The sequence below is a fragment of the Pagrus pagrus genome, assembly GCF_965226575.1.
Source record: "Pagrus pagrus genome assembly, chromosome: 17".
NCBI classification, from domain to species: Eukaryota; Metazoa; Chordata; class Actinopteri; order Spariformes; family Sparidae; genus Pagrus; species Pagrus pagrus.
The window spans coordinates 5096119-5225923 of NC_140201.1; the positions used below are offsets into that span (position 1 = coordinate 5096119).

The 129805-nt window shown below is 40.3% G+C and overlaps 7 protein-coding genes across 9 annotated transcripts in view; 4 read left to right on the forward strand and 3 right to left on the reverse strand.

Moving 5' to 3' along the window:
- Positions 1-9177: 9177 nt before the first annotated feature.
- cica (capicua transcriptional repressor a) lies at positions 9178-52473 on the forward strand. 2 transcript variants are annotated; one of them, XM_084378721.1, is made up of 22 exons: positions 9178-9356; positions 14460-18177; positions 19545-19821; positions 26712-26843; positions 29686-29839; positions 35671-35770; positions 35903-36088; positions 36989-37115; positions 37444-37616; positions 38381-38513; positions 39459-39541; positions 40073-40952; positions 41437-41579; positions 43235-43395; positions 44240-44477; positions 45580-45856; positions 46286-46461; positions 47322-47464; positions 48143-48306; positions 48499-48633; positions 48713-48838; positions 49242-52473. In XM_084378721.1, the coding sequence occupies exons 2-22, from the start codon at positions 14665-14667 to the stop codon at positions 49502-49504; spliced, it is 7584 nt and encodes a 2527-aa protein (XP_084234847.1). In that variant the 5' UTR covers positions 9178-9356; positions 14460-14664; the 3' UTR covers positions 49505-52473. The 2 variants fall into 2 exon arrangements, with proteins under 2 accessions (XP_084234847.1, XP_084234848.1); XM_084378722.1 differs by having other exon boundaries at positions 35906-36088.
- A 1288-nt stretch (positions 52474-53761) lies between these two features.
- LOC311272938 (glycogen synthase kinase-3 beta-like) lies at positions 53762-72390 on the forward strand. The gene is made up of 11 exons (XM_084379716.1): positions 53762-54102; positions 61077-61162; positions 62422-62523; positions 62688-62771; positions 63230-63340; positions 63532-63662; positions 64009-64213; positions 64419-64514; positions 65822-66008; positions 66277-66354; positions 67444-72390. Exons 1-11 carry the CDS (start codon positions 53928-53930, stop codon positions 67503-67505), a joined length of 1317 nt encoding a protein of 438 aa, XP_084235842.1. The 5' UTR covers positions 53762-53927; the 3' UTR covers positions 67506-72390.
- Positions 72391-73056: 666 nt separating this feature from the next.
- On the reverse strand, positions 73057-78392 carry LOC311273301 (ladderlectin-like; the record flags this gene model as incomplete). Its single annotated transcript, XM_084380281.1, has 6 exons — positions 73057-73124; positions 73245-73356; positions 73555-73689; positions 73802-73956; positions 74141-74185; positions 78335-78392. The coding sequence occupies 6 exons, from the start codon at positions 78390-78392 to the stop codon at positions 73057-73059; spliced, it is 573 nt and encodes a 190-aa protein (XP_084236407.1).
- Positions 78393-80194: 1802 nt separating this feature from the next.
- Positions 80195-81704, forward strand: LOC311273303 (ladderlectin-like; the record flags this gene model as incomplete). The annotated part of the gene is made up of 6 exons (XM_084380285.1): positions 80195-80246; positions 80414-80458; positions 80577-80722; positions 80834-80968; positions 81426-81537; positions 81634-81704. The coding sequence occupies 6 exons, from the start codon at positions 80195-80197 to the stop codon at positions 81702-81704; spliced, it is 561 nt and encodes a 186-aa protein (XP_084236411.1).
- A 9269-nt stretch (positions 81705-90973) lies between these two features.
- Positions 90974-93290, reverse strand: LOC311273304 (ladderlectin-like; the record flags this gene model as incomplete). Its single annotated transcript, XM_084380286.1, has 6 exons — positions 90974-91041; positions 91162-91273; positions 91473-91590; positions 91764-91854; positions 92036-92080; positions 93239-93290. The coding sequence occupies 6 exons, from the start codon at positions 93288-93290 to the stop codon at positions 90974-90976; spliced, it is 486 nt and encodes a 161-aa protein (XP_084236412.1).
- A 29337-nt stretch (positions 93291-122627) lies between these two features.
- Positions 122628-127778, forward strand: LOC311272283 (zinc finger protein 706). 2 transcript variants are annotated; one of them, XM_084378619.1, is made up of 4 exons: positions 122628-122711; positions 124136-124286; positions 125630-125754; positions 126026-127778. In XM_084378619.1, exons 2-3 carry the CDS (start codon positions 124152-124154, stop codon positions 125723-125725), a joined length of 231 nt encoding a protein of 76 aa, XP_084234745.1. In that variant the 5' UTR covers positions 122628-122711; positions 124136-124151; the 3' UTR covers positions 125726-125754; positions 126026-127778. The 2 variants fall into 2 exon arrangements, with proteins under 2 accessions (XP_084234745.1, XP_084234746.1); XM_084378620.1 differs by lacking the exon at positions 122628-122711 and adding an exon at positions 122713-122783.
- A 947-nt stretch (positions 127779-128725) lies between these two features.
- The window catches only part of bmp8a (bone morphogenetic protein 8a), a 10251-nt gene continuing 9171 nt past the window's right edge, over positions 128726-129805 (reverse strand). The window contains exons 6-7 of the mRNA XM_084379142.1: positions 129722-129805; positions 128726-129570 (exon numbers count right to left, since the gene is read on the reverse strand). The exon at positions 129722-129805 is cut by the window's right edge and continues 27 nt beyond it. Coding sequence (XP_084235268.1) covers positions 129421-129570; positions 129722-129805 — 234 coding nt within the window. The 3' untranslated portion in view covers positions 128726-129420. The remainder of the gene's footprint in view (positions 129571-129721) is intronic.

A 129805-nucleotide genomic window follows, 5' to 3' on the forward strand; every position in this document is an offset into this window, starting at 1 on the left:
CTGCACAGAAAAGTGTGAAGAAGTTGTTTTTTTATACTCTCAACTGTGTTGTCCGTATGCTAAATATGAAGCTATAGCCAGAAGGTGGTTAGCTTGACCTAGCTTCAAAACAGGGGGAGACAGCTAGCTTAGCTTTATCTACAGATGAAGAAAATTAGCCTACAGTTAACTAATTAATATTATTAATAATTAATTGATTCATCTTTTTTGTTAATCTCATAGATTTTAATAGAACTATAACACTGTCACTTAATCCACGTGTAAAAACGATATTTCAGCGGTTGCCTGGCAACCAGTGCAACTCCAGGAAGTAACTGCTTCAAGCTAAGAAATAACCGAAATTAAACCAAAATGTATGACGATTTTTACTCATTGTTCTTTATACTTATTAACTTATTAATAACCAAGACGTAGTTCGTAATTTAGTGAGCTTTACAAGTGTTGATATGTGTATATTTTCACAAATGGACAGGGCCAGGGTCATTTATGTGAACGTTATGCTAACCATGATGCTAACCAGCACCCAGCTGTAGCCTTAGCTGTTTAGGCTACTCTTAGGCAACTCCATATGTCCAAAACTGTTGAACTATTATTATTATTATTTCAAACCTATTACTGTGATATTCTCTGGTTTTATACAACAGTTTTAAATCATTGTTACTTTGTTTGACCTTCCATCATGAGGAAGTCTAATTTTCTATAGAGAACATGTCAAACAGACTTCTCTGTGTATCTTATTCCTTTTTATTTTGTATTATTTTAGGTGTCTGATTTTATTCCTTAAACGTTTTAATCCTGTTTCAACTACATAAAGCACCTTGTAGCTTTGTTTTGAAAAGTGATATATAAAGATTGTCTGTATTGTTCAAAGATGTGGACTTAAGTCACAGTTTTTTTGACTTGCAACTTGACTTGACAGAAAATAAATGACTTGATACTTAATCTTAAAGAAAGAAAAAAGGGTGCCCTGATAGCTCACCTGGCAGAGTAGGCCACACATCATTGGAGGCTGAGTCCTCTGCAGCTGCCTGGGTTTGAATTCGGCCTGCTCTCTCTCCCCTGTTTCCTGTCACTCTTTAAGCTGTCAAATAAAGGCTAAAAAGCCTAAAAAATAATCTTTACAAAAAAAAGACTCATGACTTGACTTAAGACATGAGACTTATCTGTGTCCTTTTATGTTTTAGGTTTATCACAGTATGTCACTGTTGTTTAAAGGTGATAGGGAGAATATATGTTTCTGATTGAGAAGAAAAAGGGAAATAAATAAGCTTTCGTAAAGTTTTTTGTTTTTTATTTTATGACATTTATTTCACTGAATATCAATAATTATAACAAAAAATACAAAACATTTAACAGGTTAGATAAAGTGACTAATGATATCATTATTAGACAGGTAGTAATGCCTTATATTCTGTCTTTATAAAGACCAGGTAAGACTGCTGTTTGGAGTAAAAGTGACTTGACTTGAGACTTGACTTGCCTTAACTAAGACTGGACTTGACCAAGAAAAATTGACTCAGGGTCTGCTTGAGACTTCTCTGTGGTAGACTGTGGTGGTGGTAAATAATATTATGTATGTAGCGGCTCTTTGACTCATGACTGATTGCAACACCACCTCTTTCTGTACCTACACATCTAATTTGCTTTACCTCCCTCACATTTACAGTGTCTTTCTGTTCTCATTTTTAAAATCCTGTTAATCATTTCAGTTTATGTTTCATCTCTCTAACCACCACCAGCACTCATCCTCCCCTCCACCTCTCTACTCTCCCCTCTCTCTCCCCTGCAATCTGTTTTGAAGCATTCATCGGCTGCTGATCTTAACAGGGGACGGAGCCGTATTAAAAGGAGGTTGATTGACGGGCTGTTTGGCCTCCAGCGGAGAGGGATTGTTGTCTGGCTGTGGGACGAGGTTAGAGGTCACAGTCCAGAGAGCCCGAGACAGAAACCAGATCACAACAGAAGGCCAATTATCATGCATTGTTGCTGGGCTCCTGCTGGGACTCCGCCTTCACTCTCACCAGCAGGTCACAGTGAAAGATCTGGACCTCCAGCATATAAAACCTGGTGAGACGCACCATTAATAAAACATTTCTTATTATTACATGAGCTATATTCTGACCTTCTGATTGAAAAACTGACTCTCTGTGTTTGTGTGTGAAAGAGTGGCACAAAAAATAAGAGATTTAAAATATAAATATATAGATAATTCTACATTAATTTGCTTTAAAACAAAGACAAATTACTTTAAAAAATATGTAATCATTTTGCAAATAGTGAAATACTTTAAACACATTTTTAAATCACATTTTAATCACAAATTGTGGCAGAAATTGGCAGAAATAGTTTTTGATGAAAAGATATTGAAGAAATTATATGAATCTGTTATTTTAAAATGTACAGATGAATGTAGATAATTGAGATTCAATTGAAATGCTAACTTAGAGCTAATAGATCATATATTATATTTATTTTCCCCTCATAAGTATCCATATTAAAGTATAGAAAAAGACATATTAACTAATAGATAATTAGTGTAATAAGTTATATATCTCTACTTTATTTCCGGATACATTAATGTAAGTAAATGGGATACATTTCTTTAAGGATTTGTGGTTTTCCTGTCTTTTATTCCTTTTATCAACTTGACTTTCTCTTCATACTTTTGTGACCACAGCTGTTGAAACGTGTTGAACTGAAGGTTATGAACCCAGAAGACTCACTGTAAATTTATTTAAATTATGAAAATACAGTAAAGAAAGAAAAAAAATGTTATACGCAGACACACAGAAGAAAGGTTTGGTTAAAACGGACCTCACTGCAGACTGGCTGACTGAGCGCCTGAGCAGGTAGCTGCTCTGTCAGTATGTGTGGAGGATTACATGCTGACAGTTGAGTACCTGAGCAGCAGCAGGCGTGTGAGTGTATTTCTGGAGGCAGATTGTCCTCGCAGCTCACTGAGCCGGCAGTGCAGCCTCCTCAGTAATAAGGATTCATTATCTGTGGGAGTCACAAGAAGAGATCGTCCGCTAGCTGCTGCTCAGGTCTGCTGCCTCGCCAGTTTGCTCTAATGCGAATGTTCTCAACATGAGGGACTAGAACCTCCTGGAGAACACCTGGAGGAATCAAGTCAAGTATTTAAATCACAAGCAGTGCAACTGGTTAGCAATCAATCTCAAAACCATAACCAAGCTCATAGCCGTCCAAAAAACCCCTCAGACTCTCATAAAAAGCTGATGATTATTTCAGGGATTCTGATGATGCTCTAATTTGAAAATATATCTGTACTTTGGTTATAGAAGCCAATTATTAGTCTGTGAAGGTGACAAATATGCGTGATTCAAATATATCAGTTGTACTTTAAAGATTTCGAACAGCACAATGAAAGTATCACTCAACCCAAAAAATGAGGAAAATCTAAGATGACCTGATCATAGGTTAGTGCCTTTTAATCACAGGGGAAACAGCGCCATCTACTGAGCAATAGATGTGACTCAGATATTGCAGGAGTGAATAAAACTCAGCATCCCACCATCTTTCAGCTTTTTCCCTTTCCTGTCTGTGTGTAACTGATTCACATCTTCACCAAGAAGTAGTAAAGTTCACCTCTCATTACCAATGTTGACAACTGGGGATGTTACAGGATTACAGGTTTTAAATCAGCTTTTAAAATGTATTTATTAAACCTTTATTTAACCAGGAAAAGGTCTCGCTGAGATTAGAAATGTCTTTTTCAGGAGCGTCTTGGCCGAGGCAGTCAGCGGCACAGTTTCATGTTTTAGACATAAAACAAACACAAAACAATTAAAATGAAGACAGATAACAAACTGCTGAGACAGAGACTGTCAAAGCTTTCATCAGCATTCAAAACATCTACAGCCAGATGTCCTTTCTTCAAAGTCGTTTAGAATCACTTTAAATGCATCCAGTGAGACCAGCGCCGGAAGATTCAGACGATACTGGACCTGATGTTAAGCAGAGGGAGCAGCGAACTTAAACACCCTTTTGCCACGTTCAGTACAGACTTTTATGGACAGTCGACAGAAATACGTCCTTGGAGCAAAGGCCATAACTTCCAGTACTTTTTTGGAAGACATTGTCCTGTAGGTGGGATGGAAGCGTTCAAGAATAGCCTTGAAAATGAAAGAAACGCCTACGAATTGAGTTTACGAGTGGACAAGGCAGACCAGCCAACCCGAGCATTCAAGCGTAAGAGCAACGGTGAGCAGGGGCTTTAAAATGTGTGATGATCGGTGTATGGCACCTCTCTTACAGGTTCATGTTAGTCCAAGGCCTTTTCACATGTGACTGACAAGCTGTTAAAAACAGAACAAATATAAATAGTAAACCGGTTTCAGACTAATGCACTCATCTATTTTTCAGTCAAGTCATGTTTGAAGAGGATTACTGTTGAATTGTGCAAACAATGGCAGCAGTCGCTCATGTTAGAAAAATACAGAGAAAATTGAAAAATTAAGTCAACGCTAAAATGCCAGCATCCATACTAAAACTGCACAATTTCTCAGTTTGCTGTTGGGCTTACTTTGTTTAACCTTCATGACAACATTTAACCCAAAGTGAGGAGCAAAAAAAATCCCCTTTTGTCTCTATTACTTAGAAATCTATTACCGAGCAAATATCATTGCATTTGGCCGCAGCAGGCAGCAAACACACACGCCGTACACTACCTGTTCAGCACAACACAGCCCACAGACACAGCTAGCGACTAACTGGAGGACAAAGTTGAGCATTTAGCAGCTGAAGAGCCAGATATTTCCCTCAGGAGTCGTTAGAGACCAAAAACAGACTTTCAGTCACTTAGTGGACACAGACACTCCTCCAGATGTGTGTAAGTGTTGTCTTTTACTGGTTTTAAAGGCTGCATCTAATTTTCTGAACTTACCAGACTGTTCTACTTTTACCTTTACCCACTTAGTCATGATTATTAATCAAAAATCTCATGGTTTTAATATTTTGTGAAAGGACCAATAGTCATCCCTACAATATAGACGCAATATCGATATCGAGGTATTTAGTAAAAAATATTGTAATATTTAATTTGTTGCCCAGTCCAGGCATTTACAAACTGCTTTCGAGATATATCTGTATCACAATATATCCTTAAAATATCACACTGTTATTTTAAGTCTGTATTGTTCAGCCCTACTCTTACATGAGTTAAGACTCTGAGTACGTCTTCCACCACTGCTCAACGGTTCTGGAGCTCTTGACCATATCGCTCCATCCTCATCAGTAGGTAGAACAGAGGTGTTACTTACACTGAGGATGCTGGAGACATCTGAAAAATAATTGTGCAGCAACAAACGTTAACTAACAAATAAAGATTGAATGCTTTGCTCTCATCCATACCTGCAATTGACCTGACCACATATGATCTCCCCATTACATTGCCTTCATTTTCATATATTGAAGGCTGTTTAAAATGTTTTTGTAGCTTTTATATCCCCGTCACTTTTAACACAAAGTGACACTCTTGAGGTTGAGTTTGCTCAGTTGCAATAAAACTGTAGATGTTCCAATTTACGATGATTCATGAGCAGCTTTATGGCCTTGATTTGAAAGTTCAGCTTGACAGTTCGCTGATGACCTTGGAAACGGCAGTTGACAACCGGTGACACGGTCCAATTACTCACGTCAACTACAACCCCAATCCCCAAAACCCTGGGACACTGAGTGAATCCCCTTTGACATTATGCTCAATTGACAACAGCGCAAAGACAATTTTTTTTTTCACCTCATCATATTAATGTGGTCTAAATCTCTTCTTATTCTGAATTTGATGGCAGCAACAAAGAAAAGAAAAGTGTGTGTAATATTCCAAAAACACCTGTTTGGATCATTCCACAGGTGAACAGGTTCATTGGTAACAGGTGATAGTATCATGATTGGGTATGAAATGGGTTAGCGGTCGACTGATATGGCTTTATTCAGGCCGATACCGATTATTAGAAATCAAGGAGACTGGAAACCGATATTTGGGACCGATATTCATTTGCAGTAAAAAAAGAAAATCTTCGAACAGCGATGGATTAAAGTACAATTTACTCAAGTACTGTTCTGAAGTACAATTTTCAGGGGCTTTACTATTTTCTACTACTTCATACTTCCTCCCCACTACATTTATTTGATGCATTTAGTTTCTAGTTACTTTGCAGATTGAGATTATTCAGTGTTTATAGGCTATTAACTGTGATATGTTACCAATCAGATATTGTTGTAGGCGGGACATTGTGTGAGAGGATGTTGCCTCAAAGTCAAAGTAGCACATTTTAAATTAGTTTATTTTATCGGCAATCTGACAGAAAAATCACAGACGCCAATAAACCTAAAAGGGGCGTCCTCGAAAGGCTCAGTCGCTCACAGGCAAGGACGGGGAGAGGTCTACCACTTTGTAAAACACATGATTGGCCAAAGGATATAACCACATGGGCTCAGGAACACTGCGAAACCGTTGATGTAAACAACAAGTTAATTAACGATGTATGCAGCATCCCAACTTCTTTTGGAAGCTGGGTTTGTATTTGAATTAAAACACCAGGAAGATATTTTAAATTGTTTTATTATTATTAATTACGCAGGCGGATGAGTGACTGCACACTCATCTCAGGTTTCATCACTCACAGCAGGTGCAGGCTGTTAAATCTACTGTGCATCTACTCAACCTCAAAGTGTTGGAAGAGTAGAGTTGGACTCATCTGGTCCATCGCTCCCTCTCCAATTGTTCTTTTTTTAACACACACACACACACTTGAATGAGAGAGTGTTGGAGTGTTGGGTCAGGTACAGTGCAGGGTCCCTGGAGCTGTTTAGCAGTTAAGTGGCCGTAATGCATTTAGTGTAAAGTGACTGGGATTGGGGGGCTTAGCCGCAGCTCTCCGCCTCATTCTTAGAAAGTGCTCAGAGGTGCTAATACCAGCCGGATTTATAGCACTCATTCACAAACGGCTCGACTTCTGCAGCAAAGAGTCAATCCGTGTCTACCTCTCTGTTTCCCTCCCTCCTCATGTCTGTCTCTTTGTCTGTCTCTCAGAGCAACAACCTGTCTGTCATCATCTTCTTCACTGTCTGTGTCACTTCTGCCTTTCACCACTAAAGTCTCCTTTGCAGTTTCATTTCCAGTCTCACTCTAAAGCTTCTCTGAGACTTAAAATCCCTCTCTCTCTCTAACGTCGCTCGACGGCGCCTTACGAAACCAGCCACCCCTCAAAGTTGTGTGCTCACAGCACTCGCCCTACATTTCTGAACACACACTCCTCTATGGTGAATGAGCGAGTCAGTTAGAGAGAGACAGAGACTGCAGTGCTTCACTATCAGGGGTGTGGGAGATGTCTGGAGATCCCACTCGCTCTGCTCTTACATGTGTGTGTGTGCGCGTCATTTTCACACATTTATGATTCACAAGTTGTGCATGTTACAGCCATGAAATGTGTACAGTAAATGCATAAATGCTGAGCGTGTGTGTGTGTGTGTGTGTGTTTGCGTATGTGTCGCCTGTGCAAACCAAATATTGATAATAAGTCTTAACTGTACTTTGTGTGTGCAACAGTGCATGACTGTATGTTTGCATGCTCAGAGAGGCTGCACATTATACACAAAAGTGTGTGTTTGCTTGCACAGGGCTAGGCGCAGTGTGTGTGTGTGTGTGTGTGTGTGTGTGTGTGTGCTCCAGTACACGTACAGCTTATGTAACACCCAGGCATGTTCTAACTCCGCGGTGCTATGTGTGTGTAGGTGCTTGCTTGTATGCGTACGCCCAGTTGTGTGTGACTGTGGTAAGTGTACCCGCTCGCCTGTGCGCATATGCGCGCGTGTGTGTGTGTGTGTGTGTGTGTGTGTGTGCCAGCAGACTGCAATGCCGCAACCAGCCATCTCTGTATCATCATTGACCAAACTCGCCATCTGTGCCTGTAAGCTATAGAAACAGCACGTTGCACTGCTACAGCAATTCACACACCATTAGTGTCTTATGAAATCGCAGCGGGACACCACAGTGTTGCTTGTGCGTGACTGTGTGTGTGTGTGTGTGTGTGTGTGTGTGTGTGTGTGTGTGTGTGTGTGCGCGTGTTGCACAGTCAGGTATATGTGTGTACGTGTGTTTGTGTGCGTGCACTCATGCATGTTTAACTGTATTTTTTTCAGCCTGTTTGCATGTTGTATTCTTCAGTGTATTACAGCCTGTACCTGCTCGTAAACATGCACGTACACACACAGTGTTTGTGTGTGTGTGTGTGTGTGCGTGCGTGCACAGAGGCCCACAGTGTATATGGGTCACTCTCTTAGGAACCATAATCCCACGTTTGGACCAACTTACTCACTGGGGTTTCACTCTTCCTGTTTGGCCAAGCTGATGGCAACAAGCATAATGACCTCACCACATCACTCGGTCATTGGCCTGCAGACCCCGGGCCTCTCAGCCAATCGCACGTTGCTCTGGTGACGTACAGCCTCCTGCGGGTGTCCTGATTGGCTGTGGGGGCGGGACTAAGGAATGCTGTGCTGATGGAGCTCCTCTGATTAGCTGGGAGGGGAGAGAGAGAGAGAGTTTGTGAGAGGGATGGAGGGAGAGAAAGCCTAAGAATTTGGGAGTTGGTGTTCTCTGTGCTCCCTGTGAAACTACACTTAACCTGTGGCTCACATGGATCAGAGTGGAGACACCGCACATGGGAATACATCCCACAGAGATGGTTATAACCGGGCTTATGAAGGCTGCTGTGTATGCAGCGAGTTAAAGTTATAACACTAGACATATTGATCTGCATTAAATCTGATGCCATGTCAGTGTTTGCTGGAAAAGGTCAGACACGCACACCTTCCTCTGCGTCTCCGCCTTGTCACCGTCATGCCTGTAGACAAATGAAGAAGGGATGAGCAGAAGACAAGAGACAGACAGGAAGATTTCTCTGCTGTCCTGCGTGCCTGTATAAGTCACAGACAGGCCCACAGAGGAGCCCCATTGGCCGCCGCAGCCTCGCTCTCCCAACAGCTGTTCTGTGTTTTCCCACACTGCGATTGGCCGCTGCGCCGCGTCCGTCAAATTTACTTCGACGCGTGGCTCCGCCCCCGCTCCCATTCCGCGCCATCCCATTGGCTACTGTACCCGTTCGTGCTCGGCGATTGGCCGCACGGGATGGTTGTCAAGGCTTTGGGGCTTCATTCACCATTTTGCGACTGTAGTGTAGAATGTACAGGGCAGTAGTTTTTCCTCCTTTTAAGTTGCTTTGCCGGAGAAACATGAACGGCCGCTAACTGGCAGCTGCGGACGCCCGGCCACCCTGCCCTGTTTCACCCGGCGGACTCCACAGAGAAGCACACCGGGGTAACTCTCCACAGCCCTGGTGAGTATAAGCTGCCCACAAATCTTTCTCCTGCAGCACTGCAGTGGGGCTTGTTGTGCTTTTGCCGAGCTGCTAACGTTGTTCATGTTCACTGTGGCCACCGAACAGTGTTAGCAGTTGAAGCTGATCAGCGTATTTTTTTATTTTTTTTTCTTCCCCCCCTCCGATATCACGGGTGGCCGACGGGAGAGGAGCAGAGGGCGGATTGGGTGTCTTGTGTAGAAAAAAAGGGAGCGGTGCGGTTAGACATAGTGAGCTCGAAACTTTTCCACTAGAAATAAATTCAACGCCATAACTGCCGTTGGACTTCCGAGAACAACTGTTATTTTCTTCTTCTTCTTCGTGCGTTGTGTGAAAACTCCTCGCCTGTCATTCCTCCTCCTCCTCTCTCCTACATTGACATATTTTTCTTCCTCTTTTTCATGAATCAACGTGGCTGTTTTAATTAAATGTGTGGGTTTTTTTTTTTTTAGTCGGGGCCCTCTCTTCTTGGGACTAGTTTTGTGACACTTTCTCTGATGCAGATGACGCCGAGGGTCAGTACAAAGTTACCCCGGCGGCTTTAGCTTCGTTCCCACACGACTGTCACTCTCGGATGGGGCCAAACAACCCGACTTTGTCCGCTGTTTGTCGCTGTAGTTGTGTCTCTGTGTGTGTGTGCGGTGACTGGATTGGCAAAAGTTAACGCGTTTCGTCTGCTCGGGACATTTCACACTGTCATGCAGCCCTCTGAATACAACGTATGACATGGTATTACGGGTCAATACGCCCGTTAAAGCGGTTATTTCCCGGTGACAGTGAGCAGAGGATTTCCAAGCGGCCTTGTGTGTAGTTGAGGCCTGGTCGCTGCACGCCACGGCCTGCTGTGTGTTGTGGAGTAAAACTGGTAGTAATCGCGTTACTACGAGGGCTTGACACATACACGGTACTATCCAGCTAAACCAGAGGTGACGACATCAGCTCCTGTAGTTTGCATTTTGTGCTTTGGGCCTCGTCTAGATAAAGTTAACAGCTGCTATCTACTCTGGAATATGATTATGTCAGTATATTTATACACCCTGGCCTGTGTCGTTTGTAGGGCACTGTAGTAATCCTTTTAAAGAGGTGCTCTGCTAATGACAAAACTTTCAGACACCAATGCACTCCGGTGTGGGTCAAAAATATACCTTTAAAGACTGATTTAGCAACAACTGAGAAGGTCCAAGTTCACCACTAGGCTCTGTATGCACGAGTGATGGTGGATTATAGTGAATGTATGGAAATGTAGGCAACATATGTGGAGATCATCAGGAGGTTTATAGGTTTATAGTATCAACGCCAAATTAAAGATGCTGTATGTAAAAATAATTGGGAGTAATTACATGTATTAACCGCTTTTTTATTGGTCAAATGTGAGCAGATTGTGACGTGACATGAAAAGTGATATCTTCCCCGTCTCTCTCGATTGCCCAAACGAGCCTGTGAACAATTTCCTTAAGTTGTCTATTGTTGCTGGACTGTGGATTTCTTTGTGGAGGACTCGGGTGGGATTTTCCACGACAGTCCAAAGGATGTGACTCTATGCACGTTCTTGAGTTCCTCATCTCAGTTTGTTTCAACATTAGTTTAGATATTGAGTCCGCTAACATAAGCTAACGACTGGCTTCCAGCAAAACACAGACGTGCGAGTTTAGTTTTAATGCATTTGAGGAGAATTATTTATTATTTTGATTTTGCGTCATTGCACGCCGCCTTCCCAACATCACAAGACTGTTATCAGTCCATCAGTGCATAGCACAGAGAGAAGGTGTGTCAGTGTCTTGTATGCAGAGACTCTGCAGCCATCTGCCTGGATATTTTTATATTCTCACTTTGTTGCTGCTCGGGATGCTTTAGCAACCCAAAATGTGGCTATTTGACGTCCTGGGAATGAGACTCAATAATCAACTATCTTTGTGGTGCGTTTAGGAACAGCTGGGACAAACTTTAATAGTCCTTGATTCATTAATTTCATCGTTAATATGACGTGGGCCTCAGTTAGCTTTGCACAGAAATGCTCAGTAGAAATGTCCCTCAGAGGGAGACTTTTTACTTTGATACTTTGAGTACATTTCAGAGCCTGTACTATATTACTTTGACTTGAGAAAGGAAGTTGAATCAGAGTCTTTTTTTTTTTTTTTTTTACACATCTTACAAGTTTCTGTACTTCGTCGGATTTTACTTAAAGATGCAATATGTAAGAATTTTAGGTGAAAACTTAAAAATAAATTAAAAAGGAAAATTAATACAATTAAGTTAAATCATCAACAATGAGAAAAACGCTTCTGATATTATGCCGTCTATGTTCTGCATTGTAAAGTTGTTAGCATGCTAACGCATTCTGTTCTAAAGCCACTGTACTAGTAGTGTAAACACCAACAATACCCCATGTGTAAATCTCCCACTTTGGACTGCTAGCTGCACAGCTAGCTGAGCCAACTAGCTAATACCAGCTACAGTTAGCAATTTCTCCAGTGACACGCTGCCCTTTATTTGTTATGAATATGAATTCAACAGGTGGTCAATTCTTACATATTGCACCTTCAAAGCTGCTGTAAACGTTGTTGACATTTTAACTTCCTGGTCATTTTGCAGTTAGCAGCCCCCTCCCTCCTCTCTACGTCACCACACTTGCATGACTCCTTTCTTTTTTGAGGCAGCCCTCTTTACCTCTTTCTGTTCTTCAAGTGTTTTTCATCTCTTGGTCTGTTTAGTAGTATAAGCCGTCACCGGGCGTGCTGGAATTCATAGCTTTCCCTGTTCTGTAATTGCCGGTGTATATACCAGAACAGGACACAGGATACTCTACAACAATCAAACAGGGATTACTGTTGGAATATAGAGCTATTTATCACTTATTTTAATAAGAAAGCCAGGACCTAAACCCAAACAATAGATAGCTAAAATAAATTATGCGCCCTGAAAAGCAGGAGTTGATGTATTTGTCACCTCACATGACTTGTTTCACCTCGATATTGCCTGAAGTCATGTTAAGATTAGATTCAACTTTCTTGGTATTGCACAGAGTACAAGCACTGTGAGCACAGAGGCAACAAATGCTCTGTATTCATGTCAACCCATAAAACAGGCTTAGAGCTGTTCTGCAAATAAAATATGATTGATCTTGTAGCCCTGGACTTCATGTATACCTGAGACACTTGGCCTCCTATAGCTCCCATATGGTCTTCCTTGCTCCATATTTCACAGAGGGTAGTGCGAGTTGCGTCAGTTTGTCTTTAAGCTGTTATCATTAGGCCCATGACTCTGACACCAGCTGTTGTACACAGTGCACTACTGAGTAAACACACGTAGCATACCTCTATCGTGACCAAGTAAGGCTGGCTGCCAAATTATTTTATGGTGGCTGCTCTACGGCTGTCTGTCCTAAATAGGGATTTACATAGAGCACAGTGATGGCAGGGAGCTCTCCGGCTCTCTGTGCGCACTATCAACTATCATCACATAGATGTTTGCTGTGTGTGTGTGGCCTTGAGACAGGCGGCACTCATCTCTGAAAATGGATTTCTCTCTAGCCGATATGATGTGGCAGATATTAAAAGGACCTGAATGAATGCAAGCCTTCACAGACAAACAGGAAGGCTGCAAAAGGGAAAAGAAGATACAGGCAGACAGAGAGAAAGAGACTGGTGGGAGGATGGATGTAGAAATAGGGACAGACAGACAGGCAGACATGTAAGTTAACAGACAGTCAAACATTCGCTGACAAGTAGACATGCCTACTGAAGGATGATAGACATCAATCTAGAACATTTTGACAGTAAATATCACAGTTGGAGTGAGAAATTTCCAAACGACGACACAGCATATAGGGGGTGTTTGGCTCTTCCTCTTATACACTTGTTGTTAACATCTCTCTGGCACTCGTAGCTGCGTGGAGACTCTTGTATTGGAAGAAATGAGGCAGAGCGCACAGCAGCGAGGACCTGAGGCAAGTCCCGCGCGTAACAGCCACACAGCAAACAAACCAGTTAAATGACAACAGTTCCTGGCTCAACAAGTCAGCAAAATCAATCTGTTTTACTTTCTAACCGGAGCCAGAACTGTGAATGAATCCGGTGTGGAATAGGAGATATTCTGAATGACTCTGCCATGGCTAAGAGCGATACTGAATGACTCTGGTGTGGAATAACAATTATTCGGAACAAGTCTGCTTTTCTGGATGCCTGCAGCACAAAATGAGGATCGAGACTAAGTGGAAGGAGAGGAAAGAAAGAGAGAGATGAGAGGTAGAAATCAATATCAGAGAGAGAAGAGAGAATGGAGGCAGGGGATAAGAATGAAAGTGTAATAGTAGCAAAGAGAGAGAGGGAGGAATAAAGTAACGGGAAGTTAGGTAATGGTCTTCCACAGGAAATGGAGTTTGTAGGGGCGGATTGACTCGGCTTTGAAATACATAGATAAAGGTCGACAGAGAGAGAGAGAGGGAGTGAGAGAGAGAGAGAGAGAGAGAGAGAGAAAGGGAGGGTTTCAGTATGCGAGCGAAGAAGGAATTCCCCCGCCTCTACTGCCCGGCCAAGAAGTAGTGTGCGTGTGAGAGGAGTGTGTGTGAGAGTGCATGCAGAAAGGCTTGTCCGGGCAAATTGCAAAGTGCTTCTCACTATTTCCATACTGTGTTGTAAGTCGAAATTGTGTTTACCCGACAATACGGCCTCCTGTTTTCAATATGTACCTGGTATGGATGCAGGCCTTGTGTAATGTGAGTAGAACCTGTTACGTAATGAATTAATGTGTAATGAATTGTAGATGAGTCATATTCATTACTACTCTCATACGATTGTGCATCTTTTAGCAGCGAATACATTTCTTAAAATTAATGTTTAACTGTTTATGACTCTTATTTTGTATTATTCCTGTGATCAGGAATCCCTCTTTGCTGTGCTTTTATTTTGAATTACTTTGATGTCTCTTCAGTGTTTTCATAGATGTTTGATTTTGATTCAGTCAGTCACTTTTCCTCTCAAAGCCATGCAGTTAGTCGCTATCTTGCGTAGTGAATAGGCTTTGTGCATGTCTGAATGTGTTTGCCACATGAGTAACCCACACTCCCTGTTCCCTTTCTTTCAGATTCTCTGGAATAAGGTGGGCAAGTGCTGAAGTCGCGCAACGAAGACAAGACAGGATGAGAGAGAGAGGCCCCGGCAGAGGAGGAAAATAGAGAGGGAAGAAGAAGAAAAAAAAAGAGGCAGAGCAAGAGAGGAACGCCAAAGAGAATCTCTGGGATAAATAAATAAAAAGATTTGTTTGGAGAAAAGGCAAGCTAGATGAAAAGATGAAGCCGATAAAAAAGCAGGGCCGGCGCTCTCCTCCCTCCACCCGGGCCAAAGGGGGGAAGCGCCGTGGAGCGGGGGATGCCCCAGAAGGAGGGGAGAAGAGAGATTCAGATGAGAACAGAGACAGAAGCAGATCCCCACAAAACCGAACACCCTCCTCATCTTATTCATCTAATTCACACTCAGAGTCCTCCCAGGCGGACCCAATCAGAGCACGGGACACCTCAGAGGGGGAGGGGCTTCACAGAGAAGGGCTGTCAGAGGCAACAGTGTCGCTTGTGATGGATTCTGGGAAAGTGTTGACATCCCCGGATGATAGATCAGGGAGGTCAGCTGTGAGCAGCCACAGTGACAGCGGTGGTAGCAGTTGTAGTAATAGCAGTACACCAAGCGCCAACAACAGCCCGAACCCCGCCTCAAGCCGAAAAACAGCCACCTTCAAGGCCCGGGTTCCCAAGAAGAAATACACCTCCGAACACTGCTCGTCATCTATCACTGGTAACCATAGCAACCCTTCCACCAGCACGCCTCCTCCTCTTCCTCTCAGTGGTGGGGTCATCAACCACGGGTCAACGGGTTCAGGAAGTGACATCTGTGTCTCGCACCCTGATGGCAACAGTCAGAGTCGGAGCCTGATGGACGACTTCCAAAGCAGGACGACTGGCAGGGAGGGGCCTCAGGATGGCTCCCCAGGACCCCCTATCCTGACTCTGGGAGGGGACAGGGAAAGGCCTGGAAGAGTTGAAGGGTTGAGAGATGCAGAGCGAGTGTCGCCCAGCCCCCTGCCCCGCTGCTCCTCAACAGACACCGCCAGCGAGCACTCAGCTGACCTGGAGGTAGTCGGCGACACACATCCCCTCACACAGATGTCTACACATGCACCACCCAGTCTCTCTGATGCGCTGTCTGACGCCCTGGCCAAAGGGCTGAAGAATCAGCGAGTTCTTGCCCGCCAGCTCAGGAGAAGAATTGATGAGGAGGGAGGCGGCGAAAGGAGGGATGAAGGGATGAGTTCAGACTTGGTGTTTCGGGCTGGAGTGGTCCGTAAAGTCAGCGGTGAATTTGGAAGCCTGGAGGTGCAACTAAACGGGGAGAAGACACTGTGGCGTTATCCGTATCGACATGACAGCCCCCCAGGGGTGGTGGACATTATCCTGGATGCCCCGCCACCTGGTGTCCATCAAATACCTATTGGCACCCGAGTCTGTGTACCATTTGGTAATGAGGAGGGCAGCGAGGGCCAGTGGCAGTGGTACAGAGAAGGTGTGGTGAACCAGGTGGACACACACCCTGCTGTGGCCAACCGCTACCGAGTCCTGCTGTCTGAGGAAAGATCTCACTCTATGGGCGAGGAAGAGAATGGCAGAGGGGCAGCTGGTCCCACTCAGGCAGTGTGGGTCTCCCGACAAACACTCCGGCTTCTGGTGCCACCTTGGGACCTGGATCTGCCGTCCGGAGGAGGACGAGATGGAGATGAGGGGCTCAGAGATAAGGAAAGGGAACGGGAGGACAGGGAGGAGATTGACGTGGAGCAGGAGGTTTGTCGTTTGAGCCGGGGGATGACACCTGGCGTGGGGTCAGTGTTGGGGAGAGGAATCCCCTATCCAGGCATGGTCCCTGTTTCCTCCACATCAGGCCACATTACTTCCCCAGTAACCCCAGCATCAGTCCTCAGCATCGCTCCAGGCCGAGAATGGGAAATTGAGAAAGACTTGGAGAGGGAGAGGGACCTCCAGAGAAAACAGGATAGAGAGAGGGAAAGAGAGCGAGAAAGGGAGAACAGTGTAAAGCAGCATCAACAGCATCAACAGCAGCAGCACCACCCATACATGCCACTCACCCCCGAAGAAGACATGGAGGTGTCCCACTTTAATATGGTCCCAGTGGGGGCAATCATACCTGGGGCTAAACCAATGGCAATTCCCCAACACCGCCACATTGTCTCTAAGCCCCCACCTGGCTACCTCAATCCCCACCTGTCTGTGGTGCGGGGCATCGGGATCCCCCCTTCACACCTGGCCTTGAACCCCCACCCCCCTCCTTCACCTGTCCTGTTAGGCCTTGACCCAGCAACTGCAGCAGCTGCAGCAGCTGGTGCTGTCATCACCACCTCCCAGCTCCCTCCACTCCCTCCCATCTCCTCTTCCACCGCATCCTCCTCCAGATTAGAGAAGGCCTCAGGAGGAGGTTCTTCCAGTGGAGCAGGTGGTGGTGGATCCGGGTCAGGTTCGACTTCCTCCTCCTCCTCACGTTCCCGCACCCCACTGACAGCTGCCCAGCAAAAGTACAAGAAGGGAGATGTGGTCTGCACGCCAACAGGCATACGTAAGAAGTTCAACGGGAAGCAGTGGAGGAGGCTGTGCTCCAGAGAGGGCTGCTCTAAAGAGTCCCAGCGCCGAGGATACTGCTCCAGACACCTCTCAATGAGGACCAAGGAGATGGAAGCCAGTGGAGGTGGACGGGAACGGGGTGGAGCCAGCAGCACAGGGACCCTGACGCCATCGGATCTGCGACTGGGCGGTGGGAGAGCCAGTTCAGACTTTGACTGGGATGAGACGTCACGGGAAAGCAGCGAGGCCAGCAGCCGTGGAGGAGACTCCCGTCCCCGCTTGGTCCTTCCCTCTCTGCTCCCCCAGGACCTCTCTCGTTTCGACTTTGACGAGTGTGAGGCAGCAACCATGCTGGTCTCCCTGGGGGGCTCCCGCTCAGGCACGCCCTCATTCTCCCCTATCTCCAATCAGTCGCCATTCTCCCCTACCCCATCACCCTCACCCTCCCCACTCTTTGGCTTTCGCCCTGCCAATTTCAGCCCCATCACTGCTCCCGCCTCACTTACTCCACGCCGCCATCGCCAGCTTAGTGGAACTAAGATGGGCACGCCAGGTGTTGAGAGAGAGCGCCACCTGTCGGGTATTGTGCCCACTTTTCAGACCAACCTCACCTTCACAGTCCCCATGAGCCCCAGCAAGAGGAAGCTCGACAGCCACCCGCCTCCTCCGCTGCCTGCAGTCCAAGACTGCCAGACCAAACCTGAGCAACAGCAGCTGGTGGGCTTGGGGGGAGGGATGGTGGGAGACACACTCCTGGGCCACAACCCAGCTGCGTTCAGAGTCCTCTCCCCTCAGAGTCAGCCCACAACACCCTCCTCACTTTCCTTCCCACGGCCACGTAGCGCCACCAGCAGACCACCATCCTCTGCTGCCTCCACGCCTCCACCCATGCTGGTCTCTCCCACTCCTCCCTCCCCGCTGCCCCAGGAACCCTCCCCGCGCAGAATCGTGCCCCTCCGCGATTCTCCAGTCATTGTCCGTAACCCAGATGTCCCCCTGGCCAAGTTCTCTGATGGTCCATTAGGAAGGAGAGAGAGGAGCCGGTCCAGAGAGCACAGCCAGCCCCAACACGCAGCTCCTCCAGGCCTGCAGGTCCCTGTACCCATCAACGGGGCCACCACCAACGGTGCAGTTCTCCTGCGCAACCCCACATCCACACTTGTTCTGGTTACCTCCAGCTCGGTAAGAACGTGTTGTTTCTTTGCTATATGATCATGTACAGTTTGGATGTAATTTTATATTGTGATCGCAATATTGTATCATAGTTTACTCAATATCACAATGGTACAACAAAAAAATATCTTTATTAGCTGATGGTATATATCAGCATTTCATCCAATCAAATTAAATGTAGTTCATTGTCCTATGCAGTCATACATAGTACAATATATAGTGGAATTCAATGTCTGCATTGCATCTCAAGCACTGGGGGCAGTGGGCAGCAGTTACACTATAAAACCCGGGGACCAACACCAGTTTTAAGTCAAGGGCACTGACAGGAGAATTAGTGGGTGGCTTTTCTTAGCCTTTGGCCCTGAGAAATATCTATTCAATCCATTGAATAGTATATCAGATTTTTAGTGAAAAGAATACTTGCTAAAAATTCCTAAAAAGGCTTTTTGTTGGTGCAGGCTGACCTTGCAGAAGTGTCCATCAACACTGATTCAAAATGCTGTTTTTAATGTTATAATGTGTGCAAAGAGGGGTGGACTGGTATGGCTTTTCAGGGCTGATGCTGATACCAATTGTTAGAAATCAAGGGGACCGATAACCGATATTTGGATATAAGTCTAATTCTAAGTTACTTTGCTTGAGTATTTCCTTTTTCTGTTACTGTATACTTACTCTCCACTACATATATTTGATCAATTCTAGTTACTAGTTACTTTACAGATTAATATTATTTAGTGTTTATATTCGACTGTGTATTATTTTCTATTCATAGTGAAGTGTTACCAATCAGATATTGTTGTGGGTGTGACATTGTGTGAGAGGATGTTGTATCAGAGCCAAAGTAGCACATTTTTAAAAAAGTTTATTTTATCTGCTATCTGACAGAAAAAAAAAAACCTGATACTGATAATCGGAAAAATGCTGAATATCGGCCCTGATAATGGGCCAGGCCAAAATGCTTTTTTCTACCAAGTCCTAACCGTGAATGACCCTAAAGTTGGCCCTCAAAAGTTTGTTGCTTGCTCCAAGGATTTACAGCACTTATAATGTAGTCGAATGGAGACCCAGAGTCATGGCAGAAAATGTATCAGCATGATCTTAGAAACCTTTGAAACCACTGCTGCACTTAAGGTAGAAGCGTGACCTCGAAGTGGTGTGATTAGCTATCTTGTGAAGAAGAGCGTTGGGAACTTCGAACAGTGCAGAAGTGGATTATGCTGCAGGTGTAGATTGAGTAGCTGCTATCTTTTAAGTATTTAAATCTGCAAAGACAGATTATAGGTATTATATTAAACAAGGATGTACATCTATTGTATTATTGCTACGAGTCAGTTTGCTGCAAATACTAAAAATATCTTTTTGGTGTCTCCTCCCAGTCCCTGGCTCCAGCCACAGCGGGCCACACTGCCCTGTCCAGCCCCTCCGGCCCCGGATCGATGCCCACTTCATCGGGCTCGATCCTCTCCTCCTCTGGCTCTGGAGGCAGGGAGAGGGAGAGGAAACCCGAGGGACACCAGGACGCCTCCGGAGGGGCGCTGCCACAGCCAGTAGCCTGTCACCCGACGCCAACTGCCCTGCTGCCGCTCATACTGCCAGCTGAGTCGCCTCACCCTGCTCCACGCAAGCAAATCATCATGGGACGACCAGGGACTGGTAAGGAAGGACTGGGAGAGGGACTGTGGCTTTGTTGGCGTCAGATACAAAGTCATACTGCTGTACTGTAAAATAGGAAGGGCAGGCTGAAGCTTATGTACTCTCGCCTCGTACTTCTCGCTTTCATTATCTCTCTAGGGTTACAGGAGTGTCATCAGAGTGCTATGGCTGTGACTCATGTACACTTTACTATTGTTTGCTTGCAGAGTAAGAAAGTAGCATCGCATAAGTTGCATATTTAGGGAACTTTGGCCTTTTTTAGGAGTGTTTTTATTTATTTATTAATATTCTGTAGGCGGGTATGTGGCAAATGAAAGAAATGAAAAGAAAAGGTTCTGATGCTTTGAGCTGCAAGCTGCATACTTTGTTGTTGTACAAGGGAAGCTGTTTTTCGCCAGCAGCACGCCACAAACAATTGCTTTATCAATAGCATTTTAAAACATTTATTTTTGACCTTAGCTTCGGTCCATTTGAGGTCTGGTGTGTAGATTTCAATGTTCGAGAGAGTGTGATACATATAGTATGTTTATTTTCCTCTTGGTTATCATTACCTTCTTAAATCGTACCACCAACTAACTCTCTGAGATACAGGATATGTTGTTAATGTCAGAAGGAGCACAGTGTTGTTTTAGGGAGAATAAAAAGGGGTGATGTAATGCTCATAAGCACCCTCTCTCCTTCTTTCTTGTACCCTCTTCCGTATGTGTTTGGACAAAATTCAGTTGTTAAAATATTTTCTCAGCTTTGTGTGCACGCTGTTGGATATAAGAAAATTGCCCACTGAGAAATAGATGTGTTTGGGTTAATCATATACTGTATGCTTGTTTCCATGCCAACGTTGCAATATTACAGCCAAAACTCAGAAATGTTACTTTGAATATATGAATAAGGCAGACCGTTTCCATTTGAAATGCACAATTTCTCATTTTGTGTCATTTCAACACGACACCCTCTAAATCTGAAAACTGAAAGTGTAATAAATGTACAGGAATTTGTGTTAGTGCAGAGAGATATTGGCAATTTATAGGTTGTTCAGTTTCACAGCTCATACTGACAAAATGTAGTATATTAGTCATACACATTCAGGAAACCTGGCATGGTTGCAGCTACAGAAGGTTTCTTTTAAACCATCAATATTGTCAGAAGTTGCAGATTTATATTGTGAGGATTTTTGAGTTCTACATTTGAATATTTCATAACCTCTTTCTGATTGAATTATAATTTATTCTTGGTTCAAGCAGTAAAGATGAGTGAAAGAGTGAAACCTTTTTCCTCTGAGGCGTTAAGATCAGAAAGATTTGATATATCAGTTGCTCAGGCAGCACCCCAGACCTGCTGCTCATTGTGTGTAGTTTGTGACTCAGTGTGTGTAGTGTGTCAGAGTTATTGAGTATGCATGCAAAGGGGGTGTCGCACATGTGTATGTGTGTGTGAGAGAGAGATAAGGGGTGTTTCACAGAAACTTTAAAAGGATATTGACATGTCTAGACATGCAAGACTTCAGAGCGGGAGTATAGAGAGCAACAAGGACGTTCACACCTCCTCCACCCCCCACACACACTCTCACACACTCCTCTCAGTGTTCCAGACAATCAACAATCTCAGACAGGGCATCAAGGGCAGGTCCAGCGTGATGTGAATGTGTTTCATCACTCTCAGCAGAAAAAGGAGTAATTGTATTGCCGGCGTGTTGTCATGGATACACTGTTTCCACTGGTAGAATTAGCGCAGTAAAGCGTTGAGGCCTGAGCTGATTACCGGAGCGCGCTTTTATTTCTCTCTCCCTCTCACATCCCTCGCACTGCTGCTAACAGCCACCTGCCTCTGTAGCGTAACGTTTCCTCTGCCATACATTTTTAAAAACACCTAGAGCCACAGCGGGCACAGAAACAAACACAGGCAGAAGGCAGCGGAGGCCCCACGGCTGAGATCTCTCCTATATATAGCCCAGCTCAAGTGCAGCTGCATTAGCATCACAAGTTTCATTACTGCTCTCTTTGAGTACATCTGCAGCCTTCAGTGAAGAAGAAGAGATTAGGTCCCTTCTTGTTACACAAGCTCAGGAGCTGTATTATTGATTTTGCACCCACAGTGGTAGTAATGTGTAGACGTAGGACAGGTGGAAATCTACAGTCGAGTAGCCTCATTTTCTCACATTAAAGAAGCTGTTCGCCCCATCAGGTGTGTTTCTGTATCACTGCTGCCTCTCACCAGTCTTCACTGTCAGCACTTAAACCAATAGAGACAGATGGATATCCGAGCAGTGTTCCTGTCTGCTATTTTTCACAACTCACCACTACGCTTCCCTAGAATATTCATGCCTCGAGACTTCAGGGTGTCAGCAGGTCCATTAAAAGTTTGAAGAATCTCAAGTCTCAAGATTTCTTTAGCACCTTAAGGATAAGGCTGACGTTATTCTATACTTTTCTCTCCGTCAACTGATCTCATGAAAAGTACTAAACCAGCAATGTGTTAGTCCATCTTTGGCACTCAGCTTCTCACCTATTTGTTCCGTCTGAAGTACAGTTTTAAGAAAGCTTAATAATTTCCTCAAAGTTTTCAGAAGCGTTACTCAAACAGGAGTAAATAGTGTGTTTGTTGGGGGCTATTTTCAACTATGGATTAATACACATTGGGTGTTCTTGTGGGTAATTAAAGGAGTTGGATCATGTTTGTTGGATTTACTTAAACTAAATTACAGTGCTCTTGTTTATTGCAAGTAAGGACAATGCCACCCAGTCCAACAGTGTGGCCTGTCGATGTGTTTGTTATAGTTTTTGGAGTGTGTAGCTCTATGGCACGGAATGATAGGGTAAATCAGGCTTTGTCTTAACAGGTCTGTGATCAGTTCATTGTACGCTTTTTTGTCTTTATGTGGGAGTTGATAACGAGAAAAATATAGAACAATACCGGCTTTATCCTCTTTAAAAGTTAAGAAATTGCATCTACTTCGAAAGGTGTGAATCTTCACTGGTCGCACAATTCGCTTCACTATGATTATGATTATGATTCACCTGTTAATGATTTGAATGCAGAGATTCTTGATGCATCTTGTATCACATCCTCAATTTTCTATATAACTGCTAGAGCCTGACGGACACCTGATTTTTGGGTCTGATACTGATTTCAGGAGTAAAAAGTTTGACTGATATACACACATTTACACTGATTACACACAACGATCCCTCAAATGTGGTTACAAAGGCAGAATATTAATGTCTGAAATGACATCAGTAAATGGAGTAAACATCAAAGGAAATTTCAATTACCCCCAAGCATCTTTTTCTGCATTATAATTTCCTATAAACAGTTTTCATATCGGCACATATAGAACAACATAATATGCTAATACCGATATATCTGTGATAGTCCAGCGCCAGCTGATAATTTATGCTCACTGACATAACAATCAGGCTCCAATTAGTATAAAAGGCTGCTTTTTCATCAATAAATGCAGTCCCAAAAATCTGGAAACTATTTCATTTAAGTCCTTTCAAAAATCAGACTACAACTGTCTACAAGTAAAAAGCTGAATATATAATATGATAGTCACTATCAGTGTTTGTGTTCCTCGTCTCAGTACATAAACATTCAAAAAGAAGACTTAGAGCCTTCTGCAGTGCATTACAACTGTGCTGTGATCTTCAAACATATCATTTTCACACAAGAGCTCGAAGACAGGAAACATCCTGAATGTGGCAAACATCACAAACACCTTTCTCAGAGTTTTGTTTGCAGACATAATCTCAGGGTGAAAGAAGCTGATGTGGTTCCTCAGATTTGTTATTTTTTAAAACATTTAAGTATGTAGTTGTTGTCAGGCAGATTTTACACACAGACAGCGTGCTTCTTGTCCAAAATGTCGCCAGATGTTCGTTTTCAAAATACTAGGAGACTAAAGAGACAAAATACTGTCTTTTTTTTAAGACAGCGACACTGTGACTTCATAACTTAATTGTCAAGCTGAGGCTGGAAAATCATAATCAGCATTAGTTGGCTGTTATTATGTGTAGGCCGAAAAACTCCCGATTACCGCCTCTACCTTCTGCAGGTTTATCTTTACTGATTTAGTTTGAAAACATTGAACTGTCACACAGTGGTATTACAGAGAGTTGGAAAGTAAGGCAGATCAACTGGTAATGATGTGTACTTACACCACAACTGTGGGAGGAAACAGTGACGAATGTTGATTTTGCACCTCCACTGGGTGACATTATGACTCTCACGGCTACAATAATATGTGAGAGGGTTATTACAGTGTTGACCATACAAACGTTTCCTGTTGTACTTGAAGTGTATCAGAACTATCATACAATCAGTTGGAAAGACTCTGTTAAGCGTAGCTTCTTTATTTTCATTATTTATGTGGTCCGTGGTCAGTTCAAGAGGGAATTGAAATGTGTGAAACAAGTATTAAATTTGCTTTAAACCTTCAGCCTAATAACCTGCAATTAACTACTAAGTGGCCTCACAGAATATTCAAAACTTTGAAGTCGGTTTTTGTTTCTAATAGTCTGGTATACCCTCCTCAGAGCAGTTAGGTTTAATGAGAACGGAGACACTCTTTTAAACAAGGCACCTGGGTCCAGTGACTGAAGTCGACTGGTATCCACACAGCTGATCAGAGCCAGACTGAGAAAGCGTCCAATATTAGTTTCTTGTATTGGTATGTATGTGTCTGTGTAGGTAAAGATAAACATTTACTATCATTTTCAAGTTTTTTACAGCATGTCATGAGAGTTATTTGTGCTCTTCCTCGCCTTAAGAAAGCAGCTTCTGGCGTGTAAAACATTTGAATAAGCCTCACTTCCTCAGCTGAACTTCTTTATGCAAACAGCAGCACAAACTGCCAGTAAGTAGTAAGGTCAGAGCACAGCGATAATAGTCATGTGACACCGCAATCAGTATTCAAAAGAGAACTTCTCGATCCAACAGCACATCCAGGACATATTTACAGTTTCTCTGTCATCTAGCTCAGCAGTATCTGGATCTCCATTTTAGATGAGCCATGGCCGGGGAATGGTTGGCTATAAATAGGCCATGTTAATACTTTATTCTAAAATTATTAATGGAAACGGAAACTGGACATTGGAGTGCTGCAGTGGAGTTCATTGCCAGTTTATTTCCACCAGGCTAGACTTTCTATGTGGGATACCGCAGTCAGAGGTTGAAACTGTTTAAACCTCAATCTGTTAAAATCTTTATTATATAAATGTACCGACACTTAGAATAAATGCTGTTTAATGAGACCATGAACTATTCCACCGAGCCCAAAGCGGAAATATCTAAAAATGCTGTAGTGATGGAATAAGTAGTAATAGTTGTAGTTGTTGCAGCACTTGTGGTGTTTATTGAAGTTCTAGTAGTCGCAGTGATAGTAGTTACAGTATTAGAATTAGCAGCAGTAGTCATGGTCGTAGTCATAGTGGTTGTATTTTTAGCAGTAGTAGAGCTTCCTGTGATGATATGAACATACTGTGTTATCTGCTTTTGAAATGAATCATCTGTAAATGCATTGTTTTACACATTGTTGCTGTCCTTTTTTCAGGTAACCCAACAGGTTTTTAAATTATTTATGCTGCTTAAGAAGTAGGAGTATATTCCAAACATTTATTCCTTCAGTTTAAGAGTATACAAATCATTACATAAAGATGCACAACGCGTCACCACTTCCTCCTACTGTACAAAAATGAAGCCAAAATATCTCAGATAGGAACGCTGCCATCTGTGCAATAGATATCGAGCAGTGGAGCTGCAGTATGGAGGTCCCGCCCATACACCTGTCCACACAGCTGTCAATCATCATGACAAACACCCTTATACAGCATTAAATAACTAATGCAACAAAACTTTCGTACTGACTCGTCTGGCCAAGGCTGAAAAATAAACAATTAACATTAGTTGGCTTTTATTTTGTGTAAGTTAGCATGTCAACTTTTGATAATTGGTATCAAACAAAAAGTGCAGCTGAGGATGATGGGAATATTCTGCAGGTAATTAGACATGAACCTAATTATAGGTCAAACTGAAATTTGGCCTGATGATGAACCTATATAAAAAGTTGGGGGATCATTAAAGTCATTCTCTACTAAATGTAATTGCTATCAAACACATAGTTGTTGAGATAAATCAATCTAGACCTCAGCGGTGAACTGACCGACAAAGTTTCCGATCCAAGGAGCAAAATCATTAAATTTGGAGATGCATGGCTTTTATTTCAGAGCAACTAGGCAAAGAGTTTTGTCTGATCTAATGTAAAAGTGTTTCTCAGTTTATTATCAGTTTAATTTACATGAAGGAAATACTTAAAATAGTACATTAATATTGTAATATTTCTTGTAACCTTCTGGCCCATCTCTTAACAGTAGTAACAGAGTAGATTACATATTAAACATGTAGTCTGTGTTCTTCTTTTGGCCTGGAACGGTTCCTGCTGCAGAGACAGTTGAGTTCAGAGTCTGAAGCTGGGCAGCACTGTGGCAGCAGTCTAGACAGAGTAGTCTGGAGTCTGGAATCTCTGTGGATAAAATAACAGGTTCCCTCATCACATCACACACCACATGACCCCTCAACTCTCATTATCCTGAGGGATGGTCTGTGTGTGTGTGTGTGTGTGTGTGTGTGTGTGTGTTGGAGACAGGGGCAGAGTAGGTGACTGAATACACAACTCCATTCATGGTCTTCAGTCTGTGGCAGTTTCTGTGAAAGTGTAGTTTTTAGTAGCGCTTTAGCTCATCGCTGGCTGACGATCACGTCGGACTTCACATGCTGCCAAAGGGCAGAGCGCTACCTTCTGTCTACAGACCACGATACTGAGAGGAATAAACATGATGACATTTCACTTTTTCTCTCTCCCTCTCTCTCTTCTCTCTCCCTTCGTGTTCCCACAGTTTGGACCAACGTGGAGCCGCGGTCGGTGCCAGTGTTCCCTTGGCATTCGCTCGTCCCTTTCCTGGAGCCCAGCCAATCAGGAGCGGCTGCCCAGCCTGCTGATGGCCAACAGCTTGTCAATCAGAGCAAAGGTAGAACATGACCCCACTACTTTTCTCTGGACATGACATCATGACTCTTCACCCCAGAGACCGACACGGATGACTAATTTCACCGCTTGTACCTAAAAATATATAACTATATTTTATAGTCGAGTATTTCCCACAGTGTAATAATCATAACAGGAAATACTGTGTATGGCTGTGTTTCTCGAGTACAGACTGCCAAAACACTCCAGTACACAGCCAGTACAAATGTTGGTTGGACATACCAGCAGCCAAGTCAGTGTTTCCCAAAACAGTTGCGACTGAACTGCAAATCAGCACAGTTGGTGTTCACACCGATATAGTTCCAATAACATTGTTGATAACACTATTTATTGACTGGAGAGCTAAAATTTATTCAGAGACTAATTTTGACTGGTGGGGACAGTCAGTAATCCAAATGCATTTCCTTTCCCACAGAGCTTGAAGCAGCTTTATTTTAGGCTCTAAGTTATCTTCCTTTATCTTTCTTTTTCATCTGTTTGAAGGCCGCAGCTATTGATTAACCGTCAAATGTCAGCAAATAGCGGATAAAATCTCTCAGAACCCGCAAAATGCTTGTTTTGTCTGATCAGCGATATAAAAAACAAAGATATTCAATTTGCTGCAAAATGTGACAAAGAAAACCATCACATCACCAGAGACCAGAAACACTGAATTGTTGACATCTTTGCTTGTTAAATGACTGAAAATATTTGCCATCTAATCTTCTGTCAGTTGACTAATATCTTAACTGACTAATTAGGGATTGCACCATGTGGATTTTTTTCATCTGATAACTACCGGCTTCAGTTACCGATTAGATATCTGATAATTTCACACATTTGTATTTTAAAAAAACAGTCCAAAACCTGTAGTTTATGCACACCCAAGGGCCAGAAAGTCTAAAATGGATGACTTAATATTCCCTAGCTGTAATAACATTAGATGTATTAAAACTAATAAACTTTTTCCCTCCTCTCAGAACCCTTGCGGATGAATTGTGTGCTGCCGTTCTTCTTCTTCTCCTTCTTCTTTGTGCTAACTGGTGGATCACAAAGTAAAGGTGCATTCTGACACCTACTTTATTGGAGTGTGTAGATGGCGTACTTGTTAAAGGATAAGTACCGTTTTTTACAACCTGGACCTTATTTCTGGCAAAACATATGGTCATTTACTCACCCAGATAACTTTGGTGTCATTCGGCGTCGTTCGGACGAAATTAGATCCAGTGTAGCGGCGATATATCCATATAATGGGAGAGACGGGGCAGCGACACACAGCCTCTATATAACGCATTATCTGCCACGAAACTAGTTAATTTCATCAATATTTTGTTATGAAATGCTAGCGCTATTCCCCTCTGAGTCCGGGCTCGTCCGTTATCAACATCCAGGGTCAAACTAGCAGTAGCAGCTACAGGTAAACAAGCCGCGCTGTCGCGGGTGCGCGCGCAGCTCAGAGACGACATCTTCCAGGTCAGCGGTAGTAGATCAGCCTACAGACCCCGGATGTTGACAATAGACGAGCCCGGACTCAGAGGCTAATAGCGCTAGCATTTCATAACAAAATATTGATGAAATGAACTAGTTTCGTGGCAGATAATGCGTTATATAGAGGCTGTGTGTCGCTGCCCCGTCTCTCCCATTATATGGATATATCGCCGCTACACTGGATCTAATTTCGTCCGAACGACGCCGAATGACACCAAAGTTATCTGGGTGAGTAAATGACCATATGTTTTGCCAGAAATAAGGTCCAGGTTGTAAAAAACGGTACTTATCCTTTAAGTCCATGAAACCACTATAATATCACTGATACCGATAAATAGCTGATAAACTAGATTTCCTGATAAATTATCGGCCAGAGATACATCATGCATCCCTATGACTAATCATTTAAGCTGTAGATTGACAGTTTGCTGTTTTAGGATGTATGATCATAAAATATAAAACTAACTTTATATCAGAGGATTTGTTTTAAGAGATCACCACACTGTATATAGTCTTCTAAGCATTTTTCATTCAAGATAAAAGCTACAAAACAAACTATTGTTATAAAAAGTGCTGTAAAAAATACTCAAAAATCATATTTGAGTCAAAGCAAAGATATGTTAAATTTACCCATACGAATAATACTTAAGTATAAAAGTAATTTTCTGGCAGTAAAAGTATGATACTGTACACTGTGGGTCGACAAATTATTTGCCTGGCTGAACATTGGATCTGATATTCAGCATTTTACTGATTACTGATATCAGTGTTTTTATTATCTAATTGCTGATTAAATAAATTAATTCAAAAATGAGTTTCTTCTTTGGCTCTGATGCAGCATGTAATCTGCAAAGTAACTGGCAACTAAAATGATCAATTAACTGCAGTGGAAACATTTGCTTCAAATGTTTTGAAGTGGAAGTAGAAAGTAGCTGAAGATGAAGATACTATAAGTATCTCAAAATTGTATTTAAGTGCAGTATTTGAGTAAATGTACTTACTTACATTCCATCACTGGTTATAATGGCTCTAAAATAATAAAAGTTAGTCTCTAAGAACTCAGTAAAAGTGATTTCACCGGAATACCACATTAATATACAGATGAAGTCACTAAACCCTTGAGGTAATATCTCGTTTTGTATCTGAATAGTCTTCAACTCTATATGAAGTGTTCCTCTTACTACTGCAGCAGATTATAACATAGATGTAGTCGGAGCTCTTCACACCTCCCACACTCAGTTGGCCAGAATAGAGGAGCTATCCATCAACAGGCTGCAGCAGGGGAGGCCTGCGTTTACACATATGGCACTGTTAAATACTTCCATAAAGCTTTTCTCTAACTGGCTTTTATTTTTCAGAGCCTCGTTGTGGTGTGGCCCTAGTGAGCGACGGGCGAACCGGCCCTCCAGACCTCGAGAGGGGCTCGCCGTCACGCCCTCCCCCGACCAATGACAATCCTCCTACAGACAGGGGCGGGGCTGACAGCGAGACAGAGAGCGACACAGATGACCCGTAAGTATTAAGTGTATTTGAGGCTTATTTTTAAAACTTCTTCCTGGTGTTATCAAGAGCAGAGAGCTTGAAGAAGTATTTCACCACTGCAAAGATGGGCCTCGGAGCACAGAGACACAAATATTTATGAAGTGAGTGCAACATGACCAGAGAAAACAGAGAATAAGGGCTGTGGTGTTCCCACTTTCGCAAAAGGTACCAGGACCAATAAACCAAGAAACACTCCTGCTGATGGGTGACGTACTGCGGGTTGGGCGGTGCTTTATTTTGAAACAGGAAACAGTATGGTGTCTGGCTCGTAACGAACAGCATCGTATTACAGCTGAACGGTTCACTAAAATACGTTTCTGAAAACATTTTAGGCGACAAATAAACGCTGGACACGATTGTGTTTCATATTTGGTCAGCACTGCCTTGTTTTACAGTTTGATCAGAGGTTTTTCAGCCTCTGTTTTCACAGTACAGGTGGCCACTTCCAGTTCACAAACTTTATTTACTGCAGTCCACTAAAATACAGCATGACACCCTGAGGATGGCCATTTGTACTGCAAAGCGTGGGTTGCAACTCAGCTCATTTCTAACATTCATTGTTAGTGTTTTGGAAATGGAATGAAAAAGCCATCTGAAAAGACTTTCAAACCTTTTTATCACAAGTTTTCCTGGGATTTTCTCTTTTTCTTCTACTAAAATATATTTCCAAAAACATTTTAGACAGAAATAGGCAGTGCAGTAACAGAATACAACAGCCTGGAAATCATCATCTGGTGGATTTTTGAGGGCTTTTGGTGCGAGAGAAATTTACCATTGTTCATTTGCATTTACTATCAACATTGTAGTGATTCAAAGCTGGTTGAAAATCAGCCAAGTTTCCATTTAATGTTTTGAATTGTAAGATGTTTTCTGTCTATCCAAAATGTTATATCGGGATATTTTATTATCGTCGTTGGAGTTGAACACTTTTAAAGAACAAAATATAAAATAATAATATTAAATAGCAACTTTTAAATTAGATATATAGTAATTGTAATAGTATAAGTATTTTAAGTGCAGCTTGTCTGTCACTGGTTCCCTTCTCTCTAAATTCTAGATGGCCAGTCAGGTGAGAAATAACAGTGTAATAAATTAAAATTGAAAATTAAATACAGTCAGAGCAGTTTGCTTTTGACAGCAAATATTGCAATATTCAATAATCCAATAGTCTTAATCTGCCCAAGCCTGCTACACATTTTAATTAACATAGAATACAACAGAGTGATCCTCAGCAGTGCATTTTGTGTCGGTTGTCAATTCAACATTATGAGAAGAAGAGGAAGAAGCACAAGAGACAAACATAATATTTGATTTCATTTCAGTTGTGGAACCGCACTGTGGCACATTGACCACATTGTGAAATGATGCCAGTCCACCAGTCAGACGCAGGAAACAGACACAAACCTTAATCTAATTTAGGTCAAGTTTACATCCAAGTGCAGTCATTTATATCTGTCTGTTATCCCCATATAAACTCACCGAAATACTGAGGTGGGATGTCACAAGGTCAGTGCTGGATGAATAACTTAGTTGATAGTATTTGTTGTTATGTAAATTTTAATTAGCAAGCAACATATTCCTGATTTGATCTGAACTCTTTTCCTTGAATTATTTGCATCCATTTTTAAAAAATGTCTGTAGCTGTATTTAATTATTCTATATACTTTAAATACGGAAAAACAAAACGCCAAAAACATTTTGTCAACAAAGTTCTTCAGCTAACCTTTAAAAAACATCCTGACTTGTTTAAGTGCCGTATTTAAATGGCGCAAACTCATTTTCAACCAACTCTGACATTGTGTTTGTTTCCTCTCTGCGACTCTGGCTATGACTCAGTAGAGAGCAGATAGTAACTGTAGATTATATTAGATGTAGTTTCGAGCTGTAGTTTGAATCGCCGGCTTTTAAAACTCTCAAGGACGCTACGCACAGAACAGGTGCACTGAAATCCACCTCTGACAGTGAAATTCAAAAGAAACAAACAACAACAAACAACTTTTTCTACCAGCTGCATCAGTGTGTGTGTGTGTGTGTGTGTGTGTGTGTGTGTGTGTGTGTGTGTGTGTGTGTGTGTGTGTGTGTGTGTGTGTGTGTGTGTGTGTGTGTGTGCGCGTGTGCGTCTGGCAAGAGTTGTACAGTCTGTGCTTGCTCATTCCACTCAGTCTCAGGCTGCGTCTCTGCGTCTGCCTGGGTTATTGCTCTTTCAGAGTGACTCAGACGGCTGTCTGGCTGGTAGTGTGGTTTTGACTGTTTCAGGGTCACCGTGCTCACAGTGATGGCGGCTCTGTTTGGAGCCGCCATCACTGTGAGCACAAAGAGAAAATGCTTCAGCAATTGCTCAACGTTGCACTGACTACACCTGCTATCTGGCTGCGTCTCAATGGAGAGACTAAAGGCATTAATGAAAAACAAAGTCGACACATTTAACGAGATGTGAGCGACAGTTATTAGCTGTTTCACTCTGCCTGTACAAATACACGCCTACTGTACGGATGCTGACAGATGCATGTAAATATAAGTACACTATACATTTCTTTATTTGTCTTTCTACTTTCTTTTTTGTAGTTCTTAAAGGGACAGTTCAACACAAAATCAAAAACAAATATCTTTCCTCTTACATGTAGTGCTATTTATCCATCTAGATTGTTTCGGTGTGAGTTGCAGAGTGGAGATATCAGTCATAGAGATGTCTGCGTCACTCAGCTTGTGGTTTGAAAAAGTCAACTGTAATGTCTGTTTCCAGAAACCATGTTATGGTTGCTCAAGATAATCCACGGGCCTTGTTGTGAACAGTGTCATGTAGGAACTTTTATCTTTTTACTGAACTACACCATGCAGCTGTATCATCACGTAGAAGGAAACATGGATCTATTCTTGGACTTGTGACTCATGACCGCGCAGGGTGATGAATCAGGGTTCGCACAGGTGCTGGAAATCAGGAAAAACACTTGAATTTTAATGTTGTGTTTTCGAAGTTTGAAAAGTGCTTGGATTTTGGATAAAGTGCTTGAAACCCCTTGAAATTGTTACTGCTTGACTTTCATAATAAATGGCTTTATATTGGACCAGCCAGGTTATATATGACAGTTATAGCTGACACATAAAGTGAAATTATAATTTGGGCTGGAAAAGCTTGAATATGCACCTTGAAAAAGCTTGAGAGGTGCTTGAGTTTGACTATGGAAAAGGTGTGGGACCCGTGATGAATGGCGTTCTCCCCAGCTGAGGTGTAGCGTTAGCTAGCTTAATGGTGCTAGGTGAGCTAGCGGTATTGGTTAGCTATAAACTAATCTAGTTTCATTAGTTTGCCTCCTTCCTTATTCTGCACGGTGATACAGATGGCGGGTGTAGGTCGATAGAAAGAAAATAGTTCCTACATGAAACTGCTCACAACAAGGTCTGTAGATTATCTTTTATTTTACCTTTTTTTAACCAGGCAAGTCATTAAGAACAAATTCTTATTTACAATGGCTCCCTGCTAAAAGGCAAAGCCTCTTGAGGAAAGGGGTTAGGAGCTAAAAAGAAATTATCATAGGTTAAGAAGCAACAGCGCACATCCAAAAGTTCCACCACACCCATTACTTACATACAAGCACGTGACACAAGCATTACATAATGACATACAGTTTAGCACACAAGCAACAGGCACACAGCCAGCAGACAAATACTTGTCAAACAAACCAAGAACAAGAGTATCATACACAAGCAGTTTGACAAACAAGCAAAGCCAAACGTTAAGTTAAGAAATATTCAACAGACAGGCAATACATATTAGTAAGCTGGGACACAGCTGCGTGCACCAGTAATAATGTTCATAATAGAGTTCTTGATCTTGAGTAACTGGGACATGATTTCTGGAAACACTGCTGTTGAGTTTTTCAGATATCTTTTTTGTGCCAGCGCAGTGGCGCAGTGGTTAGCGGTCCTGGGAGTCCGGGTACTCTGGCTTCCTCCCACAATTCAAAGACAAGCAAGTGAGGTTAATTAGTCACTCTAAATTGCCCGTAGTTGTGAATGTGAGCGTGAATGGTTGTTTGTCCCTCTGTGTCAGTGGTGTGGTGAACTGGCGACTTGTCCAGGATGTACCCCACCACTTGCCTGATGTCAGCTGGGATTGGGGGAAGCTGGGATAATGGATGGATGGAAGCCAAGTGCCATCTAGCTCCATTTTGTTTGACATCTCTCTACGGCCGATATCTCCAAAACTTGGCCAAAACAATCTAGATGGATAAACAGCACTACAGATAAAAGGAGGAAAAAGGAAAAACATGTATTATTGATTTTGGTTGAACTGTTCCTTTAACTATTTTTCACTTTCTCTTGTAGTAACTGTAGTGCCACACACTAATACAGGTGGATGACATCACCTAGCTGAAGTATGTTGTAGCCAGCAATAGTTCGCTGACTGAAGATGTTCATTCAGCCTCCTGTCACCATAATATGTCTCCCATGATGGTTCCTGATGGTTCCAGCTACAAAGAAAGCTAAACACCACCCACACACACACACGCTCATACAAATAGCACATCTGACCCCAACTGAACTCGCACGTAACCTCAATCTCCCTCCCTTGCTCTGATAATTGTGACCCTGTCCTTTTTTGCTCGTCTCTTATGGCTCAGCGTCTGCCTTCATGGCCTTCATCTTCTTCTTCTTCTGCCTTCTTTTTATGTAATCTTTCCTGCATTATGCGTTATTTCTATACAATGAAAATGCTTTTGAAAAACTAGACGAGAAGGCCGAAAACCCGGCTATACACTTCTAGTCACGGCTTGACACTGAGTTCACTCCCTAACAGAGAGTCAGACGTTCTGTCTGCCAGCTCAATTTCAAAAGACTTTTCTGCTGGTTAAATCTAAACAGCCTTGCCTTTTTTGCCCTTTTTGCCATTAAACCATTTATCACGGTTTATTCACGATTGATTATCTATAGTTGTTTGCTCTATTGCTAATAGTTAGGAAGTATGTGGTGTATACTTTATACAAAAGATAACCAGAATTTTAAACCGCTGATTGGCTGATTGCTTGTGCCTGGGAGCTTCTGGCTCATTTTGTTGACCCTCTTCCTTCTACAGTATCCGTCTTGATTCACGCTTCATTATTCATGTTTTCTTTTTGGCTCTCTGCAAGTGTCACCACAAATGTAAACTGCGGTATTATTGAAATAATAATCAGAATTTTCACACAAAGTAATGTCTGTTTTACTATTTGCTTTCTCCAGCGGCTGTAATACAATAATAATTCAAGCTCAACCCAGTTTGTGAGAGCATTTTTATTTGCTTTTTGCTTTTATTTACTCTGTGTCTGGTTTCTTTTTCCTGGAAGCTTGGCTTGCAAGAAGAGTGCAATGTATTGGTGGTAGGAACAGCAGTTTCTGCGGAATTAACACAATAAATATTCACCAGTTATCATGCACAGTGATAACAACCACAGTTGAGGAGATAAAGAGAAGTGTGCTGATTATATTCACAGTAAATGAAAGGGAAAGAAAGTCAGAACGACAAAGGGGAGAGACTGTTCTGGTTGGCTGACATGTGATCTCTGTGTGTTACAGAATCAATAAAAATAACAGGTGTGGTTTATACAGCACAACATGTCACACTGGTTGAATGCTTCATGGACCGTCACACCACAAAGGTGTGAAATAAATACAACAGTGTTAAAATAAATGCGGACTCCTCGCTAAATCTTTCACAACCCTTCAGCCTTGTTGCCTTCCTGAAAGTCCCTCACAGGAATCTCCCTTGATTTCCCGTCTCTTGTGGACTCACAGTTTCACTTTTTCTGTGTGTGTGAATGCAGTTTCTCTCCGGGTGTGGCCAGCGATCCAGCGCCCTCCTCTGGCCCCATGAAGAGACGCACACAGTCCCTCAGCGCCCTGCCTAAGGACGGAGACAGGAAGGTCAGACCACCGACAGTCAATCAGTAGAAAGGGCAACAAGATAGAGAAAACAGAAAGATTAATGCTCATTAAATGTCACTCCTGCAGCTCACCAGAAATGTCTAAACTTTCTGTCCTCTTCCAAACCCCAAGCAGAGGGAGAAGGACCACATCCGCCGTCCCATGAATGCATTCATGATCTTCAGTAAACGCCACCGCGCCCTGGTGCACCAGCGACACCCCAACCAGGACAACCGGACAGTCAGCAAGATCCTGGGGGAGTGGTGGTACGCTCTGGGGCCCAACGAGAAGCAGCAGTACCACGATCTGGCCTTCCAGGTAAAGAAATATAATTTGTTTGTTTTGCTTTGTCGAAGTTAAAGGGTAGTCTTAGAGATATAATACGTAACATTACAGTCTTTACACACTGAAAGCTGAAAGCAAACTGTTGCTTTTGTCATGAGTACTTTCACACAGAAAGCAAATGTTACATGACGAAACAACGACATATTGTTTTTTTGGCATTGAGGTTGATTTTTCTGAGCTTTCCACTGCGATTGAAGGTATCGACAAATCATGTTGTGCGAAACGAACGTCACATCACAACTTATGAGAATGGCGGCTCTGTTGATTGTTTGTTTGTCATTACCCTGTATTGTATGATGAAGGACACACAATTATAAAGACAGTCTGACAAAGGCCTTTGATTGATTCCTGCACAGACAGACTGCTATATCCAACTGTGTTCTCTTCAAACCCACCACACTCCTAAGAATTGCCAGACTGTAACTTTACCTTGCAGAATGTGGGAGTTGTTGGTCTACCGCTGCCTCGATCAGTTAGTTTGTTTGAAACTTTGTTGTTTTAACTTATTAATACATCTTAACGGACCGGACTGGAGCCCTGCGACAGACAGCTGAGATGAACCCAAAGACAACAGCTCCCATGATCCCACACTACTTGGTCTACTACTACGTTTTTGTTTTCATCGAGAGACCGCAGTGGCAGAAATTACATGCTGAGCATTTAACATTCTGGTAGTGAATTGATCAGAATGTTTTCAGCTAAATATCAATACATTCACATTCACCCAGAGCAGTAGCAGCTTGTCCAGACTTAAATGATGGAAATTTGGTTGGACTGCAGACACTTAAATTACAGCAACAGAAAATTAAAGACCCTCTCCCCCTCCTCCTCCTCCTCCTCCTCCTCCTCCCCCTCCTCCCCCTCCTCCTCCAGGTAAAAGAGGCCCACTTCAGAGCCCACCCAGACTGGAAGTGGTGCAACAAGGACCGCAGGAAGTCGCTATCTGAGGGCCGTGGGACGCCAAAGGAGTCACGGGAAAGGAGCATGTCGGAGAGCATAGGTGTGTGTGTGTGTGTGTGTGTGTGTTGATTAGCTCTGATTAGCATCTTGAAGCCAATGTTCAAAATGCCTCTTACAAGTAAAACTTTGGTTTCAACCTCATCAGCTGGTTTATATCTTTTTTTCTGTTTTAGATCCTGCACTGACTTAAAATATTCAATCAGATTGAACAATTTTAAGAAAAAATTACAAAAATAATTTTGCTGATACTTTAGACGGAGTGCTGGTGTGGATTTTATGAAACTAATTCAAAGTTTTATTGATCTGTTCCTCGATGATACTCTGCGGTGTTTGATCTTCGCTCAGAGTCTTTCTCCTCTCTTCTCCAGATCCCCATCCAGAGTCCCAGGTGCTCGAGGGGAAGGTAGGAGGCTCGGGCTGGCCAGGGGGATCGGAGCGTCAAGGGGGGCTGTTTGCAGGGCAGCACCCCCGTCCCCGAGCCTTTTCCCAGAGTGCCGTGCACACCCTGGAGCAGAGGGAGAGGGAGAGAGACCTGGAGAAGGTAGGAGGTTGTTAATCTGTAGCTCAAAGGCAGCAAACAGACTCTGGAGATCTAAAGATGTGAAGCAAACTGTTATAGATCTCCAGCTAGTTTATTCTGAAAGCTAGAGAAAGTTATAATCATGTGCTGTCAGTTAAGTCAAGAGTATTATTCATGCACTTTCATAACATTTGTTGCATCTAAGAGAACAAAGAGAAGCGCAAAACTAATAAAAGTGCAGAAAGAAAGGCTGTGTGAGCACGTTCGCACCAACATGCATGTGTATTCACTCACAGCAGACGTGCGTCCCCTCGCACTGCGGAGCATTTTGGTTGAACTCTAGCAGTGAAAGCACGCTGTTCAGAAACAGTTCAAATGGACTCTCTTTGTTCTTTGCGTGAGGGCTTGAGTTGCTGCTGTTGAAAACCCACTGAAAGCTCTGGGGGAGCTCAGCCTCCAACTTCAAAGGTTTCACTTTCTACTTTTTTAGTGCCTTTGAAGGTATGAGACTGTGGTGTTTGCTGCTTCGCTCCTAATCACACGGGAATAGGCCTGCATGTTAGCTCTTTTGTTTTCAAGGCATTTATTTAATGCTGCTGGCAAAGCCTCATACTCTATGTATGCATGCTTTGATAATAGCAATATTACTTCTGAAGTGTTGTTGTTCGGTACTTAGGGTTATTCTGTTTGAGTTTATAAAATAAATGTGTCTGCAGCAACATTATTCCACAACAGGTCTTTAAACAGTTTTGAATTTTAAAATGTTTTTTTCTCCACTTTCTCAGGAGGACGGGGCGGGTTTGTTTCGCCACCGGCAGCTGCCTCAGTCCTTGTACCAGGGCGGGGTCAGCGAGGATGTGACGAGCGACGAAGAGCGCATGGTCATCTGTGAGGAAGAGGGGGACGACGATGTCATGGGTGAGTAAATGATCAGCACAGTGGCCTAGTGGTTAGAGAGACTGTTGCATAACCCCAGAGTCATACTTTCAGTTCCCACAATGATCAGTGTCTTAACAAAGACATTGTCAGCAAAACACCTAAAAGCTTTAAAAAAAAGTAGCTGAGTCATTTAACCTCGGCCCCAGACCAATAAGTGCTTGTGTTGAAATATAACAATAACGAAAGCTCATAATTGGCTATTTGATGGCGACCCTTCTGCCTTTGCAATTTGATTGTCCAGGCATTATCAGTGCTGCACTTCCTCAACTCTAATTACAAATTAAATCACTTCCAGGCAACAGTTGAACAAATATGATGTTTGTCAATTTAAAAGATATTTCTAACTCAGTCAAGAAAGTCGCAGTTTGTCGTAAAGATAATAAAATACCACTGACTTTTGTGTGAAACTGCATAGTGAACTACATTTCTCGCTTAACATACGTCTCCAGCACCAACATGGCCGTCACCTCAGCACAGAAGAAGCGTTAAAAAAAAGGTAAAAAACACAATAAATCTGGACATACAGTATTTATAGCTGTCGTTACGATAAAGGAGAGTTAGTCAGTTTTGTGAGAGAGCTTATACACGGGAGCGACTGTACGAGGTTTTAGTCACGTCACTTACGCAACTGTTGGGTGTGTAGTCTTTCTAATAACGTACTTTCACAGCCTTGATTAGTTTTATGACAAACTTTCTACTTTCTCGTGTTGAAAACTATCTTTTAAATTGACAAACATCATTATGTGTATTTCATGGCACAATTCAAACGGAATCAAAAAATAATTTGTTTCCTGCCATTCACTACCACACATATTTTATGGTGGTCCACTGGAACAGTTGTGACTTTACCTCTCTGTAGGGTGTTTAGTCCATTATGCTGACGCTTGCCAAAACCCTGACTTCTAATATGTGTCCCACCCTCAGAGGATTCCTGTCCTGAAGGCTCCATTGACCTCAAGTGTAAAGAGAGAGTGACGGACAGCGACGAAGACGAACCCGATGGACAGGTAGCTGCAGTGATCATCAAATAACTTGAATTAGTATCGACAATGGACTTTACTTCGAACTAGACTAGACGACCATGTCCCTCCAGTTTTATTCTGTATGCGTACTTTTGTTAACAATGTATTTATTTTTAATCAGTACTCGTTTCTAATTAGTCTCTGTGTCAAGGAATTGAGTTTAAGGCACCAGAATTAGTAAAAAGCTGCACTGCAAAACATTTTCTATTAATTAAAATCTGAATCTGGGTCTTCATCAGCAGTATAACTTAGATGTTGATGTAGCTCGATTTACAAAGTCTCTAAGAGTTGCATTCTTATATCAACAGTGTAATTCTGCGTTTAAATCATTGTATCGTTGGTGGTTTGATTCAAGCTTTTAGTGTCTGAAGTCCTTTCTTCCCATCAAGCATTAAAACCCACAGATTTTTCTGAGTTAGTTGAGAAACTTGTGTGTTCATGAAGAAGAGAAGAACTTTTCATAGCAACTTTCCCAGCTTTGATCTCTCCCTCTCTCCGTCTCTCTCTCCCCTCCAGCATGGCTTCCAGCCAGTGGCTCGCTCTTCTCTCCCCTCTTCCTCTCCCTCCATCCCTCACTCTGACTCCACCTCAGCTAAAGGGAACGGAGGAGGAGGTGGAGGAGGTGGTGAAGAGGGCTCTGAGAGGAAGAGAAAAAGAGCTCCAGATGGAGGAGAGGAGGGGAGCGAGGGAGGATCCAAAGGAGAAGAAACAGCAGCAGGTGGAGGAGAAGGAGGTGGGCAGGGTGTCTCCTCTCTGTCCGTCGCAGGTTCGACATCCAGCGCCCAGACTCCCCTCGCTTTGGCCCAGCAGGGTTCGACCCAGGTCCTCGGCGCTGTCCGCATGGCTCCCACCATGGTGACCAATGTGGTACGACCCATCGCCAGCATCCCCATCCCCATCGCCAGCAAGCCAGTGGATGGAGCCGTCACCCTCAGCTCCCTGCCTCAGGACAAGAAAGCCGCTCTCCTGATTGGAGGAGGCGGACCTCAGCAGCTGCCAATCACTGCAGGGGGTGGGTACCTGTCCTCATCCTCCTCTCCCGGTCCAGTCAGTGTCAGCCCTTTGGGGGGCAGCGGCCTGGTCACTAACCTGGTGCTGGGAGGGTCCTTCCCCGCTGCCCAACCAGTGCAGCTCCTCACCCCGCAGCCGCACGCACAAACCCCCCTACCTGTCCTCCAGCCCCAGCTCCACCCCACTGCCGCCACCTCCTCTCTCACACCTCCCGCCGGCGCCAAGCCGCTAGCTCAGGTCCAGTACATCCTGCCTACCGAGAGCCCCTCCTCCCCTCAACTCACCCACCAGCAAATTCTCTCCCTGCCCACCAATGCCGCCGTGGCCAATGGCGTGCACTCGGGGGCGGGAATCAGAGTTGCGTCAGTCAGCCCCGGGACCAGAGGTGAGACAGAGAGCAACGATTGGCTGAAAAAAAGAATAAGTTAGTGTGCACCGGTCCACTGAAAACTAAAATGTCTTTCTTTGATTTTGCTTTTTGCTGTGGCTCCCTTATTTCTTACTAATCACCTCCACAGGAAGCACTGAAAATAGATGTGATTGGCTTACGTAAAGAGGAGATAAATGATTGACAGGAGAAACACTGTTGACATGAGTATGAGCGCCCGCCGCCCACCCATGCCTTAATCACTCTCTATTCATAAGAGTCAGAAGCAACAGAACATTGTTCCACCTTGTTATGAGCAAAGAATTTCACTATTATCAAAGGCTGAAATGTCCTCTCTGTCTCAGTGTGTCTCCACCCACCCGTCGCTCCTGTTCTGTCTTCACCTCCCCTCCTTTGCTCGATTCATCTGTTTCTCACGCTGAGTGTTTTAATTCTCTCTCCCTCTCTCTGTTTCTCTCTCTCTCTCCCTCTCACTCATTAGTCCAAACCCAGTCGCCTGTCTTGCAGAGCAAGATGTTGGTTCCCATGGCAACAGTGAGAACAGGGTCTACTCCTCCTCATCCTTCCATTTCCCTGGTCGCTCCGCCTCTTCCTGTGCAGAACGGCTCCGCAACAGCAAACAAGGTAAGAATGTCAACACGAGTGTCATCAGCGCCGAGGATAAATCGGCGCCACCCTGTTTGCTGACAGGTGACAAGGTAGTTACATCCACAGCAGCAGCAGGAGCATAAAGACCAGACAGGGAGGACACATGTTCCTGATAGGAACACAGTGGATAATAGACGGTCGGTGTGGTGAAGAGAAGTTTTTTAAGAAATCTGCTTAATGTTCAGTCAGTCTTCATCTGGACTCAGACTTCACACGCTGCTGAAATAGTTAATCCATGATTCAGTGGACAGAAAATGAATTGGTAACAGAGTTTGTCTTTTTTATCATTGTAAATTAAATATTTACACTGGCTCAGGGGCACAAATGAAGTAATGTGGAAGTTTTATTTATGATAATAATGAAAACCAGTATTCAGTATTCAGTTTCACTCGAGACCAGTTCGACGTTGTGTGTTTATCATTCATATCATGTATCATTTATTTGTAAGTTATAATCCTGTTAGTAACCCCCACTTTTTACTTAATGTATCTGTAATCTAATTTTATCTTTTTTTTTTTTTTTTTTTTCTATAACTTTTTTTTATCCCAATTACATAAACCTGTTACAAGTAATCCATCATTCTCCACAGCTGTCTATGTCTAAGTCTGTGGTTTAGGTTAGCAGTCTTACAAAGAATCTGAGGCACTCTGATAATAAGAGTAATCTTTATTTACTTATGGATAAGCTGAAGCGTTTCAACTCTGAAGTCTTTTACAGGGCATTAAAGATGTTATGAAAACAGGTGCTTTGGATAAAGTTCGTCAAGTTCACATGTTGATTCTGTCAATAAAGGAAACCACAGAGAGCAGCAGAAAATGTGCAAAAAATACACTTCTTACCTGTCATCTTGATGTACCCATTTCATTCCCAATTTCATCATTATGTCGCATAGAGCAGCAAAAAATGTACAAAGAAATGTGCTTTTTACTTTTCACACGACATTTTCAGATCTACCACTTTAAATAATAATCATGATATAATAAAACAATTTAATTAGGGTCTCCTGAGCTTTTGGAACTTGTCATGAGCTTTTTTTCACTATTTCTCACTGTTATTTATTGACTAATGAGTAATCAATTAAAGGTCCAGTGTGTAGGATTTAGAGCCGTCTAGCCGTGAGGTTGCAGATTGCAGATGCCTCCTCCTACGGTGGCTGCTTAAAAATGCAAAAAACATGAAAGGCCCTCTGTAGAGCCAGTGTTTGGTTTGAACGTTCTGGGCTGCTGTAAAAACATGGTGGTGCAACAGGGCAGACTCTGTAGAAGAGCACCTCCTACCTCTTTAGATATGAAAAGGCTCATTCTAAAGTAATGCAAATAAAAATCTTAGTTTCAGGTGATTATACACGAAATAAAATATATTTATGAATTTTATCTTCCGTTTCTGTCCCTAAATCCCCGAAATCTTACAGACTGAACGATTAAACCAGTTAAATCAAATGAGAAGCAGGCACTAGTTGCTTTAACAGAGTGCTTGAATTGTTCTGAGGATTGTAAAACAACATTCAATATTTATAAGTTTGTCTCTCTAGATACATGAAAAATAAATGTTTGAATCAGACGTGTCCTCTCTAAAAATATCTGTTTTTAAATTGTTTGCCTTTTGTTTATTTGTCTTCCTGCGCCTCACAGATCATCCAGATCGCTCCCATGCCTGTCGTTCAGACCAACGTTCACCCTAACGGCGCAGCAGCAGTGCATCCTGGGAGCCCCTTTCCTGTTTCCATGGCAACGGTGATGACTCCCGGTGCCGCGCCCCCACAGACCGTTCTTCTGACCTCTCCACCCACCAGGTCACTAACGCAGGCCCGACACCTGAAAGACAGCAACAAATACGAGAGTTTATTTTCTCGGCCGGTCAGAGAGCCTCCCGAGACAGAGAGATGCTGTCGGATTTCGATTTTAGCCAGGTCATAATGTTAATTCTGCTTAATGTGCAGTAGATGTAGATAAAGGAATTCAACACTTTGAACACATTTTGACACTCCATCATCCCTTGGAGCGATGTGAGATCTGATGCTTCCTGTCGAGACTTTAAATGTCTTTTTCTCAAAGTTTACAAGTTTAGATAAGACTATTTTGGTCTGTCTGTCAAACAAAACAAGACATTTGAAGTCAAGTAGGTCTTTGTGATGGGTGTTTTTCATTATTTTCTGACACTTTTTAGATCAAAGAATCCATTGATCATGGTCCCACGCATCCTGGAAAATCTGGAAAATCTGGAAAACAGTTGATCAGTTTTCCAGTCGTGGAAAATTAGAGCAAAAGCAAAATGTCCAGGAAAATCTTGTGATGTCCTGTAACATAATTTTAACTCCCCAAAATTACAAAATACAGTACAGTATTAGTAGTATACTGTACAGTATTATAAAAACGTAGATTTTTCTTGAAAGGAAACCAGTTAGTTGTTTGTTTTAAGAGACTTGTCTTATTTTTTCTTTTGGATATTTACTATTGTTCTTGATAAAGGCAAAACTTCCAGCAAATCTCGGTGACTGTGTGTCTGTTGAATCTTAAAGTCGTCTTTATTTTTTTGTGTGTGTTATTACAGTTGCTCCCCTACTCTCCTGTTATTATTAGCTGCTCAGGTGATTTGTAATATTCAGCTCTGACACTCATGACTCATCTCTCCTCTAGGATCACTTATGTCCAGTCTGGCCCAGGAGTCACCACAGTCCAACAGGCCACAGCCGCTCCAGGCCCGGCCTATCTCCCATCATCTCTGGCAACGCTGGGCTTCACCGCCATCGCCCCGGCCGGACAAACCCTGGTTCAGCCGATCGTCGGTCAGCCGCCACTGTTAGCTCCAGCGCCGCCCCTAAGCTGTCAATCGCAGACCCCTCCGGGCCAGGCCTCGGGAGCCGCTGGTCGTCAGGTAAAGACGAGCAGAGAACTGCACAGTGTTCGTATCAAAGAGTCTTAGACTGCAGTGTGTGTGGTGTGTGGGTGATGTCAAAATAAGCGTTTAAGGAGTGAAAAATTGAATGTCGTCTACCTTTTTATCAGTTATTATTTTGCTTCCATTGATCATTTCTAGACATGTGAAGGTCAGTGAAAGTTGGCGCTGAGCATTAGCAGTTGATTAATAAAAGGGTCTTATTTGAGGTTAATTTTTCAGTTCTATGAGTTTTTCTTTTCAATACAAAAAGTGCAGATGAATGAATGAATTAAACCTCGTCAAAGGTTTCGAAATAAAGTGAGCACATTTTCTTGAGGCAGCAGGATTAAAAGTGAAGCTGGTATCAAATCATCACTATGCTCCTTCTGAGACATTACGTAAATGACTATAGAGAATATATTGAAGGTCACATGTGGCCTCCACACTATAATTTTTATTGTGAGGCACCAGTTTTGATCAATAATATATTTTTAGTAAAAAAAGTAAATACATTTTATTCCACTTCTACGTTTTTTTTACAGCATAGTCTCTGCTTTAGCTTTCCCTCTCATGACATGTTCACAGTTGTCAGTGGCTGTTGTCACCTCTTATCCTTCTAGTTCAAACACAGCTGAAAGCAGGGACGCCAGGGACATAATACCATTTTTACACCATGTTTAACGTGTATATGCAGGTTTTTTAAATGTGGGTTTAAACCTGCCAAAAACAGGCTAATGATTACTTTCTTTCTTTTGGCACGTTCAACTTCACAAATGCACCAGACAACCGGGATCGGTAGAACGCAGAATGGAGACCAGTAACTTTTAAGTCAGACTCTCTTTAAAACTCAACACCAACTAAATGATCATCGAGAGCTGCTTGAACGTTTTTGACTTCGGCGTGTGTTGGAAAAGAGGCAAAAATTTGCCAGGTGTAATGTGGTGCAATGTTTGAATGACGATTTTACACTTTCCCACTGACGACAAAAGCCAGTTGTTAGTGGGTGTAAGTGTTTTTGTTTTTCATCCTGTGTGAAAGAGGTAAAACACAGAAAATCTCTTGTTTACTGACGCACTCTCTCTGCTATCTTTTTCATCAGGTACTAACTGCCATCTACCCCGCACCAACCGTTGCACTGGCTACTGGCGTGGTCTCTATGACAACCATGCCGCCCGCAGTGGCCGCCCCAGCCCAGGACGTTATGAACCCTTCCTCTCCGTTGGCGACAGGGGCGCAGGGTTCAGCGGTGGCACCCTCTCAGCCTAACGTGGCAGTCGAGCTGGAGCCGAAGGTGGAGGTGAAGAGGGAGAGCCAGCTGGATGGTCAGGCTGAGGACGGAGGATACGGGTGGTCAAGCTGTGCTGTCACCACAGCAGGTAAACCTCTGCTTGGTTTGTCTGCCTTGGTTTTAAATGTCACGTTGGTTTCCTGCTGTTGTGTGGGACACTCAAAAATGTTTAGTTTAGTCGAGTGTGGAGCCTTAAAATTGTTCTTGAATCTCATCCCCCTCAGCTCTAACATCTAAACAAAATATGAGATAATATAAATATAAATATAATATCTTCGCTATCATTAGTTTTTACTTTGAATTTTAAAGATCAAAAAACATGGTGTTGCAGCATCATCAGATATTTTCCACCGTGGGTTTCGGTTTAAGGCATAAAAGGGCCATGTTGTTGCAGAATCAGTCAGTTTTTCAGTTTAAAATCTTGTAGTGAAACTGGGCTTGCACGATAAATGCTGCAAGACTTGTGGAAAGTGAGGTTAATGAGGATGGATGTGGTATGTTTTTTTATCTGTTCCAGTAAAAAAAGAGGAGGACATCGGCCTGTACATCAAAGAGGAAAATCTGAGAGATGGACATGAGACACGAAGCGAGATGGACAGAGAGCGAGAGAGAGGGATGAAGGAGAACAGTGAGAAGAAGGGAAGCAGAGAGACAGACAGAGATGACCACAGCATGGGCGACAGCAGCAAAGAGGTGAGAATATCTGCCCCGTTCATTCATCAAAGCACACATCCTTAACCAAAGCTTAAGGATCTTTAGAAATCGAAGCGAACTGTTTTAGGTCAGATTTTTTTTTCTCTTCTTCTCGAAGAACTTCTCTCAGGAAACATCTTTGATTTTACAGATCCGCAGGAATATTTATTAGAATGTATTTTTCTTCTTGTTTCACATTTTTCTGACTTACATCGGATGGTTTTCAACAGTTTTTCCTCACGGCAAACCAAACTGCTCAATCCTTTTGAATTTTTTTGAGATTGAAACAAAAATACAGCAACAGAAGACATGCCAACAAACATATAAGTAGGCTTTTTTAAATGCAGGTAAACCCCCTAAATATAGGCAATTAACTCCTTTCACATTGCCAGTAGATGAGTTTGCCTCTTTGTTTTGTTTTTTTCTGATATGTCACAATCAACGTCACACACGCACCAGAAAACAGGGGACAGTAGAAACCAGCATGGAGGCCAGTGAAAATGTTATGGTGGTGTCTCTTTCAAACTCAGCAACGTTTGAGCGCTGCTTGAACAGAGACGGATGGAAGTGTTAATGTGACAACTTCAACAACACGTCATATTATGCTGGAAAAGAGGTGAAAATTAAAGCGTCTACCTGGGTGTTTCCATCACTACTGATCAGAGCTGGAGCTGATGAATAGGTTGTTTGATCCAAGCATGAATGCAGATTGTACCCTTTCTCACTAAAGACAAAAGTCAGGTATTAGTGGGTTTAATGTCCCATGTGAAGGGGTTTTTGACTACAGAAAGTAAAGGAGTGCATGCCAGGGCTGCAATGGGACCCCTGTTTTACCAGTCTTTCTCTCGCTCTCTTCCCAGGCTGGACCTCGTTCCCTTCCTCCACCACCCTCAGGTTTGGACCCCCCTCCACCTCCCCCTGCAGAAAGAGACCCCCCCACTTCCTCAAAGAAGACCAAGTTCCGACCCCCACCGCTCAAAAAGACACCTGACTCTTTCGACAAGTAAGCGCCGGCACTAGAGGGGCATGAATCATTAGCTGAAGGCACTCCACATTCATCCACACATTATTTTTTTTTTATTTAATCAAACATATGTGAGTGGGTTCGGTCTAAAGGATCCTCAGAGTTTCAGAATCTGCTAAATGACATGAAATAAGTGTTATGATTTTATTTCTCAGCTTTTATTTCTCAGTGATCAGACTTAAGTTATGGCTCTTGTCGAATCAGTGCCAGAGCAAAATAAAACAAGTCTGCCTAATCCTTCTGTCTTTCTGATCGTTGTAAGGAAATGTTCCCTCCATTTTAACACTTTACATTTTTCCAAGCTGAGAGAGCTCATGTGATCTTCTGTAATTAGGGTGAGAAGCAGCTTGACGATGAGCTACAGCACCCTGGAGAGGACACCGTTTGTTGACTTTATTTAACACTGATTTTTACACATAGTTGCATCTAGCTCCACGTTTAGCTACCTCCAAAAAAAAAACATGGTGGAAACTCTTTGTTTACTGACTGTGAGTGGGCGGAGTGCTCACCCTCTATGTTCTTTATTTAGACAGCAGGAGAGTGGTGGTGAAGCCCTGGCAGAACTCAGCCCGGAGGCATGAGAAATGTGCTTACATTCAGTGGCAGTCCCTCGATATTTTAACCACCGGATTACACCACTGTGTTCTGTGTGTGCAGGAAACACAGCGGTGTGAGTACGGAGATGTATTTCGAGGAGCGTTTCGCTGAGCTTCCAGAGTTTAACCCAGAGGACGTCCTGCCTTCGCCCACTCTGCAGAGTCTGGCCACATCGCCAAGAGCCATCCTGGGAAGCTACCGCAGGAAGAGACGCAACTCCACCGGTGAGATACATAGAGAGAGAAATGTGAACTAACTTTGATCCAGAGAAATACCACCAAAGGGATATGAAGCCAATAGAGTAAAACAAATTTAACACTCACAACTCCTACCTTTACCTCTCTTCCTATGCGTACTCTGTTATCCCCCTTTTATTCCTTATTCCCTCCTTCATCCTTCTCGTGTTGTGTTTTCAGAGCTGGAGCTGACAGCAGAAGACCCCAGCTCCCCAAGGAGAAAGACCCGTCGTCTCTCCAGCTGCAGCTCGGAGCCCAACACCCCCAAGAGCGCCGCGAAGTGCGAGGGAGACATCTTCACCTTCGACAGAGCAGGTACGACAGGTGACGTCAGCTGCAGAGCTGCTCATGAAGGTGTGATGAAAGTGATACAATGTTCTGCTTGTACATTTAGGTACAGAAGGAGAGGATCTTCTGGGAGATTTGGACCGGGTCCCCTACTCGTCTTTGCGTCGAACCCTGGATCAGCGCCGGGCCCTGGTCATGCAGCTGTTTCAGGAACACGGCTTCTTCCCCTCAGGTAAACCACCAGCAGAGATAGGACCTGATCTTGGTCACATGGTCTCAATAAGAACTGAAGATTGTAGATTGAATCACTGACTTAAGCTAAAATAATATGTGCATATCACACATGTCCTAATCGGAAAATTCAACATGGAAATGGAATATGCTGTTTACATGGCCCATATCAAAGTCAGAATGTTGTATTCTGAAAAACAGAAGAAATCCAGTGTGCAGACTTAGTGATTGTTATTATGCACAGTAAATACAAAAAACTGTACTTGCAGCTGGTAGCAAATGCAGTCTCAGTATCCCCTGACCCTTAAAGAATAACACACAGGAGATATGGTAATACTTAATACCATACAGCTTTATCTCCTTGCTTCCTGTTTTCACTTTCCTTGTTCTCTGACCCTCTCCAGCTCAGGCGACTGCTGCCTTCCAGGCACGCTACTCAGACACCTTCCCCACCAAGGTGTGTCTGCAGCTGAAGATCCGCGAGGTCCGTCAGAAGATCATGCAGACGGCCGTGCCCGGAACCATCGAGCCTGGAGGGTCAGCTGAAGCCAACCCCGCCCCGTCCCACAGCTCCTCTTTCAATCAATCATCCCAGGAGGACGGAGGGGCGGAGCAGCACGGAGACAAAGGAAGGAGCCCGGAGGAGCCGAAAAGCGAAGGATCCTAAGCTGGAGAGGATGACAAAGTGTGAATATCAAGGAAGAAGGAAGAAGAGAGAGAGGAGTGTGTCATCCCCGCTGAATGTTCTTGTATGTGTTGAAGCAGCGGGATCCGTTCTTCTGGCACTAATCTCCGCCAGACCTGGGCAGGAATACATTTGAATATGGTCACAAATATTCAAACTACTCAAGGCGCGCTTGATTCGTCTAATCAGACGTTAAAGAAAAAAAAAGCCTCAAAAGTGGACAAATCACATGCAAGTCCTGATGAGTCAAGTGCTTCTTGTAGTATCGTTTTCCCTTTTTGTTCCCCGATTATCCAGAATATTTTCAGTTACCACGTCGCCCAGGTCTGCTCTCAGCACATTTGTACAGTAGTTTGTAGTCTGACACACAAACTCTGTGGTACACTCTCTATCTCTCCGGCACACACACACATACACACACACAAACCATGGTGCATACGTAATCTCCAGCATGCACATGATCCCACACACACACACACATGCACACGCACCCTTACCAAATCAGACTGTTACTCTTGGTTGGCAGTCCCCAGGAGCCGCCACCAAGGACCATGACACACAAAGGCACTTTGTCACTTATTGTGCAGATGCAGTTTGCTGTTGCCAGCCAGCCAGCCAGCCAGCCCTCAGATGCCATTGACTTGACCTCCTTCTCGCCCTTCCACTCCTCAGCACAGTGGTCGGGACACAAACACAACCCCAACGACCTCCACTAATATTCCACAGCCCCTCGATGCTGCAAGACAGACAGCACACACACACACATATATACAGTACACACACACACACACACACACACACACACGCAGTGCATGGACACATCTGTGCAGTGTGAGCACTCGTACACAAACACAGTCAACCCTGGTGTGACCAAGCCATCGGCCTGCACAGTTTTTAGTGATTGTAGTGAGAAGAGAAACTGAAAGCATGAAATCTATTCGCTCCTGACAAACAAAAAGAAGGCAGGAGTTGGGATGTAGTGTGACCAATCTTTGCACCTTCAGTTATTGCCATTATGAAAGACTGAGTCCTCATTGGCGGGAGCTGATTATAAATGTCTGTATGTCTGTTGGGGTGCCCTCCCCAAAACCTGTGTGAACAGGCACCGTAAAGAGATTATGTAAAGAGACTTTTGGTTGTGAGGCTTTGAAGATTCAACGTTAAGTTCGACACTGACCGCAGAGAAATGGCAGAAGAAGAAACTTGGATGATGCTCATCGGACGGAAGAATCATATTCCAACCATAGGAAGACAAATAATAATAGTGAATAAGGACACCAACAACAGAGAGAAAAAGTAGAATTTTAACCAAACTTCTCTGAATCTCCCAGTGGATATAATGTTGCTTTCTCTCGTTATCGTTGCCGTGGAAATAACCAGTTTTACCGTGGCCTGTTTTTCTCTCGTGGCTCTATTGTGTTTCTTCTCCAGCATAAAAAAAATCACAACAAAAAAAAAAAAAACTTTGGACAAGAAGGGGACAAAATCAGTCTGTGGCCCCCCGACTTTTAATTGTACCTGGGGCGGTTCTCGCCTCCCCCTTCCCTACTCTACGATTTCTCACCAGACACAGAAGTGGGGGAGCAGGGGTGTTTGTCGTTTTGTAAAACGCAGAAATCAGGTGTTTGCACAATTTGTGCGGCCCTTCTCGTGTGGGACCGCCGCAAGTAAAATCAGGAAAGTATTGTTTTTAGAGATTGTTTTAGTAGAAAAAATAATAACCTTGTTCTGTATGTTAACAACCACATTTCTCCTCCCCTTGTCCTCTCTCCTTTTAACCCGTTTCTCCTCAACCCTCCGCTCCCATCTTTACCTCACCCGTCTCCCTCAAACCCCCTCAAGTGTTGTTAGAAAGTGCCCTTAAGCACTGGTCCCGGGTCAAGCGCTATGTAGCTCAGGATGGCTCTGGTTAGGGTTAGTTCAGGGAAAGCAGATCCTAGACCAGCCCTGGAGGGCAGTCTCTGGAGCCCTCCCCTCTTCCCTCTCTTCTCGACACTTTATCCTTTCCCGTCAAATGGTGCAATAGGACTTTTTTTTTTTTTTTTTTTTGGAAATGGGTGGGTTATTTTGTTTCCGGGGGAAGGCTCTGTGCCATAGATATTAAATCAGTGCAGTCAGTCAGTGAGAGGAATGAGCTGTTGTGATACTATCTTTAACTATGGTATAAAACAAAACAAAAAAGAATCACACAATTATTGTTATTGTTGAAGAGATAGAGGGTATAACTTACTAAAAGTCAAAGACAACTTTTGAATAGCACTTTTTGGCTCTTTGCTTCCTCAGTGAAGAGTGGGGGTAGTTATTATTATGGGTATCTCTTTTGTTTCTCTGTATACAGTTGGATGTGTGAAAAAATATATATACCGGTATTTCCATATATGTGCATTTAGGTCTGTGTTTGGGTGTGTGTGTATGTTTTGGCACATGCAGGTAGTGTCTTAACACAACCAACCTCTTGTTCTTTATCCACACAGCAACATTATCAATAGTATATTTTTCATTGTATTCTACATTCTACTCTAGAGACAGTATTTTTATAGTCACCATGACTATTTTGTCTGCCATCTTGACTGTTATCAAACCCAGTTGATTCAGGATATATATGAAATATATATTCAGGATATATTATATATAAATATATATATATAAACACACAGGTAACAGAAGACTATCAATTCACATCTCTTTGGGGTTAGGGCTGTCCATCTGCATGCATGTGCAATCACATGCACGCGTGAACACACCCACACAGACATATGTGCATACACACACATGTATGCGTGTACACTGTATGATTGTGCTTAAAAATAAACTGTCCTTACTTTGGAGAAGGAATTTTAGGATGAGCGAGGCGAGTGTTATCTCATAAGCAGGCATGTTGACCATGTGCAATATTTCTAAACAACAACAAAAAGACTAAATATTGAAAATATTAAAGATCTAACACAATGTTGTATGTGCTTGAGTTTATTTCACATCCCTGTTTTACAGTTCTGGAATGTATGTTTGTCTTTGTGGCACGAGAACAATATCCTATCCTGCAAGAAGTTGCATTTTTTTGATGAAGGTAAAATGTGTTACAAAACAGCATTATAATGAGGTACTGTAGTGCTGCAGAGATGTCCTGGCCTACAAATCTTGTTCTCGTAATGTAAGAAAACATGTTTGTTCCGTACAGACCCAAGCAAACGTCTCATTATCATAATTTTAATAGTTTTTTCAGTGGAAATGAAAACTGTGAGGCCAAAATGATTGTTCCCACTAGTAGTGAATCATATCGCAACCTCAAAATCTGTCAAAAATAATTGCCATCTGATTTTTTTTTTTAACATACCATGCAGCCCGAGTCTTATTTATCAATCCACATACAGATGGTGTCAAATGATACCAATCTTTGATTTATTGCCATCTCTACTTCGGCTGTGCTCCTTCCAAAATGGCAATGGAAGAGACAAGAGAGAATAGTAAATGCAAATTCATCCTCACTTGAACAAATTTGGCTGTAGACTAATGAACAATATCTACAGATGCAGCCAGGGAAGTCCCCCGAATCCCTGGAACATACAGTGTGTACTTGTCCAGCTGGCATTTATCAGGAATCTCAGTGTTTGGAGCGCTCATTGGATTAGAGAAGCCTTTCAGGCTCAGGTCATATTGGGTGAGAGGTGGGTTAAGGTAAGGGGACACGGTCTGAGTGTCTTTAATATCAGCTAAAACACCCCGGGAGCCTGGAGATGACAACATCAAACCCACACCAAATCAGAAATTCACTCAGATGCCTTTCACCAAGTAAGACAAATCATAAAACTGATTATGTTGACTAAGATTACAGGAAAGTCCTTTATTTAAGTCCACAATAAAAACAATTCTAAACTTTCTGGTATTTTTAAGAAAGTAATTCAGTCTTCTTTCCATTTACATGTTACTTTTATTGTAATTTTTCTAGAGTCTCAGTACAAATCAGCAGATTTCAAAATATGTTTTCATGTCAAAGTAACCTCTTTACTATTAAAAGTAAGGTGGTAAATTAACGGGGTACATTAAATGATTTATCTGAACACAAACATGTTAATGCTTTCATTTTTATGGTGATTTAAACTGTGACTGTTGCTCTTTCTTTGGCCTACATCCACTCTTAAGTCATTTTACATTTGTAGTTGTTTTCTTTCGTGAAATCCTGGGCAGCAAACCTGAGCAACAGCCACTTGGAACTTCATCTCCCAGGTGGCATTGCGAGCGGTCTGTTTCGAGGTGTCTAGCAACAGCTATCAGCCAGACAGCCGGCGGCAACGGGAGCGCTATTTCTCGGTGTGTCTTTCCACGATTATTCGCTGCCGGATATTCATAATTAATAGTCGCTTGGCTGAAAATAGTGAAAAAACAACCCTGACCCCTGCACAGAGATATGAGCGGCAGCGGGCGGCCCAGGACCAGCTCGTTTGCTGAGCCGCCAGGTGTGCCAGGAACCGCCGCTGCGTCCACCGGATCAGCCGCTGCCGTGGGGAGCAGCACAGGAAAGTCCGGGGTCCCGCAGGCCTCCGGCAGCAGCTCGTCGGGATGCCCGAACCCTAAGCTTACCAGTAAGTTCAATTTAGCGGTTTATCTGATATATTTAATTATCTGCTTTTACCTCAAAATCACATAGCAGTGTTATGTGTCACAACCCAGAGGAAAGACGTTATTCCTCCCTTGTAGTGGGACCTACATGCTAGCGTGCTTACTAGCTCGCCTGCTAGCTAACGTTAGCCACTTGTTTTGTAGCTTTATGTTACTAGTTCCCAGTCCGGCCGATGGATGTATTTTGCCCTACTGGTGTCTAACTAAGCAGCTGACCGGCCATCACTTTAATACAGCGTAACATCAGCTTAATTAACGGATAACCAGATTAATGGAAAATGTGAGGATCTGTTTGATTTCACTGGTCAATATGAGTGAGCAGTAAACGGGCTCTGTTGTTCTTTGTGGCCAAGCTGGACTCGAACACCTCAGCGTCAGTGCTGCATTCACGGCTCTTTTTTTTTGGGTGTCGCTCAGAGTGCGGCATCAGCTATCAGTCTGGGCTCGCCTGGCGGAGGGTCAGGACGGAAAGTTGCCTTTTCACCAAGGTCACCTGTGGGGCAAAGCCTTTAGCAGCAGGTGGCCGACGCCTGGAGGATGCGAGTGATGCACGTCCAGCACAAGAGCCGGGCTGTGTGCTGCTGGGATGCCAAGGAGTGGGTTTCCTCTGTCTGAGATGGAGTTATCGTATGCCCCTCTGTCACCGTAGTGACAGGTGTAAGCAGAGATCTGTGTGTATGTGTGGATCCAAACCTTATCATCCATTAGCAGGCACTGGTGTGTGACTTTGATATTAGAGCCCGAATAAGAGGTCATCTCCAGTTCAAACAGTATGAACCTTTTCTTGCTCTCCCCCAGCAGCAGAGCAACACTGCCCCAGGCCCCCAGAGCCCAAATGTTGCCTTTAGATACTCTCTTGATTGATGGGTATGTTGTCAGGGTTGGGAGTCCTGGGGCTATTTCAAGAGGCAGGATTAACCCAGTTAGCCAAATATTTGTGACAGAGACTGATGTGATTCGACATTTTGAATTACTGGTAAAATTAAACTTGAACATGGAGCATTAAGGATGTTGTGTTGCCATACCAACCAGCGATGTGTCATTGCGAACAACAGTGGAAGGTATTTGATGATGAAATGTTGAAGGGTTACATTAAATACTCATCATACTGTTAGGCCAGTCTTTTGCTCCTTGCTGAAGTCTGAAAGTGAACTTTGGGGATCAAACTTTTGCTTTTTTACTCTAGTTATCTTTATTTTTTAGTTGCACTGTGAACTAGGGATGCAATATTCACAATAACTGTGATATAAAACATTCAAATATTAAGATAATAGAGTAGTGTAGCAGTAACATCTTTTTGTAGGCTAACCTGGAAGTTAGCACCGCCCTGGTTCCCTCAACAAAAAAGCCTACGGGATATTTTAAATGGATTTTGGGATATCGCAGAAAATAATCTGTGGCAAGCGCAAGTTTATGATACTTACATGTTTTGTTGAGCAAGATAATCTTCACAGATCTTCACGACTTTTGTGCTTTTTCGAAGTGTAAATTAAAGCCTTTTCACTATTGAGTAGTTGTTAGTAACTGTTCTTTTCATACCCTTTTATTTTGTGGGCCAGAGAGTGGCTGATAGATTTAGTAATACCTCTGTTACTCACATTGAACAAGGTGGTGCGTACTGCATCAAGAATCACTGGGTGTGATCTCCCGCCCCTAGCAAAAATCTATAAGGCTAGACTACAAAAAGGCCTTAAGGTTTTAAAGGACTCCTCCCACCCAGGTAACAGCCTTTTTCATTTTCTCCCCTCTCACAAAAGACTGCCCCGAAGCTGTCCCCCTGTTTAAATGCAGCACTGTTGGCTACTTGGTAGGTTTTAAATAATTGGACAGGAGTTTTTTATCATGCACTTGAAGCACTTTATCTAATGGGCTGTTAATGTTGCTGCTAATCCCCATACAGGTGCTAATGTATGTGTTTTTCTTTGGCTTGGACTTTACTTATCTGTTCATAGTCCGTTAATGTATTTTATGAGTGTGTAGTTTCTTGTCTGTGTTGGGGTGATCTCACCAGGACAAATTCAAATCCATATCAATCATGATATGGCAATAAATGAATCTTGAATGCTTAGTAAAGGACTGTTACGATAATTACATTATTGACTTATTGTACAACTGATCGATATGTACATGACCTGGGTCATTTTTGCTGACCTCGATATTGCAGTCGTGTTTACATGCAGTTTTTGTTAACAGAGCCCGATTATCCTTTTTATTTATTGTTTTGGTTATGTAGTTTCATTAATAATGTAATATTTGTTTCACTTTAGATTTTAGTGTCTGGACATTCTTAAAGGATAAATTCAACTAGAAATGATAATTCAGTTACCATCTACTCACCCCCATGCTGATGGAAACCTTTCTGGAGCTTCACAGCAAATCAGGGTTGTAGCATTGTCCTAAACAACTGAAGTGGAAGGTCTAGTTTTTAGTAGTTGAAGTAGCTGGTAGCAATTTGCAGATGCAGTATACAGCGTGAAGACAGTGTTTACAGTATTTGACACTTGCCTGCATTATAGCAGCTGTTGCAAATGTGCCAGGGAGAAACTGACGAGCCCTGACATGTCAGTGAAAGAGAGAGAATAAATAGATAGCTGTGTACAGCAACGGCATTTAAACATTTCAGTGTGATGGCATTTTTGCTCATATAGATGTTTGTTTTGTTTTGTTTTTTTCAATAATTTTATTGCAATGATATATTTCTTGGACGACAGTATCGGTTTATTTCTTAGCATATCAGCAAGTCGGTGATCTCTTCAGGCGACACTTTTGGAGTTTCTCCATAAACAGTTAATTAGTGTGTTCATAGAGTTTTTGTTCATATATTACACCAAGATATTATCACCACAGGGATTTGAAAAAAAGGGCTCATTGCCACAAACCATAAAACTTCTCCACATCCCAGAATAATTACCGTGGCTGCTGTGACAGTGTCCAAGAACTTGTTCCATTATTCACTGTCCATGGAGCAGCTCCAGGATTTGTCTGTGGATGACATCATCGCCATGTTCTGTCTCTTCACAGCTTAAAGGAGCAACTCGAAGGATATGGTCAGATTTTGGTTTAAAACCCCGTCGCCTCTGCTGACTCCCCCTGTGATCCAAGTTCCTGGTCCAGACAAACTCTAGAGCCACTTGCTCCACAGCCAACTGAGCCATGAGCTAAAAGGGCGGCTAGCAAAGAGCTGCAGTTGTCAGTGACTCTGTTGATATGCAGCCACATGGTTTTTTTTCAAATTCTGGCCATATTTTACAAAATACACCTTTTTAAAGATAAATGTTCAAATTAGTATGATAGAAAAATGTTGTTATTTTAGGTTGGGGTTTTCCTTGTAACAGAGCAGCTGTGTGATGAATCATGGTAATCTCTTTGGGAAACACTACAGAGACGGTTATCATCAAAATCATGTGACTAACACAGGGATGTGTGGCATCACAAGGCTGTTTTTGTCCATAATTACTTTATGTAAATTTTATGCGAACCAGCTCACTGTTCACTGTCTACTGAACGGCACAATCATGATCCACTGGGAAGGAAGTGGACGTTGTGTTGTTACTGTGTTTGTGGCTGACTGTCACATGAACAGTGGATAGTTGATAGAAAGCTCACACTTAAACCAGAGGCTCTCCCTGTAGAGTAGATGGCCTGGTTAGATTTAGGGAGATCTTGCTGCATTGAACTGCATATTAATAAGGTAAACTTGATTCTCTTGGAGCTACTTGGCTTTAAGATGTGGAGACAAGAAATCTGCTGGTTAATGAATTAATGAGAATAGTTGGTGGAAATTCTCATATTTGAAATTACTGTTTGAGTTTAAAAACAGCAAATTAAATAGATATGGATATGAAAGTAGGAGTGCACAGTGTATTGTTAACTGATAATTTAACATTTTTGTATTTTAAAAAGAAGCTTCTAAATTGTAGTTTATGCACACCTCAGGGTAGGAAATGAGCAAAGTAGCGTTGCAATGGTATGTCTTTTTTACGTTGGATATCCTCCTCCTTCTTCTTCTTCTTCTTCCTGGAGTATATGTAGATGCAGCTCTTCTTAAGTCCATAAAAGCCATTGGCCTTCTTATTACCACCTCTATTTATCGGCTGTAATTTCACAGTTACAGGTAAATAACCGAAAATAACAATTCCCAATATCAGGCTGATATAATGTCTCCCTAGGGAAAAGGTTAGAAAAGTTGCTTGTTTAAGGGAACATTTCCTCCTGGAGACTTGTGCTTCCTTCTCTGAGTGTCAGGTGAATGACAGGAAGCAGAGTTTGACACGGAGCAGAGCTGATACGAAAACACTGAACTCTCAGACACAATGAAACAACGATAACAGACACACTGACAGAGCGAGGCGTCGTCTTTATTATGATAGATTATTGACCTCAGGGAGGTTTGAAGTTGTTTTTCCGACTGTAAAAAATGAAATGGCAGCCAGCAGGAAAAGAAGCCTGATACCTTCAGCTGTACCGACCGATGCATCAACAAGAAACATATAAGAGGGGGAGCAACACACAGTAGACAGCTGGCATGAACGTATCCTGTCCTACTTTTAACCTGGAGCCCTGTGTGTGTGTGTGTGAGTGCGTGTGTGTTCCCCCAGTCATTGAGTTAGAGAACCCAGTGACCCGGTCACCGGGCAGGCCTCACAGTTTCAGCTGTAACAGATATCGCCAGCGTGCCTATTGGATGACCACCACACTTTTGTGGCTGAGGACAATTTACTGCGTGTGCGTGGATATGGTCACACAAGAACACCAGGACAAGCAGTTCTGGCTGTAAGGGGGGCATATCAATAAGCACATTGTCTTGTTGGTAAACAAAGGAGCATTAAGTATGTGGACATGGTCGGGCTGACAGTGATACGGCACAATGACAGCTAGCTGGCAAAAGGTTGCTCTATTATTTAAGGACCACAGTCGGGTCAGCAGAAGAAAATGAACTTTCTATCAAATGGCTGTAAATGAAGAGATGCAGATTTTGGTAGCTTGTTTTAGTACTGTGTCAGTATGAAAAACAAATTGTAGTGGTCGATTTAGGGCTGGCTTATATATCTATAATGCATCATTATTAATAGAGATACTATTTTTTCCTTTCCGATACCAATTCCAATAACTGGGTGTTGGGTATCGGGCTGTATCGAATACCAGTGCGTGTTAAAAACGTTTTTAACTACACACAGCTTTGTGCAGCCACTGGTGAGACGACAGCATGAGCTGCATAGTGAATACACAAGAGCAGAGTCCTAAAAGACCCAGAGTCACGTTTTGTCAGTCAAATAACTTTGCTTTACTTTATCTGCGTCCTTGTACCCAATGCAATGCGCGAGGAGCAGCATACCAGGCTGCAAACCTCACAAACTGAATCTTGCCTCAAAATGACCTATTAGCAAAAAGCCAACAGCAGTGGAATTAGAGAAGGTTGATGGAAACTGCAGGCAGCACAACTTGTTTCTGACACTCTGGTGCTGACAGTCAGTAAAGTCAGCTTAACTTCTATTGAAGCAGACACTGGTGCAACCTCCTCTACTGCCACCCAGTGTGACGGACTGTTTGACTGTCAGCAGCACGGCAGGAGAGGCGCTCTGTGGTGCGCTAGGGTTTTATAACTAATCTGTGAGCGGGATGCACCCTTTTACTTTCTCTGACTTTGTGGAAATCTGATGTTTTCACATCACGGATGTGGAACAGAGCATTCAAACATGGGTCTTTCATGTAAGACATGAGAGTAAGTGAAGCTGTTTGTGAACACTAACTGGGCTGGGAATATAATATTGCTTGTATTTGTAGGTAAGCTGTATTGAATAGAAGACGTCAGTGTTAATGCTGTTTTATGAAAATGAAAAATGTTCAGAGAAAATCAAAGAAAATAAAAACACATGGCAGATTAGCTTACTGGACGTGCCACACCCATCTGCTTCCACTGCGTTTCTTCTTCTCTCCTTTCTTCTTCTTTGTGTAAAAAACATTGTTTTTTGATGCCTCAGTGATGTTTATTTTGTACATAGAGCAGGTTTGTGAGGTCACTCAAAATGCATGTCAAGATGCATGTTAATGCCATGTGTAAAGTGACGGGCTTAGAGCTGTCCCCATGTGATCGGTTCCCTGACATACCAGGTCTGAATTCAGAACATTCAACGATGACGATGAATATACAATTTATTGATCAGCACTATTATCAAGGTACCACAAGAAGTTTTATCCTCTGGCAGGATTTTGTGAAAGCTTTCATGGCATTTCTTCGCCTGTCTCTGAGGTAAAAAGTGAATTAGTAAAATGTGACAAAAGGTTCACACTACACGCTCTACCTGGTATTTGTGCTTGCTTGTATGTGATTGTACCAGTGCAGCGTGACACTACTGGATGATTAAACAAATTAATTGGTGTATGTGAGGCTGTTGTCACTTAAAACAGTTTATCAGGACAGAAAAAAATGTGGTTGGCCTATTTTTGGGTTCATTCCCAGTTTAATTAGTCAGAGTGTGTTGAATATGAACTATCCCATTTCTTTCCATGTCTTTGGAGGCTTCTTTAAGTTGACATCCATTCACTTAGCTGTCATTAACCTAAATATTCAAACGGCCAGCGGAGAGACGGCCCAGATGTCAAGGCTGGCTGCAGGAAGTGTGCGGGTTGAATGTCATTTGTGTTGTCTTGTTACGTTGTGAAGAGGCTTCATAACATCACCTCTTGTAGAAAGGAGCCAGAGGGGCCACAGCCCATTTTAATCCTTATCACAACATCACAAGTTTTAGCGTGATAAAGTAATTAACAGATTGCCTGCTATGACTCACAGTGATCTACTTCAAATTGAAAATTGAAGTAGATAGAAGTAGATTAAAAATAGGCTTTTGTTATTCCCGTTGTTATCCATGTTATGCAGGTGAAGTGACTATATTCTTATATCTCCTCACCTCATATTGACCTTGTTTCTGTTTCCTAGGAGACAGCGGGAAGGTGACGACGGTTGTGGCCACACCAGGTCAGGGACCGGACCGCCCACAGGAAGTCTCTTACACTGACATCAAGGTGAGAAAGGAAGTAAAACCAAGTGTGTCATAATGAGAAGCCATACAACTTTATTGCCTCGTCTGCTACTGTAACTTTTATCACCACACTGCACACAATGACTGCAATATATCTGCCTCATATGGTTGTTGATTAATATCAGCGGCAACGTTATTATTATTCTGCCTGCTGCTGAGATTTATGACTTACACTTTATAACCTACTTCCCGTTAGCTATCTGGCTGGTGTCTCATCTGAAAGTGTGACATAATTGTGTCAGTCACAGGAGATGAGATAGGTGTTGCATTGAGACTTGTTAGTACCTTTACAGCTCCTTCTGGTGGTTTCCTCTTATCACTTTGTAGATTACTTAATGCCTCTGTAATGGTGTGTAGACAGATTTATCACATCTTCTCTATCTGAGAGTCAACAGTCTAATGATACCGGCTTATCAGAACTGTTGTCACTTTTCCAATGTGTGCTGCAGTTGAAGGTTATAAAGGTGGCATATAAAACCTACTGTAATATTTTTGTTGTATGTAACAACTTTTTGATAATACTGAGGATAAAAGTGATCCATCATAAATCATTTACCGGTGTGGTCTTAGCTCTACTACTTGACAACAGCTAAAATTCAACACATGTAATCATTTTGAATAGCTTGACTACTTTAGTGCCTGTATATACGAGGGCTGCAACTAGTGACTATTCTAATTATCAGTCTGCCATTAATTAATTTCTGGCAATTATTAAGTGACGTTATGAAATGTCCTGCTTGTTTTGTTTAGTGTAGACCGTGTAGAATATTGACGGAGCTTCTAGGTCTGAAAAGTGACGCTAATGAGGACGTCCCTTAATCCTGCAGTCTTTCTCAGGCTCAGCAGGAGGGGACTTGCTGTTGTCATTAATGCTCATCACAGTGTGTCTATAAATGGGTTTCCAGCACAAACCTGCCTCTGCTGTGCACTGCTAAACACAGCTCTTAGGAAAACCAATATCACAATTTGCTGCTGACCTATTTTAGACAAGTTGCACCAGTTCAAAAACTGGAAAAGAATAAAGAACGGAGCAGAGTTTTTTTTTGATCTTGTGTAACTGCATGTTGACCCTTTGTTGTTGTAGCTGGACTGACACAGATAAGCTCAAATTGTTATATCAGCAGCCAGAAAATACAGTGACCCTCATAAATCGTGTCTGTATTTTTACTTCACTCTATGAGCTATAATTGATTTTTTTCAGTCCAGCATCTGACTGTTTCCTCTTTTGTGAAAACCTCACAGGTGATTGGAAATGGCTCGTTTGGTGTGGTGTACCAAGCTCGCCTCATCGACAGCCAGGAGATGGTGGCCATTAAGAAGGTTCTGCAGGATAAAAGGTTCAAGGTAGGGCTGGAATATGTCTTAATTTCACCACATATTCTGTTGTCTGTTGTGATCAGGGTGTCTGTCTTGAATTCAGTTTTATAAATATTAGGTTTTTAAGTCATTAAAGGTTTACCCGTCTTCTCATGCTTGGCTTGTCTTCGTGTCTTTTCTTGTGTTTACAGAATCGGGAACTACAGATCATGAGGAAGCTGGATCACTGCAACATTGTCAGACTACGTTACTTCTTCTACTCCAGTGGCGAGAAGGTACAGCTCATGTTTTTTTTTTTCTCTTTCTTACAGGAAAATCGACTGTGTGCAGACGGGGACTTAACAAAAGTTTGACCACACTCTTAGCTTGCATGACTATAGTTACTGGAGATTACAGTAAAACAGGAAATGGTGTATGCATATAAAAGATAAGCGTAAAAAGAAATGCCCCAACCCTTTAAAAAGGGAAGCAATCCATTTCTTGACAGATATAGAAATACTTCTAAGTTTAGTATTGCAGAAGTTAATTACTGGAAACCAGATTCTGTGCTTGTGAGTAAAAAAACAAAAAGATTTCATTCGCAAATCAAACATTCATAGCAGGCAGTTTGTGCGTCAACACGGCCTCTTTTCTGTGTGAAATGACTGCGTACCTAAAACAACAAGGCTTGAAGACTTTTATTGAGTCATACATATTTTAAACATGATTTGTCTCTTTGTCCTGCGCTGAACAGAAAGATGAAGTGTATCTCAACCTGGTGCTGGACTTTGTCCCTGAGACGGTCTACAGGGTTGCCAGGCATTTTAACAAGGCCAAGAGCATCATTCCTATCATATATGTGAAGGTAATTCATCTTCTTTTTGCGACAACCCTATTTCTGAGGTTTCTGTGTGTTTTTATGATGTTCCTCCCAAATATCTCACAAGGAGTCATCTTTACACCACCGATTTGATACTCCGCATTATCGTTGTTTTGTCACCATGTTGTCTTTCTGTCTGAAGTGCTCATCTTGTGTTGTTTTTGTGACCTTCTCAGGTGTACATGTACCAGTTGTTTCGCAGTCTGGCTTATATCCATTCCCAGGGCGTGTGTCACAGAGACATCAAGCCGCAAAACCTGCTTGTTGACCCAGAAACTGCCATCCTCAAGCTGTGTGACTTCGGCAGGTGAGCTGCATAAACAGATGGATTTCTCCCACACAGAAGATCAAGGATTTAACAGTACAATCAAGTTTCTCCAATGTGACAGTGCAGTTAACATGTAACGGTGTGAAGTAAACATTATAAACAGCCCAGTGGTTTAATGGGACTGTGTTCAATATGGCATCACCTACATCCAAATCCTGTTTTAACCCTTTTACACTGAGAGTTTAACATTGTTTGTTGTAAGAGAAAATTATAACAACAAACCCAAGAACTCTTTGATTTCGTCCCCTGACCAACTTATGGACCTTCATTCACTCTTTGCTGAAATCTTTCTTTTCTTTTCAATGGATTTCTTGTGTGTCCCCAGCGCCAAGCAGCTGGTCCGCGGTGAACCCAACGTGTCGTATATCTGCTCACGATATTATCGCGCCCCCGAGCTCATTTTCGGTGCCACAGACTACACGGCGAACATTGACATCTGGTCAGCAGGCTGCGTACTGGCTGAGCTGCTGCTCGGACAGCCCATATTCCCCGGCGACAGTGGGGTCGACCAACTAGTAGAGATTATCAAGGTGAGTTTCTTTATCTGGAGTGTGCTTGCTGTTTTCAGTGGAGAGGGTTTGTGTGTCAATATATTTACTTGGTTTGCAATAGTGGGTGTAGTCACCTGTAATTTTCTATTTATGTATTTATGGCATCATGAAACACACCTCAAACCACACATCTGTATGTGTGTCTGCAGAATACTGCTCATACTCCTCCTACATCTGTTTTCAGGTGCTGGGAACCCCGACAAGGGAGCAAATCCGAGAGATGAACCCAAACTATACAGAATTCAAGTTCCCTCAGATCAAAGCCCATCCTTGGACCAAGGTTAGTAAGTGCCGATAGGCTGGTCAGACCGTTAGAGAATAAAAACAGACAGCATGCACACTGCATGACTCCAATATCCACTTATTTAAAGTGGCAACAGACAACTTTCCCACACAACCCAGTCACCAGATGACTTTGTTGGTGTTAGCAAAACATCATGGGTTCGGCTTAAAATACCCTTTTTGGTCAGGATGGAGATGGTCTGACTTCCTGTGACAAATAGCCAGTTTTGGTTGCCACAAAAACAGATGGAAATGTCCCCAGGTGTCCTTAAAAGTATTTGTTGTGACTCTAACTGCGGTCATCTGTTTGGCAGCCTGGAGGCTTTGTATAACGCAACTACCATCAACTACCATCCACTCCGCCTCCTATTGTCTATTGCCTCAATTAATACTTTGAATGCATCAAAGTAGTAACATTTTGAGCAACATTGCTCTTCATCAGACTCAGAGCCTCTGACTTTTCTTCAGACTTTATCGTGTTGCTCCAAACGTCACTGCTTTTCTTCGGTTTGGATGTGCGTATATACTCCTACTTTTACCAGTCAGCCAGGTTGCCAGGCCTGTCTGGAAAAGCCTTAAGAATCAATTCATATGTCCTGTAACTGATGAAGAAAATCTGTGGAGAAAAAGGTTTAGAGGTACATGTATGAAAGTTGTTATAAAAGCAGTGTTTATTCTCACTACTCTACATATGATATGAGACTTATTTAGTACATTTTCTTATGTGTAGGAACTTGAGCAAATGTTTTAAATGTCTATATAAATGCCCAAAGCATTAATCTGGGAAGGCATTTCTTACGAAAAAGTGACTTACATTACAGCTGTGTATGAGAACAAAAGAAGAGAATACCTGTGGAGGTGCTCTTGCCCACACAGTCTATTTAAATCTGTGAGTTGAAGTGCTCTAGAGTCCTCGATTAACCCTGACACCTTAAGAGTACAGAAACGATGTAAAACCAAGAGAAGAGGCCCTTCAGCGTTTACTACAATAGCTTTCTACTCCAAAAACTGCTCATTTAGACGCAGAATGCCTCTATAAAGGAGTCCTAAGTGACAGTCACAGGTGATTTCTTTGTGCTTTTTTTCTTTTTGAGGTTCTACATTCAACACACGTTTGTGAAAAAACGATACTTAAAGTAAATGTGACATTAGAGTGTCCAGTCAATTCAAAAAACTCAAATTGTTTTACAATCTACTAGATCTACTAGAGTACAGAGTGCTTTATGTTGATGCTAAAACTGTCTCATGTGGGTGTCATTTTTGGCAGATACGTGGTCTTAAAATAAAAATCTTCTCGTCCCTCAGGTGTTTAAGCCTCGCACCCCTCCAGAAGCCATCACTCTCTGCTCCCGGCTGCTGGAGTACACGCCGGCCTCACGGTTCTCCCCACTAGAGGCCTGTTCACATGCCTTCTTCGATGAGCTGCGCCAGCCCAACACACGACTGCCCAGCGGCCGAGACCTGCCCATGCTCTTCAACTTCAGCCCCACAGGTACATTAACATTCAGGCATAGTTGGATTAAAGGTTTGATTTTAAATTAAAGTCCCACATTGATCTGTTTTGTCTGTCCAAATAAGTAATTTTTATATTAATTATGGATTCATCACCATCTGTTTTGCTAGATACAGTTGGTGTTGGTTTGTTTCGTGACCTCATTAGAGGTACAATTAATGCAGCGTAGACTCTCATATTGTTGTGACAATGTCATCTTAACACGCGACTCATCATTAATTTAAACTCCCTGTTTTGTTTTCTGCAGAGCTGTCAATCCAGCCCCAGCTGAACTCGACCCTCATTCCTCCTCACGCTCGTTCTCATACAGCTGCTTCCGCCCACGGTGGGAAACGCTTGTGATACTTTTATTCTAATTTTATTGTAAATGTTAATTTCACGATTTAATGGTGCCTGGAAAAAATACAAAGTTAATATCTCTTAAACACAGTTTTTAATAACAGATTGTGATTGTGAAAGTGCTGGTGTGTTTTATCTATTTAATCTGCTGATACATGGAGTAAAAGAAACAAAAAAAAAGCAGATTTTGTTTTGGTCTAACGGTCTCTGATTATTATTCTGTAGTTGGAAAATCCATGAAATCATTGAATTGGATCCTTTTACATCCTTCCACTAATTACACAGCACATAATATACACAGAAGAGTATTTGATATGAATTATTGAGTGATATAAATTATTTAATTTTAAAACGGAATAATTTATAAAAAATAGTAAGCAGTTCTGTAACTATAAACTTTAGTGTATTCAATGTGGTTAGCCGAGTAGGTTTTCACGGACACAAACGTAATGAATGTCTTTTGACACAAGATGGCAGTAGAAGACATGAAATCAATACTTGTTATGGACTAATTTCATGAGATTTTCTGTTCTCTCATCAGAAATGGCCGATTTCAGAATTGTCCAATTAAAACAGCTACAGGATATGTTGTGTATTGGCGCGGGGATCAGGACAGCCTGTTTATAAACAACCACTATTTACCAACCATTGAGAATTTTGACTTTCTTTCTTTAAAGATTACTCAAACCAATTAATTGATTATCAAAATAATTGTCCATTTAATTTGATAGGCAACCAGTCGATTAGTCGATGCAGCTCTTAATGACGACCACTTTTTCAGATATATTACCAGAAAACAATAAGGTCTTATCAGGCTTTTTCAACTGCACTGAGTCAAACGTTGTCACACTGATTTTCATTTCCCTCACCAGTATTTGGGCCTCTGTGTGTTCAGCTCTGTGCTCTTGTTGCTTCTAACTGAATCCAAAACTAAATCAAGTCGAGCCAGCTCATGTGTGTGGACAGGCCTCATTATATTAAGGCTTATATGGCATCATTTACTCTGCTGTCAGGTCCTTTGTGTTCTGGACTGTTTGTTTAAACTCACCGTCCTTTTGTTTCTTCTATCCGTCAGATGGTACCGGTTCAGACTCATCTCAACACAGTTCAGTACCTGGATCTCTTAACAGCATCTGAAGCAGCCTCTCACCTGCCTGCCTGCCATCCTCACCCTTACCTCAGACACGCACACACACACACACATGCACACACACACTCTACTGCTTTCCTCCATGCTGCTTGCTCTCCTCTTAGATGACCTGTTTCTGTACAGTCAACGCATTGAACAAACAACAATAGTCGTTTAGCTGCCAGGGTTGAAACTACGGCAGGAGATTGTTACACACGCTGCTGCTGCTGCTGCTGCTGCTGCTGCTGCTCGGGTGGTATGTGAAGGTTCAATAGTGGGGGCTGGTCCTCTGTAATATAACCTTTTTTTAATCAGCATTTTCTCCTTTTTCTTCTTTATATTTGTGTTTATTTATTTGACTAATTGAAAGCATCAAAGCATTTTGTCTCTAGATTTTTCCACTTCAGATTATTTTTTTATAATCTTCAGTGTTTTTTCATCCCTGTTAGTAAGGGGTGGCCTGTACACTGCCTGTACAAGACTAGAACTAGCCCCAAATAGGTCATCAGGGTAAAGGAAATTTTAATCAACTCAGGACAGGAGAGCGGATGCAGGGACTGAAGACTTCCTAAATCTTCCAGCCACATTATTTTACCAATCCAGCCTGATGTTTTTAAACTAAACATCCAAGTATTGTCGATTTACCTGCTTTAAGTCACAGGTAGAGTAGAAAAAGCAATGATCAGTGTTTGGCTGGAGGTGTACTGGATTGCCTCTTACATGAATCATGTTGAGTGACCGTTTTATACAGACTGGACAGGAAATAACCACCACGTCTTGTATCCATCTGTTTGTTTCCTGTTCTCAAGAGTTTTGTCTGGTTAGAGAATGAATATTATTCTAAAAGAGAAAAAGTTCCCTTACCTGTTCGTAATTCACTTAGAGCTGTAAATGTCAGTTGTGAGGAAAGAGTGAATGTGGTTTTAAAATGAGCATTTTAAAATCGAGAAAACAAATTAGAACCACTGTTGTGCGACTAGAAGTACATTACTGGAGGCTACACAGTTTGCTCTCTGTCCTCCAGCGTCGTTAGTCGCGTTCAGTTGATGATTTAATGAGACCAGCAGAGCTCTGAATACCACCTTTGTACATCACCACAGCAACAGAAAACCCTTAGGCTTTCTATAATTCTTTGATTGATCGTAAATATACAGGTCTGTCTCAAAACTAGAGCTCAGTAAGCATTCTGTATCACAACACAAATGCTTCTCAAAGACATTGTTACCAGAAATTATGTGCTGAAAAAAATCACCAAGTCTTTTAACCACCTATCAATGTGCTAGAAAGTCCCAATAGCAGTGATAGTTGTTTTTTTTTTTTTTTATTTCTTAAAGGCATGTTCCTTTGAGCTTTCAAACGAGGCGATGCAATCATGATGTGTGAGGATGTCTGTTAATGATAAGAAATTGAGACTTTTTTGGGAACTATGGCCGCTCTTAAAAAGTCTGAAGTTGTTTTTAAAGGTAAATTATTAATTTTAAAGCTTTGAAAAGAATTTAAAAAAGGCCAATATAGTTACACGATGGCTCTTCTTTACAATTTCCTGTTGACATGTAGTCTAGCATATTAAAAATGTGTCTCTCAAAAACCTTTCACGATCCTCTGGAAAATATTGGCAGACTAAACATAAAAAGACGTCAAAAAGACACTTTTGGTGGAATTGCCCTTTATCTCAGAGATCGGTCCTGTCCTGATGTTAGTGTAAAATAAATGCTTTTGTTCTCAAGTGAATGTTGGTCCTCCTTGTTGATTAAATGCAGCAGACAAACGAAAGAATGCTGGGACGGGGATATTAAAGTTATATTAAACTTGATGGGGGGTTGCTTCATGTAAATTTATTTATTTATTAGTTTCTGGGTGAGGGCTGGATGTCAGTTATAGCCAGAGAGAGCTCTGAAACGGTGTCGCAGCATCTTTAGCAAACTGTACCTCCCATCAGTGAGAATATATGTAAAGTTCTGTCGGCTTTTACAGGAAGAAGCTTCGTAGAAATAAAAAAATCTTCGCTTCGGTTCATTAGTGCTGACGTATACAGAAGCAAAACAAAGGGAGACGAGTGAGAGGCTTAATGTGAATAGTAGTTAACATGAACTTAAAGCAGGGGGGAGTTCCTGTCGTGTGCTCTTGTACTTCTGTCTTTGAGAGAACCAATTTGAATTTTACCCCATAAGACGGAGAAGAAAAGTGACTTTGGCTGCGATCGAATAGTGTTTTTTTTGCTTGAGTGAAATGACCTGACAATATCTAAGGTGCTTCAGTGCTTCCTTTCTTATCTCCTTCATCAGAGAACACACTGGACCATCCTCACAAAAGGAAAGGAGATAATACCATCCCACCAATCCATGAGACAGTGACATTTAAAGTGACACACCAAATATTTGCTCATTTAACAATGTAGCCTAGTCTTGGTTCAGTAGGATCCTCTATCTTTCCTTGATCTCTTGAATTTTCCAGGTCAAGGAAAACTGTTCAGAGAAGACATGGGATGTAATTTTTTTTGACTATTCGACCACAGCCCTTGTACAGTCGAAGTGAGCATTAGGTTCAAGGGTCAGTTCACCCAAAAATCTAAGAATACATATTTTTCCCCTTCATGTTGTGCTGTTTATCCTCGACAACTTGTACCAGAACAATTTAGATGGATAAAGAACTCTACAGGTTAGAGGCAAGATATGCATTTTTGATTTGCAGGTGAACTGTCCCTTTAAGCTTAAGGGGTCACGAGTCAGAATGTACTATCACAGTCCTCTCAAGTATAGAAGTACACAAATGTGTGTGTGTTTGTGTGTCTGACCATATCTCAACCTGCAGTCTGAACAGCCAGTGTTTTAGGGATTAGAGCTGTCAACAATACAGATTTTTAGTCAGCAGTGCAGACCACTTGAAAGTTTGTAGTATAGTATTTGATACTATTGTTCCCTGCCTCCACCTGCTGTTTGTATCCACAGCCATGTCTCTTTTGAACCTTTTTTTTTTTTTTTTTTTAAATATAAGCGAGGAGCTCTGATGAGCCCTGATCCTTTTTGAATTGCACCTCATTCAATACACGTTCACATTGATTTCATACGAGGAGAGTGGAGAGCATTGTTTCATTCTTTCCCACTAAAAATTTCTCTCCCAGCTGCTTCTCAGCTCCTGGTCCTGTGGGTCACTGCCGGCCACATTCTGCTTTCTTTGTTTGTAAAGAGTCCAACCAGCATGTTTGATTGACTCTGCAGGGCGCTTCACACTCAGAGCTGTCTGACTTTCTGTGGCTATGAACAGGTGTGGAAGAAGCTGCACCCAGCGAGAGGAATCAAACATGGCTGATCTCAGAAGCCATTTATTTCCCCTCACTCTCCTTCTCTTATCGCACGTGTAAATATCACTGATTTTTATTTTCCTCTTTTTACTTTTTATTACAGAGTTGTTTATATCTCGTTTCCCTCATCATGCCGATGAAGCAGTCTTAGTTTGTGCATTTTTTTTGTAAATAAGTTTCTTTTTTTCACAATTCAAAATGTAAATACTGCAAAGGAAGAAAAAAAAATCAGCCTACTCCTCATGTTCGTCAACGATCCTTCTCTCTCTTTCTCTGTCCCGTGGTCCAGTGAAAACTGTAAAGTCGCTGTTGACATCGTTACCCCGCTGTCCCCTCTGATGTGGGACCACCTGACTGTTGAATGAATATAATCAGGGTTCTGTTCCAAAATGGTCTTTCCGATCACCGACCTCTCCAAAACCATAACTGACATGTGTCGTATTGTCTTATGTGGCAGCAGAATCTTGAATCCAGTCTCTCTGACATACACACCTACATCTACGGTTGATCCAAACAGTGATTTTTGTCTTAGTTTTTTACCATTAAAGAGCCTTTTTTGTTAAGCACCTTAATGGAAGTTACTGCCCCAATCCCCCTTTTTACAGGCTGCAGATTCTCCACATGAGGGAGCTGTTCAGTCAGTTTTACACATGACCGCCTGGGCCAATCATAGTGAAACATATTCAAGAGGCATCTTTCATTGTTTTCTTTTAGGCCTCCTGCCATTTTACTGTACAATTTAAAGGAACAGTTCACCCAAAAATGAAACTTCAGTCATTATCTGCCCGCCTGGCCTCAGTCAGGTGAAGTTTTGTAGTCCACAAAACTTTTCTGGAGCCTCACAGCAAAACGGCGTTGCAGCCTTCTCCTAAACAGCTGATGTAGATGGGGACTTGTTTCAAAACAACATAAAATGGCTCCGTACAGCTCGTCCAAGTCTGCGGTAGCCCTGAGGTCCAAAATTGGACCTGCATGTTTTTGTGTCTTTTCCTTCCACATATTCGACGGTTGTCATTTTGGAGCAGAACTCCATGTGCGTGTTGCGACCGATGGTGGTTTATTATTACTGTGCGGTATTGAGAAAAAAAAAATGACTAAGCTGCAGGTGCGACGTCTGCCTCGTGATTTCAAAAGTGTTTAGTTGGACCAGAAATCACTCGATCTCCAGCTAGAACTCAACATGGGCATTTTGTATTATGTGCTGTACGGCATTCAGAATTGCTGCTAATGATCACAAGATGTCAGAGACAGATATCTGTGTTGTGACTGCAGACAGAGCCACCTCTCAGCTGTGTGTGTGTGTGAGTGTGTGTGCGCGTGAGTGTGTGTGTGGTCAGGAAACATGCATAAATCGACAGAAATTGTACTTCTTTGCTTTTAAACTCTCTGAAACCTCAGTTTGTGTCACTTATATTTAATTTGTTTTTACCCCTCATGCTGTTAACATCGGTCTCCTCCGTCCTGGTGGGCTGATGTGTCGGAGGGATGGACGGAGAAAGAGAGAGAAACAAACACAAACCTGTCTGTCTCTGTTCTGTGTGTGTGTATGATATGGACTCATTTACTGTAATAAAGTGATGAAGCTGTGTTTACATCGTGTGCACTGTTTCTCTTCCTTATTCAGAGGTATTCGACTGGACTTCATCTTCAATCTGTTCAGTAGTTTTTTGTGTAATCCTGCTCACAAACAAAACAAAACATAACCTCCTATTCGGACGTAAAACGACGAGAAAGTGACAACAAACTAAAACTAAACTACACTACAACTAAAAGAAACCTTGCTGAAGAAGATAACATCAGGGTATAAGTGATGCAGAATTAATTTAATTGCACATTTATAGTGTATAGTTTCATTATGCATCAACTGTTTAACTTTAAATCTTTGAGTTCAAACATAAAACAGCTGAAATCCTGACATTTGTAACTCAATGATTTTTTTATGTTTGTTTTTTCATGAACCTTTTTTAAACATTGAAATATGTTTTCTAAAGTTTTCTGTCCATATTCTAATTAATTAGGTATCAACATAACACCCACACGGCCATTTCATGTTTAAAAATGAGAAAGAAAGAATGAGGGAGAACATTTTCAGAAATTTAATTTTCATTTATTTTTTCAAACTTTATTGTATTTCTCAAACAGTGGAGATTACAGTAAACATTGTGATGTCATCTACAACTTTATTTTCCAAGTGATTTCTTTCTTTGTGAATTGTTTGAGACATAGATAAGGAGATTTCCCCTGAACACAACTGGACTTTATGGTCTTGTTCCGCAGACGAAAGGAAACTGGAGTTCGCAGGGCATATCGTTCCAGAGGTGGTCCTCTGAAAATGAGACATGAGAGAGAAGTTTCGAAAATGGATTTTACAACTATGTGTGCTGAATCCTGTCAGAAGAAGTCGATTCAAAAACTGAAAGAGGAGAAAAAAATGAATTCACTGTACCTGAGCGGTTCATTTCAATGCATCTCTCGTTGCCTTTAGAGTTGTTGGGCTCGTCTATGCCCCAGAGGTGGAAGTTAAACGCTGACCCATCACTCCAGAACCATGTCAAGTCCTGCAAAACAATTAAATAAAGTTATAAAACATCTAAAAGACTCGCATAAAATAAAATCATCACTGACACTCCAGGATTGAAGGATTTAAAAAAAGTCTGACTTTGCAAAGAAAAGAAGATCATTGAGACACCACATGTAGAATTTAAATTCTTGTGCTTTGACTCGAACGATCAGTGTAGACTAAAGTTCCTCGTTACCCTGATTGCATCAGTGCCGCCGATCCAGGTTTGGCCTAAACGACCGATGCTCTGTTTCACCATCCTCTGGATGAAGGCGTACTCTCCTGTGTTGTGGATGGAGGCGAGGTTGGCACCCCTGTTCACACAGTGTTTCTGTAAAAGATGAGATCAGGGTTAAAGACACACACACACATATATATATATATATATATATATATATATATATGTATGTGTATCATATATGTGTATGTGTATCAGGCTCTACCTCTGCATCTATCCAGGTCATTTCTCTGCTGATGAAGATGAAACATCTGGATCCATATTGAGACCAGCTAGTCGGACAGATGTTTCTCACATCACCCAGCATCTTGCCCTCTTCTTCCTCCACCACAGGTGCAGTCTCCACCTTTTCAAACTTTCCTGTCATCAGAGCCAATGAAACAAGTTACTTACATAATGAGGTGCTGGTTTATTTCTTTAAAGAACAGTTCTTCTCTATGAAACTGTATTGTTGTTAGATGTCAGACTGCAAAGCTGAGTCCATACAAAGACCAAACATTTGTCTAAGTTGGTTCTCGTTGTTGTCCGGGTCGTTCTGTCTCACCTGGCTGCACGTTCTGCTGGATGTCCTTTGTCTCCTTCACTGGATCTGTTGGAGAAGAAGATTAGGACTGTAGTCATGGACAGATGAGCCTGTCACAGCAGTCTCAAACCAGTCTGCCCACCATTTAATAATTCTTCTTGGCTCCAGGATTAGTGAAGCAAAATTAAATTAACTAACAGACTAGCAGCAAACTGGGGACATTCTGGGGTCTGGTTGCTAACTTTCCCTTGACTGGTAATCCAGCCTTGTGCTAGCTGGTAAAAGATACATAACTTTAGTGATTTTTATTGGAAATGTTTACTTAATCTAATTAAAAGGTCGCACTGAAAAAACTAAAATCATGATGGTACAGTGTCTTGTAGCAGGGTGAATGCTGTCTCTTGTTCTCTGTTTACTTCAACATACAAGCATTTACATCACATCTGACAAACCTGGGATTTTTACTTACAACAGTAAGTAATTTCTATATAATGTTGCGTTAAATTGTCAGTAATTTTATCTAAATTAATGACATTGAATTACAGTATAAAACTTCAACATCAAATAATTGTATGTAATTTTCTGTTTTTTCACAGTTACAGATTTTTCCTGTTATTTTACATCATGTCATCAGACATGTACATTTACAGTCAATCTTTGTAATTTTATGGATAATTTGCATATGTCATAAAAATACAGGGGAAATCTGCAAAATACACAGAAGAAATCAATAAAATTACAACAACAATAAATGTTTTTTTAAAGTGCACCAGTAATGTAGTGGATTTTTGTCAATGTTCAGTCGGTTTGAAGCTGAAATTTCTGAACTCTTATAACTTCCATGACTAACAGTGTATGAATTTATGTCAAGTATTTACGCACAATACATGTAAATGTAAATACAGAACCAATACTTCTTTTACTGTTTGTATTCGCTAATTCTATCTAATTTAATTAATGAAATTTTAGGGTTGGCAAAGTTCAAGTTTCATTGTATTGTTTATTTTACATTCGACATCTAAGTTGCTCTTTGTAATGGTTTTATTTTCTTTTTCTGTCCATTCAGTGTAAAACAAGCTGACATTTCTGAATTCTTACAACTTCTATGACTAACAGTGTATGAATTATGCCTTTTAGAGAAACTTTTATTCTACAGTATTTCCACATGACTAACACTCAACGTTTTTAAAGAAATGAAAAGCAGTTTAAAGTTGCTTCACTCCAGCTCTCACCTGCTGAAACAGCCAAGGCAGCACAGAGAAGAAAAACAGCCCTCATTGTATAGAGTGATGACCTGCTGCAACACATGTCAAAAGATTAAAAAACATACTTTAAATATTATCTTTAAACGTTATCTTGTGAAAGCAAGTCTGGAGATAAGATGCAACCTTACAGTCTCACCTTCCTCAGCGGAGCCTGTCGGTGTCTGCAGGATGTGGAGTGAAGCTTTTATACAGAGACGACATTTGTACTTCAAACAATTATCTAAAAGTCGTCACACGTTCAAAGTCCAACCAATTTATTGACTGCAGTTTTCAATGAAGTTTGATCTCTTTGAGCATAGTAACTGCATTATTAAAGGAGGAACTGACTTTATCTTTGTTACTGTTGTTATCATTATTTATTCAAGGTTTTTAAATGTGTTTTACTTTGAGTTGATTCGATTTTTTTTCATTAATTCCACAATTATTTTAGTTGCTTATAAATCAAAACAGATTTCTGTTGCAGCTCCTTTCATGCAGTGATGGACTGTAACTCAGCTGATGTATATTTTGTAATTTGTACTTAACAACAGTACTCAGGTATGTATATCATTTTAATCCACAATATATTCTAAGTACATCTACTCAAGTACTGTACTTCAGTTTATTTTTAGGTACTTTATATTTTCTGCTACGTTACACCTCCACATCACTACACAAATATTGTACTTTTACTCCACTTGATTATTTGATAACTTTAGTTACTTGCTACTTTGCAGCAGTGATGGAATGTAAATAATTTACTTAAGTACTGTACTTAAGTTAGATTTTGAGGTACTTGTACACATTCTGAAGGCAAATGTTGTACTCCACTACATTTATCTGTTCACTGTCGTTACGAGTTTGCAGATGAAAAAAACAAAAAAAAACACTGATTCTGATGAGATCAGATACATAGATACCCACAGTATACAGCTTATACATACATGTAAATATGTTTACTTTTACTTTTACTCGTGCTTTTGATATGTAAGTAAATTTAATGTCAGATACTTTTAGTATCTCAAGTAAGACTTCTGAGTACTTTTTACAACACTATATTTCAGTTTAAATGATCAAGACACTGCAAGGTCACTCTGCTGTCAAAGGTTCATTCACAGTAGTTAACTATTTCCCTGTAAGCCCCTCATATAACTATATTATTGAATTGATATCAGTTTCTATATCTGCCATTAATCGACAAATTGATAAATTGCCAGCTCATTCCCGCTCCGGCTGACAAGGTGGATGAGGGGCATGACGTACAGGTCACGTATCCACTGACATAAAACCAATAAATAATTGAGCTAATCTGTATTTCCTTGAGCAGTTACAGTCAACCTGTTATCAGACTGATGACAAAGTGCAGGTCAAATGAACAGGCTAGATGGGAAATTGTTTTAAAACGTAAAAATACAACAGGAAAAAAAATCATAAAATGTCTCCATACAGCTCATCTGGTGTAATCCAAGTCTCTGGAAGCTCCGAGATCCTGAATCTATTTGAAAAGACTTCACACATCATGTCTGTGATGCTGTTCCCCACATCACATGTTTACATATTTGTATATTCATATGTTATATCTACTGATAGGTGACCTGGTGTTGTAGTCAAGACCACCAACCAAGACCAAGACATTACCAAGACCAGAGAGTACCGAGACCGAGACAAGACCAAGACTTTTAGAGGTCGAGACCGAGACAAGACCAAGACTTTTAGAGGTCGAGACCGAGACAAGTCCAAGACCATATATATCAAAGGAAAATCATAATAAAACATCAAAATGCCGCTTTCCTCCTGTCGTCTCCATACTCTGTGTGCAGGGGGGCGTGTCAGTCACTCTCACACTGACACCGGGCAGGTAGCAGCTGCAGCTGGGGGAAATCTTTACACTACCAATGATTTGAAGTTATTAGCTGTTTTTGAGAGGGTCCTTTTTCACTCTTATCAGTAAGGCATGGACAAAAAGCCTATCAGCGGTGGTCTTGACTGGTCTCGTTCAAAAAACCCGAGTCCGCCCAGTCCGAGACCGAGACAAGACCGAGTAAAAATGCCCTCGATTCCAAGACAAGACCAAGAACCTCAAAAAATGGTCTCGAGACCAAGACCAATCTCGAGTACTACAACACTAAGGTGACCACCAACAATGAGGCGAATGCAGAATAAATCAGCGATGCCAAAACATTTACACAAATAAATACTCTTAATACAGATTTCTGTTGCAGCTCCATTCCTGCAGTGATGGAATGTAACTAAGCACATTTACTCAAGTACTGTACTTCAGTATATTTTTAGGTACTTGTAGTTTACTTGAGTATTTCTATTTTCTGCTACTTTAAACTTCCACTACATGTTGGAGGTAAATATTGTACTTTTACTCCGCTACGATTATTTGATAACTTCAGTTACTAGTTACTCTGCAGATTACTGCATCAGAGCCAAAGTAGCACATTTTACATTTGATTTGTTTTATTGGCGATCAGATTCAAATCAAATTACGAAAAATAAAGAAATACTTGGATAATAAGAAAAAAGATGAGTGCTTAGATTGGTTGGCCCACAGTATACAGGTACACATACATGTAAATATGTATCATTTTACTTTTACTTGTGCTTTTGATACTTAAGTACATTTGATGCCAGATACTTTAAGACTTTTACTCAAGTACTATTCATATGGGTAACTCTCACTTTTACCAAAGTAATATTTTAACACAATACCTTTATTTTTTCTTAAATTTGACTTTTGAGTACTTTTGACTGAACTGTATTTCAGTGTAAAAATGATAAAGACTCTTCAAGGTGCCTGAAATCAAAGCAGGCACAACAATTGACGTGATCCAAAGAATGTTTAAGAATTTATTTAAATAAGATGTAGGCAAGTAAACAATCACTCTGAGCTGTACTGAGAACCATGTGTGGTGGTGTTTCAGGACACACGGGACGATGTTTCAAGGCCCTTCCTCTTCTCTGCCTTTCTTCTTTGTCCTCCTCATCTTCACTGTGCTGACATACACCTCCTCTGGTGCCATTGTGCTTCTGGCTCCTACACAGCTGTGGAGAAAAAGCTGTTCTCCATCAGGATTTGTATTACAAAATTTAAAAAAAATAAAAATAAGCTGAATTTGTGCTCACAATCTGTTTTGTAATTAATGGAAAAATACAGATTACATTTGGTTTCAGTTTCAGAGGTAATAATTCTGATATAAATCATTAAACCCATCAAAACAATCACTCTGCTGTCGAAGGTTAATTCCCAGCAGTAATCTATCTATCATATAACTATGTCATGTAATTGTCTACATCTAGATATCAATAAGTTGGCAACGTTTTAGAGGTTTAAGACTGGCAGCTTTAACAATAAACCATGAACACAGTGATTAAAGACCCAGCACAGACTGATACTGCATCATGATTGCTGAGTCATTCCTGCTCCGGCTGACAAGATGGATGAAGAGCATCACGTACAGGTCACGTATCCACTGACATAAAACTGATAAATAATTGAGCTAATCTGTATTTCCTCGTGCAGTTACGGACAGCCTGTTATCAGACTGACGACAAAGTGCAGGTCAAATGATCACGCTAATTTTGTGTTTAACCTCAGACCAGGACTGATCAGAGTCAACAGTTCACCCAAAAATGAAGATTCAGTCATTATTATTATTACCACTCAGCCTCATGCTGATGAAAAGTCTGGTGAAGTTTGTAAAAACATGTTTGGGACTTCACATCAACACAATTGTTGCGGCATTCTCCTAAACAACTGAAGTAGATGGAAACTTGTTTTAAAATGTAACAAAAAATCATAAAATGACTCCACGGTAATCCAAGTCTCTGGAAGCCCCAAGATCACAAACTGAGAAACTTTTTTTTTATTACTGTTATTCGTTAAGATCTGTGAAAGCGACCTTAACCAATCACAACATCTAGAGGTTGAACAGCAGGTTCATCACGCGCTCGTCTCAAGATCCTCCATAAGAACTTTACATTTTCACATGTGAACTGCATCTGCTCATATATGAGTAGCTTTTTTTCACCTGTGAATTAGATTTTCATCATGCGGCTCATGAAAACACTTGAAACTCCTTTACATGGGAATCACTCATTTTCACACATTTTCACATGTGATTAGCTATTTTCGCGCGTGAACTACAGTTGTAACATGTGAAAAAAAACAATGGCACATGTGAACTTTTACAAGTGATTGGCTTTTTCACACATGAATGAAAATTTCCACATATTAAAACCCAAATCTTTAGTTCACAGTTGTGTGAAAATGTTGAATTCAACTGTAAAGAAGAATATTTTGGGTGAAATTCTAATACAAGTGGAAAAAGTCATGAATGCCTGTAATTTGCATGTAAAAATATAAATTACTTAATTTTGTCTTCATTTTCATTCATATGTGAGAAATAAGTAGCCAGTCACATATGGAAAGATAAATTTCACTACAATTTCAATTCATCAAGAAACAATGTTGAGAGTGATGAAGAGGAACTTTGATGATGACGTTCTCAGGACAAAACATCTACTTCCTCGTTCTACAATTATGTAACTAAAGAGATCAAACTTCAGTGATAATAGCAGCCAATAAATCAGCTGAACTTTGTTATTTTCAAACCCTGTTTATGTCCTCGATCGTGTATATAAGTGTGCTTCACAGGGCAGCAGACACTCAGCTGAGAGGTTTCACTACTGACACAGGTGAGAAACTAAATCATTCGAAGATTTAGAGTTTAATTCAAACTTCAATATAAATAACAGCAGATTAATATGTTTTTAATCATTTTGCGTTCTTGCATTGCAGCAGTCCAGCTCATCTCTGTTCAAAATGAGGATCATTTTGCTTCTTTGTGCCACTTTGGCTCTGACCATCGCAGCAGGTGAGACTCAACGAGAACACTGAACCCATCAACAGTTTTCAATCTCCAGATGTTCACAGTGATATGATTAAAATCTGATTTTGAATTTGAACACTTGATAATGGTACTGCATCTTTTCATCTTAAAAACCAAATGAATGTTTAAAAAGTTTAACCTTTTTCCCGCAGTAGTGCCCGTAGAGGAGGTGGCAGCTGCTCAGGAGACTCACCAAGGTAAGAGAAGTAACTGGGACTTCAAGGAAGATGTGTTTTTCTGCTGTTCAGACGAAATTTAATTAATCCAAAGAAACCATTCTGCAATCATCAGTAATTTTTACTTTTTTCTTAGTAGATGTCAAACTGCCTGTTGAGACTGAAGTGGAAGAAGAAAAGATTGTGTTTGACAGCACGAAGAACAGCTGTCCAACCGGCTGGTCCAAATATGGATCCAGATGTTTCCTCTTCATGAACAAAGATTCGCCCTGGGTAGAGGCAGAGGTACACTCAGACACTTGATTTCACATTTAAATCATAATGATTTTATCCTCCAAACAGATATTTGTCCTGTAACTGTGTGCATTAAAAGATTTCCATCTTCTTCTTTTGCAGCGTTTCTGTCTGCGTAAAGGTACCAACCTCGCCTCCATCCACGACCAAGGAGAGTATGAGTTCATCCAGGAGGTTGTGAGGGGCAGCACAGGTCGTTACCCACAGGTCTGGCTTGGTGCCAATGATGCTGTGAAGGTAGAGAACAAAACATTATTTTACAGACTGACTGACTTGAAGCCTATTTCACTGTCAAACAAATGTGAGTTTGGCTGACGGATGTATGTACTCAATTTGAATACAATGTAAAAATGTTTACTGTAATTTTACAGTAAATTACTGGCTAATAATTGCAGTAAATTCACAGTCGTATACTTATTTTAAAGAAATAAAGATAATAGGATAATCACCTTAATGTATTTCTACAGTAACCAACACAATTTTACTGTGAAAATACAACATTTTCACATAAAACGACCTTATGGTACTGTAACAAACATCTGTAGTTTTTATATAAATTAACCATAAATTTATAGTTATATTACAACAATGTACTGTGTTTTTATATTAACCCAACTATATTGCTTGTTAGAATGCATTGCAAAAGTTTCTGTTTCTGTTTGTTTGACAGTTAATAATTGAGTTTGTTTCACAGGATTTGACTTGGCTCTGGAGTGACGGTTCAATCTTTAGTTACCAGGATTGGAGCTTCGACGAGCCCGACAATAAAGGGGACAGCGAGAAATGTGTTGTGATGAACCTATCAGGTACAGTAATATGATGTGATATCTTTTCATGTATAATCTGCTCACTGCTCACTTACCAACTTCTAAAACACTGACCCGAACTTTTCTGCCTCTTAGAGTACCACCTCTGGGGTGATGTGAACTGTGAACTGAGGCACCCCTTCGTCTGTGGAACAAGACCGCTGTAAATCTTCAGACTATAAGAAACCTTAATTTTGTAAAATGAAGTACGGCAGTCCAATTTGTGATTTTAAAAGCAGCAATGTTCAGTTTGTTGTATGTCAAAATGTTTTGGAAAATTGTGGAAAAAATGCCAGAAATAAAGGTTTCATGATGCAGTAAAATGAGATTTGCTTTGTCTTTGTTGAACTGATAACACATCAGCTATTTAGTGCTTTTACACTTTATCCTCCCACCCTCCTTACAATGAAACAAATCCCCCACAGTTAATTTAATTTTTACTTTTTTACTCTACTGCACATATGTGATAACTATAGTTACTAGTTACTTTGAGGATTGCATGCTGCTGCATCAAGGCCAAAGTAATTTTTAAATTAATCAGATTAAAAAAATGAAAAAAAAACACTGATTTTGATAACCAGAAAAATGCTGAATATCTGATTAAAAATTGGCCACTATACATAAATATTTGTATAACTTTACTTTTACTTTTAATACTTAAGTACATTTATGTCAGAAAATTACTTTTGATACTTAAGTGCACTATACTCAAGTTTTTCATTTTTACATGATATCTTTACTTTTTCTCAAGTATGACTTTTGGTTACTTTTTACATCACTGTGGCAAACTGACGTTTTTGGTTCATAAAGTGAGGTATTTTGTTGTTGCTTGGTTCATTTTTGCTTGTTTCTTATTTTCCTCTCAGTATTATGTATTTTTTTATTATCATTATTTATTTTCCCTCCATGGTCTCCAGATGTTTATTTGCTGCATCACTGTCAACTGTAACAGGACTTCCTCATATACACAGAAACAGATGAAGTATTGTAAACAGTACACAAAATTTATACTTGAGTAAGTAAGTATGATGTCATGTTTAAATATTCAGTAAATGTGAAAGTATCTCATATAAATTGTACTTAAGTATCAAAAGTACAAGTAAAAGTAAAAGTAAACTGATTATTATTGAATCAAATATTCAGCATTTTTCTAATCATCAGAACCACTGTTTTTTGTTTTTTTTTAAATCAGATTGCACATAAAATGAATTAATTTAAAAATGTGCTACTCTGGCTCTGATGCAGCATGTAATCGGTAAAGTAACTAGTGACTAAAGTTATCAAATAAAGTAGTGAATAAAATATACAGTATTTGCCTCCAAAATGTAGTGGAGTGACAGTATAAAGTAGCAGAAAAATGGAAATACTCAAGTAAAATACAAGTACTTCAAAACTGTACAGTACGTGAGTAAATGTACTTAGGTACATCCATTACTATGCAAACATAGATGCCAATATATTTTCACTGTGTATTTTGGGTATTTTTGTATTTTTCTGTGTTTGTCTTTATGTTAAAAAGCAAGGTAAAACATATTGTTAAAGAAGCATTTATTTTTAATTTAACAATATAAACTTTCTCAGTGTTGCTGTAAAAATCCCCATAAACAAACACAGAACTTCCGTCGCTGCTGTTGAAGCTGCAGTTCCGCTCCAGGCCTGCGGGGGGCGCTGCTCGCGTCGTGACGCGGCGGTTAAAAACCTTCTCTGAAGTTTCCTCTGGCGTCAAAAAAAAAAAGAGACCGACAAAAGAGTGAAGAGAGGATCAAATCTCGAAGGTAAATCCGCCTGGAAACGATAACTGATAACTATTTAACAGTTACGACTTATTATATGTTTGTCTAACAAAGGTTTGTTTTCGAAACTGTGTTCTTTATACTCCAACAACATTGTGCTGCGCAGATAAACGGAGTCACATGTAATCTTAGCTTCCTGAGCTAGCTTCCCTAGCTAGCTTAGCTAGCGGTGGATGGGAGGCCTGTTTGGACAATTAAACCGGTTATTTAAGGAAGTTTTATTTAGAGAAACTGTCAAATGTGTGGCAATGGATTAACGTAAACAACAGATTAATAAGTCACAGTCAGTCAACAACAAATACGACATTACTAGACATGTTTGACTTGAAGGGAAACGCCGAAGAGAGCGGTGTTTCAACGTGATGGCTGCTAGCTAGCTCCTCAGAGTCGCTGCGGTTGTGTTGTGAGATCAAAAGTTAAACGATTAAAAATGTAACCGGTAAATCAGCTTTACAAGCATCCAGTCTAAGCAAGTTGTTTTTTGTGATTAACTTAACGTGCATCAGCTTAAACATAACCGTAAGAGCTAATGTCAGCTTAGCTAATCTTTTTTCTGTATTCAGATCACATACTGCTTAACTATTTTACTTTGTATGAGCATTTGCAGAAAAACACACGAGAAATGTAATCTCATACATCTTGTAATGTTACATCGTAAAAACTAAGAGGAAACAGGTCTGTTACATTAGTAGGTACCGCTGTTTAGTTAAATCACATACAGTAGGTACACCTATGAATAAAGTAATTGGAAAATAACCTACAAATTGAGGGAGAAGATGCACTTTAGTTGCCAGTTTATCAGGTTTGCTGGTTCAATAGTCCTGTAAGAAACCTTCACCAGGGCTAAAAATCATACTACAGAGGCGTTGATGACATGTCTGGAGCTTTGGTTGGTGGTGCTGTTTAATTAAATTGTGTAGCATCGTATAAAGACGTGTTTCTATATAAAACATCCAGTTTAAATCGATGTGTGGATTTTCTGGTCGTCTTTGTGTCTTTTTATAACAGTAACAATCAATGGTGGACAGTAACTTCATTATTAAGTATATCCTGCATTTTACAGACTAATTGATAATGAGATAATAAAATGTCTGTTAAACTACACAACCTTGATGTAAGATTAATGATGTATTGCATAGCTGTCTGTCAAAATAAGTCATTTTTATATTAATTATGGATTCATCACCATCTGTTTTGCTAGATACAGTTGGTGTTGGTTTGTTTTGTGACCTCATTAGAGGTACAATTATTTGTATTTTGTGATTTCAGAATTGTCCATTTAAATTAGCTACAGGATATGTTGTGTATTGGCGTGGGTATCAGGACAACCTGTTTATAAACAACCACCATTTACCAACACTAGTTTTTGAAAAAAATACTTTTTAAAGATGAAACACACTGAAATACTTCCACTAAAGTATGTTTTCAGTTATGTGCCAGAAACATTTCATACACTCCCCTCCCTTCAAAAAATAACTTGTGAATAGGTAATTGATGAGTCTTTAAATATATGACAGTAAAGCTTCAACTAACAATTATTTCCACTATCAATCTATCTATCTATTATTTTCTAGATCATGGAATAATACCCTTTTTTTTGTCTAGAAAATGGTGGGACATTTTTTTTTTTCCCAAAAGCTCAAGATGATCAAATTTCTTCTTTTGTCCACAACACAAGGATGTTCAGTTAACTGTCACAGAGTGAAGACAAAAGTTCACATGTAGAAAGCTGGAATCAGAGAATTTTCTGACTTTCTTTCTTTAAAGACTACTCAAACCAATTAATTGATTATCAAAGTAATTGTCAATTTAATTTGATAGGCAACCAGTCGATTAGTCGATGCAGCTCTTAATGACGACCACTTTTTCAGATATATTACCAGAAAACAATACTGTCTTATCAGGCTTTTTCAACTGAGTCAAACATTGTCACACTGATTTTCATTTCCCTCACCAGTATTCAAGCCTCTGTTGTGTTCAGCTCTTTGCTTTTGTTGCTTCTAACTGAATCCAAAATTAAATCAAGTCGAGCCAGCTCATGTGTGTGAACAGGCCTCATTATATTAAGGCTTATATGGTATCATGTACTCTGCTGTCAGGTCCTTTGTGTTCTGGACTGTCTTCTCCTTTTTCTTCTTTATATTTGTGTTTATTTATTTGACTAATTGAAAGTATCAAAGCATTTTGTCTCTAGATTTTTCCACTTCAGATTATTTTTTTTATAATAATATTTTATTCATCCCTGTTAGTAAGAGGTGGCCTGTACACTGCCTGTACAAGACTAGAACTAGCCCCAAATAGGTCATCAGGGTAAAGGAAATTTGAATCAACTCAGGACAGGAGAGCGGATGCAGGGACTGAAGACTTCCTAAATCTTCCAGCCACATTATTTTACCAATCCAGCCTGATGTTTTTAAATTCAACATCCAAGTATTGTCGATTTACCTGCTTTAAGTCACAGGTAGAGTAGAAAAAGCAATTATCAGTGTTTGGCTGGAGGTGTATTGGATTGCCTCTTACATGAATCATCAAGGTAGAAAAATGAAGACGGTAAGACACATAGATAGCCTTTTCATCAAGAAAAGTAAGCCTACTGTTCCGCCCAGTACGAGTAGGCCTACTGTCATTCCCAGTCCATGCCCAGACAAGGAGGTAATTCAGCCACCGGCCTCCTCAGTCCCTAAGGTGCCAAGCCCGTCAGCGGAGATGGCATCTGTTGAGACAGAGATGGAGAGTAGGCCTATCGAGTCTGAGATCATACAGCCCGAGAGTAGTCAGACTAAAAAAGCCAAAAATGTATACCTTCAGGAAGGACTGACTAGAACAATTTCCCTGGCTGAGATACAATAAAATAGATAACTCGATGCACTGCATTTATTGTAAGGAAACATGGCTGGTGTTGGGACCCACAGATGAAGTCATTCATTGTGGATTTCAAAATGGACTCTGAACTGAACTCAGTGTCCCAGAATTCCCCATTCTTCACACCTAGGTGCAAAATTCAGCTTTGAGCTACTATTGGTCAGGGTGACAGACCCCCCTCTGATCAGATTGTCAAAACTCCAGCGCCTTCCTTGTTCTCCTCTCTTCTCCTCAAGCTTCTCTCTCTTACACTAACGCCCTCCACTCCTTCGACTTCTTATCCTCAAGGGCTCCTCTCCATCTCCCCCCCACGGGGCTGCCTGTCCTCAAGATCTCTTCTTCTGGGCCTAACAGCTGCGGAGAGCTGCAAGCTTCATTTGCAGTAAGCCCAAAGAACTTCTCCTCACTGCAGCTACACAAGGTCCTGCCAGTATTCCTGATCAGTTAGCACCAGCAGCTGCCACACAAAGCTTGCCAGCTAACTTCACAATCTGAGGAACACCAAGCAAGTTAGCACCGAGCTGCTATCCTTGCAAAGGAAAGGAGCGAACCTTTTCCTCCTCTGCCGACTTTCATCAGTCCTTGCACAGCAAGAACAGCAGTTAGCATTGGAATCCCAACGTTCTCCTGCAACCACCAGCACCTTTTCTTCAAATCAAATCAAATCAAATCAAATCAAATTTTATTTGTATAGCCCAAATTCACAAATCACAGTTTGCCTCAGAGGGCTTTACAATCTGTACAGAGACGACACCCTCTGTCCTTCGACCCTCGATTCGAGTGAGGAAAAACTTGCCCCAAAAAAACCCTCTTAACAGGGAAAAAAAAATGCGGAAGAAACCTCAGGAAGAGCCACAGGGGAGGGATCCCTCTCCCAGGACGGACAGACGTGCAATAGATGTCGCATGTACAGAGCAGATCAACAAGATCACAATGTATACAATTATAATGGATGGTTGACAGGAATGAAAGTACATAAAGAGGTATTACAGCAATAATAATGAAATGCACATAATGGAAATGTGATTACTAGTGATAATAGTAGTAGTGGTTAACGGTAAGGATAGTATGTAGTAATGCATTACAATAATAGTAGTGGAACGTATGTAACAGAGATATGACTAATATTAGCAACAGTAGTGGTGGGTGTCAGGCAGGGCCATGGCAGTAGGCGCATCCACGATCCACGACCCGGGCGCGGCCAGGATCCATGGGAGCCTGTAGGACTAGAAAGCACAAGGACTCCGGGGAAGAAGTGAAGTCAGTGACATGCAGAGATGGGGCATGTATACAGGCATAATGTATACAGATGGAGAGGAGAGGAGGAGAGAGAAGCTCAGTGTGTCATTTGTCACCCGGACTGGGCCTATAGCAGCATAACTAAGAGCTGGTCCAAGACAGGCCTGGGCCTGTCCTGGCCCAGCCCTAACTATAAGCTCTATCGAAAAGGAAGGTCTTAAGTCTACTCTTAAAGGTAGAGAGGGTGTCCGCCTCCCGGACCAAAACAGGAAGATGGTTCCACAGAAGAGGAGCTTGATAACTGAAGGCTCTGGCTCCCATTCTACTTTTGGAGACTTTAGGAACTACAAGTAATCCTGCGTTCTGGGAGCGTAATGCTCTAGTTGGGTGATAGGGTAGTAAGAGCTCCTGGAGATATGATGGTGCCTGACCATTAACAGCTTTGTAAGTGAGGAGAAGGATTTTAAACTCTATTCTTGATTTTATAGGGAGCCAGTGAAGAGAGGCCAATACAGGAGTAATATGATCTCTTTTCTTAGTTCCTGTCAGTACACGTGCTGCAGCATTCTGGACCAGCTGGAGACTCTTTAGAGACTTTTTAGGGCAGCCTGATGATAGAGAATTACAATAGTCCAGCCTGGAAGTAACAAATGCATGGACTAGCTTTTCTGCGTCTTTTTGAGACAGGATGGGCCTGATTTTTGCAATGTTACGTAGATGAAAAAATGCAGACCTTGAAATTTGTTTTATGTGGGAGTTGAAGGACATATCTTGATCAAAGATAACTCCCAGATTCCTGACGGTGGTGCTGGAGGCCAAGTTAATGCCATCCAAACTAGCTATATCATTAGATAATGCATCTCTAAGGTGTTTAGGACCAAGTACTATAACTTCGGTTTTATCTGAATTTAACAGCAGAAAATTGCAGGTCATCCAGGTCTTAATGTCCTTGAGACATGCATGGAGTTTAGTAAGCTGATTAGTTTCATCTGGCTTTATTGATAAGTATAACTGGGTATCATCTGCTTAACAATGAAAGTTTATGGAGTGTTTCCGAATTATATTTCCTAGAGGGAGCATATATAAGGTGAATAGTATGGGTCCAAGCACGGAGCCTTGAGGAACAAAGACTGGTAACGTTGAACTGGGCTTAGATAGCATAGCATAGCACGGCTAAGCACAGGACTTTAAACTCTGGTTGATGTAATGCATATGTGTTTAATTTATGTGTGTCCACTGTTTGAGTGTTATTGTGATCTCAGGTCAGGTTATTTGTAGTTTGCTTTCCTAGACGGCTAATTCGACGTTAGTCGAATGATGCTTCACACAGACTCAGGGTCTTTGCATGCAACTAGCCATCTTCTATAACCTGGCATCACGTCACACACACACACACACACACACACACACACACACACACACACACACACGTTCCTTGAGCCTCGAGCATATCACACCCACATGTGATATTAGTGACCACCATTGTTTCTTTGTTCTGCCAGACACACACACACACACACACATACACACATACACATACACACATACACACACACACCTCTATATAGTACATGTTAGTTAGTGTGTTTTCGTCTTTGTGTAAATAAAAGACTTTTGAACCTTCAAGCTGCCTATTTAATATTGTACAAGAGTGAATGTTGGCAACGTCTACTCTGTCAAGAACTCCAAAATCCTTCAACCATTACTAGCTGTTATGGTAATATTGGTTGTAGTTATTAAGTTAATTATTAATCAGGGTTACAGTTTAGTACTTTTTCTGAGACTGATTTGGTGATTTGGTTTCGTCTAGCAAAAACACACTTAATGCCGGAACAAGTGTTTTAAAAAAGTGGCTCCTCTCCCGGCTGCATTTCAGCAGCAGGCAGCAACCCTCAGGTCCTCTGAGGAATCAGAAATGTTAATTAAATGTAATGTTGCCTACAACATCGCAAAAGAGGAGCTGCCCTTCACTAAATTTAAATCGGAGATTATACTAATAAAGAAAAATGGATTAGACGTCAACCCGACATGCAGTAATGACGTTGCGTGTGCCCAATTTATTGGGGTTATAGCCGACGCGTTGAAGAGAAAGACAGCTGTTGAAATTGGGAATTGCAGGAAACATGCATAAATCGACAGAAATTGTACTTCTTTGCTTTTAAACTCTCTGAAACCTCAGTTTGTGTCACTTATATTTAATTTGTTTTTACCCCTCATGCTGTTAACATTGGTCTCCTCCGTCCTGGTGGACTTATGTGTCGGAGGGATGGACGGAGAAAGAGAGAGAAACAAACACAAACCTGTCTGTCTCTGTTCTGTGTGTGTGTATGATATGGACTCATTTACTGTAATAAAGTGATGAAGCTGTGTTTACATCGTGTGCACTGTTTCTCTTCCTTATTCAGAGGTATTCGACTGGACTTAAGTTTAGTTTGAGACGCCGTCATGAGGACTCCTTCAGACTTGAGTTCAATGGATAGCTGCTCCTTCATAAAAGCTTGCTGGACCCGTCGTGTCCCAATCAAACGTCAAGTCACCTTGTAATGTATTGCATCCGTCTTTTCTGAACTATTGTGTTGTTGCACTAGATGAAAAAAAAGATGCAATACAATGTGTTTAAATTTTTTTTTTTTTTTTCAAAATACAGATGCAACACATTAATGGCCCTCGGTAGAGCACATACCTCCACCAAGGCCCAACAGCCCCCTTCAATCCCATCGAGCCTAATCTGATATAATTTAAACTCACCTATGATCTGCTCACTCATAGATACCAGCCACCTGAATATACCTGCTTCTTTTCATCAAGATCCATCCATTATTTCCTGAGAAATTAATAAAAAACTTTAAAGAGAGCGAGAAAAAAATTCTGGATCCATTACTGGGGTCCGTTCTGGGACCCACCCTCCATCCAAGTTTTGTGGAAATCTGTTCAGTAGTTTTTGTGTAATCCTGCTGACAAACAAACAAAACAAAACATAACCTCCTATGCAGACGTAGAACGGTGTCAATTGTCAAACCAGTCTTGATCTCCAATCAACTTGAGCACTAAAGAGGTAAAATAGGTCAGACTATAACTAAGAGAACTCTTGCTGAAGTAGATAACATCAGGGTATAAGTGATGCAGAATTAACTTAATTACACATTTATAGTGTATAGTTTTGTTATGCGTCAACTGTTTAACTTTAAATCTTTGAGTTCAAACATAAAACAGCTGAAATCCTGACATTTGTAACTCAATGATTTTTTATGTTTGTTTTTTCATGAACCTTTTTTCTTCTGTCCATATTCTAATTAATTAGGTATCAACATAACTCCCACATGGCCATTTCATGTTTAAAAATGAGAAAGAAAGAATGAGGGAGAACATTTTCAGAAATTTCATTTTCCTTTTATTTTTTCAAACTTTATTGTATTTCTCAAACAGTGGAGATTACAGTTAACATTGTGATGTCATCTACAACTTTATTTTCCAAGTGATTTCTTTCTTTGTGAATTGTTTGAGACATAGATAAGGAGATTTCCCCTGAACACAACTGGACTTTATGGTCTTGTTCCGCAGACGAAAGGAAACTGGAGTTCGCAGGGCATATCGTTCCAGAGGTGGTCCTCTGAAAATGAGACATGAGAGAAAAGTTTCAAAAATGGATTTTACAACTATGTGTGCTGAATCCTGTCAGAAGAAGTCGATTCAAAAACTGAAAGAGGAGAAAAAAATGAATTCACTGTACCTGAGCGGTTCATTTCAATGCATCTCTCGTTGCCTTTAGAGTTGTTGGGCTCGTCTGTGCCCCAGAGCTTGAAGTTAAACCTTGACCCATCACTCCAGAACCATGTCAAGTCCTGCAAAACAATTAAATAAAGTTATAAAACATCTAAAAGACTTGCATTAAAATAAAATCGTCACTGACACTCCAGGATTGAAGGATTTAAAAAAAGTCTGACTTTACAAAGAAAAGAAGATCATTGAGACACCACATGTAGAATTTAAATTCTTGTGCTTTGACTCGAACGATCAGTGTAGACTAAAGTTCCTCGTTACCCTGATTGCATCAGTGCCGCCGATCCAGGTTTGGCCTAAACGACCGGTGCTCTGTTTCACCATCCTCTGGATGAAGGCGTACTCTCCTTTGTTGTGAATGGAGGCGAGGTTGGCACCCCTGTTCACACAGTGTTTCTGTAAAAGATGAGATCAGGGTTAAAGATATATATATATATATATATATACATGTACATGTACAAACTGGATTTAAATATATCAGGCTCTACCTCTGCATCTATCCAGGTCATTTCTCTGTTGATGAAGATGAAACATCTGGATCGAAATGGAGACCATCCAGTCGGACAGATGTTTCTCACATCACCCAGCATCTTGCCCTCTTCTTCCTCCACCACAGGTGCAGTCTCCACCTTTTCAAACTTTCCTGTCATCAGAGCCAATGAAACAAGTTACTTACATAATGAGGTGCTGGTTTATTTCTTTAAAGAACAGTTCTTCTCTATGAAACTGTATTGTTGTTAGATGTCAGACTGCAAAGTTGAGTCCATTTAAAGACCAAACATTTGTCTAAGTTGGTTCTTGTTGTCCGGGTCGTTCTGTCTCACCTGGCTGCACGTTCTGCTGGATGTCCTTTGTCTCCTTCACTGGATCTGTTGGAGAAGAAGATTAGGACTGTAGTCATGGACAGATGAGCCTGTCACAGCAGTCTCAAACCAGTCCGCCCACCATTTAATAATTCTTCTTGGCTCCAGGATTAGTGAAGCAAAATTAAATTAACTAACAGACTAGCAGCTAACTGGGGACATTCTGGGGTCTGGTTGCTAACTTTCCCTTGACTGGTAATCCAGCCTTGTGCTAGGTGGTAAAAGATACATAACTTTAGTGATTTTTATTGGAAATGTTTACTTAATCTAATTAAAAGGTCGCACTGAAAAAACTAAAATCATGATGGTACAGTGTCTTGTAGCAGGGTGAATGCTGTCTCTTGTTCTCTGTTTACTTCAACATACAAGCATTTACATCACATCTGACAAACCTGGGATTTTTACTTACAACAGTAAGTAATTTCTATATAATGTTGCTTTAAATTGTCAGTAATTTTATCTAAATTAATGGCATTGAATTACAGTATAAAACTTCAACATCAAATAATTGTATGTAATTTTCTGTTTTTTCACAGTTACAGATTTTTCCTGTTATTTTACATCATGTCATCAGACATGTACATTTACAGTCAATCTTTGTAATTTTATGGATAATTTGCATATGTCATAAAAATACAGGGGAAATCTGCAAAATACACAGAAGAAATCAATAAAATTACAACAACAATAAATGTTTTTTTAAAGTGCACCAGTAATGTAGTGGATTTTTGTCAATGTTCAGTCGGTTTGAAGCTGAAATTTCTGAACTCTTATAACTTCCATGACTGTGTATGAATTTATGTCAAGTATTTACGCACAATACATGTAAATGTAAATACAGAACCAATACTTCTTTTACTGTTTGTATTTAGTTTCTATTTAATTTAATTAATGAAATTTTAGGGTTGGCAAAGTTCAAGTTTCATTGTATTGTTTATTTTACATTCGACATCTAAGTTGCTCTTTGTAATGGTTTTATTTTCTGTTTCTGTCCATTCAGTGTAAAACAAGCTGACATTTCTGAATTCTTACAACTTCTATGACTAACAGTGTATGAATTATGCCTTTTAGAGAAACTTTTATTCTACAGTATTTCCACGACTAACACTCAACGTTTTTAAAGAAATGAAAAGCAGTTTAAAGTTGCTTCACTCCAGCTCTCACCTGCTGAAACAGCCAGAGCGAAGGCAGCACAGAGAAGAAAAACAGCCCTCATTGTTTAGAGTGATGACCTGCTGCAACACATGTCAAAAGATTAAAAAACATACTTTAAATATTATCTTTAAACGTTATCTTGTGAAAGCAAGTCTGGAGATAAGATGCAACCTTACAGTCTCACCTTCCTCAGCGGAGCCTGTCGGTGTCTGCAGGATGTGGAGTGAAGCTTTTATACAGAGACGACATTTGTACTTCAAACAATTATCTAAAAGTCGTCACACGTTCAAAGTCCAACCAATTTATTGACTGCAGTTTTCAATGAAGTTTGATCTCTTTGAGCATAATAACTGCATTATTAAAGGAGGAACTTACTTTATCTTTGTTACCGTTGTTATCATTATTTATTCAAGGTTTTTAAATGTGTTTTACTTTGAGTTGATTCGATTTTTTTTCATTAATTCCACAATTATTTTAGTTGCTTATAAATCAAAACAGATTTCTGTTGCAGCTTCTTTCATGCAGTGATGGACTGTAACTCAGCTGATGTATATTTTGTAATTTGTACTTAACAACAGTACTCAGGTATGTATATCATTTTAATCCACAATATATTCTAAGTACATCTACTCAAGTACTGTACTTCAGTCTATTTTTAGGTACTTTATATTTTCTGCTACGTTACACCTCCACATCACTACACAAATATTGTACTTTTACTCCACTTGATTATTTGATAACTTTAGTTACTTGTTACTTTGCAGCAGTGATGGAATGTAACTAATTTACTTAAATACTGTACTTCAGTAAGATTTTGAGGTACTTGTACACATTTTGAAGGCAAATGTTGTACTTGTACTCCACTACATTTATCTGTTCACTGTCGTTACGAGTTTGCAGATGAAAAAAACAAAAAAAACACTGATTCTGATGAGATCAGATAGATAGATACCCACAGTATACAGCTTATACATACATGTAAATATGTTTACTTTTACTTTTACTCGTGCTTTTGATATGTAAGTAAATTTAATATCAGATACTTTTAGTATCTCAAGTAAGACTTCTGAGTACTTTTTACAACACTGTATTTCAGTTTAAATGATCAAGACACTGCAAGGTCACTCTGCTGTCAAAGGTTCATTCACAGTAGTTAACTATTTCCCTGTAAGCCCCTCATATAACTATATTATTGAATTGATATCAGTTTCTATATCTGCCATTAATCTACAAATTGATAAATTGCCAGCTCATTCCCGCTCCGGCTGACAAGGTGGATGAGGGGCATGACGTACAGGTCACGTATCCACTGACATAAAACCAATAAATAATTGAGCTAATCTGTATTTCCTTGAGCAGTTACAGTCAGCCTGTTATCAGACTGATGACAACGTGCAGGTCAAATGAACAGGCTAGATGGGAAATTGTTTTAAAACGTAAAAATACAATAGAAAAAAAATCATAAAATGTCTCCATACAGCTCATCTGGTGTAATCCAAGTCTCCGGAAGCTCCGAGATCCTGAATCTATTTGAAAAGACTTCACACATCATGTCTGTGATGCTGTTCCCCACATCACATATTTACATATTTGTATATTCATATGTTATATCTACTGATAGGTGACCTGGTGTTGTAGTCAAGACCACCAACCGAGATCAAGACATTACCGAGACCAGAGAGTACCGAGACCAAGACAAGACCAAGACATTTGGAGTTCGAGACCGAGACAAGTCCAAGACTTTTAGAGGTCGAGACCGAGGCAAGACCAAGACTTTTAGAGGTCGAGACAGAGACAAGACCAAGACTTTTAGAGGTCGAGACCGAGGCAAGACCAAGACCATATATATCAAAGGAAAATCATAATCAAACATCAAAATGCCGCTTTCCTCCTGTCGTCTCCATACTCTGTGTGCAGGGGGGCGTGTCAGTCACTCTCACACTGACACCGGGCAGGTAGCAGCTGCAGCTGGGGGAAATCTTTACACTACCAATGATTTGAAGTTATTAGCTGTTTTTGAGAGGGTCCTTTTTCACTCTTATCAGTAAGGCATGGACAAAAAGCCTATCAGCGGTGGTCTTAACCGGTCTCGTTCAAAAAACCCGAGTCCGCCCAGTCCGAGACCGAGACAAGACCGAGTAAAAATGCCCTCGATTCCAAGACAAGACCAAGAACCTCAAAAAATGGTCTCGAGACCAAGACCAATCTCGAGTACTACAACACTAAGGTGACCACCAACAATGAGGCGAATGCAGAATAAATCAGCGATGCCAAAACATTTACACAAATAAATACTCTTAATACAGATTTCTGTTGCAGCTCCATTCCTGCAGTGATGGAATGTAACTAAGCACATTTACTCAAGTACTGTACTTCAGTATATTTTTAGGTACTTGTAGTTTACTTGAGTATTTCTATTTTCTGCTACTTTAAACTTCCACTACATGTTGGAGGTAAATATTGTACTTTTACTCCGCTACGATTATTTGATAACTTCAGTTACTAGTTACTCTGCAGATTACTGCATCAGAGCCAAAGTAGCACATTTTACATTTGTTTTGTTTTATTGGCGATCAGATTCAAATCAAATTACGAAAAATAAAGAAATGCTTGGATAATAAGAAAAAAGATGAGTGCTTAGATCGGTTGGCCCACAGTATACAGGTACACATACATGTAAATATGTATCATTTTACTTTTACTTGTGCTTTTGATACTTAAGTACATTTGATGCCAGATACTTTTTACTTTTAGACTTTTACTCAAGTACTATTCATATAGGTAACTCTCACTTTTACCAAAGTAATATTTTAACACAATACCTTTATTTTTTCTTAAGTTTGACTTTTGAGTTCTTTTGACTGAATTGTATTTCAGTGTAAAAATGATAAAGACTCTTCAAGGTGCCTGAAATCAAAGCAGGCACAACAATTGACGCGATCCAAAGAATGTTTAAGAATTTATTTAAATAAGATGTAGGCAAGTAAACAATCACTCTGAGCTGTACTGAGAACCATGTGTGGTGGTGTTTCAGGACACACGGGACGATGTTTCAAGGCCCTTCCTCTTCTCTGCCTTTCTTCTTTGTCCTCCTCATCTTCACTGTGCTGACATACACCTCCTCTGGTGCCATTGTGCTTCTGGCTCCTACACAGCTGTGGAGAAAAAGCTGTTCTCCATCAGGATTTGTATTACAAAATTTAAAAAAATAAAAATAAGCTGAATTTGTGCTCACAATCTGTTTTGTAATTAATGGAAAAATACAGATTACATTTGGTTTCAGTTTCAGAGGTAATAATTCTGATATAAATCATTAAACCCATCAAAACAATCACTCTGCTGTCGAAGGTTAATTCCCAGCAGTAATCTATCTATCATATAACTATATTTTGTAATTGTCTACATCTACATATCAATAAGTTGGCAACGTTTTAGAGGTTTAAGATTGGCAGCTTTAACAATAAACCATGAACACAGTGATTAAAGACCCAGCACAGACTGATACTGCATCATGATTGCTGAGTCATTCCTGCTCCGGCTGACAAGATGGATGAAGAGCATCACGTACAGGTCACGTATCCACTGACATAAAACTAATAAATAATTGAGCTACTCTGTATTTCCTCGTGCAGTTACGGACAGCCTGTTATCAGACTGACGACAAAGTGCAGGTCAAATGATCACGCTAATTTTGTGTTTAACCTCAGACCAGGACTGATCAGAGTCAACAGTTCACCCAAAAATGAAGATTCAGTCATTATTATTATTACCACTCAGCCTCATGCTGATGAAAAGTCTGGTGAAGTTTGTAAAAACATGTTTGGAACTTCACATCAACACAATTGTTGCGGCATTCTCCTAAACAACTGAAGTAGATGGAAACTTGTTTTAAAATGTAACAAAAAATCATAAAATGACTCCACGGTAATCCAAGTCTCTGGAAGCCCCAAGATCACAAACTGAGAAACTTTTCTTTTATTACTGTTATTTGTTAAGATCTGTGAAAGCGACCTTAACCAATCACAACATCTAGAGGTTGAACCAGGGCTGCCCCTGGCAAAATTGGGGCCCTAAGCAGAATTTTATTTTGAGGCCCCCCCCTTTACAAAATGACTGTATCACAAAATGCCATTTAGGTTTACAACCTTTTATTAGTAGGAACAAATCAAATGAACAGCCTCTTTCAACAATGGAACAAGCCTTTTACAGATGCAGGCTGCTTCAGTAGACATGGTGCCTGATGGCCCTTGTGACATACTGGGTGCTGGCTCCGTGTCACCCTTAGTAACAAACTTCAGCATGGACCCTGTTATGACAAGAAATCCACCACACAAGCAGATTATTAAGATTTGTTTTGGTCTTAATGGTAAATTACACAATGAAATTAATGTAAATACTAGCCTCACAAAGATTAAAATGCAATTAATGCAAATACAACTACAGATAATAATATTCATTATGATTTGATTTGATGATATTTCTATATTTAAATATTTTTATATACTTAGTACTTAGGTTCTATATTCCTACACTGCTGTTTGCTGCTGCAACGCTTTACATTTCTCCATTGTGGGTCAAATAAAGGATTATCTTAATTTTTCTTATCTAATCTTATATGATTTATGAATTAAATTCACCAAAAGATGGCGACATTTTACCTCCATAAAAATAGCCCAAAACTTCTATTGATAGCATAGATTGATAGGCTATAAACCTGAGCCAACATACGACCACCAACTGGTAAATTAACCGCTCCTTTCAACAGAGGTGAATGTAGATGCAGTTAACAAGACATTCAATAAATAATAATCAGAGCCGCTGGAAAATTTAATCTCCAGTCCACATCTAGACAGAATTATCCTCTCTTCTGTCTCATGATTAGCATGCTGCCAGCTGGGGTGTTTATGCCACAACATACCCACCTTCAAGTGAAGCACGAGCCTCCTCTTGTTTATACTTTGTCTTTCTTTTGCTTGCTCCCGATTCATACTGCCGTTTGGACGCCATCTCTCCACCTGCATCCAACTGCCTGTCGGCGCATCTGACCGCCGATTGGTCAGATGCTGCGTGCTGTCAATCATTGCGGCAACGTGTGCGGTGTCAGATTACTCGTCTCTTTTTTTTCTCTCCTGCCTCGGGCTGACTTGGTGCTCTAAGCGCGCCTCACGGCAGCGTTTCGCATCCTTTGCGCATTTGCAGAGAATGCGTCCCCTTGCGTAAAATGGGGCCCCCCACGGATCGTGGGGCCCTACGCACAGCGCGTGTTCTGCGTCTAGGGAGGGGCGGTGCTGGGTTGAACAGCAGGTTCATCACGCACTCGTCTCAAGATCCTCCATAAGAACTTTACATTTTCACATGTGAACTGCATCTGCTCATATATAAGTAGCTTTTTTTCACCTGTTCATTAGAATTTCATCATGCGGCTCATGAAAACACTTGAAACTCCTTTAAATCAAATCAAATCAAATCAAATTTTATTTGTATAGCCCAAATTCACAAATCACAGTTTGCCTCAGAGGGCTTTACAATCTGTACAGAGACGACACCCTCTGTCCTTCGACCCTCGATTCGAGTGAGGAAAAACTTGCCCCAAAAAAAGGCCCTTTTAACAGGGAAAAAAAATGCGGAAGAAACCTCAGGGAGAGCCACAGAGGAGGGATCCCTCTCCCAGGACGGACAGACGTGCAATAGATGTCGCATGTACAGAGCAGATCAACGAGATCACAATGTATTCGATTATAAGCGATGGTTGACAGGAATGAAAGTACATAAAGATGTATTACAGCAATAATGATGAAATGCACATGGAAATGTGATTACTAGTGATAACAGTAGTAGTGATTAATGGTAAGGATGGTATGTAGTAATGCAGTACGATAATAGTAGTGTAACGTATGTAACAGAGATGTGACTAATATTAGCGACAGTAGTGGTGGGTGTTAGGCAGGGTCATGGCAGTAGGCGCATCCACGATCAGGCAGGGCCATAGCAGTAGGCGCATCCACGATCAGGCAGGGCCATAGCAGTGGGCGCATCCACGATCAGGCAGGGCCATAGCAGTGGGCGCATCCACGATCCACGACCCGGGCGCGGCCAGGATCCAAGGGAGCCTGTAGGACTAGAAAGCACAAGGACTCCGGGAAGAAGTAAGTCAGTGACATGCAGAGATGGGGCATGCATACAGGCATAATGTATACAGATGGAGAGGAGAGGAGAGGGGAGGAGAGAGAAGCTCAGTGTGTCATTGTCCCCCGGACTAGGCCTATAGCAGCATAACTAAGAGCTGGTCCAGGACAGGCCTGGGCCTGTCCTGGACCAGCCCTAACTATAAGCTCTATCGAAGAGGAAGGTCTTAAGTCTACTCTTAAAGGTAGAGAGGGTGTCCGCCTCCCGGACCAAAACAGGAAGATGGTTCCACAGAAGAGGAGCTTGATAACTGAAGGCTCTGGCTCCCATTCTACTTTTGGAGACTTTAGGAACTACAAGTAATCCTGCGTTCTGGGAGCGTAATGCTCTAGTTGGGTGATAGGGTAATATGAGCTCCTGGAGATATGATGGTGCCTGACCATTAACAGCTTTGTAAGTGAGGAGAAGGATTTTAAACTCTATTCTTGATTTTACAGGGAGCCAGTGCAGAGAGGCCAATACAGGAGTAATATGATCTCGTTTCTTAGTTCCTGTCAGTACATACATTTACATGGGAATCGCTCATTTTCACACATTTTCACATGCGATTAGCTATTTTCGCATGTGAACTACAATTGTAACGTGAAGAAAAAACAATGGAACATGTGAACTGGACATTTTTACAAGTGATTGGCTTTTTGCACATGAATGAAAATTTCCACATATTAAAACCCAAATCTTTAGTTCACAGTTGTGTGAAAATGTTGAATTCAACTGTAAAGAAGAATATTTTGGGTGAAATTCTAATACAAGTGGAAAAAGTCACGAATGCCTGTAATTTGCATGTAAAAATATAAATTACTTAATTTTGTCTTCATTTTCATTCATATGTGAGAAATAAGTAGCCAGTCACATATGGAAAGATAAATTTCACTACAATTTCAATTCATCAAGAAACAATGTTGTAAGTGCTGAAGAGAAACTTTGATGATGACGTTCTCCGGACAAAACATCTACTTCCTCGTTCTACAATTATGTAACCAAAGAGATCAAACTTCAGTGATAATAGCAGCCAATAAATCAGCTGAACTTTGTTATTTTCAAACCCTGTTTATGTCCTCGATCGTGTATATAAGTGTGCTTCACTCTGCAGCTTCACAGGGCAGCAGACACTCAGCTGAGAGGTTTCACTACTGACACAGGTGAGAAACTAAATCATTCGAAGATTTAGAGTTTAATTCAAACTTCAATATAAATAACAGCAGATTAATATGTTTTTAATCATTTTGCGTTCTTGCATTGCAGCAGTCCAGCTCATCTCTGTTCAAAATGAGGATCATTTTGCTTCTTTGCGCCACCTTGGCTCTGACCATCGCAGCAGGTGAGACTCATCGAGAACACTGAAGCCATCAACAGTTTTCAGTCTCCAGATGTTCACAGTGATATGATTAAAATCTGAGTCTACATTTTGAATTTGAACACTTGATAATGGTACTGCATCTTTTCATCTTAAAAACCAAATGAATGTTTAAAAAGTTTAACCTTTTTCCCGCAGTAGTGCCCGTAGAGGAGGTGGCAGCTGCTCAGGAGACTCACCAAGGTAAGAGAAGTAACTGGGACTTCAAGGAAGATGTGTTTTTCTGCTGTTCAGACGAAATTTAATTAATCCAAAGAAACCATTCTGTAATCATCAGTAATATTTACTTTTTTCTTAGTAGATGTCAAACTGCCTGTTGAGACTGAAGTGGAAGAAGAAAAGATTGTGTTTGACGGCACGAAGAACAGCTGTCCAACCGGCTGGTCCAAATATGGATCCAGATGTTTCCTCTTCATGAACAAAGATTCGCCCTGGGTAGAGGCAGAGGTACACTCAGACACTTGATTTCACATTTAAATCATAATGATTTCATCCTCCAAACAGATATTTGTCCTGTAACTGTGTGCATTAAAAGATTTCCATCTTCTTCTTTTGCAGCGTTTCTGTCTGCGTAAAGGTACCAACCTCGCCTCCATCCACGACCAAGGAGAGTATGAGTTCATCCAGGAGGTTGTGAGGGGCAGCACAGGTCGTTACCCACAGGTCTGGCTTGGTGCCAATGATGCTGTGAAGGTAGAGAACAAAACCTTATTTTACAGACTGACTGACTTGAAGCCTATTTCACTGTCAAACAAATGTGAGTTTGGCTGACGGATGTATGTACTCAATTTGAATACAATGTAAAAATGTTTACTGTAATTTTACAGTAAATTACTGGCTAATAATTGCAGTAAATTCACAGTCGTATACTTATTTTAAAGAAATAAAGATAATAGGATAATCACCTTAATGTATTTCTGCAGTAACCAACACAATTTTACTGTGAAAATACAACATTTTCACATAAAATGACATTATGGTACTGTAACAAGCATCTATAGTTTTTATATAAATTAACCATAAATTTATAGTCATATTACAACAATGTACTGTGTTTTTATATTAACCCAACTATATTGCTTGTTAGAATGCATTGCAAAAGTTTCTGTTTCTGTTTGTTTCACAGTTAATAATTATGTTTGTTTCACAGGATTTGACTTGGCTCTGGAGTGACGGTTCAATCTTTAGTTACCAGGATTGGAGCTTCGACGAGCCCGACAATAATGGGGACAGGGAGAAATGTGTTGTGATGAACCTATCAGGTACAGTAATATGATGTGATGTGATATCTTTTCATGTATAATCTGCTCACTGCTCACTTACCAACTTCTAAAACACTGACCCGAACTTTTCTGCCTCTTAGAGTACCACCTCTGGGGTGATGTGAACTGTGAACTGAGGCACCCCTTCGTCTGTGGAACAAGACCGCTGTAAATCTTCAGACTATAAGAAACCTTATTTTTGTAAAATGAAGTACGGCAGTCCAATTTGTGATTTTAAAAGCAGCAATGTTCAGTTTGTTGTATGTCAGAATGTTTTGGAAAATTGTGGAAAAAATGCCAAAAATAAAGGTTTCATGATGCAGTAAAATGAGATTTGCTTTGTCTTTGTTGAACTGATAACACATCAGTTATTTAGTGCTTTTACACTTTATCCTCCCACCCTCCTTACAATGACACAAATCCCCCACAGTTAATTTAATTTTTACTTTTTTACTCTACTGCACATATGTGATAACTGTAGTTACTAGTTACTTTGAGGATTGCATGCTGCATCAGGGCCAAAGTAATTTTTAAATTAATCAGATAAAAAAAATGAAAAAAAACCCCACTGATTTTGATAACCAGAAAAATGCTGAATCCGCCTGGAAATGATACCTGATAACTATTTAACAGTTACGACTTATTATATGTTTATCTAACAAAGATTAGTTTTCGAAACTGTGTTCTGTATACTCCAACAACATTGTGCTGCGCAGTTAAACGGAGTCACATGTAATCATCATAAGATTAATGATGTATTGCATAGCTGTCTGTCAAAATAAGTCATTTTTATATTAATTATGGATTCATCACCACCTGTTTTGCTAGATACAGTTGGTGTTGGTTTGTTTTGTGACCTCATTAGAGGTACAATTATTTGTATTTTGTGATTTCAGAATTGTCCATTTAAATTAGCTACAGGATATGTTGTGTATTGGCGTGGGTATCAGGACAACCTGTTTATAAACAACCACCATTTACCAACACTAGTTTTTGATGAGATGAAACACACTGAAATACTTCCACTAAAGTATGTTTTCAGTTATGTGCCAGAAACATTTCATACACTCCCCTCCCTTCAAAAAAATAACTTGTGAATAGGTAATTGATGAGTCTTTAAATATATGACAGTAAAGCTTCAACTAACAATTATTTCCACTATCAATCTATCTATCTATTATTTTCTAGATCATGGAATAATACCCTTTTTTTTGTCTAGAAAATGGTGGGACATTTTTTTTTTCCCAAAAGCTCAAGATGATCAAATTTCTTCTTTTGTCCACAACACAAGGATGTTCAGTTAACTGTCACAGAGTGAAGACAAAAGTTCACATGTAGAAAGCTGGAATCAGAGAATTTTCTGACTTTCTTTCTTTAAAGATTACTCAAACCAATTAATTGATTATCAAAGTAATTGTCAATTTAATTTGATAGGCAACCAGTCGATTAGTCGATGCAGCTCTTAATGACGACCACTTTTTCAGATATATTACCAGAAAACAATACTGTCTTATCAGGCTTTTTCAACTGCACTGAGTCACACTGATTTTCATTTCCCTCACCAGTATTTAAGCCTCTGTTGTGTTCAGCTCTTTGCTTTTGTTGCTTCTAACTGAATCCAAAATTAAATCAAGTCGAGCCAGCTCATGTGTGTGAACAGGCCTCATTATATTAAGGCTTATATGGTATCATGTACTCTGCTGTCAGGTCCTTTGTGTTCTGGACTGTTTTCTCCTTTTTCTTCTTTATATTTGTGTTTATTTATTTGACTATTTTAAAGCATCAAAGCATTTTGTCTCTAGATTTTTCCACTTCAGATTATTTTTTTATAATCTTCAGTGTTTTTTCATCCCTGTTAGTAAGGGGTGGCCTGTACAAGACTAGAACTAGCCCCAAATAGGTCATCAGGGTAAAGGAAATTTGAATTAACTCTGAAGAATTCCTAAATCTTCCAGCCACATTATTTTACCAATTCAGCCTGATGTTTTTAAATTAAACATCCAAGTATTGTCGATTTACCTGCTTTAAGTCACAGGTAGAGTAGAAAAAGCAATTATCAGTGTTTGGCTGGAGGTGTATTGGATTGCCTCTTACATGAATCATCAATGGTAGAAAAATGAAGAGGGTAAGACACATAGATAGCTGATATATATATATATGTATACAACAATTATCTAAAAGTTGTCATACATTCAAAGTCCAACCAATTTATTTCAAGGTCCAACCAATTTATTTATTATTTATTTTCTCTTACTTTATCTGTGTTACCATTGTTAGATAGATAGATAGATAGATAGATAGATAGATAGATAGATAGATAGATAGATACCCACAGTATACAGCTTAAGGTACGGAATTTTTTGCAAATTTATTAAAAAAGAAAAACTGAAATATCACATGGTCATAAGTATTCAGACCCTTTGCTCAGTATTGAGTAGAAGCACCCTTTTGAGCTAGTACAGCCATGAGTCTTCTTGGGAATGATGCAACAAGTTTTTCACACCTGGATTTTCCTTGCAGATCCTCTCCAGTTCTGTCAGGTTGGATGGTGAACATTGGTGGACAGCCATTTTCAGGTCTCTCCAGAGATGCTCAATTGGGTTTAGGTCAGGGCTCTGGCTGGGCCAGTCAAGAATGGTCACAGAGTTGTTCTGAAGCCACTCCTTTGTTATTTTAGCTGTGTGCTTAAGGTCATTGTCTTGTTGGAAGGTGAACCTTCGGCCCAGTCTGAGGTCCTGAGCACTCTGGAAGAGGTTTTCTTCCAGGATATTTCTGTACTTGACCGCATTCATCTTTCCTTCAATTGCAACCAGTCATCCTGTCCCTGCAGCTGAAAAACACCCCCATAGCATGATGCTGCCACCACCATGTTTCACTGTTGGGATTGTATTGGGCAGGTGATGAGCAGTGCCTGGTTTTCTCCACACATACCGCTTAGAATTAACACCAAAAGTTCAATCTTGGTCTCATCAGACCAGAGAATCTTATTTCTCACAGTCTGGGAGTCCTTCATGTGTTTTTTGGCAAACTCTATGCGGCCTTTCATATGTCTTGCACTGAGGAGAGGCTTCCGTCGGGCCACTCTGCCATAAAGCCCCGACTGGTGGAGGGCTGCAGTGATAGTTGACTTTGTGGAACTTTCTCCCATCTCCCTACTGCATCTCTGGACCTCAGCCACAGCGATCTTTGGGTTCTTCTTTACCTCTCTCACCAAGGCTCTTCTCCCACAATTGCTCAGTTTGGCTGGACGGCCAGGTCTAGGAAGAGTTCTGGTCGTCCCAAACTACTTCCATTTAAGGATTATGGAGGCCACTGTGCTCTTAGGAACCTTGAGTGCTGCAGAAATTCTTTTGTAACCTTGGCCAGATCTGTGCCTTGCCACAATTCTGTCTCTGAGCTCCTTGGGCAGTTCCTTCAACCTCATGATTCTCATTTGCTCTGACATGCACTGTGAGCTGTAAGGTCTTATATAGACAGGTGTGTGCCTTTCCTAATCAAGTCCAATCAGTTTAATTAAACACAGCTGGACTCCAATGAAGGAGTAGAACCATCTCAAGGAGGATCAGAAGAAATGGACAGCATGTGAGTTAAATATGAGTGTCACAGCAAAGGGTCTGAATACTTATGACCATGTGATATTTCAGTTTTTATTTTTTAATAAATGTGCAAAAATTTCTACATTTCTGTTTTTTTCTGTCAAGATGGGGTGCTGAGTGTACATTAATGAGAAATAAAATGAACTTTTTTGATTTTAGCAAATGTCTGCAATGAAACAAAGAGTGAAAAATTTAAAGGGGTCTGAATACTTTCCATACCCACTGTACATGTAAATATGTTTATTTTTACTTTTACTCGTGCTTTTGATATGTAAGTATATTTAATGTCAGATACTTTTAGTATCTCAAGTAAGACTTCTGAGTACTTTTTACAACACTGTATTTCAGTTTAAATGATCAAGACACTGCAAGGTCACTCTGCTGTCAAAGGTTCATTCACAGTAGTTAACTATTTCCCTGTAAGCCCCTCATATAACTACATTATTGAATTGATATCAGTTTCTATATCTGCTGTTAATCTACAAATTGATAAATTGCCAGCTCATTCCCGCTCCGGCTGACAAGGTGGATGAAGAGCATCACGTACAGGTCACGTATCCACTGACATAAAACCAATAAATAATTGAGCTAATCTGTATTTCCTTGAGCAGTTACAGTCAGCCTGTTATCAGACTGATGACAACGTGCAGGTCAAATGAACAGGCTAGATGGGAAATTGTTTTAAAACGTAAAAATACAACAGGAAAAAAAATCATAAAATGACTCCATACAGCTCATCTGGTGTAATCCAAGTCTCCGGAAGCTCCGAGATCCTGAATCTGTTTGAAAAGACTTCACACATCATGTCTGTGATGCTGTTCCCCACATCACATATTTACATATTTGTATATTCATATGTTATATCTACTGATAGGTGACCTAGTGTTGTAGTCAAGACCACCAACCGAGATCAAGACATTACCAAGACCAGAGAGTACCGAGACCGAGACAAGGCCAAGACTTTTAGAGGTCGAGACCAAGACAAGTCCAAGACATTTGGAGTTCGAGACCGAGACAAGACCAAGACTTTTAGAGGTCGAGACCGAGACAAGACCAAGACTTTTAGAGGTCGAGACCGAGGCAAGACCAAGACTTTTAGAGGTCGAGACCGAGGCAAGACCAAGACCATATATATCAAAGGAAAATCATAATAAAACATCAAAATGCCGCTTTCCTCCTGTCGTCTCCATACTCTGTGTGCAGGGGGGCGTGTCAGTCACTCTCACACTGACACCGGGCAGGTAGCAGCTGCAGCTGGGGGAAATCTTTACACTACCAATGATTTGAAGTTATTAGCTGTTTTTGAGAGGGTCCTTTTTCACTCTTATCAGTCAGGCATGGACAAAAAGCCTATCAGCGGTGGTCTTGACCGGTCTCGTTCAAAAAACCCGAGTCCGCCCAGTCCGAGACCGAGACAAGACCGAGTAAAAATGCCCTCGATTCCAAGACAAGACCAAGAACCTCAAAAAATGGTCTCGAGACCAAGACCAATCTCGAGTACTACAACACTAAGGTGACCACCAACAATGAGGCGAATGCAGAATAAATCAGCGATGCCAAAACATTTACACAAATAAATACTCTTAATACAGATTTCTGTTGCAGCTCCATTCCTGCAGTGATGGAATGTAACTAAGCACATTTACTCAAGTACTGTACTTAAGTATATTTTTAGGTACTTGTAGTTTACTTGAGTATTTCTATTTTCTGCTACTTTAAACTTCCACTACATGTTGGAGGCAAATATTGTACTTTTACTCCGCTACGATTATTTGATAACTTCAGTTACTAGTTACTCTGCAGATTACTGCATCAGAGCCAAAGTAGCACATTTTACATTTGTTTTGTTTTATTGGCGATCAGATTCAAATCAAATTACGAAAAATAAAGAAATACTTGGATAATAAGAAAAAAGATGAGTGCTTAGATCGGTTGGCCCACAGTATACAGGTACACATACATGTAAATATGTATCATTTCACTTTTACTTGTGCTTTTGATACTTAAGTACATTTGATGCCAGATACTTTAAGACTTTTACTCAAGTACTATTCATATGGGTAACTCTCACTTTTACCAAATTAATATTTTAACACAATACCTTTATTTTTTCTTAAGTTTGACTTTTGAGTACTTTTAGGCAAGTAAACAATCACTCTGAGCTGTACTGAGAACCATGTGTGGTGGTGTTTCAGGACACACGGGACGATGTTTCAAGGCCCTTCCTCTTCTCTGCCGTTCTTCTTTGTCCTCCTCATCTTCACTGTGCTGACATACACCTCTTCTGGTGCCATTGTGCTTCTGGCTCCTACACAGCTGTGGAGAAAAAGCTGTTCTCCATCAGGATTTGTATTACAAAATAAAAAAATAAATAAAAAAAAGCTGAATTTGTGCTCACAATCTGTTTTGTAATTAATGGAAAAATACAGATTACATTTGGTTTCAGTTTCAGAGGTAATAATTCTGATATAAATCATTAAACACATCAAAGCAATCACTCTGCTGTCGAAGGTTAATTCCCAGCAGTAATCTATCTATCATATAACTATATTTTGTAATTGTCTACATCTAGATATCAATAAGTTGGCAACGTTTTAGAGGTTTAAGACTGGCAGCTTTAACAATAAACCATGAACACAGTGATTAAAGACCCAGCACAGACTGATACTGCATCATGATTGCTGAGTCATTCCTGCTCCGGCTGACAAGATGGATGAAGAGCATCACGTACAGGTCACGTATCCACTGACATAAAACTGATAAATAATTGAGCTACTCTGTATTTCCTCGTGCAGTTACGGACAGCCTGTTATCAGACTGACGACAAAGTGCAGGTCAAATGATCACGCTAATTTTGTGTTTAACCTCAGACCAGGACTGATCAGAGTCAACAGTTCACCCAAAAATGAAGATTCAGTCATTATTATTATTACCACTCAGCCTCATGCTGATGAAAAGTCTGGTGAAGTTTGTAAAAACATGTTTGGGACTTCACATCAACACAATTGTTGCGGCATTCTCCTAAACAACTGAAGTAGATGGAAACTTGTTTTAAAATGTAACAAAAAATCATAAAATGACTCCACGGTAATCCAAGTCTCTGGAAGCCCCAAGATCACAAACTGAGAAACTTTTTTTTTATTACTGTTATTTGTTAAGATCTGTGAAAGCGACCTTAACCAATCACAACATCTAGAGGTTGAACAGCAGGTTCATCATGCGCTCGTCTCAAGATCCTCCATAAGAACTTTACATTTTCACATGTGAACTGCATCTGCTCATATATGAGTAGCTTTTGTTCACCTGTGAATTAGATTTTCATCATGCGGCTCATGAAAACACTTGAAACTCCTTTACATGGGAATCACTCATTTTCACACATTTTCACATGTGATTAGCTATTTTCGCATGTGAACTGCAGTTGTAACATGTGAAAAAAAACAATGGCACATGTGAACTTTTACAAGTGATTGGCTTTTTTCGCACATGAATGAAAATTTCCACATATTAAAACCCAAATCTTTAGTTCACAGTTGTGTGAAAATGTTGAATTCAACTGTAAAGAAGAATATTTTGGGTGAAATTCTAACACATGTGGAAAAAGTCATGAATGCCTGTTATTTGCATGTAAAAATATAAATTACTTAATTTTGTCTTCATTTTCATTCATATGTGAGAAATAAGTAGCCAGTCACATATGGAAAGATAAATTTCACTACAATTTCAATTCATCAAGAAACAATGTTGAGAGTGATGAAGAGGAACTTTGATGATGACGTTCTCCGGACAAAACATCTACTTCCTCGTTCTACAATTATGTAACCAAAGAGATCAAACTTCAGTGATAATAGCAGCCAATAAATCAGCTGAACTTTGTTATTTTCAAACCCTGTTTATGTCCTCGATCGTGTATATAAGCGTGCTTCACTCTGCAGCTTCACAGGGCAGCAGACACTCAGCTGAGAGGTTTCACTACTGACACAGGTGAGAAACTAAATCATTCGAAGATTTAGAGTTTAATTCAAACTTCAATATAAATAACAGCAGATTAATATGTTTTTAATCATTTTGCGTTCTTGCATTGCAGCAGTCCAGCTCATCTCTGTTCAAAATGAGGATCATTTTGCTTCTTTGTGCCACTTTGGCTCTGACCATCGCAGCAGGTGAGACTCAACGAGAACACTGAAGCCATCAACAATTTTCAGTCTCCAGATGTTCACAGTGATATGATTAAAATCTGAGTCTACATTTTGAATTTGAACACTTGATAATGGTACTGCATCTTTTCATCTTAAAAACCAAATGAATGTTTAAAAAGTTTAACCTTTTTCCCGCAGTAGTGCCCGTAGAGGAGGTGGCAGCTGCTCAGGAGACTCACCAAGGTAAGAGAAGTAACTGGGACTTCAAGGAAGATGTGTTTTTCTGCTGTTCAGACGAAATTTAATTAATCCAAAGAAACCATTCTGTAATCATCAGTAATATTTACTTTTTTCTTAGTAGATGTCAAACTGCCTGTTGAGACTGAAGTGGAAGAAGAAAAGATTGTGTTTGACGGCACGAAGAACAGCTGTCCAACCGGCTGGTCCAAATATGGATCCAGATGTTTCCTCTTCATGAACAAAGATTCGCCCTGGGTAGAGGCAGAGGTACACTCAGACACTTGATTTCACATTTAAATCATAATGATTTCATCCTCCAAACAGATATTTGTCCTGTAACTGTGTGCATTAAAAGATTTCCATCTTCTTCTTTTGCAGCGTTTCTGTCTGCGTAAAGGTACCAACCTCGCCTCCATCCACGACCAAGGAGAGTATGAGTTCATCCAGGAGGTTGTGAGGGGCAGCACAGGTCGTTACCCACAGGTCTGGCTTGGTGCCAATGATGCTGTGAAGGTAGAGAACAAAACCTTATTTTACAGACTGACTGACTTGAAGCCTATTTCACTGTCAAACAAATGTGAGTTTGGCTGACGGATGTATGTACTCAATTTGAATACAATGTAAAAATGTTTACTGTAATTTTACAGTAAATTACTGGCTAATAATTGCAGTAAATTCACAGTCGTATACTTATTTTAAAGAAATTAAGATAATAGGATAATCACCTTAATGTATTTCTGCAGTAACCAACACAATTTTACTGTGAAAATACAACATTTTCACATAAAATGACATTATGGTACTGTAACAAGCATCTATAGTTTTTATATAAATTAACCATAAATTTATAGTCATATTACAACAATGTACTGTGTTTTTATATTAACCCAACTATATTGCTTGTTAGCATGAATTGCAAAAGTTTCTGTTTCTGTTTGTTTCACAGTTAATAATTATGTTTGTTTCACAGGATTTGACTTGGCTCTGGAGTGACGGTTCAATCTTTAGTTACCAGGATTGGAGCTTCGACGAGCCCAACAATAATGGGGACAGGGAGAAATGTGTTGTGATGAACCTATCAGGTACAGTAATATGATGTGATGTGATATCTTTTCATGTATAATCTGCTCACTGCTCACTTACCAACTTCTAAAACACTGACCCGAACTTTTCTGCCTCTTAGAGTACCACCTCTGGGGTGATGTGAACTGTGAACTGAGGCACCCCTTCGTCTGTGGAACAAGACCGCTGTAAATCTTCAGACTATGAGAAACCTTATTTTTGTAAAATGAAGTACGGCAGTCCAATTTGTGATTTTAAAAGCAGCAATGTTCAGTTTGTTGTATGTCAGAATGTTTTGGAAAATTGTGGAAAAAATGCCAAAAATAAAGGTTTTATGATGCAGTAAAATGAGATTTGCTTTGTCTTTGTTGAACTGATAACACATCAGCTATTTAGTGCTTTTACACTTTATCCTCCCACCCTCCTTACAATGACACAAATCCCCCACAGTAAATTTAATTTTTACTTATTTACTCTACTGCACATATGTGATAACTATAGTTACTAGTTACTTTGAGGATTGCATGCTGCATCAGGGCCAAAGTAATTTTTAAATTAATCAGATAAAAAAAATGAAAAAAAAACACTGATTTTGATAATTGGCCACTATACATAAATATTTGTATAATTTAACATTTATGCCAGAAAATTACTTTTGATACTTAAGTGCATTATACTCAAGTACTATTTATATGGTTGACTTTCACTTTTGCCCAATTAATATTTACACGATATTTTTACTTTTACTCAAGTATGATTTTTGGCTACTTTTTACAACACTGTGGCAAACTGACGTTTTTGGTTTATAAAATGAGGTATTTTGTTGTTGTTTGATTCATTTTTGCTTGTTTCTTATTTTCCTCTCAGTATTATGTATTTTTTTATTATCATTATTGATTTTCCCTCCATGGTCTCCAGATGTTTATTTGCTGCATCACTGTCAACTGTAACAGGACTTCCTCAGATACACAGATATAAATGTAGTAGTATTGTAAACAGTACACAAAACTCATACTTGAGTAAGTAAGTATGATGTTTTGTTCAAATATTACTTCGGTAAAAGTGAAAGAATCTCATATAAATTGTACTTAAGTATCAAAAGTACAAGTAAAAGTAAAAGTAAACTGATTATTATTTAATCAAATACTCAGCATTTTTCTAATCATCGGAATCAGTGTCTTTTTTATTATTATTATTTTAAATCAGATTGCATTTTAATAGAGTGCTGCTACTGTCAAGGAGGACAGGACAGCAACTAACGTTAGGTGACACTTTTTTTTTTTTTTTCTAACCCTGAGAAATTAATGAAAACTTTAAAGAGAGCGAGAAAAAAATTCTGGATCCATTACTGGGGTCCGTTCTGGGACCCACCCTCCATCCAAGTTTTGTGGAAATCTGTTCGATAGTTTTTGTGTAATCCTGCTGACAAACAAACAAAACAAAACATAACCTCCTATGCAGACGTAGAACGGTGTCAACTGTCAAACCAGTCTTGATCTCCAATCAACTTGAGCACTAAAGAGGTAAAATAGGTCAGACTATAACTAAGAGAACTCTTGCTGAAGTAGATAACATCAGGGTATAAGTGATGCAGAATTAACTTAATTACACATTTATAGTGTATAGTTTTGTTATGCGTCAACTGTTTAACTTTAAATCTTTGAGTTCAAACATAAAACAGCTGAAATCCTGACATTTGTAACTCAATGATTTTTTATGTTTTTTTCATGAACCTTTTTTAAACATTGAAATATGTTTTCTAAAGTTTTCTGTCCATATTCTAATTAAATTGGTATCAACATAACTCCCACACGGCCATTTCATGCTTAAAAATGAGAAAGAAAGAATGAGGGAGAACATTTTCATTTTCATTTATTTTTTCAAACTTTATTGTATTTCTCAAACAGTGGAGATTACAGTAAACATTGTGATGTCATCTACAACTTTATTTTCCAAGTGATTTATTTCTTTGTGAATTGTTTGAGACATAGATAAGGAGATTTCCCCTGAACACAACTGGACTTTATGGTCTTGTTCCGCAGACGAAAGGAAACTGGAGTTCGCAGGGCATATCGTTCCAGAGGTGGTCCTCTGAAAATGAGACATGAGAGAGAAGTTTTGAAAAATGGATTTTACAACTATGTGTGCTGAATCCTGTCAGATGATCGATTCAAGAACTGAAAGAGGAGAAAAAAATGAATTCACTGTACCTGAGCGGTTCATTTCAATGCATCTCTCGTTGCCTTTAGAGTTGTTGGGCTCGTCTATGCCCCAGAGGTGGAAGTTAAACGCTGACCCATCACTCCAGAACCATGTCAAGTCCTGCAAAACAATTAAATAAAGTTATAAAACATCTAAAAGACTTGCATAAAATAAAATCATCACCGACACTCCAGGATTGAAGGATTTAAAAAAAGTCTGGCTTTACAAAGAAAAGAAGATCATTGAGACACCACATGTAGAATTTAAATTCTTGTGCTTTGACTCGAACGATCAGTGTAGACTAAAGTTCCTCGTTACCCTGATTGCATCAGTGCCGCCGATCCAGGTTTGGCCTAAACGACCGATGCTCTGTTTCACCATCCTCTGGATGAAGGCGTACTCTCCTTTGTTGTGGATGGAGGCGAGGTTGGCACCCCTGTTCACACAGTGTTTCTGTAAAAGATGAGATCAGGGATAAAGACATATTTCTCACATCACCCAGCATCTTGCCCTCTTCTTCCTCCACCACAGGTGCAGTCTCCACCTTTTCAAACTTTCCTGTCATCAGAGCCAATGAAACAAGTTACTTACATAATGAGGTGCTGGTTTATTTCTTTAAAGAACAGTTCTTCTCTATGAAACTGTATTGTTGTTAGATGTCAGACTGCAAAGCTGAGTCCATACAAAGACCAAACATTTGTCTAAGTTGGTTCTTGTTGTCCGGGTCGTTCTGTCTCACCTGGCTGCACGTTCTGCTGGATGTCCTTTGTCTCCTTCACTGGACCTGTTGGAGAAGAAGATTAGGACTGTAGTCATGGACAGATGAGCCTGTCACAGCAGTCTCAAACCAGTCCGCCCACCATTTAATAATTCTTCTTGGCTCCAGGATTAGTGAAGCAAAATTAAATTAACTAACAGACTAGCAGCAAACTGGGGACATTCTGGGGTCTGGTTGCTAACTTTCCCTTGACTGGTAATCCAGCCTTGTGCTAGGTGGTAAAAGATACATAACTTTAGTGATATTTATTGGAAATGTTTACTTAATCTTATTAAAAGGTCGCACTGAAAAAACTAAAATCATGATGGTACAGTGTCTTGTAGCAGGGTGAATGCTGTCTCTTGTTCTCTGTTTACTTCAACATACAAGCATCTACATCACATCTGACAAACCTGGGATTTTTACTTACAACAGTAAGTAATTTCTATATAATGTTGCTTTAAATTGTCAGTAATTTTATCTAAATTAATGACATTGAATTACAGTATAAAACTTCAACATCAAATAATTGTATGTAATTTTCTGTTCTATCAGAGTTACAGATTTTTCCTGTTATTTTACATCATGTCATCAGACATGTACATTTACAGTCAATCTTTGTAATTTTATGGATAATTTGCATATGTCATAAAAATACAGGGGAAATCTGCAAAATACACAGAAGAAATCAATAAAATTACAACAACAATAAATGTTTTTTTTAAAGTGCACCAGTAATGTAGTGGATTTTTGTCAATGTTCAGTCGGTTTGAAGCTGAAATTTCTGAACTCTTATAACTTCCATGACTAACAGTGTATGAATTTATGTCAAGTATTTACGCACAATACATGTAAATGTAAATACAGAACCAATACTTCTTTTACTGTTTGTATTCGCTAATTCTATCTAATTTAATTAATGAAATTTTAGGGTTGGCAAAGTTCAAGTTTCATTGTATTGTTTATTTTACATTCGACATCTAAGTTGCTCTTTGTAATGGTTTTATTTTCTGTTTCTGTCCATTCAGTGTAAAACAAGCTGACATTTCTGAATTCTTACAACTTCTATGACTAACAGTGTATGAATTATGCCTTTTAGAGAAACTTTTATTCTACAGTATTTCCACGACTAACACTCAATGTTTTTAAAGAAATGAAAAGCAGTTTAAAGTTGCTTCACTCCAGCTCTCACCTGCTGAAACAGCCAGAGCGAAGGCAGCACAGAGAAGAAAAACAGCCCTCATTGTTTAGAGTGATGACCTGCTGCAACACATGTCAAAAGATTAAAAAACATACTTTAAATATTATCTTTAAGCTTTTATACAGAAACGAAATAGATTTGTAATTCAAACAATTATCTAAAAGTCGTCACATGTTCAAAGTCCAACCAATTTATTCACTGCAGTTTTCAATGAAGTTTGATCTCTTTGAGCATAATAACTGCATTATTAAAGGAGGAACTGACTTTATCTTTGTTACTGTTGTTATCATTATTTATTCAAGGTTTTTAAATGTGTTTTACTTTGAGTTGATTCGATTTTTTTTCATTAATTCCACAATTATTTTATTTGTTTATAAATCAAAACAGATTTCTGTTGCAGCTCCTTTCCTGCAGTGATGGACTGTAACTCAGCTGATGTATATTTTGTTTTACAAATCTAAATCTGCAAAATAATATAATAAATGTATCGAAGTAAAAAGTATTCAAAATGAAGTGTTCCAGAAGTGTAAACGAGCACACATTGGAAATGCTTGAGTAAAGTACAAGTACCTACAGTACTCAGGTATGTATATCATTTTCATCCACAATATATTCTAAGTACATCTACTCAAGTACTGTACTTAAGCTTATTTTTAGGTACTTTATATTTTCTGCTACATTATACCTCCACATCACTACACAAATATTGTACTTTTACTCCACTTGATTATTTGATAACTTTAGTTACTTGTTACTTTGCAGCAGTGGTGGAATGTAAATAATTTACTTAAGTACTGTACTTAAGTAAGATTTTGAGGTACTTGTACACATTTTGAAGGCAAATGTTGTACTTTTACTCCACTACATTTATCTGTTCACTGTCGTTACGAGTTTGCAGATGAAAAAAACAATAAAAACACTGATTCTGATGAGATGAGATAGATACCCACAGTATACAGCTTATACATACATGTAAATATGTTTACTCTTACTTTTACTCGTACTTTTGATATTTAAGTAAATATTTAAATAAATCAGATACTTTTAGTATCTCAAGTAAGACTTCTGAGTACTTTTTACAACACTGTATTTCAGTTTAAATGATCAAGACACTGCAAGGTCACTCTGCTGTCAAAGGTTCATTCACAGTAGTTAACTATTTCCCTGTAAGCCCCTCATATAACTATATTATTGAATTGATATCAGTTTCTATATCTGCTATTAATCTACAAATTGATAAATTGCCAGCTCATTCCCGCTCCGGCTGACAAGGTGGATGAGGGGCATGACGTACAGGTCACGTATCCACTGACATAAAACCAATAAATAATTGAGCTAATCAGTATTTCCTTGAGCAGTTAAGGACAGCCTGTTCTTAGACTGATGACAAAGTGCAGGTCAAATGAACAGGCTAGATGGGAAATTGTTTTACATCGTAAAATTTAACAGGAAAAAAATCATAAAATGTCTCCATACAGCTCATCTGGTGTAATCCAAGTCTCTGGAAGCTCTGAGATCCTGAATCTATTTGAAAAGACTTCACACATCATGTCTGTGATGCCGTTCCCCACATTACATATTTACATATTTGTATATTCATATGTTATATCTACTGATAGGTGACCCTAACCCTAACCCCATTTACACAAATAAATACTCTTAATGCAGATTTCTGTTGCAGCTCCATTCCTGCAGTGATGGAATGTAACTGAGTACATTTACTCAAGTACTGTACTTCAGTATAATTTTATGTACTTGTAGTTTACTTGAGTATTTCTATTTCCTGCTACTTTAAACTTCCACTACATGTTGGAGGCAAATATTGTACTTTTACTCAGCTACGATTATTTGATAACTTTTGTTACTAGTTACCCTGCAGATCACTGCATCAGAGCCAAAGCAGCACATTTTACATTTGTTTTATTGGCGATAAGATTTTAAAAAAATGTGAATAAAAAAAACAAAGAAATACTTTATACTTTACTTTTAAATATACTAAAAGATGAGTACTTAGATCGGTCGGCCCACAGTATACAGGTACACATCCATGTAAATGTATCATTTTACCTTTACTTGCACTTTTGATAGTTAAGTACATTTCATGCCAGATACTTTAAGACTTTTACTCAAGTACTATTCATATGGGCATCATGATCAGACTGGCGACAAAGTACAGGTGAAATGATCACGCTAATTTTGTGTTTAACCTCAGACCAGGACTGATCAGAGTTAGACTGACCTTAAAGGAACAGTTCACCCAAAAATGAAGATTCAGTCATTATTATTATTATCATCACTCAGCCTCATGCTGATGAAAAGTCTGGTGAAGTTGAAACATTGTCTGAACTGAAGTAAAAAATTATAAGACCCTTGTAAAATTCAAAAGTCTGTTTTCCTTCCATCACAAAGATAATACTGCTAGAAGAAGTAATATCTCCTTCACGACGGAGAGGGTTGAGACTTGGACATGATGGAATAGACAGTCAACGCTGAAACTACATGATACTCAACTGAAACAATGTTCGGGTGTAAGAGTCCACATGTGGAGATTCTCATCCACAGGTGGAAAAAAAAGAATGAATGAATGAATGAATGTAATTCACATGTGGAATTGTACATTTGTACACTTCTGAAAATGTCCAGTTCACACTTGTGAATGAAAATTTCCACATATTAAAACCAACATTTTTAGTTCACATTCGTTCGAAAATGTTGAATTCAACTGTAAAGAAGAATATTTCGCATGGAAATTTGAATACACATGTGGAAAAAGTCACGAATGCCTGTAATTTGCATGTAAAAAATATGAATTACTTAATTTTGTCTTCATTTTCATTCATATGTGGAAAATAAATATCCGGTCACATACGAAAAGATACATTTCACTACACTTTCAATTCATCAGAAACAATGTTGAGAGAACAATGACACACTCAGGACAAAACATCTACTTCCTCGTTCTACAATTATGTAACCAAAGAGATCAAACTTCAGTGATAATAGCAGCCAATAAATCAGCTGAACTTTGTTATTTTCAAACCCTGTTTATGTCCTCGATCGTGTATATAAGTGTGCTTCACTCTGCACCTTCACAGAGCAGCAGACACTCAGCTGAGAGGTTTCACTACTGACGCAGGTGAGAAACTAAATCATTCGAAGATTTAGAGTTTAATTCAAACTTCAATATAAATAACAGCAGATTAATATGTTTTTAATCATTTTGCGTTCTTGCATTGCAGCAGTCCAGCTCATCTCTGTTCAAAATGAGGATCATTTTGCTTCTTTGCGCCACCTTGGCCCTGACCATCGCAGCAGGTGAGACTCAACGAGAACACTGAAGCCATCAACAGTTTTCAGTCTCCAGATGTTCACAGTGATATGATTAAAATCTGAGTCTACATTTTGAATTTGAACACTTGATAATGGTACTGCATCTTTTCATCTTAAAAACCAAATGCATGTTTAAAAAGGTTTTTTTTTTTAGATAGTTAACGGCAGGTTTACCTTTTTCTCCACTATAGTTCCTGTAGAGGAGGTGGCAGCTGCTCAGGAGACTCACCAAGGTAAGAGAAGTAACTGGGACTCCAAGGAAGATGTGTTTTTCTGCTGTTCAGACGAAATTTAATTAATCCAAAGAAACCATTCTGTAATCATCAGTAATTTTTTATTTTTTTTGTCAAGATGTCAAGAACCACAGCTGTCCAACCGGCTGGTTCAAATATGGATCCAGATGTTTCATCTTCATCAACAGAGAACTGCCCTGGGTAGAGGCAGAGGTACACTCAGACACCTGATTTCACATTTAAATCATAATGATTTCATCCTCCAAACAGATATTTGTCCTGTAACTGTGTGCATTAAAAAATTTCCATCTTCTTCTTTTGCAGCGTTACTGTCTGCGTAAAGGTACCAACCTCGCCTCCATCCACAACCAAGGAGAGTATGAGTTCATCCAGGAGGTTGTGAGGGGCAGCACAGGTCGTTATACACCAGCCTGGATTGGTGGCCATGATGTTATGAAGGTAGAGAATAAAACATTATTTTACAGACTGACTGACTTGAAGACGAAGCCTATTTCACTGTCAAACAAATATGAGTTTTGCTGACAGATTAAGTGCTGATAATCCAACAGCCTCAGATCTGTTGTTTATCCTCATGCATTGCAAAAGCACAATTGGAGTAGTTTACTGTCAGGCTTTTATGTGAAAACATGATGTTTGTTAATAGTAGTTTCTGTTTGTTTGACAGTTAATAATTGAGTTTGTTTCACAGGATTTCATTTGGTTCTGGAGTGACGGTTCAAGCTTTCATTTCCACAGTTGGAGCTTCGGCGAGCCCAACAATAATGGGGGCCATGAGAGTTGTATTGTGATGAACCTATCAGGTACAGTAATATGATGTGATATCTTTTCATGTATAATCTGCTCACTCCCCACTTACCAACTTCTAAAAAACTGACCTGAACTTTTCTGCCTCTTAGAGTACTACCTCTGGGGTGATGTGAACTGTGAACTGAGGCACCCCTTCGTCTGTGGAACAGGGCCGGACTGTACATCTGTGTGTTCTGGAGAATCACAGAACGTCCGGTACTCCTGGACGGCCGGTGTCCTGTTTTTGTTTTTTTGGGGGGTTTTTTCCTGCTAATCTACTGTTTCATACTCCAGTCCGGTAGGTGGCAACAATGTCTCTTTAAGTTGGATGCCAGGCGGCAGCAGCCCGTGCCCACCATGAATGTATTATACAGGCTGTGTCCCAATTCAGAGGTTGCATCCTTCGAAGGGGGCATTTGAAGACTTTAATTCATCTCTTCATTCACAATTGTGACGTAAGGGTAAGGTCGGGTAGCCTACATCTGGTGACGCAACCAGGAAATGCTCCGAAGGCTAGACCGTCCCATTTAACAACGGTGGACGCAGCTTTCGAAGGTGCCTCCGAAGGACTCACCTTCAGAGACCGCAAAGGCCGCGTCCACGAGGGGTGCAGACCCTGAATTTCAGCTAATTGAACAGAAGAAGAAGGAGAAAGGAGAAGAAGAAGAAGAATTAGTAGCAGCAAATACGAGTATCTTTGTAAGTAGTAGTAAAGCACTTATATGGAAAAAATATGGATAACATCGGTAAAAAAACGCAAAGAAAAGGGTGGGGCTGAGAAGGCAAGGAGAAAAAAAATGCGACATTTAGAGTGAAGCCGCTAAATGTCGCAAACTAACTGAAATGTTCAGCAGCACAGCAGCACTACGACACAAGTTCAGTTGCATCCAAGAAGTGAGTGAAGAAGAGAGAGTTGGGGCCGGAGCCAGACAGTTGTGCAGCCTCAGCATGGTAGGGCCACCTGTGATGATGAGGGACAGAGATGAGCTGGTGGAAGTCCCACAGACAGATACAGGGCAAGTAAGTATGGAACATGACATGAGAGAGGGAGAAAGAGAGTTACTTGCTGGCTGATGTTAGCAAATGTTATTCAGGTGTTGCTACATTTTTATCAATACCCAGTTTGTGTTGCTCAGTACAATGCAAAAAAAAATTAAAAGAAATAAAATAAAATGAAACAATGATTATAGTAGTTCAAACAGCTCCACTTTAAACATTTTAGGTGTAAAATGCCACATGCAGTAATAGGCTATATACTGTATATATAAAAAACTGTTGTGCTTTTACTTTTTAAAGTTTTGGTAACGTTACAGTTTTCTGATGATTACAAACTTTGAAGACTTTGAATACAGAAGTTACATTTGTAGTGGTGTATTTTCATTATTAGTTGTGCAGTAAGTTAATTACTGCATAAATTAATAAGATTATGTGTGTTTCAGATACCTGTTTTGTATTGATTCAGCCAGAGGGACTGCAGTGTAATGAGACCTTCATTTCTTTGTGAATATTCAAGTAAGACTAGAATACTATGCTCTTAACACAACATCTAGTCAACATCAGTGCTATTGCTGTAGTTTGGATGGTATAGTGTCATGAATCATGATTAAAGTATTGTGACACCCGTGCCAGGCGTTGATGACTTTCAGCGTAACGATTGTTGTGGGCCGGCCAAGTCAAAGTCCAGGGCTGTTTTGTAGTCCCAGTCCGTCCCTGAACAAGACCGCTGTAAATCTTAAGACTATAAGAAACATTATTTTTGTAAAATGAACTACGGCAGTCCAATTTGTGATTTTAAAAGCAGCAATGTTCAGTTTGTTGTATGTCAAAATGTTTTGGAAAATTGTGGAAAAAATTACAAAATAAAGGTTTCATGATGCAGTGAAATGAGATTTGCTTTGTCTTTGTTGAACTGATAACACATCAGCTATTTAGTGCTTTTACACTTCATCCTCCCACCCTCCTTACAATGAAATGAATTCCCCACAGCTATGTGATAATTATAATTACTAGTTACTTTGAGGATTGCATGCTGCTGCATCAGGGCCACATTTTAAAATTAATCAGATTAAAAAAAGGAAAAAACAAACAAACACTGATTTTGATAATCAGAAAAATGCTACTTTATCATGTTACTTTTTACAACACTGTGGCAAAGTGATGTTTTTGGTTTATAAAGTGAGGTATTTTGTTGTTGTTTGATTTATTTTTGCTTGTTTCTTATTTTCCTCTCAGTCTTATGTATTTATGTATTTATTATCATTATTTATTTTCCCTCCATGGTCTCCAGATGTTTATTTGCTGCATCACTGTCAACTGTAACAGGACTTCCTCATATACACAGATACAGTTGCAGTATTGTAAACAGTACACAAAACTCATACTTGAGTAAGTAAGTACGATGTCATGTTTAAATATTACATCGGTATTTCATATATTGTACTTAACTATCAAAAGTACAACTAAAAGTAAACTGACGATTATTGAATCAAATATTCAGCATTTTTCTAATGATCAGAATCAGTGTTTTTTTGTTTTTTAAATCTGATTGCAGATCAAATAAATTAATTTAAAAATGTGCTACTCTGGCTGTGATGCAGCATGTAATCTGCAAAGTAACTAGTAAAGTTATCAAATAAAGTAGTGAATAAAATATACAGTATTTGCCTCCAAAATGTAGTGGAATGGCAGTATAAAGTAGCAGAAAAATGGAAATACTCAAGTAAAATACAAGTACTTCAAAACTGTACAGTACGTGAGTGAATGTACTACATCCATTACTATGCACACATAGATGCCATTATATTGTTACTGTGTATTTTTGTATTTTTCTGTGTTTGTCTTTATGTTAAAAAGCAAGGTAAAACATATTGTTAAAGAAGCATTTATTTTTAATTTAACAATATAAACTTTCTCAGTGTTGCTGTAAAAATCCCCATAAACAAACACTGTACTTCCATCTGCTGCTGTTGAAGCTGCAGTTCCGCTCCAGGCCTGCGGGGGGCGCTGCTCGCGTCGTGACGCGGCGGTTAAAAACCTTCTCTGAAGTTTCCTCTGGCGTCAAAAAAAAAAAGAGACCGACAAAAGAGTGAAGAGAGGATCAAATCTCGAAGGTAAATCCGCCTGGAAACGATACCTGATCACTATTTAACAGTTACGACTTATTACATGTTTGTCTAACAAAGGTTTGTTTTCGAAACTGTGTTCTTTATACTCAACAACATTGTGCTGCGCAGTTAAACGGAGTCACATGTAATCTTAGCTTCCTGAGCTAGCTTCCCTGGCTAGCTTAGCTAGCGGTGGATGGGAGGCCTGTTTGGACAATTAAACCGGTTATTTGAGGAAGTTTTATTTAGAGAAACTGTCAAATGTGTGGCAATGGATTAACGTAAACAACAGAGTAATAAGTCACAGTCAGTCAACAACAAATACGACATTACTAGACATGTTTGACTTGAAGGGAAACGCCGAAGAGAGCGGTGTTTCAACGTGATGGCTGCTAGCTAGCTCCTCAGAGTCGCTGCGGTTGTGTTGTGAGATCAAAAGTTAAACGATTAAAAAATATAACCGGTAAATCAGCTTTACAAGCATCCAGTCTAAGCAAGTTGTGTTTGTGATTAACTTAACGTTCATGAGTTCATTCAACGTAAGAGCTAACGTTAGCTTAGCTCATTTTTTTCTGTATTCAGATCACATACTGCTTAACAATTTTACTTTGTATGCGCATTTGCAGAAAACCACACTTGAGAAATGTAATGTAATACACCTTGTAATGTTACATCGTAAAATCTGAGAGGAAACAGGTCTGTTACATTAGGTAAATCACATACAGTAGGTACACCTATGAATACAGTAATTGGAAAATAACCTACAAATTGAGGGAGCAGCTCTTAAGTTGCCAGTTTATCAGGTTCGCTGGTTCAATAGTCCTGTAAGAAACCTTCACCAGGGCTAATAATCATACTACAGAGGCGTTGATGACATGTCTGGAGCTATGGTTCGTGGTGCTGTATAAATATCTGTTAAACTACACAACCTTGATGTAAGATTAATGTTGTATTGCATAGCTGCTGTATTATACCGCATTAGTTTTAGATGACTGTTCCCACTAAACTGGCAACTGAGCGTGCATCAGGAGCAGGCCTCCCTCTCATGATGTTAGACTACATACTCTTGGCTGTGTTACAGCTCAGTTGTTATATAATCAGCTCTTCAGTAAAAGCTGCTAGAGTGTCTACTGAAGAAGTAGTATGTGGATGTTTATGTGACCTGTTGATAATTTCCCTTAATTTGAATTGAGGTGCTTGAGATTTTGGGTGTAGGAAAGTTGTCATTGCTTTATTAATTTTTACTGAAATGTCAGGTCCAACTCATCAAAACAGCTTACCACATCCTACATGTACCTGCTGTTTATTTTTACTCTGCATTTAGATATGACATTTATAAATCTAAACCGTGTCAGCAAACAAAATCTGTAATTGGGCCATAAAATTGGCACAGGTGAATCATCTGTGCTCTCTGTTCGTTCTTCATGCAGGTCAAAGTAGAGGGCCATGGCTCGTGGGCAGCAGAAGATTCAGTCCCAGCAAAAGAATGCCAAGAAGGCAGCAGAGAAGAAGAAAGGTCAGGCTGCTGACCAGAAGACTGCAGCAAAGGCCGCACTGGTCCACACCTGCCCAGTCTGCCGGGTAAGAACAGCATTAACACTGTACCTACCTATATGCTGAGGACACATGGGGTGAAAGTACTCGGACCGGGATCACATCTCTGTGGGGCAATCGGCAAGCGATTTTGCTCCTCTGATCTTCATGATGTCGTCATTAATTTATAATGTTTGTAATTTTTTTGTCTTTGTGAATAAGTGGGATGTCTCTCCTTCTGCTACCTTGAAGTTAAAAGACCCATCGCCTCGCGTGATGATCTTTGTTGAGGGTCTTCTCTCCTGCTCGTCTCTCCCACTCTGTTTAGGCATGTGAAAAATATGTGGAATACGTACATAATTTAAAAATACCATCGCAAGAAGCAGTGACTATTTCTAAAAAATAGGCAGAATCTATTTGAGGTTACTTTCTCTCTTGAAAGAGAGTGCGATACTTGAGTGCTTTTCACACTGCACTTAACCCCAGGCTAAGGGAGCTGTTAGCGCCGGGCTAAGAAAGCGTTAACAGTGGCACAGTCCAAAGTGGGCTAACCCTGACTTTAGGCTAGGGCCTTGTTGGCCCTGCTCTGGAGCAAATCAACTAACCCTGGGGCTAAGTGGTGACAGTGTGACACACGGCTGAAGTAAACAGACCAGTAACACAACATTTGAGAACGTTCATCTTGGCTTCAAGGCTCTCGTGTGCTTGACCCAGGGCTAGTAGAAGTAGAGTGTGAATTCAATAGCCCTGGGCTTAGGATAACCCTGGGATAACAATCTGTGTGTGACAAGGGGCTGCGTTATCACCTAAGGATAGCCCTGGGCTAAGAATATGCAGTGTGAAAAGCCCTTTATTGTTCTGTACTCTCCAAGGCTTCAGTGATGCTGTCTATATGCTGTCGGGTGTCTGGTAAATTTGATTGTTTTGCATTTTTATTGAATAATTACATCACTGTCTGTCACAGAAGGCATCAAAAGTTTCCTGAGACCTTCTGCGCAGTAGTTTGACCTGCTGAAATAAATTCTTATATATATTTTCTGTTACCCACTGGCTGAAGTTTGTAATCCAAAGCAAGGTCACAATCGAGTAAAACACCAGTTGCTTCAAGCAGAGTGTGATTTGCTGTGTGGCTGCAAAACAATTTGTTACTTTCATGATTTGAGCATTTTCTTGACTAATTGTTTTGTCATTAAAATGTCAGAAGATATTTTAAAGAATAGGATTTTGCAGTGCTCAAGGGGGCATCATCAAGCACCTCGTCAATATGAGCAACAGTCCAAACATCCTGAAATACTCAGTTTACTAACATTTGAGAAAGAAAAGCTGAAGAGGTCTCATTTATTACCTCAAGATCAAAAATTTGAAACCGTGATTTTCTCTTTTTTTTTCAGACACAGATGCCTGATCCCAAGACCTTCAAGCAGCATTTTGAGAGCAAGCACCCCAAGTCCCCCATGCCTCCTGAGCTGGCTGATGTTCAGGCATGAGGTGCCGACTGGACTGGACCTGAATCTGGGTAAGACGGACTGTAGTGTTCTGTTAGCTGCTGTCAAAACTGATGATTTTGTGAAACCTCTTAAAGTTTATAAACTCTACATTCTTTGACATTGTATCAGAAATGGCTTTCAAATTTCACCAAAACCTTCTATTTTTTGTACAATGAACAACTTAAACATTTAAAAAGAAATCCTCACTGAGGGTTTTTTGTTTACTCAGTTGTCCGTTTTTAATATTTTCCAACTCTGACCACCATAACACTAAAAAACAACCAATATTGTCACTTCCAGATACACAATGACCACGGACTAAAATCACGGCGTCTGGAGGATGTTGATGACGAACACTGGGACCTGTCAGTATTCATGGACACAACGGGCTGGGAAGGAGGGAGGGGGTGGATGTGTGTATGTGCTGTGTACGTACGTGTGTGTTTGTAAGAGAAAACCAATAACGGCGGGGCAGAAGTACACCAGCACCCCATTTTATATTTATTATGTACAACTACCTTGCTATTCCAAATGGGGGACGGGGACCGGCGAGACTGCCTGCTAACACTGAATAAAATTATATTTGTGACTAACGACTGGGAGATGTGAGAAGACTGAACGGGCTACAATGAGTAAAACAAATATTTTTGAATGTATAGCTAGCTAACCGCTGGTTGTACTTTATAAGCACTGTGTCGTCCAGAGGAACAGACGGCACAGTCAAGACCCCGACTAGAGATCACATCATGAAGAATAGACGTGGCACCGATGTTGGGTTAAAACTTATAATCCAATAGTTTTATTCTTCTTTTCACTTGATGAGGGTGTTCATGTGGTGTCACCATCAGTGTATACCCTCCCTGTAGTCCAGGTGACGTGTGAAAATAATGTTCACATTTTCATAAAAGCGTGAAACTTGGTACCTGAACATTTTCAGAAATGGATAAATAATGTGCACTCCAATTATTTTCCATGACTAATCTACAAAAAGGACTTACTTTGATTGTTTGATGAAATTAACTCCCCAACTAAATCACCCCAAAATATAGTGAAAACATCCTGTTTTTCACAGTGCAATATATAACGCCAGAAACCAAAATATCGCAATGTCAGTTTTCTCCAGTATCATGCAGCCCTAGCTATAATCCCCTAAACTGAACATGTTTTAATGGTCAAGGATTACAACACCACATACAACAGCATTAACTGTTCAGGTGAATAATTGGCTACACTAGACTATCTAATGGATGAAAGAAGAAGTTAAACATGCTTAAACCTCTTCATACAGAAATTACAGCATGTCTGGTGCTCTCTAGTATCAGGAGAGACTTCAGAAATGTAATCCAAAGTGTGCTGGAGACGACACTGATGAATGGCATTGAAACATTAGCCATTTAAAAATGCAGTAGCTTAAATCTGTGTGCTCCAGTACACTTTGTATTTTATTATTTATGGCTGCTGTAAGTGTTATATTGTTAAATGGCTACTCCAACGGTCATCACTCCATAAGAAGGCTGTCTGCTCGTTAACAAACAGAGAGCAGGACTCTCCTGTAAGGTTTACAGGGTAAGCTACTGGTTCCTGCACTCCCGCTTACATGTTTGAAAAAAGGTTTGAAGAAAAGAGGCAAAGAGAGCCGCCTCGAAAAAGAAAGGAATCGTGCAAGTGTGGTGACGTTGGGGTTTGCTAACTGAAGAAGGGAAAGGAAGTCAGCTAGTCTCTCCTGACACTAGACTTTATTAAATCATGTCTGTTGCATGCAAGTTGTGTAGGTTTTTAAAAGAGTAGAGTAATATTCAGTATGACCGAAGCAACACAGCTTAAAAAGAACGTGTTGACCACAAAAGATTTACTTCAGAAAATACCGGGCTTCATGCTTTTATGAAAAAGTGAAAATTTCACCTCAAACTCAGCACACATCATCTGGACCAACAGGATATAAAATGAGATTTTTCACCATTTGCCCCTTTTTTAAATTGGCTGAAATCCATTTGTGCAATTTCAGATTTAATGTTCGTTTAACAAAATAAATGCAGGGTATTAGTTCATGAAACTATTTCTTGGAGATTCATGTTTTCGTTCCACAATAGAGACACAGACTCTACAGCTATGCCTCCTCTGCTGCTCCACAGGTGTCCGCACTCAGTAACACCTCACAACAGTACCTCATGTTACACCACACAGCAACTCTTCATAGTTTCTTCTTTTATTTCTCCAAATTCCTCTACTTCTGATTATTTTTATGTCATCCTCCTCGGGCATGTTTCCCAACATAATCTTGGCAATAACCTCATGTTTGTCACATTTAAGATTTGCTAACATTTTATTTGCTAATCCCCCTCTAACATGACAACTTCATTTATCCTTTCAGCTGTTGTCAGTTTGTTTAGTAACTGAAGAAATTGTAATCAGCCCCAAATAACTGAGAGATAAAGAAAATTGTTTAACAATTGCCAAAATGATTTGATCTGTTCTTTTTGGTTCTTCATATTCTCACTAGCAGGCAAAACTTCACTAATTTGCTTAACCTGTACTTTTTTTTTTTTTTTTTTTTTTTTTTTACCCTTTTCAATAAATTGAACAATGTATTTAATGTGACTGGTGTTCTCAGCTGATTCTGTGTTAATGACGTGAATGTCCACTGAACGTATGTGTCAACATCAGGATTGATTTCATGTTTAAACAAGTTTGGTAGCTCTGTAGAAAATATCAGAAAATAGTGAAAAAAAGCCTGCGACATTACTCTTAAAACCCAAGGTGACGTCTACAATTATGTGAAACAGTTCAATACCCAAAAGACATTCAGTTTACTATCAAAAAACAGAGAGAGGCAGAACATTTTATATATGATAAACTGGAATTAGGTCATATTTAGTATTTTTGCTAAAAATGACACTTCAGAAAATAATCCTGAGGAAAAAAGAAAACATCTGGGACTCATCTGCCTCTCAGGGCTACTGGTTTTCTTCAGTCGTGTCATACAATGACCATAAGTCAAGAGAATGTGAGTATTTTTTTATTAAGTCAATACAATTTAACATTTTCTCTTCATATAGACTCTAACAATAGAAATGCTGTCATTTAATATCTTTCTTGTATACAAACAAACAAATAACAGGCATCACTGATGGCATGTTTTCCATCCAATATCATTTGCCATTTAAAGCTGTGAAGACTAAATCAGAACTTAATTTATATGTAGCTGATAAAAAGGGCATAAAAAAGACACCGGCTTTCCCTGTTTGGTTAAAAGTTGATGCATTGAAATAACATTTTTACTCTTGAAAAGTTGGTAAATAAATTCTGTACTCATGGAAAAGTGAGGAGGAAACAAACATGAAGCTGATGGATGTTTGATGGACACTTTAGGTTGAAGGAATATACATAAATATTCAATATTATCATCATGTTATGCCGAATAACCCTCCTGAGTGATGACAACCAGCTGACAGTCTGGACATAAAAAATACTGATATTAAAAAATGTTAAAAAAAGCTTCTTTTCAATTAAATATATTGACGAAAGATAATTAAGTCACTGATCCTAAATCAGCACTTGAAAACACAAGACGGATACCTGTTGAATAATGCCTTTATAATCCAAGTTTCTGCAGAGTTCATGTTTGAAAAACAAAACAAAAAAAAACTTCCACGTAGTTTTTTGGTTTTGGACTCTTCAGCTGAACTTCCTGACTCTCATAGACACCCGCAGGTCTTCACCACCATGTTCCGGTGTTTCTTGAGGATGACGTTGTTGTTGTCGTCATAGAAGAGGACGGAGATGGGGCTGAGCTTGGTGGGGGCGCAGCACGCCTTGGGAACCTCGTCAGGCTTCAGGAGGTGGACCTGCCGCAGCAGAGCGAAGCACAGTTCATATTTACAAGTCAGGTATAATCAACAAAATGTACTTAAAGTATCTGATTCAATCTTCGTGGTGGGATGAGTGAAGATCAGGGTGAAGCAACAGCGTGAGTTGTGTTGTAATCAGAGTACTGACCACTTGCTGGATGAGGGCGTGGTTTGTGGCGTTCATGCAGGAGCCCAGAGGATAAAAACACTCTCCATCACAGTAGTAGGCTGA

Excerpts from the sequence above, each read along its gene's own strand:
- LOC311272938 (XM_084379716.1), top strand. The coding sequence starts at position 53,928 with ATGAGCGGCAGCGGGCGGCCCAGGACCAGCTCGTTTGCTGAGCCGCCA. Across the intron at positions 62,524-62,687 it reads TGCAGGATAAAAGGTTCAAG|AATCGGGAACTACAGATCAT; the intron begins GTAGGGCTGGAA and ends TTGTGTTTACAG. Across the intron at positions 64,515-65,821 it reads AAGCCCATCCTTGGACCAAG|GTGTTTAAGCCTCGCACCCC; the intron begins GTTAGTAAGTGC and ends CTCGTCCCTCAG.
- cica (XM_084378721.1), top strand. The coding sequence starts at position 14,665 with ATGAAGCCGATAAAAAAGCAGGGCCGGCGCTCTCCTCCCTCCACCCGG. Across the intron at positions 19,822-26,711 it reads CATGGGACGACCAGGGACTG|TTTGGACCAACGTGGAGCCG; the intron begins GTAAGGAAGGAC and ends GTGTTCCCACAG. Across the intron at positions 46,462-47,321 it reads TGGGCGACAGCAGCAAAGAG|GCTGGACCTCGTTCCCTTCC; the intron begins GTGAGAATATCT and ends CTCTCTTCCCAG.
- LOC311272283 (XM_084378619.1), top strand. The coding sequence starts at position 124,152 with ATGGCTCGTGGGCAGCAGAAGATTCAGTCCCAGCAAAAGAATGCCAAG. Across the intron at positions 124,287-125,629 it reads ACACCTGCCCAGTCTGCCGG|ACACAGATGCCTGATCCCAA; the intron begins GTAAGAACAGCA and ends TTTTTTTTTCAG.